The 125,486-nt window shown below is 43.5% G+C and overlaps 1 protein-coding gene across 6 annotated transcripts; it reads right to left on the bottom strand.

The window, feature by feature from the left end:
- Positions 1-12,260: 12,260 nt before the first annotated feature.
- SLTM (SAFB like transcription modulator) lies at positions 12,261-72,162 on the bottom strand. 6 transcript variants are annotated; one of them, XM_056572431.1, is made up of 22 exons: positions 72,130-72,162; positions 67,003-67,107; positions 46,063-46,150; positions 43,620-43,681; positions 34,422-34,586; positions 31,247-31,300; positions 27,972-28,002; positions 26,542-26,995; positions 25,972-26,021; positions 21,001-21,110; positions 20,079-20,228; positions 19,895-20,004; positions 19,663-19,808; positions 19,458-19,549; positions 18,039-18,193; positions 16,624-16,804; positions 16,068-16,192; positions 14,055-14,216; positions 13,661-13,969; positions 13,308-13,443; positions 12,657-12,805; positions 12,261-12,519 (listed from the first exon to the last, which is right to left on the bottom strand). In XM_056572431.1, the coding sequence occupies exons 1-22, from the start codon at positions 72,145-72,147 to the stop codon at positions 12,417-12,419; spliced, it is 2,955 nt and encodes a 984-aa protein (XP_056428406.1). In that variant the 5' UTR covers positions 72,148-72,162; the 3' UTR covers positions 12,261-12,416. The 6 variants fall into 6 exon arrangements, with proteins under 6 accessions (XP_056428406.1, XP_056428404.1, XP_056428407.1 ...); XM_056572429.1 differs by lacking the exons at positions 67,003-67,107; positions 72,130-72,162 and adding an exon at positions 59,082-59,328; XM_056572432.1 differs by lacking the exons at positions 67,003-67,107; positions 72,130-72,162 and adding an exon at positions 48,535-48,699.
- Positions 72,163-125,486: the final 53,324 nt, after the last annotated feature.

A 125,486-nucleotide genomic window follows, 5' to 3' on the forward strand; every position in this document is an offset into this window, starting at 1 on the left:
GGAGTTAGTTACAACAGCTTGCAGGTGGTAGACATGGGCGGGTGGCCAGGGAGCACAGCCGGCCTACAGGAATATAAAATTACAGCACTGTAATTTCATATTTCTCTATTGGCTCCATTGGGGGACACAGACCATGGGTGTATGCTGCTGTCACTAGGAGGTATGACACTATGGCAACAAGAAAAGTCGGCTCTTCCCAGCAGGATATACCCACCTCCAGGCCCTGAGCTAATCAGTTTTAAGCTTAGTGTCTAAGGAGGTGGACATGGTCTGGAGTTCTCTCCAGACCAGGTCTTATGTTTTATTATTTTCCTAGTTAGGGAATGTGTTAGATTTTTTATTCCATTTTCTTTCCTGTTTTCAGGTGGGGACTCAGGAACTGCGGCTCACTGTTTCCCCATTGCGAGTAAGGGGGCACAGACATTGCGTATATGCGCTGTTCACCCCCTCTCGCCAACGGTCAGCGCCTGGGTTTGTACCTCATGGGTCCGGGTCACCCTATCTCCCTGCTCGCCTCGCTCGCACATGGTAGCCCCGCTACTCTACCCCGGTTGTTCTTCCAGACCCGGTGGGTTCGGCCGCCCCTCCAGCCTGGGTTCCCTCCCTCTCCCAGTCTATATCCGACTTGGCTCAGGTCTCCCGTTATGTGGTGACTGCCTTGGAGAGGCCCTCTCTACACCGGCCCTCCGGAGGGTCCCGCTCTCCTCCTATTGTGAAGCTCTTGCAGCATCATAGGGGTGTGTCATCTGACTCATCCCCAGAGTCTTCTGGCAGGTAGGGGCGCACCCTTCGCAGGCCGCACGGATGTGCTTAATGTGGTGTACTCATTGGTTGTGGCCCTAAGAGACACCTTCTAGCTAAAGGACCCAGGAACTTCGGACGTGGTCCAGAAGTTTCCTTTCATCATGTCCGACCTTTTCCAGGGCTGCCTCACCTCATTCCCATTCACTTGGAGAACTTGTGGATGAGGTTTCTGATTCGGCCTCCGACTCAGAGCACCGCATGGATGTGCCTGATATGGTGTACTCAGTGGTTGCGGCCATAAGAGACACCTTCCATCTAAAGGACCCAGGAACTTCGGACGTGGCTCCAGAAGTCTCCTTTCTTTGTGCCCGACCAGCACTCAAGACTTTCAGCTCTCACGCTGAATTTTACGCCCTGCGGGTATCCGCCTGAAGTCACCCTGACAAGAAGTTTCAGGAAACGAAGAAGGTTCAAGCGCAGTATTCCTTCGCCAAGGACCTCATTGCTCGGTGGACCTCCTCTCCAACTGTGGATCCGCCGGTCTCCCGCCTCTCTAAGGCGCCTACTCGGCCTTTGGCTGATGCGGCTGCCTTCAAGAATCCAGCGGACATGAAGGTGGTTACTTTGGCAATCTCTGCCTTTCCTGCTTTTACTTCTGCCTGGGTGTCAAAGGCCCTTTTAGTATGGTCTCCCAACTCCGCCAGGGTAGTCTTCAAGATCCCTCCGGAGGACTTATTTAATCTAGCTCTCCGATGCTCCGCAGCCGGAGATTTTTCTGTTTCTGCTTCCACGTGCAGTCACTGTGCTGCCTTTACCACAAGCAACCTGGTAGCCACCGTCCCTTCATGTGGCTTTAAGCCTGGAAGGACGCCACCTTCAGGAAGTGAGGCAACGGTCAGAAAAAGAGTTCTTTATTACCTCTGGTAAGACTCTCATAACCGCTTTCCATCGTAAGTCCTCCTTCTGGTTCTGCGGACCTTTGGTACCAACAAAGGGTACCAACAAAGGGTCCAGCCAGGCGCCTTCATGGGAAGAGGGCTCCTCTTTCCGATCCCATTCCGCCCGGAGGTCGGCTATCCGTTCTGGCCGTTTGGCGGCCCCATCAGGCACCCGTAGGCCTTCCTCGGCCTGAAGGGTCGCCCCCACCCGCCGACGTCTCTCAGGTGGTTGGTCGCCTCTAACCCTCCGGGATGCCTGGACATGCAGCTTCAGGGGAACGTTTTCGAGGTTTATTCCTACCTCTTTGTGGTCTCCAAAAAAGGCGTTTCTGTTCGCCCAGTCTTGGTTCTCGAGTATCTCAGCCAGCATCTTGGGTTCCCATCCCGAATGGAGTCTCTCCGTTCGGTGCTGGCATCCATGGTTCAAGGGGAGTTTTTGTTCCTCGGTGGACATCAAGGATGCCTGCCTCCACATCTCATTGTTTCCTGGTCATCAGTGGTACCTCCGCTCTGCAGTTGTGGACAGTCATTTTCTATTGTGGCTATACATTTCGGTCTGGCCACTTCTCCGCAGACCTTTACCAAAGTCCTGGTGCCTGTGATAGCCTTTTTACGAACAACAGTTGTTTCCATGATTCCTTATTTGGACTACCTCCTGATCTAAGCTCCAGCAGGACCCAGATCCTGGAGAGTCTTAGTCTCAACCTCCAGACCTTGTCTCACTTTGGTTGGATGGTCATTTGGGACAAGCCCAACCGCTCTCCTGGGGCTCCAGTTCGATGCGGCCTCTGCCCGCTTTCGACTCCGCCGACTCTTTTCAAGAGTTTGATGACTTTGGCTCCCTGCTCCAGTTTCCATTCGCTTTTGCATGGATGTCCTGGGTCGATTGGCGGCAGCCGTGGAGGCCGTGCCATTTGCCCAGTTTCATCACTGACCTCTTCAACTGGTGATTTTCTTCCGGTGGGACAGGTCTCCATTGTCTCTCGACCGCAAAATTGTTCTCTCTCGTCAGTCTTGTCGGTCCTTTCTATGGTGGCTTAGTTTTCCCCCTCATTTTTTTCGGGGGTGCTCCTTCCTGTCAATCCCTGCCAGTCTGTCAGGCTGGGGAGGTGTTTTCATGGACCGCCCGGTCTGGGGTCTTGGCCCCCCGAGAAGCTTTTTCCCCTTCAACATGTTGGGGCCTAGGGCAATTCTTTCTTTGCTTGTTTCTTGGGAATTTCCCTCCTGGGTGGAACTCAGGTTTCCGGCCATCTCAGTTATCTTCAGTCTGACCGTCCCTGGGATGTGGTCTTCTCAGCCGGTCCTAAGTCGTCCAAGGCCACTGGTCCCTACATCCAGGGGTGTTTGAGGTGATCTGCAACCCCTGGGGTGCTCTAGGCGTGGACCTCTGCTTGTCCTGCCACAACCGAAGCGTTCCTCTCTCTTGGTCGAGCCTTGCCCTACCTTGTCTATTTGGTGGTTGGGCTTTGCCCTACCTTCTCTTTTCGGGGTCCCGAGGAAACTCTCAGTGGGACGTTTCCGCCATTCTAGTGGCCCAGCCTGGGCCCGGCGGGCGTGGTACGTCGTCATGCTCAGGCTCCTGAATGACTTAACATTGCGCCTTCCCTATCGTCCAGACCTCCTATCTCAGGTCTCTTGTGCCACCCCTATTACCGTCTCTGCTTTGACGTCGTGGCGGTCGAGACCGCAGTTTTGAGAGCCGCGGTTTCTCTTCCCAAGTCATTCGCACCATGCTCAGGGCTCGAAAGTCCTCCTGGGGAAAAATTTACCACCGTACCTGGCGGTCTTATTTTAGTTGATGTGTAGCTCAGGTCTCGAGTCCTGTTACCTTTTCGGTTTCCCGTCTTCTCTCTTCTTGCAGTCGGGATTGGAACTGGTGTTGTCTCTCAGTTCCCTTAAGGGTCAGGTTTCGGCCCTTTCTATTCTTTTCCAGCGTCCTCTGGCTTCTAATTCTCATGTCCGGACCTTCCTTCAAGGAGTAGCACATGCTGCCCCTCCTTATCGGTCCCAGTTTCCCCTGTGGGACTTAAATCTGGTTCTGGGTGTCCTCTAAGGTCCACCCTTTTGAACCTCTTAGGGAAGTGTCCTTGCTCCTTCTTTCTTGGAAAGTGGCGTTTCGTATAGCTATCACCTCTATTCGGAGAGTGTCCGAATTGGCAGCTCTTTCCTGCCGTTCTCCGTTTCTGGTGATTCACCAGGACAAGTCATTTTCCGTCCAGATCCTTCTTTTTTTGCCTAAAGTCGTTTTGGCTTTTCATCTCAATGAGGACTTAGTCCTTCCGTCCTTTTGTTCCGCTCCTTCTCATCCCAAGCGTTTACTCCACAATCTGGCTGTGGTGCGGGCCGTTCGGTCCTACCTCTCTGTCACCGCGATCCTTTTTCGTCCTTACGGAAGGTCGTTGCAAGGGACAACCTGCTTCCAAGGCCACCATTTTTCGGTGGATCCGGTCTGCTATTTCAGAAGTCTATCACCATAGGGGAAAATCCCTCCCTTCAGGGTTTTGGCTCATTCTACCCGTTCTGATGGGGCTTCTTGGGCTCTCCAGAACAAGGCCTCGGCCTTGCAGATCTGCAAGCGGCTACCTGGTCATCCTTGCATACTTTCTCGAGGTTTTTACCGGGTTCATACCTTAGCATCAGCTGATGCTGGTCTGGGCCCGGAAGGTGCTGCAGCCGTCCGCCTAACCGGGTTTTCTTCTTCCCACCCAAGGGACGCCTTTGGTACGTCCCATGGTCTGTGTCCCCCAATGGAGTAGATAGAGAAAAGGAGATTTTTTTTTATTACTTACCGTAAAATCTCTTTCTCGAAGGATCCATTGGGGGGACACAGCCCCGCCCTTTTGGGTTTCTCTTTGGTTCTCTGTCCGAGGGCGAGTTCAGTTATATATATTTCTCTGGTTCTCGGACAGTTCGTGTTTTCTTCTCGACCTGTCGGTCCTCTCCTATTGCTCTGGAACTAAAACTGATTAGCTCAGTGCCTGGAGGCGGGTATATCCTGCTGGGAGGAGCCGACTTTTCTTGTTGCCATAGTATCATACCTCCTAGAGACAACAGCATACACCCATTGTCTGTGTCTCCCAATGGATCCTTCGAGGAAGAGATTTTACAGTAAGTAATAAAAAAAATCTTTTTCTGGCCAGATTTGTGATTGGTCCAGACCTCCTGTAAGGACATGCTGGGAGTTGTGGTGGTGCAGCGCGTGAGATGTGCGGGCGGGTGACAAGCTTGTTACCCGCTCCCACCGCACGACTACAACTCCCAGTATGCCCTTTCTGTATGGACATGCTGGGAGTTGTAGTAGTGCGGGCGGGCGATTGTCACCTGCCCGCAGATCTCCCACACGATCACAACTCCCAGCATGCCCTTACAATGAGGACATGCTGGGAGTTTTAGTAGTGCGGCGGGGTGGGTGACAAACGTGTCACCTGCTGCACGACTACAACTCCCAGCATGCCCTTACAGTAAGGACATGCTGGGAGTTGTAGTACTATGGCACGGGCGGGTGACGAGCTTGTCACCTGCACCCCGCTGCCCTTACTGTAAAGGCATGCTGGGAGTTGTAGTGGTGCAAACACATCTCTCGCCTACCTGTGTCACAAGACTACAACTCTCAGTATGTCCTTACTGTTAAGGCATGCTGGAAGTTGTAGTCATGCGGCGGGGCAGGTGACAAGCCTGTCACCCGTCCGCACATCTCCCTCCCATGCTGCATGACTACAACTCCCATCATGTCCTTACTGCAAGGGTATGCTGGGAGTTGTAGTCATGCAGTGCAGGTGTCAGGAGCGAGTGTCAAGCTTCCCTGACTTCGCCTGCATATCTCCCACCAGGCCGCCGTCACATGAATACAACTCCCAGCTTGTCCTTATGGTGAGGACATGCTCTGAGTTGAAGTAGTGAGGTGGCGGGCAGATGTGCAGGCGGGTGACAAATGTACTAACTTACTTTTCATGTTTTTTTTTTTTCTTATTTCAGATCCGGGTATACAGTTGACTACTTCGGATTCGGTGGGTGGACTACTACGATGACCAGCATTTTTAATGTTAATAAAATGGGGAAAAGGTCATTTAACCCCTTCCCTAATAAGTTTGAATCACCCTTTTCCCATAAAAAAAACAAACTGTAAATAAAAATAAACATATGTGGTATCACCACGTGCGTAAATGTCCGAACTATAAATATATATCATTAATTAAACCGCACGGTCAATGGCGTACGCGCAAAAAACTTCAAAAGTCCAAAATAGTGTATTTTTGGTCACTCTTTATATCATAAAAAAATGCGATCAAAAAGTCCAATCAATGCAAAAATGGAACCGATTAAAAATGCAGAACACGGCGCAAAAAAACTAGCCCTCATAGCGGCCCGTACGCGGAAAAATAAAAGTTATAAGGGTCATTCATAAATTTTCCTGCATGTAGTTATGATTTTTTTCTGAAGTACGACAATATCCAACCTATTTAAGTAGGGTATCATTTTAATCGTATGGACCTAAAGAATAAAGATAAGGTGTTATTTTTACCGAAAAATGCACTGCGTAGAAACGGAAGCCCCCAAAATTTACAAAATTTAATTTTTTCTTCAATTTTGTCGCACAAAGTTTTTTTCCGTTTCGACGTGGATATTAGGGTAAAAATTACTAATGTCACTGCAAAGTACAATTGGTGGCACAAAAAATAAGCCATCATATGGAATTTTATGTGCAAAATTTAAAGCGTTATGATTTTTAGAAGGCGATGAAGAAAAAATGAAAATGCAAAAACAGAAAAACACTGAGTCTCTAAGGGGTTAAGCGGTTAATCACAGGTCTTCTACTGTCAAGAAAGATTTCAGAACCACTTTCTCTGTACATTTTGAACACAAAGTTTCTTATAGGATTAGAATATTTTCTTGCAAGTTACACGTTCTGCATCCAAAATTTTCGATACGTCACTGTGCATCAACATTTTGGGTTTATGCCCTTCATCACGCTATAAGGTTACCACAGAAATAAAAGCATCGTAAGTTAAAGGAAATTTATAATGTTGAAGGCTGTGCACATATGGCTGAGCAGTCAAAACCCATTCTCCGATCTAATTTCTCATGGCTCAAGAGATCTGCCATGTTCTTTTCTTTTTAAATATATGGCTGTCCATATGTTCTTCTCAATCCAACCAAAGACCTTTTTTGTAAGATTGTGTCTCTTGCTACCTTAAAGGGGTACTCCGCCCCTGGCATCTTATCCCCTACCCCAAAGGATAGGGGATAAGATGTTAGATCGCCGCGGTCCCCTGCCATAATTACTGCACAGAGAGAGTTCGCTCTGTGCGTATTGACGGGCGATACAGGGGCCGGAGCAGTGTGACATCATGGCTCCGCCCCTCATTACATCAGGGCCCGTCCCCTTAATGCAAGTCACTGCCACGCCCCCTCCCATAAACTTGTATTGACAGGGGCGTGCCGTGACATCATGAGGGGCGGAGCCGTGACGTAACGATACTCCGGCCCCTGTATTGCCCGTCATGACGTGCAGAGCGAACTCGCTCTGCGCAGCAATGATAGCGGGGTGCTGCAGCAGCGATCCCCAGCAGCAGGACCCTGGCGATCTGACATCTTATCCCCTATCCTTTGGATAAGGGATAAGATGTCTAGGGGTGGAGTACCCCTTTAATGCTTGAGGAATGCCATAGTGGTAGTATTAGACTACATTATGTAATGATTTCTGATGATCCATCAGAACACTTAAATTTTCTAGTTTCAACTACCCTTTTGAAGACCTCTTCACTTGAACAAAGACAATTGAGACCAGTCAAATCTTTAGAATCCGCTTCTGTAGTGGGCAGGAATGACTGGCCCCATGCCACTACCAGAATGCATGCCATCATGAAGCCCAAGGTAGACTTCTCCACTTGCATTATTTTAACAAAAAATATTTGCTTTGTCTCTTAAAAAGGGGTACCCCCGTGGAATTTTTTTTTTTTTAAAGTCAACTGGTGCCATGAAGTTAAACAAATTTGTAAATTACTTCTATTAAAAAATATTAATCCTTTCAGTATTATTTAGGGGTTATATACGACAGAGGAAATGCTTTATTTTTTTAGATTTCTCTGATGTCATGACCACAGTGCTCTCTGCTGACCTCTGCTGTCCATTTTAGGAACTGTTCAGAGCAGCATGTTTGCTATTGGGATTTTCTCCTGCTCTGGACAGTTCCTAAAATGGACAGCAGAGGTCAGCAGAGAGCACTGTGGTCATGACATCAGAGAAATCTAAAAAGTAAAGCATTTCCTCTGTAGTATATAGCCCCTAAATAGTACTGGAAGGATTAAGATTTTTTTAATAGAAGTAATTAACAAATCTGTAACTTTCTGGCACCAGTTGATTTAAAAAAAATAAAATAAAAAAAAAAAAAAGGAAAGTTTTCCACGGGAGTACTCCTTAAGGACTCATGATTTTTTTTAAAGGTAAGGAGGAACAAACGAATACACAACAGAAAAACCCAAACTTTAAATTTTGCACCTAAAAATCCATATGATGGCTTATTTTTTGCGCCACCAATTCTACTTTTTAATGACGTCAGTCATTTTACCCAATAATCTACGGCGATACGGGGAAAAAATCATTGAGACACAAAATTGAAAAAACAACATGCCATTTTGTAACTTTGGGGGGGGGGGGGGGTTCCATTTCTACATAGTAAATTTTTCGGTAAAAATGACACCTCTTTATTCTGTGGGTCCATACGATTAAAATGATATCCTACTTATGTAGGTTTGATTTTATCGTACTTCTGGAAAAAAATCATAACTACTTGCAGGAAAATGTATACGTTTAAAATTGTCATCTTCTGACCCCTATAACTTTATTTTTCCGCATTTGGGGCGGTATGAGGGCTCATTTTTTTGCGCCGTGATCTGAAGTTTTTAGCGGTTACATTTTTGCATTGATTGACTTTTGAATTTTTTTGCGCGTACGCCATTGACAGTGCGGTTTAATTAACTATATATTTTTTATAATTCACACAATTCCGCACGCGGCGATACCACATATGGTTTATTTTTATTTACACTTTTTTTTTATGGGAAAAGGGGGGTGATTCAAACTTATTAGGGGAGGGGTTAAATGATCTTTATTCACTTTTTTTTTTGCAATGTTATTGCTCCCATAGGGACCTACAACACTGCACACACTGATCTTTTACATTGATCAGTGGTTTCTCATAAGAAACCACTGATCGATGATTCTGTCGCTTGACTGATCATGCCTGGATCTCAGGCACTGAGCAGTCATTCGGCGATCGGAGAGCATGGAGGTAGGTAGGGATCATCTGGTTGTCATGTAAGCTGTTCGGGATGCCGCAATTTCGCCGCAGCAATCCCGAATTTGGCTTTAGACGCGGCGTTCAACTTTGAACGCAGCGTCTAAAGGGTTAATAGCGCGCGGGACCGCTATTAGCCACGGGTTCCGGACTTTGTAGACCCGCCCGGCCGTTATAGATCGGGAGCAGACTCATGACTTACCGGTACGTCATGGGTCCTTAAGAGGTTAAAGAAATTACTTGAGTCAGAATTTGGGGGGGGGGGGGAAAGATTTATCAAAACCTGTGCAGAGGAAAAAGGGCGCAGTTGCGCATAACAACCAGATTGCTTCTTTCAATTTTAAAGAGGCATGGGAAAATGAAAGAAGCGATCTGATTGGTTGCTTTCGGCAACTGCACAGGTATTGATAAATCTCCCCCTGAGTTCTGGAAGTAAAGCTGCCAGAGAGGCCTAAAGCTTCTTTCTAAGCAGGAGGCATATCTTTAGAGCCTGATGGTTGTACCTGCTGTACAATTTTCATGGTACAAGCCGGTATATAAGGGCTTATTATAGGCTTTCAGAAGTTGTTTGTCATACTTTTTGACCAGAGTTTTAGCATCCAGGGAGGGTTCCTCGTCTCCCTAAAGGAAAATCTTATTACTATCTGCTCAGAGAGCAAAGAAAGAAGAACAGGAAGAAACAATAAATGGCAGGGGCGCAATAATAGCCAATTTTGAAATTTGAGTTCATATTTATGAAAGTGCTGAAAATGTGTGAAAACTGCTCCTTTTGCCTATTAAAATAATAGTTTGCCAGTACTAAATCCGTTTCGGACGTGGGAACAATACTATACATGACAAAGCATGCAAAAACAAATCCAGATCTATATTATGTGATGTCTCTGTTGGATTTTATGCATTAAATATACCAATTTCCAGCAAATTACTGTATCCAAACAGTGACCTAATTCTTCCAATCATACATAAGTTCTGTGTATCGCTAACTTATACCAAACAAGTCTCTGAAATTTACTGTGTGCCAGGGTTATAGATGAAAAGGTGGTGGAGGTAAATGTCTGCTAGTTAAGTGATAATCTTTCATCAGATCATCTTGGTCTAACCTTTTATCAATGAAAAGCTATATGTTGAATTATTCAACATTTCAAGACAACTTCGTTCCATCTGATAGCATATGTAATTTTACATATTTGTAAGTTACTTTAAGTGTCATCTTACCCCACAGAATACACCCTTAAACCTTGGCCACAGGGCAGCTCACTTCTCTGCAATCTGTTCACTGCCTGTTGGTATCTGTACCTTGTAATCTGCACGCCTTTGTCTGCCCCAGAAGATTTATACTGCCTGAACTATAGATCAAGGCTTGATTCTCAGCTGCAGTGCTTAGTGTAACCTCTTCCTTGCTTTGCTGCTGCTGTTTAATTTATGCTCACATAGTGCATTGCAAAGTCAGTGCATTAGTAACCTCTTCTACCTCCAGATGACATCTGTAGCAGTGTACTGTAAATCATCCCTCCAACACAGTGCCAGCCTGTTTAGTCTAGGGCACTTTCACCAGTACTACACAATGGCATAGCAATAGAAAGCAAGTGTTGTGCTGCGATTAATCAGATATGTAAGGACCTGTGTATGTACCAATGACAAACCTTCCAGCTCTGGTCCTGTCCTTTGAAATGGAAAGTAAATATGTGCACCATAGACTAAGGGGCTTAACAATAGCCGCCAGAGCACTAAAATTCTGAATGATTAGTCCAATTAAAACAGTTTTTTTTTTTTTTTTATCTTTTGAAATGATAGGTGAGCGTTTCATAAAAAAACAAGAGCCAAACATGTAAAACAAAACACAAACCTGTTTATTTTTACCACCTAAAAGTGAACAAGACATTGAGAGAGGGGTGGAGGGGACGAGAACACACCTTCTGTGACCTGACTTCAAACACAACACTGTATCCAGAGTAAGAGCAAATAAAAATACAAAAACAAAAAGAAAATTACAATACAATGTTTTGGGATTTTAGCATCAGGTTCCAAAGTGTGTATAAAAACCCAAAATCTATATTTATATATTCTACAATTTGGAAAAGGGAAAAAAACAAAAGTCTAATAGAAAGAAAAAGTAGTGCTGGGCGGTATGACCAAAAATGTATATCACTGAATTTTTCTAAATTATGGCGTTTTCACAGTATTTAACGTATTTTTTTTAACTCATTCCTCCACACCCCCCCCCCCCCTCAAGCGGCTGGGGAACTAAACATATATGACCCGCGGGCACTGCTTCTCCTCTTCCCCGACCGTATGAATTGTAAAACGCAGCGCTCTGTCCCCACATTGGGGAACTAATCATACGATACCCGCAGGCGCTGCTCTGCTTCTCCTGCTCTGCACATCCTTCCCACGTCAGCAAATGAATGATTTGTGAGCCAGGGGCGCAGGGCTTCTGTTATGATCAGAGAACAGAAGCGGTCACCTCGCCCTGCAAGCACTAAAAGCCAGTGAGCCAAGGGTGCTGCAGAGCTTCTGATCCCCATCCCTTCTGATCAGAACAGAAGCTCTGCACCCACGGCTCACTAGCTTTCAGCATTTGTAGCGGGAGGAAACAGCTTCCGTTCTCCAATCAGAACAGAAGTCCTGCCCCCGCGGCTCACAAATCATAAATTTCGGACGTGGGGAGGATGTGCAGCACTGCGGCTCACAGGAGGTGAAGCAGAGCAGCCTCTGCGGGTAACATATGATTAGTTCCCAATGTGGGGACATAACGTTGCTGCTGATAATTCACTGCGGTATATGAAAAATTTATATTGTAAAGAAAAAACACATCGGTATTCGGTATGAACCGGTATTCCGCCCAGCACTAAGAAAAGATGTGCCATACCTACAGCTTTCCTTTTATAATATTGCTTGTATGTAAGTCTGGTAACATCTACCACAAATAGCAACAGAAAGCATCAACTTTATTCTTTTCTTCCTGTATTTTACCCCCTCATTTTAAGAGCATGATCAAGTGGTCATATGAATTACGAACAGTGATCTGTTCACTCCATTAAATTGAACCCTATTGTATAGGCATTACTATATAATCTGTACAAGTCATATGATCACATGAACTGTTATGCTTTATCACATGTTCCATCTAATTAGGTTGTAGGCCACTTGACATTTAGAAACCTAACACTTACAAGCCTGTCCTGGACGTTATTCGCCAACTTCGTTTGTATTCCCATATGAAGCAACAGTTACATTGTAATGAACTTTGAATTATATTTATACAAATAAGGGAGTTTGAGGTTTACTTAAACTGAATTCACCAATAAAAGATAATCCTCAATGATTTAAAAAAAAAAAAAAAAAAATGCTAAGTGAGACACTGTGTTAAAGCCCTGTCAAATTAGTAAGTATTTAACAAATGAATAAGTTATCTTGAAACATGGGTAACAGAAGCTTTAATATCTTCTTGGAGGTGCTCCTTTATAGGACTTGAATCCAGAACCACTTCCTCGGGGAACAGATCCTGGCATCTGTACAACTCTGTTTATTGCAGAATTACTGGAAAAGTCAAAGGCAAAGAGTTAAAAACATTGAAGTAAATGATGCTCTCTAGGCTTGTACAGCTATAAAAGCAATGTACATCTTACACTCGTCTTTCTAGATGCAGTATGAATTCATATATATGAATTATATACCTGGAATGTGATGACATTATGCCCCCGCTGCGACCATCTGGCATCCGCCTGCCATCATATCCACTACCGTGTGTGTTGGGACCATGCCATTCTTTTCTTGGCCCAGCATTGTCACGTCCAGGGCCAATAGGCCTTCCTTCATTATAGTGCTATAAAGAAAACATCAATATTTAAAACACTTGAAAGATAACATGTCTTTTTATTGTAAAAACAAAACCCACCAAATGAAGAAAAATAGTTTTTCTTTCAATTTTATCTGACATTTTTTGGGGAGTTTTTTGCTGTAGAATTTTCAGTAAAAAGCATAAAGTACAATTGGTCCCATATTAAACAAACCACCATATGACCCAGTAGATTGAGAACTAAAAGTTATGGCTCTAACGAAAAAAAAAAATGTGTAAAGGAGTTAAATAATAATCTGTGTTTTTTTCTGGTCCCAGTTGATCTGGAAACATTTTTCCCCATTTACTGATCATAAAGGCTCTGACAGGCCTACAGGAGGGAGCCAGGATAGATTTCTCTATCCTGATCAATACAGAAGAAACTCAGCATCCACAGCAGCACAGAAGCTGTGCCCAAACCATCACCAACATGTACTAATATGTTAATGATACTGCAAGGAGATCATTTTTTGTGTTTACAAATACTTACTTGACCACCACTCCCACGGTCTCCAACAATTACTCCACGATCATTATCTCTGCCACCATAGACAGATTTACCACCACGATTACTATGCCCACCTCTGGCAGAATGACCAGGTGCATCACGACCTGGTCTGTCAGTTCTGTTGATAAAGAAAAGTTTTGAATAAATTTTTCTTCTTAATGTTTTCTGTAATGTCCACAATAGCAGGGTAAACAACCACTCCAGTTAGTTTTATTAGGTTGTAGTATTATATCATTACAAAGCACCAGACCCAAAGAAACGTTGATTTTTTGGGGGAAAAAACAAAACACTGATCTGGAGATTCATAGCAAGTTGTTAACTAAAATCTTAACTACCTTGCTTCCCGTTTATCTGTTCCCATTCCTCCTTCTTTCCAGGAAGTTGGTCGTGCTACTTTTCCTGTAGGATCTCTTTGAGGACGCCCATGCTGCATATCTGGATTACTGAGCCTTCTGTCATGACCTGGGCCATCAGATCTGTTTGCACCTGGTCTGTCAATACCTACTGGGCGTCGTTCATCCCGATCTCGCCTATCTGTGTCCCGTGGCTCATTTCGTGGTTGCGCTGGCTCACTTCTTCTTGAGTCACTGAAATTCTTGTTAAAGTTCTTTTTGCCATCTCCCTGGTTCACAAACCGGTCACGTCTATAAAAGTACAAGAAGAACTCAAAAACAAATTCATCCCAATATTGTAAGAAGCAAAAAAAATAAATAGTCTTAGCATATTTACCTATCAAAAGATGATGCAGATGAACCCTCTGAATACCGACCCCGCTCTCTAAGATCAAAGTCATTGAATCGGCCATGCTGACGATTGTACTCCGAGCCTTGACTAAAGCGGGAATCTGTATCCATAGTCATTTTCTTGTTCTCACCCCAGAAGTTCTCTCTTCTATGGGAAGGTAGAAACAGGGAAGAGGAGTTTAAGGACAGACTAGGATACAAATATAAACAAGCATACACTTTTAAACATATGAACAGACTTAAATGCATACAATGCACGTGTTATAGATTAATAACTATGGAAGAGCTAAATAGTATAGTTTAAAAAAAAGTTTACTAGTAAAGTATTCTTCTAGCAAAGTTGACATTTCAAAGGGGAACTCCACTAAACTTTTTATCCCAAGAGCCGGATATACACAAGTACAGTGCTCATGTTTCTCTGGCTCTCCCATAGACAGCAGTCTAAACTAATGAAGCGCCAACAGAGCAGATCAATGCTGTGCTATGGCACAGCATTGCTGAGTGTATGCAATGATCAGATTGCATGAATAATAAAAAAAATAAGATAATGTTAAAAAAAAAAATAATTATATTAAATATATATATATATATATATATATATACACACATACATATATATATACATATATATATATATATATATATACATATATATACATATATATATATACATACATACATATACATACATACATACATATATACATACATACATATATACATACATACATATATATATACACATATATATATATATATATATATATATATATATATATATATATATATATATATATATATATATATATATGTGTATATATATATGTATGTATGTATATATGTATGTATGTATATATATAATACACACACACACACACACACACACACACACACACACACACACTAAATATACTCTAGTATAAGCCGACCCAAATATAAGCAGAGGCCCTAATTTCACCCCAAAAACCCAGTAAAAGTTATAAGCCTAGGGTGGGAAATACATCATCTTGTCAATCCCTTCATCAGTGGACTTCAACCTGCGGACCTCCAGATGTTGCAAGCCCGGACAGTCATCGGCTGTCCGGGCATGCTGGGAGTTGTAGCTTTGAAACATCTGGAGGTCCGCAGGTTGAAGACCACTGTGGCCTTAGTCATCATGCAGACCCCCTTTAGCTTTCTATTCACCTCCCCTTGGTGGGAAGGAAAGGTGAGCTGGTCCAGGCCATCTATGCTGCAGGGACCGTCCGGTGGGGAGGGTTAGTTGTTCAGCGCTGTCCATTTTCACCGGGAGGCCTTCTTCTCCGCTCCGGGCCGGCCCCGGACTAGCAACGTTGCCTTGACAACGACGCATAGGGACGTTCATGCGCAGGGTCTGCTGCGCACTGACATCCCTGTGCGTCGTCGTCAAGGCAACGTCGCTAGGCTGGCCTGGAGCCGAGAAGAGGGCCTCCCGGTGAAGATGGACAGCCCGGAACGACTAACCCTCCCCACCGGACGGTCCTGCAGCATAGATGGCCCTGACCAGCTCACCCTTCCTTCCCACAGAGGGGAGAGGAGTAGAAAACTAAAGGGGGGTCTGGATGATGACGAAGGCCACAGTGGTCTTCAACCTGCGGACCTCCAGATGTTTCTAAACTACAACTCCCAGCATGTCCGGACAGCCGATGGCTGTCCGGGCATGCTGGGAGTTGTAGTTTTGCAACATCTGGAGGTCCGCAGGTTGAAGACCACTGAAGGGATTGACAAGCGGAGAGTTCACTCGAGTATAAGCAGAGGGGGCGTTTTCAGAACGAAAAATCGTGCTGAAAAACTTGGCTTATACTCGAGTATATATAATAATAATTAAAAAGTACAACTGGTGGCACAAAAACAAGCGCTTATATGGGTCTGTAAGTGGAAAATTTAAAGAGTTCTAGCTATTAAAAAGGCGGAGAGAGAACATCACAAGTTCAACAATAAAAATCCTAGCGTCCTAAAGGGGTTAAAACTTGTTGATTACCTGTGGTCAACATCCCTTGGACGCTTCAAAGAATTTCTTTTCTCTTGTTCAAAGCGAAGCTGTTCTTGCTGACGTCTTAGTTCTTCTCTCTCTCGTGCAATGCGCTCAGCCTCTTTGCGCCGTTCCTGTGAAATGATTAAGTGAGTTGGGCAAAGTACTTCATGTAGCAATGATTGTTTTTTCTTTTAATAAACTGATACAATTAGGATATGTTCAAACTGAGGAAATTCCACAAGGAATCTTCTTGCTGAATTTATTCAGTGGATCTATGCTGCCGGAAATTAGCATTAAAGTTTGCACTGAATATGTTGCTGAAAATAACCCTTGAAATTCAAAGTCCCATTGACTAATGGGATTTTCCAGGCAAACTCAGCCAAAAGAATTAACATGTTTATTGCTTTGGCAGAATCAAACCTCATTGTTGGAAGTTCCACTACGTTAACGTCTGACTTGTTAACTGACCAATAGCCTCCCAGTGACAAATTAGAGGGTGCTACAAACTGAATGCTTTTGGAGACATCTCTAAAAAGAATCTGAATACAAATTATTAGCTCACCTGTTCAATACGCATACGCTCCCTCTCCAGGCGTTCACGCTCCATTCTTTCACGTTCCAGCTTTTGCCTTTCTATCTCTAATCTCTCTCTCTCTCTCTGTAAGCGGTCAAGTTCTTCCCGTTCTCTCATTATTCGGACCCGCTCTCTCTCACGACGCTCCCTCTCAGCCATCTCCCTCCGTCTAAAGCATATGTAAAAGAAAGTTACTTTCACTAACCGCAATCAAGGGAAAAGTGATTAATTTAATTAGGTATTTTACATTCACAACTATTAAAATGGGGACTAGATAAAGTAACGTTTATGGTCATCATGGGTTTCTTAACTATGCAGAAACATTTTAATTCAAGGACACAAGATGTCTGTCATTAACTGGAACAATGTATGTCATGTATGTCCCCTGCACCTCCTGATAACTAAGGCAAAGAAGTTCTGAATTAAATGCAGTAAGACCAGGTTCACAAGAACTCCAAGTTCCCACACAGTTTTTTTTTTAACAAGCTGCCACTGAAAGCCAAAGCCAAAAGTGAATTCTATTCTTTTTAAATCTACTTCCGGCTTTGGCTCAAAAACGGCATTAGCAGCTTGAAAATAAAAAACCCAAAAGCTGTTGTGTTTTAACACTCGCCTATAAATAATGCAGATGAACCTGCCCATATATCCATACTGTTTCGTAGAGTGCTTGTTAAACTTTACCAACTTATATTGTTGCAAAATCATCACCAAAATCCCATAACAAATACAGTACAATTATACAGTGGTCCAGATGTAATGTGCCTAAAACAAACTGTTTGATTCTGTCCATAGCCATGAATCACAGCTGTGGTTTAAAAAAAAAATATTTTTTTTTTAAAGCCGAGCTGATATTGGTTGCTATAGGCATATTGATAAATCTGGGCTAATGTGTGAAAATACCCATACAGTCAAAACATTCAGCGATTTTAAAACTTATATTTAATAAACCTATTTACAACCCTCCTTTGAGAAAGCTGCAGCTAAACAGCTCTCCCCCCCCCCCCCCCCCCCCCCCCGAAAAAAAACAAAAACCTAAACACTGACCTGTACTGTCCCCAGCTGCTCCTGGTGCAGTCTCTCTCTAAACAGCAATACCAGATGCCATACTGAAACTCAGAGAGCGCACATTGGGTACAGCAACCAGTTAAGCAATTAAGAGATACGTAGCACCAGGAAGAGCCTGTTACCCATACAGGGGATGATGTAGTCGGGCCTGCATGGCGTGCTCTGCTGTGAATTTTTAAATAGCTTTAATAGAGGTTGTACTTGATACTTCCCTCTCATCAGGTATGACTTTTAGAGATACACAGCACCAGAAGCAGCTGTACATAGCTACTATGTAAATTTCCAGTCAGTTACCAGGGTTACAAGTTTTAAATGAAGGGATTTTGTGCTTATATTACCTGCGCAGTTCCACTGCTCTGTGGTATCGCTGTAACCTCTCCAAACGTTCAACATTTTCTCTGAGTCTTTGTGCTTTCATCTTTTGAAATGTCAAAATGTCCTTTTTATCCCTGAATTTCATTTTGTTTGGGATAAATCTTTCCCTTGGTCTCATCTAAAATACAAAATTAAAACAATAAAATTCTTCATCTTTGTGTATCAGAAGGATTTCAAAATGTACCTTTGAAAGATAGGTATAGGTAGAGTCATGTCTGTTTTATATGGTTATTTCTGTACAAAACAAAACCCTCTGCTGTATTATTCCATAACTCAGAAAAGTTCTTGAAAGTTCCGTGTTCATAAATGCAATGGTGCCCAACCAAGAGAGGGCAGGGGGTCCCAGCAGCTGTACCCCAGCGATCAGACATCTTACCCCCTATACTTTGAATAAGGAATAATAATATGTTTAGGGGCAGAGTATCCCTTTAATGATACATTTCATATTTTTTCAGTATAAAAAAAAAAACAAGATTTGCAGAAGGGGGCATCTTCTACGTTTAGAGGAAAGAAGGTTTCTACACTAGCACAGACAGGGGTTCTTTACTGTAAGAGCAGTGAGACTGGAATTCTTTGCCTAAGGAGATGGTCATAGTTAAAAAAAAAAAAAAAAAATGTAAAAAGAGGGGGTCTGGATGCATTTTTGTAGAATAAAATGACAGGTTATGGATTCTAGATTTATAGGGACAGAACGATGATCCAGGGATCTATTTTGATGCCATATTTGGAGTCTGGAAGGAATTTTTACCTCTAGTATGAGGGTTTTTTGCCTTCCTCTGGATCAACTCAATAGGGACTTATTAGGGTTACAGGTTGAACTTGATGGACTCTGGTCTTTTTTTCAACCTTATGAACTATGTTACTAGGATAGAAGATCAGTTTGGCTCCACCAACTTTTTAGACATCACAAGAGCAGAGGGTCCCAAGTATGCTATTTGAGGAGGTGGACTGCCAAAGGCAACTAAGTACAGTGCCCTGCTATCAATTACAGTCCTACAGACATGAAGTGATGCACATTGCTGCTCCAATCCAATTCCCCAAAATACTCATTGCATCCTCCATTTGTTGGTACTTTATTGCTATACAAGGCATATTGTATAAGCCTGGAGGAGAAGCTACTTGTTTGTGGGATAGGCATTTTTTCACAAGCAAGCTGTGCTGAAGTACCACTTACTGCACTCAATACTCACAAAAGAGGAACAGAGTAACAGGATGCCAAACAAATCAAACAGATTAATTTAGTTTAGTATGGCATATTTATGATTGTTTTCGAAGGTTAGTGGGGCACAGATAGAGGGCTTTAGTTTAAACACACAAGATGCCGGAGAATTCCTATAAGGCAGGACATGAAATGCTTAAATAAAAGCTGCTGATACTCTTACCTTATCAAATCTTCCTCTTCTTGTTTGTGGTCGCATGTAACTCTGATCCCCTCTTGTCTGATCTATTACCACCATCTGTCCTGGGCTTTTACCTACAAATTTTTTTTTTACAAAATATTGCACTTAAGATTTATATTATATAGGGCTTATACAGCTCCAAATCAAACGTATATAAATTGCATTATAGTTTTTGTTTTTTCGTTACCTGGTCGTTTCCTTTCTTCATTTTTGTCTGCATGATCATGGGTAGAACCTGCTCCATTATCACTATTTTCTTTTTTAGCATCTTTGCCATCTTTCTTTTCTGACTTGTCAGATTTTCTGTCATCTTTTTTAGCAGAACTTGAGGGTCTAAGGAGGAACAAGGTAGTAATTTTATAACAACATATTAGGGAAGCTAGAATATTTCTTATCAAAAGCACAAGCATGGTTCTTACTTGCTACTTTTGTCTCCTCCAGATGATTTTCTCTCACCCGAAGTTCTACCCGATCCAGTTTTTTCATCACCTTCTTTTTTTGTATCTCTTTTTGAAGGATCACTCTTCCACTGGAGAGGAAGAAAATTGGTTAATGCAAGCCTAATGGGAAAGTGGGGCAACTCAACCTACAAGAAAGACATACCTTTTCCACAGATATTTGCTGGCCGTGCAATTCTGTGCGATGTAGGTGAGAAATGCATCTTGAAATATCAGCACTAGATGACATTGTGACAATCCCATAGCATTTTGCCCCTGGACTCCTGGCATTGGTAACTACCTTTGCACTTAGAACCTGTGGCAATAAAAAAAATATAAAGAATGTAATTTACCAGCTATCTCCTACTATAATATTTTTTCTCTCCATTTTTTGATGTAGAACGTACAGGATAAATTCCAGTTGACACAACTGGCATTTTCAATTTGAGGGGATATGGCAAAAATATTTTCATTAAAAGGAGTGGGTGCTTGAAAAACAAACATGTGGATTGCATTTAAAGGGGTATTCTGGTGTTAGAGGATTTTGTTAAATGGCAGTGCAAACACTGGGCTTGCAGAGTATATTCTTTAAGAAGTCTGAAAGTATTTCCATTATATCTTTTCGGTATGTTATAATTTGATTAGCGCAGCAGAATGTACATATTATGGAGTACAAGAGCTGTACTTGCATCAGACCGCCGGACAGGGAACCGCTGGTTATAGCAGACCGTGATTGTGCTGATGTCTGCCATTAACCCCTCAGATGCCATGATCAATCACAGCATCTGAGGCAATGCAGTGATTCTGGGGGCTGATCTGTTCACCCGCAGTACGAAAGCGGGGATCGGAGCAGATCAGCTAAGATGGTGGACAGAGATCTTATCTGCCTCCTGCCGTCATTATGGTGTCTTCATGTCTGGACTGCCTTCAAACAGACCAAAAAAGTAGATCACAGATAAGTTATCAGTGCTATGCCTATGCATAGCACTGATCAGTAGTAGTAATGACTGAATTACATTTCTTTAAGGGGTTAATAAACTACAGATCTAGATAATCTGGTTAATTTAAGCAACAGAATTTTCACATACCTTTCCATATTTCCCAAACAGGTTCTTTAAATCTGCAGCCTTTGTATTTGATGAAAGTCCACTGACCCAGAGATTTCTCAATGAGCTTCCACTGGTGCCACTAATACTTCCTATAACAAAATAATCCATTTCAGCACGACAAAACAAAGAGTAAGAAAACATGTTTATAATATGCTAACCATGAATGTGTACAGTGTATTACATGAAATTGTGATATTTATAATAAAGCTTTTTTCCCCAGCCAACAGCGCTGGCTTAAATAGGCTGCAAATTCTCTCTATGGCTATGCTTATTCTATCCGACATAAAAGACTAAAAATGTTATTTCTTACAGTGTTATTACCATTACATAAATACAACCAGTTAATCACCACAAGTCAAAGCTGCCCCTATAACCTTAAAAGGGAATGTACTTTTTTGTCCTAATAAAAGCCAGATACTAAAGCATGTTTTATTTACCTATTTATTTTCTGATTGTGATTTTAATTTCATTTTTGTGCATTATGATCTAGTACAAATTTCGAGAAACTACTCTGCTGTGAATGGTGGTGGATCTAGTATTCTTTCTACTGGTGTTACTTTTCACTGTCTGTGTTTAAAAGTAAAGTATTACTAGAAAAAGAGGTATACAGAACAGGAGATCTCTGTCTAGTTTTAGGCCTAGTGGTTAGACTGGAAAAGTCAAGGTTTCAAGATTACAATAAATATAAAAAAGATAGAACATAGAAAATTAGGGGAGAAAGAAAAAGAAAAAAAAAAACCCACAAAAAAGCTCATTTCACATTCCCTTTAGTGATAGGGGGTGACAAGCTGACCCATAGGGGGCCCAATCTTTGGGACCCCCATCAATCTTGAGTGGAACATTGTACTCTTGAATAAACGTAGCACAATGAGAATGCATGGCCAGTGCTCTGTACATTCTCTATGGGACTTCTGAACATTTAAGGAAAAAATTGTACCCATGAATGAATAGCATGCTCGTTACTGGTGGGGGTCCCGGGGATAAAGGATAAAATTTGGACATGGGAACACCTTTTAAAGGGTACCTTTCATCAAATAAACTTTTGATGTATTTTAGATTAATGCATGTTGAATAACTTTCCAATAGCATGTTAATGAAAAATATGCTTCTTTCTATTGTATTTTTCCCGATCAGTCCTGTCAGCAAGCATTTCTGACTCATGCTGGAGTCCTAAACACTCAGAGCTGCCAGCCTGCTTTGTTCACGGCCAGACAGGCTGTGAACAAAGCAGACTGGCAGCTCTGAGTGTTCTCCTTTGTGAACAAAGCAGACTGGAAGATCGTAGTGTTTAGGACTCCAGCATGAGTCTGAAATGCTTGCTGCAAGGACTGGTAGGGAGACCCCTAGTGGTAATTTCTTCAAAGTGGAAAATTAAATAGAAAGAAGCATATTTTTTAATAACATGCAATTGTGAAGTTATTCTGCATACATTAATCTAGAATATCAAAAGTTTTTTTGATGAGAGGTACCCTTTAAGCTGGCAATGCTCTAGAGCATCTCTATTGTCGAAAAAGCTAATTTAGTAAAATTTTTGTCAAAAGTCGACACCTTTTTCCCCCAACACAATCAAGCATGAGATGTCAAACAATGGTCCATCTGTAGAAAAGTTAACCAGCTGCATTGTAAATTTTCCATTACTGAAAGGTGAAAACCCTCCAGCAGGACATCATCTCTTCCTTCTTACAGCCTACTAAAGGGAGAACATGCTTTTCTACCGTTTGATCTTGGGGGTATCATGATTATTATTGATAGCATCAGCCCAACTGCTCTATACACTAAAGGGAAACTGACAGACTGCTCACCCACACTAAACCCAAGACAATGGGTTCTAGTTTGGGTAAACAGCATTACACGAGTAGTCACTTACATAAATCCAGTGGATTAAAAGTTCTACCTCCCAGTAGCTGCATTGCTACAGCGCTGCTGTGAGCAATGGAGACGGGGAGACTGTTTGTTAAGCGCTATGTCCGCCCATCTGATGAATATTCTTTTCCTTGACTCAAGCCCTAGTGATATGAGAGCTCTGCTCTTGTAGCAGAGCGCAGGCGCCACTGCCGTGTAGGCTCTCAAATCCTTGGGATTTGAGGGTGAAGGAATTACAATATTCAGATAGACGGGAAGAGTACTGTCTACAGAGGCAGGGGAGCTTGGCAAACCGTCTGCCTGCCTCCAGTGCATTGCTGTAGCAATGCAACTTCAGGGATGCAGTGCTTTTAATCCACTGCACAGATTTATGTAAGTGACCCCTCTCTGTTCACACGCACTATACCTAGTTTGTTGGGTTTAGTGTGGGTAATACACCTGTAAGTGTTCCTTATATAATGTCTAACAGACATCTTGCACCTGCTAATCTGTGGTTCTCTGACCTTACACTGTACTTTTAACTATATAGGTATATATTTTGCCTTTTGTTCAACTACACAGGAACGTATATAAATATTTGGGTCAATATAGGGACTTATTACATATGTGTTTTAGAAGGACTGCGATAGCAATAAACTCCTTCTGGATTTAGACTCTAGGGAGGAGATTTATCAAGACAATGTAGAGGAAAAAGTGGTGCAATAGCCTCTTTCATTTTTAAAAAGGGCTCTGAAAAATATAAAGCAATCCGATTGGATGCTGTGGGTGACTGGACCACTCTTCCTCCATAGTGGTATTGTTAAATCTATTTCTAGGAGATCACATTCATTTATACAGTCTCTAGGACTTCAGAGCTATTGATATGGGTATACCTTTTGTGTCTGGGGGTAGTGTTATACATATTACCGTGTGTTCTACAAATATACATATTTACTGTATCATACACCCAATCTACTGGGGATGACCCTAATGAGCTACTATGGGTGCCTTGTTAACTATTTACACTGCATAAACATTAGTTACCAGAAGATCCACACTTCACAAAAAAATCTGCACTGTATATACTTAATGATCAGTGTACATTAGGGCTGCACGATATGGGGAAAATGTGCAATTGCGATTTTGGGCCTAAATATTGAGATTTCGATATGCGATGTTATATAATAAAAAAAAAAAAAAACTGAAATCCCCCCCCATTTCATGTCCAATCGCCTCCATTTCACATCTACCTACCCTTTTTATGCCCACCGCCTATTTCACATCTCCCCCTTGTCACATTCTCTCCCCCCCCCATCACATCACATTCTCTCTCTCTCTCCCCCCCCCCCTCGTCACATGGCCCTGTGTGTGCAATAAGGTTTGGAGGCAGGTCGCACATCCGTGCTCTCAGTGCCCCTCCGAACCTCAATGCACATACAAGGCTGTGGGAGGCAAAGCCCTGTGTGTCTGTTCCTAGTGCATACGCAGCCTATTTTTCGCTGCATATGTGCTGTGTGTGGCCCTACCATTGCAGCTTATTTATCATGGGTGGCAATAGCTTTTAGCATGTATTAATATATTAATAAAAGTTGTGCTTTATGGTTAGGGGATCACAGGTTGTGTTTCATAAGATTTTACTTCTTTCATCTGTGCCATATTTGGTTCCAGAGGTAGCCAGACTACCAGTTTTGAGTAATTTTTGTCTACTATGGCAGACCACACCAACCCATATATTATACGGTCAATCCTAATGGATAGTAAGCAAAACATTCTCCTGTTGGGGCTGATGCAAGGGAAATGTGTGACTGGCTACAGCTGAACACTAAAGGGTTTCTAGGTCCAAGGCCACAGAGCTATTAGAATAGTTTCAATTGTATAAAAACGCATATATATATATATATATATATATACACACATATATACATATATCGGAATATGCAAATCAGCTCATTACATCACCTTCTCAGGCGATGTTCCCTGGTATCAGCTTAGCTCCAGTTACGGAATATAAAAAGCTAAATCGGGATTAATGCCAAACCAGAACTCTCTCTCTTCTGGTTTGGCATTAATACCGATTAGCTTTTTATATTCTGTAACTGGAGCAAAACTGATACCAGGGAACATAGCCTGAGAAGGTGATGTAATGAGCTGATTTGCATATTCCCCAACCCAGAATGCCTGCGGAGTGCTTAGTGGCCCTTGAAAGCACCGTCACACCAGTGGTGAACTCGCCCTGAGTTAAATACTCATCGTGTGTATGTATATGTGTGTGTGAAAGAAAAGTTAATACTCTTACAAAATTTTTTGTGAGCTACCTCTTGCTTACCTACCACATGTAAGTTAGCAGATACAAAATATTCTGGGACCTAAACTACAGTGAAGTTATACATTGCTTTGTGATATTAGTACACCCGACAGTGAAATCTAAATATACTTAAATTATTTTTCTTAAACCTGCATACTTTTGTTACATTAACACTTTAGAGTGGTGACAAAGTGATTTATCTTCCACTCCATTTCAGGGGACTAGGGCAAGAGCAAGGCTATTAGCCTGCAGTACTTACACCTGGATTTCCTTTCCCTTACTTTTCTGGCCAGTTACAGGACACAAACTACTATCACTACTATGACATGACAGTGCTGGTGTAGGTGCACTGAAATAAAAGTCTGGCACTGTGCTGGGAGATTGATTGTTTCTAGAACACTACTATGGCTGGCATGTGTGTGTGGTACAATGTGGATCCTTTGGAGAAAACAGTCTGGTTAAGCTTGCATGCACAGTGCCCAGGCACTCTCCTTTACATTGCACTAGTTAAGTCCCACCCCCACTCTTTGTTTTGTCTTTGTTTCTGGACACTAGTTTACAGTGAAATGAGAAACCAAGTAGCCATAACAGGCTTTTTTTCTGGAATAAGGAGTAATTTTACGTAAATAAAGTAATGCTGATCAGGAAAATGAGCTGGGAGAAGACTGCGCTACTGCATGCTCCATCTCACTGCTAGGACATGTCAGAAGATTTTCCTAATGACAGTGGCCATTTAAAATCAAATTAGTTTATTATATATAAAATTTAATACAAATTAAAAGCTAGGAATGTAAAATGCTTACCTTTATCATCTTTAGATGTAGGTTTACTATCTTTTGCATCCTTTGATGAGCTACAAGAGGCAAATGATTAAGAAAATAAAATGAAAATGAGATAGATATTTCCTATGCAAAACAATAAAACAAATAAAAACACCTTGCAATGGTTCAATTGAATTTTAGAGGATCAAAAGGTTTCCCTCAAAGCTTCTTGATCTCATTCTCCCCAGGTAGCCTGAAGATCTAGATTTTCTGACAAATATATTCAGTGTGGAAATATGTCAAATCTTCTCCAGAATTCAAGAAAGGGACTTTGCTTCATTTTGTGTTCAAACGGGCAGGTGTTCCTTACCATCATCACAAGGAGTTTTTAGAAACTTGTCAATTTGGAAAAATAAAAATAACTTGGCAGTAGAACTGGGAAGATCGTAGATTAAAAAAAAAAAATAAAATAAAAAGGAACTTATGAGGCTCAAAAAGCATTATACACAAGGCAAGGTGCTAAATATATTCTTGATGCTACCCCTTAATGTAGAGTGCTCTTAGTGAACGCTGGAAATCAGTATCTTAATGAACTGACATAGAAAAACAAACCTCTTTGCTTGACCAGAGGCCCCTGAAGATGAACCTTTCTTCTGTGAATCCTTCTCTTTATCTCCAGATTCAGCTTTCTTCGAACCTTCTCTGGATTCCTTCTTAGCACCATCTCCTTTAACACTCTCCACTTTGTCATCTTTTTGGTTCTCCGACATATGATCCTTTTGTGCCTCCAGGCCATCCTTCGGGTCACTCGCCTCCTCATCCTTTGGCTTGCATGCCTCCGAATCTGCAAGTTTCATATTTTTACCTGTTTCTAGGAGGTCATCTCCATCACAATCGATCGTGATGGCATCTTCAGCCTGGAGTGTGACAGACACATTATCGTCCTCTGCTTCTTTCAGAGAAGTGCTAGCTTCCTTGTCTTTTTTCACAGCCAGTTCTGATCCTTTCTCTTCTGAATGAACAGGTTTAGATACTTCTTGTGTACCATCACCAGAACCTGTTATATCTAAGAGGATTTAACAGGAATAAACATGGCAAAATAAGAAGTTTATACAAATTCAAACGGTAGCGCAGGACCTAGAGAAAACAAATCTGATTAACAGTAAACATTGCTTAAAAACTTTAGACAAACAAGAGGACATTCTTCATGACAAGACAGCATAATAGATAGGTCTCCATGATTCCTGGCTTGTGGCTGTGCTTTAATAAAACAGGGATCCATATCCACAGGAAATTTCCATAAAAGTCAGATGCATTCCCAACAGATGACCTTGAAATATCATCATGTCTCAAAACAGGTCAGTCTCTTCATCCATTTCATCCTTTGGTAGATGGGTAATATGAGGTCTTCCAATGGCTTAAGTCCAATGACAATATTTCTTCAGTAATCACTGTCACACCTGAGTCACATGCAGATCTTGATATCGACGGCAATGTCAGTCCAACTATTCCATGCAGGTTACTTATCAAGTGTCCATGCCAGATGCTGAACACACCATTCTTAGTCGTCAAGACTGAAGTACTTCCTGAGCTTCCTGACAGCCAATGTTCCACAAGGTAAGTATAACACTCCAAGAGAACTCCTTTACACTGAGGACAATGTGGGTGAATGTATGCTCCTATGTGAAGTTCTAGATCTTGAAGAAAATCCCATAAACCAAACTGTTTATACAATCCACATACTCTTAGATAGCTCAGAAGTAAAAGTAGTCCTCCTCATGCAGGGATCCAAAGTTGAAAATAAACTCAATTGTTTTCTGCAGTCAGAAACAGATGTCCAAACTTACCTTTTAGAAAAAAACCCAAAAAATGACATGCTCTTCAGAGACCAAAATGTATACAGGTATTTGATGTTTCTTGTCTTAAAATATGTAATTGTCCCAGAGTCTGAAATCCTATTTTAAATTTTATACTAAAAAGAAAAAAAAAGAAAGAAAGAAAGAAAAAAAAAAAAAAAAGAAAAGCTGACTATACCAACTAACCTTTATTTTCAATGTCATCCTCGTCGCCTTCCTGTAAAAAAAAAAAAAAAAATTTAAATAAAATCGGGAAAAAAACCCCTGAATTTAAGCTTTTACTTATTAATTCAACTCACTATTAAATGTAGAGATTAGAAGTTAGTATAACTAAATACTGCCATCTACTATAGTGATGGATCTGTTTGTCCAACTGGACAGACCTTCTCTAAAGCATGTAAAACACAGATCAGCTGATTTCCACTGCTCCATTGTTATCCCTGAAGGAAGGCTGCCACTGCAAGTGAATGGTACTCTTAAAAGGCAACAGTCAAATCAATGAACAAAGTCAATACACAGTGGTGCCATCATCCATCCTGGAGCCATAAAAAAAGCACATGGACAAAGGATTGTTAAACAATCTCCTTTTCCAAACCAGAGCATTCACGTCATATTAGCGCCTCCAATGCACAGTGATACTGATTTCTACAGCTTAAATCGGCTGCAATCCCATCTGTGCTCAGATAGGACCTGACGCGTTCACTCCTATGGCTGCTACAAACTTGATCACAGATCTCAATTTTCAGTCCAAGTAAAGAGTCTGATGTGCTCCGAAAATGGTCTGTGCCGGCCATAGGAGTGAATAAGTCCATGACTATTCTTGCACAATACGACAGCAGTAAATTTGGAATTTAATTTGTATTTTAGAAATCCTATCTGGAGATCTGTTTGCACCTTTCCTTTCATCTGCCCATTTTAATTCTCATGCAGGTCATACATTTATGGAGCTGCTGCTGGACTGCTAATTTGAAGAGTTTGCATTGAGAATTTAAAGTTACAAGCACCAGGGCAGGTGAGCTGACTACTGCTATCTTTTACAGGGTACTGGTTCAACATGTGTGTTGCTGTTCATTCTACGTCAGTGGGACAAAGAGAAGCACCCGATTATTTCCCTCAGCCAAAATACTACGAATGTATCAGACTGTAGCCCCAATTTAATGTGTCACCGAAGTCATGCTGTAAGAAGAACCAATTGTGGGGTGTGCCAATTGATAGCTCTACAGGCACAATAAAATTCCTCAATATCTTCAAAGTAGAGCTGGGCGGTATGACCAAATATGTGTATCACTGTATTTTTGTAACTTATTACGGTTCCACGGTATATAACAGTATTTTTTCACCCCCCCACCCTAAAATCCTGTGACCTACCAGCGCTGTTCTGCTCCCCCCCCCCCAATTAATTATCAGCCCAGAGGAGTACTACTCACCTATGTCAAGCACTGCCCTCCTCTTTGTTGGGGGCCACTGGCGCTGGAACTCACTGTACGCCAGTGGTCTCCAATCCTGCGGACCTCCAGCTGTTGCAAAACTACAACTCCCAGCATGTCCGGACAGCCAACGGCTGTCCGGGCATCCTGTGAGTTGTAGTTTTGCAACAGCTGGAGGTCCACTGCTGTACACTGTATCCCTATGCCCGGGCTGCAAAAGAAAATAAACTTTAACTTACCAACGTCGGCCTTATGCTGGGGACGGGAACGTCAGACAGCCATCAGCCTATCACCGGCCGGAGCAATGTCCCGCCTCGGCCAGTGATAGGCTGAGCCCACTGTCATGTAAGAAGCCAGCTTCTTACATGACAGTGGGCTCAGCCCATCACTGGCCGGGGCGGGACATCGCTCCGGCTGGTGATAGGCTGACGGCTGTCAGACGTTCCAGTCCCGGGCATGCTGGGAGTTGTAGTTTTGCAACATCTGGAGGTCCGCAGGTTGGAGACCACTGGCGTACAGTGAGTTCCAGTGCCAGCGGCCCCCAACAAAGAGGAGGGCAGTGCTTGACATATGTGAGTAGTACCCCGTTGGGCTGATAATTAATTGGGGAGGAGCAGAACAGCGCTGGCCGGTAACACATGATTAGTCCCCCGATGTGGGGACAGCGCAGCGCTGGGCTGATTCATTCATTCCCGAGGGGGAGGGGCCCAACCGGTATTGCGGTATGGGAAAAATTCATATTGTGCAGCCCAAAAATGTTGGTATTCGGTATGAACCGGTATACCGCCCAGCCCTACTTCAAAGAATATTCAGTAAACCAGTGGGTGCTCATCTCCAAAACAGACGTAGTTAATCAAGTTACCAGTGTGTTTATGATTGTAGCATGAACTTATCTACAGCATGACGGCAAAACCCCCGCATACAGTTTCCAGACACCTTCAAGACAAGTGAAGATTATTTCTACACAAATAAAACAGTTATAGCAAAATACCAATGAATACAGCACCACTCCACATGTGGTAGATTAAGGGTGCCAGCATCCTGGGCCAATCACTGCCCACAAAAAACAAAAAAGGAGGACATTCCATCAATACTCGTAATTTGGTGTGGTCTAATTCGGTTTCCAAAAAAGGCCCCAATATTTATATTTGTTTTTTGATGCATTAGTTATACAAGCATTGACAACCTGTAAAACAAGTTATAAAGACATAAAAAACATCAAGAAACTATTACATAACTTCTGGTTAAACAACTTTCAGCGGACAGGTATTTCATCTCTGCTGACTTATGCACATGCCTATATTGCATATATTTTTTATTATTATGTAAGAGGACTTTGTGTGTTTACTGTACCATAGATTTCATACAGCAAGTTCCATTAGAAGTGCTGATACGATGGAAGCAGACAGCCATAGTGGCTTTATACTAAGCAAAGTCATGCATTTGTTTTCAGGCTCTGCTGGCGGCAGGCATGAACCCTCGAAATGCATGATATTTTTATTGTAGGAAAATATTAATTGGCTGTAGACTCATCTAGCATTGCTGCTCTAGGAGAAAAAGATGGGGGGGGAAATACCCAGCCCCCAAGTGCTATACAGATTGAAATGATGGAATTGTTATTCATATTAGCCATTAATCATTACTCATGTATTGGCATATTCACAAGCTTCCATACATTTAGCTGCAATTTGTAGTTTTGAAACGTGGTCAAATTAAGTAAAAAAAAACCTGACAATTTAGAATAACCTCCATGACTAGGAATGCCATACCAGGTATATAAATGCTGCATGTTAAGGAAGAAAAGGAATCTTATAGAAATCTTGGGTTGTGTTTGCATCGGAGTCATGGCTTTCATTCACAGATCAGACATGTCAGACATTTAACAGCAAGATCATCAATACCCGCTGTGCTATTCTTGCGATTTAAAATAACAGGACCCAGGATAAAGACACATAAAAGCAATGGTAACAGAGCCTTAGCTATGAAGAGCAGAGCCAATAAAGGTCATTATATTTACAGAAGAATAAAACTTACATCAGGAACAACATCCTGGTCAGAGAAAGCCTGCATGTCTGGATTTTCATTATCCTAGAGAGAGAGAAAAAGGTAAATGTGTTGCCTATAATGGGAAAGTATATTTAACATGTATGGTAATCAATAGCATAATAAAAAATAAAAATCTTTGTAAAGACGGGCATTTTAGGAAATGCAAACTGCTGGGCTCTATGACAGTCTGGAACAACATTTGAGAGGGGGAGGGGGGGAGGAGATTAGATGGCCTATAAAGTCAGTAGAGGAAGCTAATTTTACTTACCATGGGAACATTTGAGATGACAGTCATACAGGAATTGGACATAATGCACATAATGCAACTACAGATTAAAAAACCTAATGCCAGGGATATATGACTGGTGTTCAACCTAATGTCTAAATAGCCCTAGCCTAAACTGCAGATGTGTCAGTGACTTCAGAAGAAGTTTTCAATGGTCAGGGTCAAAGTGCTGAGACCCATACTGAAATAAAATGAATGGACAGCAGCGTTTAGCTGTGCCCATTTGGTTCTACTGGGCACAGCTCAGCTATGCATTGGGAGAGGTACGAGCAGTATATGGCTCTTCAGAGAAACCAGACCCCCACTGAAAAAAACTTCTAGACATACTGCTACAAATTCCCACAGGTTTGTTTTAAAGAGACAGGCTCTCTTTAACCTTGACTGCTAAACAATGACAAGTTAACACAACATGTGGCTCATATTGTTGCAATACATAACCAAAATAGCCAAACTGAATTGAGTTGCATTGTACATGCAGATACAATAGTAACTTGCATTTACATTTAGGCACTGCCATACTGTAGGAAGGACAATCTGCCTGTGGATACACTGCTTATACCACCTAGTCTCAAGCGGCACATAACAGCAGTGTACACTGTTACCCAGTGCAATCTCATGAGTGTGAGTGTTTCTTGGCTGCGCTTTAGAAACAAAGACCATAGAGCTTAGAAAAAAAAAAAAAAAAAAAATTATTACCCCAGACATGCTTACATTTGCTTAACAACCACATCTGCTGGAAGTTTGCTCCAAGCAACTACTTCTCTTTCAGTAAAATAATCTCTCACATTGCATCTGATCTGATAGGGGGGAACTGACCACATATTGTGCCTCCTAGTTTCTTATTTAAAACACTTCCCTCCTGAACCTTATTAAAACCTCTAACATATCAAGTAGTATTGCTACTTTGTTCATGCATGTATGCAAAACTGCCTTCAACAGTAACAATAATGAAACTGTTTAACTGCAAGTTCTTTACACAGAACAACAAACAGCTTTGAAATACAGAAAACTCCAATTACATGTCAATGTGATCCAAATGTATGTCAGTCAATATAGTAACTAGGAAAAGTGATTAAAAACAATGGTATCAGAACAGTAGAAAAAAATGCCATTGCCAAGGACCAATGCAGCCACTCAAAAAGGTCTTTCAGGAAGCAATAATCTAACAAAGGAAACACTTGGTTATCCACATGTGCCCTGCTTACTAAAATGTAATCCAAGTTACTGTATCTTCCCCTTCACAAGCAGCTGTGCAGGACTGGTGGTCCAATTCCCCATAAAGACAATGCCAAGATGTAGCAGCCTGCTATGCATTTAGTGAAAACACTTACCGATTTAGTATATACAATGTTAATGCCCATTAAACTATACTGTAACAAAGCACTCCGGTCAATAATAAGATCTGTAGGGCAGGGCATCACTAGCCGACCATGGCCTGTGTTTAGTTGATCAGGCACTACTTCCATGTGTAGAGAGAGACTAGAAAGTGCTAAGCAGCAGGACCGGGGTTTCCGAATGGGTGGTGGTGGCACAGAGCAGTACTATATAAAAGTACTTTTTTCCTTCTTTTTAGTTTTTATCAATGCCTATATATATATATGATCACTCTGGAAAAAAAACTAAAGAGGTTGTATAGCCAAGTAAAATAAAAACAAATAATGAAAATACTAAACACATGTCAAATTAAGAGTAGTAGTGCGCATCTTACAAATTCCCTACAGTTCCATTCCGAGGCTTACCGAATCTCCTCCCCTGATCTCAGGAGCACTGAGGGATCTTATACTACTGAATAGTAAATACAACATTCTGAGCTGCTTTACTTAAGTGACAGGACAAAACACTAAGTATTAAAGTGTTAGCCCAACCACCACCTATAGAAAGGAGTGATTGCCAGTAACCCACACAACAATCTCAACAAGGGAAGAAAAGGGGCAGGAATATCAGCATATGCAATTATTAGTTGAATATAGTTAACGGAAATCATTGTCAACGATTTTCAGCGATAAATTGTTGCCCACTGACCTGCAGACTTGCCCAACCCTGCAAACACCTCCGTGTGCGATCCCCTGTAGCAGGTTGCAACTCCGGCAGTGAGAACAGGCCAGAAACCTCTAGGGTTTGGGGCCTGCTACCTGAAATCAGGGAGGTGTCTGCTGGATCAAGCAAGTCTACAGAAAGTCACTTCACTGAAATAAAAATAGCTAATGATCATACAAAGTGCTTTTAACACTGTATTGGCTTAATGGTTCCAGCATTAATCACATTATGTTACAAAAAAGTTTAATATTCCTTAAGTTGCTATCATGATAAAACTATTATACTAAAACACCGGGACAACTGAAGATTACAGAACTCCGGAAAGTTGTGTGGTTATATAAACAGGCAGTACTGAGTGCAGTCTAGTGTGCAAAACTGGTGGATTGTATTAAGGTTTTCTAATAAACTGTAATTATTACTTTGAAGACCGTTTTCAACATCACAATAAGGATATTTTAAATCCAGTGATCATTTAAATTAAACAGCAGGATTTTAACATCCACTATGCAGGAATATGAATGATTGACAAATAAAAATCACAACACTAGTGCTGCCTATATTGTTATAAATTTAAAGCTTAAAATTAATACCAACTAAAAGATCAAAAAGGAATGTAAAAGCAGAGGACAATTTATGGCAAGCAGCAGGCACAAAAGTGTTCATGGCAGGAGGAAGAAAGAAAGGTGTTTCCTCCATCTCCTGATGATGGGACCCAAAGTGAGAAGGCAAAATTCTTGCATAAATCAGACCTAATAGCATCACCAGCAGAGATAAACCCCAATTTGCAGCTAATAAATACAAAAGTCTAAATTGTGATTGGAAGGTAACCACTGGTCATACTTGGTTTTGAGGTTCTTTCTTAGTGTCCTCATCTGGATGTGTAAGCTTTGACTCAGTGTTCTTCTCTTCAGTAGGTTGTACTGTGATAGCGTTTTCTTCATCATTTTCATCAGAATCCACTTCATCAATAACCTCTTGATCACTTATATCTTGAGAATCCATGTCCTTTTTTGAAAAAGGCAAACAATGTGAATCTTATTGTTCCAAGAAGGGCTTATCCATCCAGTAAAAGAGGTGTAATGTGTTTGCCAGCATAGTACAAGTCTGCCCAGTATAGTTTAAGGAATGGCCCATTTTTGGGTGGGTAGACAGCAAAAACTACTGTGCTAGTGGACTAGGCTATTCAGGACAGTTTCAAAATACTATTAGAGATAAATTTCAGCATCAACCAAGGTCAGCAACCTAAACTTATATCATTACAAGGTTCTATAGTAATCTAAGGCAATGTAACCCATGACCACTACATCTGATGCTCTTCTATGGTCAACGTTATGTGCCATTTCCATAGAAACATTAGGAAAATGTCCTCTGCTGAAGCCACAAACAGAATGATTGGTTACTGACTGTTACAAAATAATGCCAGCCTTTGTATGTGAATTTGCCCAAGCTTTATCTCCAAATGATCACATTCTGATACAATGTTTGCAGCAATGCAAACCTTCATAGCAAGAAAAACTGTTTATACAGTCTTCTTACAACAGGTTCACCTGGATTAGAAAAACTCATAAAGGAGGATAGGGAAACATCCATTGCAATAAAAAGCCTTTTGAGGGTCCAAAAAAAAAAAAAAAAGCCTCTGCATCAAGATTCTCCTAATACACTTTCCTCATTTCTAAAAGGATAACAAAGTACTCAAAGAAATTACTTCTGAGCACCATTTTCCCCACATACAAAAATGTAGAACACTTGCCAGTTGCACGTTTATTAGGAATGAGTTGTATTTGAGGGTTAAAGAAAAGCAAATAACCTGTCCACATGGTGGGATAGAAAAACTTCAGACACGACACATCATCCATGTAATGTTTCCACAGTTCTCATACCAGGATAATGGGCACATCATTTGTTTTTCTAACATGAAGTCTAAATGTTCTAATTCATTTGTGTGGTAAGGAGTGAAACATACATAATATCATGCACTACGTAGTCACTTAAGTCTCCAATCAATAGCAAGATCCATACAACTATTAGCTGACAATAAAAGAACATTAAGCACCATTTTATAGAATGACCTTTCCTACCCATCTATGCAAGTCCACTAAGCTTTTGTGAGGTCCGCAAGAGCTTGTCTCTACAAAATACTGTTAACCCAAAAAAATAAATAAAGTATATGATTTTGAAACTAATGTTCATGCAGATATGAACATTGCAAGGTTTTGTAATAAATGCCTTTCCAAGTTAAGCATTTCTAAGAAATACTTACAAAAGGCCCATTATAAGGGCATGTTCACACTATGGAAAAGCAGATCAGAGTCCATGAGAAATGTTCACATGGATTCCCATAGACTTCAAAAGGATTTCTGTAACAGTTCACACAGTAATTACCTTGTGACCATTTCCAGTGTCAGTGGGACTTTCATGCAAAATAAGCACAGATTTCTCATCATTTGTTACATTTAGAAGAAAGGGCACTGTTCCAAAAATAATTCATTAGGGAATTTTCCTTAATGAATGACAGTGTGAACAAGCATTAAAACTGTATAGCATTTTTTTTGCATAAGCAAAATACATGCTCTAATAAACAATTTACTATTAATATATGGTCTAGACAGGGGTAGGTAACGTCTGGGTAGAGACGTGCCCAAAATGTTTTGTTTTTTTTTTACCACCACTTGGTGTGCCCCCACCCTGTATAATACAAACCCCATTATCACCCCCCCCCCCCAGTATAATACAAGTTCCCAGTTTCAACACCCCTACCCCAGAAGCTTTTCAGAGCTGCTGGCTGCTCCGTTTCTCTATTGCAGACACTGGGCCGGAAGAGAAGGGGACACACCAGCCGACATCACTGGCTGGCATCTTCTGTTGCTCCTGATAACTGACATGCAGCGTGCAGGCACATCTCATTCCAGCAGTTTTAAAGGCGCAATGCCCCCCCCCCCCCCCACACACACACACACACACACAAACACAGTCGGCGCTCCTGCTTGCCACTCAAATGCACTCGTGCAATGTCAGAGGGAAAGCCATGGATGATCAGACTTTATGGTCAATTTTTACCCATTGACCATAACCCAGAAGGAACATTCTAAGGTTAAGTTCACACAGCACAATGTCCACATAAATATTCCTCAGTAGATTCCCATTGATTCAAAATGGGATTCTGCTGCACTGTTCAAACATCAGAATTTCAGTGCCAGTCAAGTCTATTCTTTCTTTAGAACCCACAAGGAAATTCATCTGATGCGCATTTCAGAGTGGTCTTAGCACCCAGATTTATCAAATAAATTAAAAAATAAAAATAAAAAAAACAGGATTAAGGGACCAGGAAAGAGGTTATCCGGCAGGGGGATTATATAACAAATGCCCATTTTAGAGACAAAACAAAAAACAACCTCTACTCACCTCCAGCACTGCTGCAGTGATTCTGGTGCCCTGCTCCGGTCCCTGGCTGCAATCCTCTTCCTGAACTGCTGCATGATGCTTGAGCAGAGTGATGTCTGAGCCCAGTGTCATCCTGGCACTCACATCACTGCAGCCAGTGATTGGCTGAACGGCAGTATAACACTCTGGGTCTAGACGCATCATTTAGGGTCCAAGTATCACTATGCAGCTCAGGAAGAGGATTGCAGGCAGGGACCGGAGCAGGACACCGAAGGCTGGAGGAGAGTAGAGTTTTTTTTTTATATACTGTAGAATGGGCATGGTTTGCACAGAGCTGCATAATAAAAGTAAAAGAATAAAAACCTAGAATGCTGGCTATACTTCATTAACCCCTTAAGGACCAGGGTTTTTTCCGTTTTTGCACTCTCATTTTTCCTCCTTACCTTTAAAAATCATAACTACATTTTGCACCCAAAAATCCATATTATGGCTTATTTTTTGTGCCACCAATTCTACTTTGTAATGACATTAGTCATTTTACCAAAAAATCTACAACGAAACGAACAAAAAATAAAAATAAAATAATCATTGTGCGACAAAATTGAAAAAAATTTAAAAAAAAAACCGCTGTTTTGTAACATTTGGGGGGGCTTCCATTTCTACATAGTACATTTTTCGGTAAAAATGACACCTCTTTATGCTGTAGATCCATACGATTAAAAATGATACCCTACTTATATAGGTTTGATTTTGTCGTACTTCTGAAAAAAATCATAACTACATGCAGGAACATTTATACGTTTAATTTAAAATTGTCATCTTCTGACCCCTATAACTTTATTTTTCCGTGTATAGGGCGGTATGAGGGCTACTTTTTTGCGTCGTGATTTCAAGTTTTAGCAGTGCAATTTTTGTATTGATTGGACTTTTTGATCGCTTTTTATTCATTTTTTCATGATATAAAAAGTGACCAAAAATACGCTATTTTGGACTTTTGAATTTTTTTTGCACCTACGCCATTGACTGTGCAGTTTAATGAAAAATATTTTTATAATTCGGACATTTCCGCACACGGCAATACCACATGTTTATTTTTATTTACAGTTTTTTTTTTATGGGAAAACGGGGCGATTCAAACTTATTAGGGAAGGGGTCAAATTATCTTTATTCACTTTTTAAATTTTTTTTATTTTTTTTGCAATGTTATAGCTCCCATAGGAAAACATTGATCAATGATTCTGCCGCTTGACTGCTCATGCCTGGATCTCAGGCACTGATCAGTCATTCGGTGATTAGACACCAGGAGGCAAGGTAAGGGACCCTCCTGCTGTGTCACAGCTGTTCGGGATGCCGCGATTTCGCCGCGGACATCCCAAACAGCCCCACGAGCTAACTGGCATTGCTTTACTTTCACTTTAGACGCAGCGTTCAAGTTTGAACGCTGCGTCTAAAGGGTTTTTAATCGCGTGCAGCACCGCGATCAGTGTGCGCACTATAAGCCACAGGTTCCGGCCCGACGTGCCCTGCATTATAGAAAGGGAAAGGACCAAGGATGTACCGGTATGTCCTTGGTCCTTAACAGGTTAATTCAAGTAGGTGACCCTGCATTTAAATGCTGTTAACCCAGTCTATTGGGTTTAGAGCGGGTGAACAGCTGTCAGAAACTCAGGGGTGTGGAAATTTTATAAAAAAAATACTTGTCCACGGGACTAAAATGGAGCAAAATCTACTTGTCCCTCATGATGATCCACTTGTCCGGCCAATTTTCGCTTTTACGCTCTCGTTTTTTCCTCCTCGCCCTATAATAGCCATAACTACCTACTATAATGATACCTTTAAATTTTTCAATAACATATTCTCCGAACCAAAAAAAAATATAAATATATATTAAGGGAAGTGAAATTGAAATAGTAAAAGATAATTTTGCAGATTTGGTGGTTTTTCTTTTCTGCACCATTTACCTTGTGGTTGAGGTAACATGTTAGTTTTATACTTTAGGCGCCTGATTACAGCAATACCAGATTTGTATCGTTTACGTCATGTTTTACTAATTCTGGACTTTTTCTAATTTTTTTTAATTGCCATTTTTTAACCCCTGCAGCTTTATTTTTTTTCCCTCATACCAGGCTGTATGAGGGCTCATGTTTTGCGCCATAATCTGTTTTTTGTATCGGTACCATTTTGGTATTGATCTGACTTTTTAATCGCTTTTTAACTTTTTTTCTGGGATATTATAAAAATTTCAAATCTGTGGTTTGGTATTTTTTTTACATTTACCATACGGGTTACATAATGTTATTTTCATAGGTTGTACAATTACGCACGAAGCGATACCAAATATGTTTATTTTTATTATGTTTGCATGTTTTTATATAGGAAAAGGGGGTGATTTGAACTTTTAACATGGAAGGGGGTTAATGCAACGGTCTTCAAACTGTGGCCCTCCAGATGTTGCAAAACTATAACTCCCAGCATGCCCGGACAGCCAACGGCTGTCCTGGCATGCTGGGAATTGTAGTTTTGTAACATCTGGAGGGGCACAGTTTGAAGACCACTGGGTTAATATGTGTCTTTCAAACTTTTATTAAAACTTTTATTTATTATTATTTTTTTTTGACACTTTATTAGACTTATGAGGAATCATTTGATTCCTCAGACAGATGAATAGATTCTATTGAACTCTATTAATCTGTGTGCTCTGTGATCCATTGATAGAGCCTGGTCCAGCCAGGATCTATCAATGACAGAGCTGGGACAGCTGGAAGCAGAGGTAAGCCCTCCGGCTACCTCTATAGTGGATCGCCCCCCTGCGATCACGCTGCAGTGGGGCGATCCACCCCACTAGCCCACCAGGGAGCGTTCACATCTCCCTTTAGACGCCGCTGTCAGCTTTGACAGCGGCGATCTAAAGGGTTAATAGCCAGCCGCGGCGATCGCCGCATGCTGGCTATTAGCGGCGGCCCCCGGCTACTGAGAACAGCCGGGGGCTGCAGAGTATGGAGCGGGCAGGAATCCCATGCCCGCTCCATACTCCCCTGTGAGCGCCGCATAGTCTCCCCGTGCAGACGTGCGGGGAGCGAAGGCAAAGGACGCAGGTCTGCACGGGGAGAAATAAACCACGCCCCCTCATCTCCCCCCCCCCCCCCCCCCCCCCCGCACGTCTGCAGAGCAGGGGAGAGAAGACAAATACTGTACACAGCTTCTCATCTCCCCTGCTCTGCTTCGGAGGACACAGGCTGCAGAGTATGGAGCGGGCAGGAGTCGGCAGCCTGCTCCATACAGACTGCAGATCCGCCGCACTTGTCAGGTCCGGCCCTGCTTGCCCGAAGCCGGGCTAAGGGCCTCACAAATTCACCTGCCCGGCGCCCAAAACTGCTAGTCCCGGGCGTCGGGCGATAGAAATTTCACATCCCTGGAAACTGCATAGTGAAAAGTTAACAGGGGTGAAAAGAGGGGACAGCACCTGAAGGGTTAACAACGGAGAAAGGAGAGACGCTAAAGGATTAACCAATGCATCAGATCATCGCTGCAGGGGAGAAGGAAAAGCTCAGATGTGGCTGTCCTCCCTGCACCAGGACACTCCAGGGAGGATGGAGAACTGATCTTTTGGCAGCGCTTACTGATGACAATGGGGCTGGCTTCCAGACTGCACCCCAGACCGCAGTCTCAGTGCTACATGTAGTCCATGCATGTCACCGGCCAGCAGAGTCTGTTGGTTTATAGGGGTGGGTGGTCTCGGTCATAAGGGCGTGGACTAACTACACTGATCAAAAAACATTAGGGGAACACTAAGATAACATCCTAGATTTGAATGAATGAACTAATCGTATGAAATACTTTCGTCTTTACATAGTTGAATGTGCGGTCAAAAAAAAAAAATCACACAAAAATTATCATTGGAAATCAAATTTATCAACCCATGGAGGTCTGGATATGGAGTCACACTCAAAATCAGAGTGGAAAACCACACTACAGGCTGATCCAACTCTGATGTAATGTCCTTAAAACAAGCAAAAATGAGGCTCAGTAGTGTGTGGCCTCCACATGCCTGTATGACCTCCCTACAATGCCTGGGCATGCTCCTGATGAGGGATGTCCTCCCAGACCTGGACTAAAGCATCCGCCAACTCCTGGACAGTCTATGGTGCAACGTGGCGTTGGTGGATGGAGCGAGACATGATGTCTCAGATGTGCTCAATCGGATTCAGGTCTGGGGAACAGGAGAGCCAGTCCATAGCATCAATGCCTTCCTCTTGCAGGAACTGCTGACACAATCCAGCCACATGAGGTCTAGCATTGTCTTGCATTAGGAAGAATCCAGGGCCAACCGCACCAGCATATGGTCTCACAAAGGGTCTGAGGATCTCAGTACCCAATAGCAGTCAGGTTAGAGCTGGGAGGTATGACCAAATGTGTGTATCACAGTATTTTTGTAACTTATGGCGCTTCCACTGTATATAACTATTTCCCCCACCCCCAAATCATGTGAACCACGAGCACTGTTCTGCTTCTCACCAACCCCCCCCCCCAAATTAATTATCAACCCACCGCTGCGCTGTCCCAACATCGGGGAACTAATCATGTGTGACCCGCAATCGCTGTTCTGCGCCCCCCCCCTAATTAATTATCAGCCCAGCCCTCCTCGTCCTTATGTTTGTTGCGGGCCGCCGGCACTGACACTAACACTGTACGCTGTATCCCTATACCTGGGCTTCAAAAGATTAACAAAAACTTTACCGCACCTTCCTACGTCAGCCTCACGCTCTTCCTGGGGAGGTGAACGTCGGCGAGCCGTCAGCCTATCACTGGCCGCAGCGATGTTCCACCTTGGCTCGTGATAGGCTGAGCCCACTATCATGTAAGAAGCCAGCCCCAGGAAGCAGGTCCGGACCGATGGAGGAAGGTCAGTTGAAGTTTATTTTGTTTATCTTTTGCAGCTCGGGCATAGGGATACAGCACACAGTATTAGAGTGTCAGCGCCAGCGGCCCACAACAAACAGGAAGACGGGGAGGGCAGCGCTTGCGGGTGATGTGAGTATTTACCCTGATGGGGACAGCGCAGCGCTGGTAATTAATTGCAGTACCTGAGCCACTTGTGTGGGTTGTAGACTACGTCTCATGCTACAATGTTAAGGATATTGAAGTTATGTATTTTTACATCCATTATATTCCATTTAGTATAAATTTCCCTGCCCCCACGGTCTAAAGTTTAGTTTTACATATAGCCACAGTAGGCAGGGCTAAAGAACCTGTTTTTCCACATCATGTGAGGAGAGCAGGCGGACACTAGACCAAAGGGGTAGGGCATTAGGGGATTTCACTGGAAATCATATGGTCCTCTGTCTCTTTTCCTTTGGATCTTCCTTGAAGAGGGGAGCATCTCCTGCTCCTTAGCCTGGGATGGATAAGTATATTGATTGTATAATTTCTACACTAAATATTCATGTATCACTTGGCTAGATTCATGCTAGTTTGCTAAACAGAGTATGTACTATTGTATTAATGCTTGTATGTATGTCTTATTTGGTTTAGATAATTAATGTTTTATTAAATGTTATTCAACTTTGCTGGTTACCGAGTGATTGTTAATTTGGTGGGTATACACTGCTGGTACAAGACATTTCTGCTAAAATACCTAGTACAATTATTTCATAGTTGTACAAAACTTAATCAGTGTTTCACAAACCTATTTAGGACCTATAAATTTAGCCTGAACCTGCTTCCGTTTTCATATAGTTGGTGGCCATTTTTGGGGACTCAAAGTACATGGTCGGGAGAGGGGCATGTTTGTTTTACTCTAATTCTAAAATCACAATTGGTGTAGTTAGGTTTTTCCACAATAAGTGGAGCTGCAGACAGGATTATCACTAGAGATGAGCGAACTTACAGTAAATTCGATTCGTCACGAACTTCTCGGCTTGGCAGTTGATGACTTATCCTGCGTAAATTAGTTCAGCCTTCAGGTGCTCCGGTGGGCTGGAAAAGGTGGATACAATCCTAGGAAAGAGTCTCCTAGGACTGTACCCACCGGAGCACCTGAAAGCTGAACTAATTTATGCAGGAAAAGTCATCAACTGCCGAGCCGAGAAGTCAGTGACGAATCGAATTTACTGTAAGTTCACTCATCTCTAATTATCACCCTAGAACCGCAACATACCACTAGCTTGAAAGCACCGCCAGCATTCAAAAGTGGTCTGTGGTCACCACCTGCAGAACCACTCCTTTATTGGGGATGTCTTGCCTATGTATTGCCTATAATTTCCACCTGTTGTCTGTTCCATTTGCACAACAGCATGTGAAATTGATTGTCAATCAGTGTTGCTTCCTTAGTGGACAGTGTGATTTCACAGAAGTGTCATTGACTTGGAGTTACATTGTGTTGTTTAAGTGTTCACTTTATTTTTTTGAACAGTGTAAAATTGATAATAGAAATCAATAATTATTAACTTGGATTAATCCTTGCAGCCCTAATTATATGTGAAAGATTGATTACATTCTCTGATAAACCCAATAATCTACATACCAATCTATCCACACAATACAGGATTTGTTGCCATTTGTAAAGTGAGAAACATTAGGGAATAATAAAATTTACAGAGATAATTAGTAATACTTTGCCCGGTTTATTTAACAGGACTTAATGAAACGGGATTGTACCTTAAATGAATCTTCTTCCATAGATGCTTCACAACCAGACTCATCGGCTTCCTGCTTCTTACCTAAAAACAAATGCACACAACATAACTGATATAGGTCTAAATGTTTAACGCTGTGTGTAATATATATATATATATATATATATATATATGTGCATATATATATGTGTGTGCTTGAAAAAGGATCCTGTGTGATCTGAAACGTTGCGATGCTATGATGTGAAGTGAATAAATCTTTTTTGCACCTTGGATTTACTCATGGAGTGCTGCACCATTTCTTTGGATATATATGTAATATATATATATATTTCAACATTTACTGTTTATTGTTCTGTATACAATGAGATTCTAGTTGTATTGTCAACATGTACAAGGTGGGAACCAGAGATGAGCAAAACTAGTGCTGCAGTCCAAAACAATCTGGAAGCTTGGCCATCGATTTGTATACGCTGCAAAAAAGGAGTTCTGCTTTTATTGTGCCCCGACTGCTCCGTAGTTTTGCTCGCCACTAGTAATAAAATTAAAAGGGTGTATGTTTTTTCTCTCATTCAAAGTTTTATTAGGATTTTCATGGATAAGGGTGTATGTTTTTATCATTTTTGTAAAACAGCTGACTATTCCCAGTTCCCAGATTTCCAACCTCAATGTCATCCGCCACTGTTCTCAGTAGACCACTACCACCACCTACTGTCCTGAGATGAAAGATGTGACATATGCCTTAAAAGGAGGTGTACCAACATTTTTGGCTAAGCTAAATCACTAGTATTGCTAAATAGACAAAGTTATTGTGCAATTAATACTAGTTAGTATCTTGATGTACAGAGTCATTACCAGGAAAACGTTTATTCAAATGCTAATGAATTCTTTGGTGCACTGGGGGTGTGACTCCCTAAATGCAAACCTATGAATGCCCAGACAACAGAGCTAATTTACATATTTAATAAACACAATACACAATAATGTCCTCTATTCAGTAATACCAGTGGTTTTCATTTGCCCAAACTAGTGGCTGTGTCCCTTTAACAGCTAGCCTTAGGCTGTCAGTAAAAGCAGCTGTAGCCAGCACCCAGCTATCAACCACAACGAGTATGGGCTTGCTTCTCATCTCTACACAACAAAAGTAAGAATACAATTGCTGACAAAGCTGCTTTCAGTATATTCCAAAGTTCAAACGCACCTCATATTTTACCAAGACTAGGTGTTAAGAGTTAAGGTAACTATTTGGAAACTATATTTAATGTGTGTAACCAGAATAGAGAGAAAAAGCTACAATACTAACAATATAAGCCAAGACTAGAGTCGAGCGAACTTAAGTTTCTTTCACACTAAAGAAAAGCTCCGTTACAATCAGACGTTAAGGCTTTATTTCCCTCCCGGATTTTAACGTCCGTTATTGTAACGGAGCCTAATGGGAGACATAAGGGCACAGAGGATCCTATTCACTTGAATGGGATTCTCTATCGTCCATTATTGTGACCGTTATTCCACTGGAAGATAGCGGGAGAAAGACGTCCCAAGCATTTTTTTCTTCTCCCGCTATCTTCCAACGAACTCGGTTCTGACGGGCAGTAGCAGGAACTTTTTTCATAGTGTAAATTGTCTCGTAGCAAACCTTGCGGCTTGGCCATTGGCTACTTTAGTCTGCATAAATCAGTTTAGCTTTCCAACTGCTCCAGTTGCCTGGAAAAGGTGGATACAGTCCTAGGAGACCTAATACTAATTCAGGCAACCAGAGCCCTTGGAAAGCTTAACTTAAAGGGATACTTCGGCCCTAAGACATCTTAGCCCCTTTCCAAAGGATAGGGGATAAGATGCCTGATTGCAGGGGACCTGCCGCTTGGGACCCCCACAATCTTTCATGCAGCACCCCGGAGTATCGTGACGTCACGGCTCCACCCCAGTGTGATGTCACGCAGAGCGTGACGTCGTGATACTCTGGCCCCGTAATCGTGATCCATCAAACCCGGAGCAATGTTCGCTACGAAGGCTGATAGCTCAGGGATCTTATCCCCTATTCTTTTCCTTAAAGTGACACACTGTTTTACAGAATCTCACTTAAGGACATTATAAATCTACAAAAGGATAAGCCTTTAAGTCTTAGGTTATGTTCACACTAAGGAACCTCTGCACTTAATTCCGCTGCACTAATTTTGCATTGGTGTTAACGGGTCTTCCATTGACACTGCCCAATTTCAGAGGCAGAAAGTTCCACTGTGGAAATTCACCCATGGAATTACGTGTAGACTGCATTGCAGTTGATGGCAAAGTGGAAGTCTGTGCAGTCCTAGCCTCAAAGGATTTCTGCAGTCGTCACTTCTCCAGGCAGAGATTCTGTAGTGTGAACATACCCTTACCTAGTGTGTTCAGCCTTCTATATAGCAGGTGGGGTAAAACCGAGAGTACTGAATCTAGCAGGGAAATATATATCAAACAGTGATGCACACCTTTGGTTTTCATTTGCTTTTTTGATGGAGTGTCGCCCCCAGAATTCAATTCAATATTTTCAGGGTCCCCTCCTTCTTCTTCAATGGCCTGCAAAGAAAAGAAGAAGTTTATAAAAAATTTGCACAGAAAAACCTTTCCACAAACTAGTGAGCACCATATATAATAAACTACAGAAATGTATATATCTGGAGCAAACTGCATGAAAGAGTCATTTAAGTGATCGAGCAAATAAAAATGGCTGCATTTAAAACTGAAGGTACTAACACTACCTGGTCTGGCTCAAAACCCACCCACTGGGTAAAAGTAACACTTTCCTATGTAATATTTAAGATATGATATCGTGTAATGTGTGCGAGTGTAGGTTAGGGAATCCAGCAATCAACTGAAGAGATTCTGATAAAGCTGCATGAGGTGCAGTAACACATGTGGTGCTCCTATGTTAACCCCCCACCCCCCTCCCACATAGCGCTGTGTAATCCTGACTAAGGGTATGTGGTATTACACTGCGGAATTGGCAAGTAATTCTCGCTTAAAAATTCCACCGCAGAATTTCCGTTTTTTTTCTGTGCCAAATTTGCATGGAATTCGTGCGGATATTGCACGGAATGTAGGAGGAAATTTTTTTTGCTGAGCGACATGCACCAATTAGAATTTCCCTCTTTTTTTGCACGAGAAAGCGTTCGGTGGGAAAAGATTAATTTTGCGGTCTATGGGGATTTACACGTGGATTCCGCATGAAGAACGAACATGTTCATTCTTCATGCGGAACGGAGAATTCAATTCAAATCAATGGAGTTGTGCACTGCTGAATGAATTTGAGAGGAATACGCGAGCGGAATTACTTGTGGAAATTCCTCCGTCTGAACATACCCTAACATGTAACTGCTATACTGATTGCTGGTGGTGGCTCCTGACAAGCTGGATCAGAGAGTTTTGACATTTAAGGCTCCTTTCACATCATCAGCATTCATCCGTTATTAAACGTCTGTTTTCTGTGTTAAAACGGATGTATAATGACGGAGGAAATAACGGGTGCTATTCCCTGGCTGCGGGAGACTGCAGACAGCTGGGGAGGCTACATTAGTGTTTGTTCTAATATGGGGGTAGTAGTACAGTCTGTTCCATGATGAGACCCGATGCGATCAGAAGTTATTAAGCAGGGGAACGTGTGGCAAGCTCCGCAACCTTGCGATGTATCGGTGTGTTTTAACTTTCATTTTTGAATCCCCTGCGGGTAGCCCTGAATGGTTGGTACTGAGGAGCCAATCAGGGCTCTCAGCGGGAGATTTAAAAGTGAACATTGTGAGAAGCAGGGGGCCATATCTATATTAAAAGCGCTGTGTGTGTGGGGGGGGGGGATGTATATAGTGCTGCGGGGGTGGGTCAGACATATAGCCTATATATCTAGCCCCCCCACCGCATTTATAATATGCCCCCTACAGCGCATTAATAAAGCTATGACCCTTGCCGGCAAATTTATAAGTATATTACACCACACCCCCACCCATTAATAAATATATACCCCCTTGCCGGCGCAATAAATCTATAACCCCCTGCAGCGCATGTATAATGTGCCCTTGCAGTGCAGCGCATCTATATACATATGCCACAGCAGCACTATATGTGAAAAGCATTCTGGTAGCAGCATCGGACGGCCCAATGCTGGTGTCAGAAATACTTTTCATCCATAGCGCTGCAGCGGCATATGTATATAGAAGCACTGTGTGGGGCAGATAACGCTATATGTCTGCCTACCCAGCACATCTATATACATATACCCCCGCAGCGCAATGAATGAAAAGTATTTCTATTAGCAGCGCACAGTGTCACAGATCTCCTGTAAGTTAGCCTTATTTGTTTTTCTAATATTTTTATACCTTTCAAAACAACAAGTATAAAATATTTCATTTTGTCACTAGTAGACTAACACTTTGGGCACTTGAGAAAAATGCTTAAATACCTAACACACCCAAATACATTGCGAAATTGGGCACAGAGACTTAACTATGGGTTGTCAAGGTAACCATCACCTGGCCGTTATTGTGCACCACAAATCTCATATGGTACAATAAAGCCCCTTACATGAGTGTTTCCCAACCAGGGTGTCTCCAGCTGTTGCAAAACTACAACCCCCAGCATGCCCGGACAGCCTTTGGCTGTCCGGGCATGCTGGGAGTTGTAGTTTTGCAACAGCTGGAGGCACCCTGGTTGGGAAACACTGCTCTACACACTTGTGTCTCTACAGCCATACAGATACAAATGTACAGATAGACCGAGGGCCCCGACATGTCTAATGCCATGATTGTCTCCTCATGTATTGGCACCTAACGTTACACACGATGCCCGCTATGGGACAACCCACATCCAGGACCCGCGGCCTACAGCTCTCCCCGCCCACTCCTCGGCAGTGCCTTCTCTATCTCCTCTACCTGCTTGAGCCGAGACACCAGCACTGTCTTAATGCCGCTCACGTCTAGGTTTCTCCGCTTGAGCTCCGACTTGAGGTCGATGACCCGCAGCTCCGTTACCTTCTTCTCGGTGATACCTCCGGACGAAGCCATTTTACTCGGGCCTGATCAGGGCACTAAGATGTCGCCGCGTCACGTGACATGCAGCGAAGAAGATCCGGCCCCGGATGTGCGCGTCACGTGGTCTCGAAAGGCAGCACAAAGCGCCTCACCTGCCGCATCCCCAGGAGAGGGCGCAAGTAACCCACACGTATACACGGCGATACCGTCACCTCTACACACGTGACTGGATGAACCTTCTGTCATGGACCATCCTAATCACTTAGATTATGGGGGAGATTTATCACAACCTGACGAGGCTGAAGTTGGTTTCTTATTCGTCCAGTTTCTTATTCACTGAAGTTGGTTTCTTATTCGCGCATTGTCTTATAGATGACTGTGACTAATAAACCTCTTCTCTTATTTCTCTGCAGTAAATCTGTTTTTTTAAACATAAATGTTGATTATTATTTGGGAACAATCAGGTTCAGAAGAAAAATCTACACTATTTTTCCTAAAAAAAAACAAAACAAAAAAACAAAAACAAAACAATAGTAAAAAATGGATGAACAAATATGCATTTTGAATAAGTAACTGGTGATTTCAAGGGGTTAAACGCCATTGGGCAACTGAATTAAAGATGGGTATTATGGAGGGGCCCTTACTCCTTATATTTCCAACTGTATCCAGCCTGGCCCAAACAGTGGATTGGCATTAAAACAGGTGCCAACCTTGCCAACTATATACATTTTTGCATTTTGAATAAGTAACTGGTGATTTCAAGGGGTTAAACACTGTTGGGCTACTGACCTGAGGGTTGAAAAATAGTAAGGGCCCCTCCATAATACCCAACTGTATCCAGCCTGGCCCAAACAGTGGATTGGCATTAAAACAGGTGCCAACCTTGCCAACTATATACATTTTCTGCATATTGAATAAGTAACTGGTGATTTTAAGGGGTTAAACGCTGTTGGGCCACTGACCTGAGGGTTGAAAAATAGTAAGGGCCCCTCCATAATAACCAACTGTATCCAGCCTGGCCCAAACTGTAGATTGGCATTAAAATAGGTGCCAACCTTGCCAACTATCTACATTTTCTGCATTTTGAATAAGTAACTGAGGAATTTAAGGGGTTAAATGTAGTTGGGTCACTAACCTAAGGGTTGTTATCTGGCTGATACTGAAAATACAGGGAACCCTATGTGTTTCTTTTTATTAAATATAAATAAATAAAGAAAGAAAGAAAGAAAATGTATAGGGTTCCCCATGTTTTAATTCTCAGCCAGATACCAAAAAAGCAGCAACAGCCTGACGTTACCCATGTGGGCGAGGACCATTGTAACTGGCCCTCCCCAGCCTAAGTAACCCCAGCCTGTTACTGCCTTGGCACAGGAGCGCCATTTTTGATGCTCCAGGCCTGTTGGTATCGGCTTTTCCCGGAACCCCTGTGGTGGTGGGTACCGAGGTAATAATTGGGGGTTAGTTTTTGGGGCTAAGTCTAAGCTCCGGCTTAGTAATGCATTCCATCTATAAGACAGATTCCACTACTAAGCTTGTAAAGGAATAAAAAATAAAAAAAACACAACAACACAACATATTAATTTTTTTTTCCCAAATGCCACTCCCTTACAAGTCCTCATTGCGACTTTTTGTGTGACTTAACACAAAGTTTTTTTTAAGCTAGGTCGCTTACACTTGCCACTTTTTTACAGGGGTTCTGCAACTTTTTTTTTTTTTTTGCTTAAGTGCGACTTAAATTCCCGACCACAGCAAAGTGAAAACTGAAAATTGCTTAGGTAAGGCTGATTGGTACTTTATGCTTAACCACAAAGGTCGCACAAAAAATTGCTTAGGCACACGAGCGACTTTTGGCAAGAAAAATAGACAAACCTTCAAAATCCTTTGATAAATGTCCCTCATGCAGATCCTGACATGGACATTATATTCCTTTCCAAAGGAGAAACCAAGGTCGTGAGGGCGACAACAAGCCATATTTTGTAACAATACAAGATGGCTTCAGGGGCAATACCACAGCTACACTCATGGGGGGTGTTGGGGCTACACAGGGCAAGCAGATTTTAAGATGCCCTTCCACACAAAAAAATAGCACTTGTTTTTTGGCCACTACCTTTTTGAATACAACAATGGGGCCATTCTTCTTATTTATTTCCTCACTTGAGTGGCCCAACAGCATTTAACCCCTTAAAATCACCAGTTACTTATTCAAAATGCAGAAAATGTATATAGTTGGCAAGGTTGGCACCTGTTTTCTTGCCAATCCACAGTTTGGGCCAGGCTGGGTACAGTTCGTTATTATGGAGGGGCCCTTACCCTAAATTTGTTATCCCTTAAGTCAGTGGCTTAACAGCGTTTAACCCCTTGAAATCACCAGTTATTCAAAATGTAGAAAATGTACATAGTTGGCACGGTTGGCACCTGTTTTCATGCCAATCCACTGTTTGGGCCAGGCTGGATACAGTTGGGTATTATGGAGGGACCCTAACCCTATATTTTTCAACCCTTAGGTCAGTGACACAACAGCGTTTAACCCCTTAAATTCATCAGTTACTTATTCAAAACGCATGTTTTTTCATCTTTTTTTAATTTCATTTTTTTCAGGAAAAACCAGATTTTTTCTTCTGAATTTGATTGTTCCCAAATAATAGTCAACATTTATGTATAAAAAACAGATTTACTACAGATAAATAAGTGGAGAAAAGGTTTATTAGTCATAGTCATCTATAAGACAATGCGCGAATAAGAAACCAACTTCAGTGAATAAGAAACTGGACGAATAAGAAACCAACTTCAGCCTCGTCAAAACCTGTGCAGAGGAAAAGTTGCCCATAGCAACCAATCAGCTCGCTGCTTTCATTTTGCAGAGGCCTTGTTAAAAATGAAAGCAGCGAGTTGATTGGTTGCCATGGGCAACTGGAAATTTTTGATAAATCTCCCCCTATGTCATTACACTGAAGGCAATTCAGGGGAAAGGAATCTTAATTTTACTCATAGCAATCAACCTGAACTCCGCTTTAGGCTATGTTCACACTGAGGAATCATTTCGGTCAGAAAATTGTTGCCTTCTGTCATTTTATCCATCAAGTGGAATTTCCACACAGAAAAGAAGAGGAATGAAGGAGGCGGCTATTTAATCTACTTTTCTGAATTCCGCGTGAAAACGATGTCGGGCAGAATTTTTTTTTTACCATTGACTTCTATTGAATTCTGCTTGCGGATTCCGCTTGAAGAATGAGCATGTTCTTTCTTCGGGTATGTTCACACTACGGAGTGTAAACGGAATCTCCGCTCGCAGAATACCGCGAGCGGAGATTGAGCCTGGCAGCTGACGGCGGTGGTAGGACCGCACGGCACTGCGCCGTCACCATTGATGGCTATGCAGTACTCGCGGACTTCCACGCAAAGAATGAACATGTTCTTTCTTTGTGCGGAACAATTTCAGCGGCGGAATTGCCCGCCGCTTAATTTCCGCAGTGTGAATGGGTCTCGCGGAGACCCATTCACACTACTGTTAAGTTCACACCGCGAAATTCCGCGGGAATTCCATAGTGTGAACATACCCTTCAAGTGGAACTGAATTCAACGTCGGAATTCTGCTATCAGAATTAACTCAGTGTGAACTGAGAAGCGGAAAATACATTGAAGTGAACGGAAAATCAATTGCTGAATAATTTCAAGCTGAAAAAGCTAGAAGAATTACTAGAGGAAATTCCTCTTGAATTCCGGGTGCGTTCACACTGAGGAAGAGGAATTCATGAGGAATAGTTTTGGTCAGGAAATTGTTGCCTTCTGTCATTTTATCCATCAAGCGGAATTTGAGCGGAATTTCCATGCAGAAATGAAGAGGAATGAAGGAGGTGGCTATTTAATCTACTTTTCTGAATTCCGCTCGAAAACGATGTCGGGCAGAATTTTTTTTACCATTGACTTCTATTGGATTCTGCTCGCGGATTCAAGTGGAAAGGAATTCAGCATCGGAATTCCGCTAGCAGAATTTCCAGTGTGAACAGGACAGCAGAAAAAACATTAAAGTCAATGGGCAGAGGACATTAATGTGGAGCAGAGAATTCGAGAGGAATTACTCAAGTAAATTCCTCTTGAATTACTCAGTGTGAACATACCCTTAATGTCTTAAACTGTTAAAGAGTAGCTCCCACCATCCTTTTTTTTTCTGTCCCTGCCTATTGCCCATCTATCCCTAACCCCCTCCCTGCCTTTACATTTTTTTTTAACTATGGTAGAAATGCCTTTGTCTGCCTGGTAGTGTGCTCACTACCAGGCAGACTTCCCCAGCAGGCACCACGTCACTGATGCCTGCTGGGGCCGACACTTCCGCCCTTAGTTAACCTATACAGGGTGCCTCCAGCTGTTGCACCTACATCTATTGGCTGTCAGGGCATGCTGGGAGTTGTAGTGGTGAAACAACTGGAGGCATACTGTACAGGTGAAAACAAGCCGCGGCGCTAACACCCCCCCCCCCCACCCCGCTCAAAGCAATACATTACATGGCTGCGGTGCTACCCGACCTCCCCCCCCTCACCCCAAACAGACGTACCCAAGTCCAGTCCGTCCTGAGGCAGCAGCAGGTGGCGGGGCCAGCGTATGAGGCCAGGGAGCCAATGCGCTCTTTCAGCTGGTGCCAGAAAGTTATACAGATTTGTAAATAACTTCTATTAAAAAATCTTACTCCTTTTAGTACTTATTTTTAGCAGCTGTATGCTACAGAGAAAATTCTTTTTTGAATTTCTTTTTTGTCTTGTCCACAGTGCTCTCTGCTGACACCTTTGTCCGTGTCAGGAACTGTCCAGAGCAGCATAGGTTTTCTATGGGGATTTTCTCTGCTCTGGACAGTTCCTGATACGGGCATCAGGTGTCAGCAGAGAGCACTGGACAACACAAAAAAAGAAATAAAAAAAATAAAGATTTTCTTCTGTAGCTAACAGCTGCTAAAAAGTACTGAAAGGATTCTGGCCCCAGTTCATTTAACCCCTTAATGACAAAGGGCATTTTCCGTTTTTTGCATTTCCATTTTTTCCTCATCACCTACTAAAAATCATAACTCTTTCAATTTTGCACCTAAAAATCCAGATGGCTTCTTTTTGGCGCCACCGATTCTACTTTGCTGTGACATCAGTCATTTTACCCAAAAATCTACGGTGAAACGGGAACAAAAAAATCTTTGTGCGACAAAACTGAAGAAAAAAAATGCCATTTTGTAATTTTTGGGGGCTTCTGTTTCTACGCAGTACATTTTCTGGTAAAAATGACACCTTATTATTCTGTAGGTCCATATGATTAAAATGATACCCTACTTATATAGGTTTGATTTTGTCGTACTTCTGGAAAAAATCATAACTACTTGCAGGAAAATTTATACGTTTAACAATGTCCTCTTCTAACCCCTATAACTTATTTTTTCCGCGTATGGTGACGTTCTTATCGGTATCATTTTTGTTTTGATTGGACTTTTTAATCACTTTTATAAACTTTTTTAATATGCTTTTTTTTTTTAAAGTGCGGTTTAATTAGATATATTTTTATAGTTCGGACATTTACTCACGCAGCGATACCACATATGTTTATTTTTATTTACATTTTTTTTTTTATTGGGAAAAGGGGGGTGACTGACTTATTATGGAAGGGGTTAAATGATCTTTATTAACACTTTATTTTGCAGTGTTATAGCTCCCAGAGGGGGCTATAACACTGCACACACTGATCTTCTACACTGATCACTGCGAGGCAATAGCCTGGTATTGATCAGTGTTATTGCCGTTCGACTGCTACTGCCTGGATCTCAGACACGGAGCAGTCATTCGGCGATCGGACAGTGAGGAGGCAGGTAGGGACCCTCCTGCTGTCCTGCAAGCTGTTCGGGACACCGTGATTTCATTGTGGTGGTCCCAAACAGCTCCCTGAGCTAACCAGCAATGTTTACTTTCACTTTAGCAAATGACACCTTTTTATTGTGTAGGTCCATACGGTTATAATGATACCCTACTTATATAGGTTTGATTTCGTCTTACTTTTGGAAAAAATCGTAACTACATGCACGAAAATTAATACATTTTAAATAGTCATCTTCTGACCCCTATAAATTATTTTTCCGCATAAGGGGACGTTTGTTCCTATTTTTATGGTGTAAAAAGTGACCAAAAATACGCTATTTAGGACTTTGGAATTTTTGGCGCGCACGCCATTGAGCGTGTGGTTTAATTTACGTAAAACCGGACCGTATACTACGGCTTAGGTCCGGTCCAAAACCGGATATGGGTCAAAACTGAGCCGCCTGGGGTCACCGTTTGACTCCGGTCAGCTCATTAAAGCAAATTGAGTCACGGGCTGATCTGGCCGGGGTACGGGAGCGCCCGGTTTGCCTCTTCCCCAGCCGGATCCGGAACCCGTATGTAAAAAACGAGGTGTGAATGCAACCTTAACCAGGGGGCCTTCAGCTGTTGCAAAACTACAATTTTCATTATGCATGGACAGACAAAGGCCATATATAAAATATGGGGCTGACTAGTGAAGAAGACCCGGGGAGCAGAGCACAAAAGTGTCGGCTTGTAGCTCCTGGTGGGGAGCCCAGCACATGTCCTCTTTATCTAGTGCAGTTTCTCCCAACCAGGGTGCCTACAGCTGTTGCAAAACTACAACTCTCCGCATGCCCGGACATCCAACAGCTGTCAAACAAGGCAGATGGATACAACAAGACCAGTGGTCAGTAATAAAGAGGACATGACCTGGACTTACTAGGCTCTGGTGAAGCTGGAGCCATTGCACCTAATTAGCATAATAAATCAGGTGCTGAAAAGGAATATGGAGATGAAAAAAAGGTATGCCTGGAATTATGATAACTAGCCTTAGGCTGGGTTCCCACAATTTTTTCCCCCATACGGGAGCGCATACGGCAGGGGGGGGAGCTAAAACCTCACGCTCACATATGCACTCTTGTATGTAATTCATTTCAATTAGCCGACCGCAGTGAAACGTTCGGTCGGCTCATTTTTGCGCAGTATGCGCTTTTTCCCCGAACCTAAAACCGTGGTCAACCACGGTTTTAGGTCCGGTTGTAAAAGCGCATACGGCGCAAAAATGAGCCGACCGGACCGAACGTTTCACTCCGGTCGGCTCATTGAAATGAATGACATACGGGAGCGCATACGGTCACATACGGGAGCGCGAGCTTTTAGCTCCCCCCTGCCGTATGCGCTCCCGTATGGGACAAAACGTAGTGTGGACCCAGCCTTATCTAGACAGGAGCTTATTTACACATATGATTTTAAGCTGACAGATCCACTTTAAAGTTATGCATTAGAAAACACCACCAATTAGGGCTGGGCGGTATGAACAAATGTGTGTATCACGGTATTTTTATAACTTTTAGCGGTTCCACGTATGTAACGGTATTTCCTCCTCCTCCTCCCCTCCGCGCCCCCCCTCCAATTAATTATCAGCCCAGCGCTGCGCTGTTCTGCCCCCCAATTAATTATCAGCCAAGTGCTGTCCCCACCGGGGTAAATACTCACATGTCACCCGCAAGCGCTGCTCTTCTCGTGCGGTTTGTTGCTGCTGCCGGCGCTGACACTCTATACTGTGCAGAATCCCTATGCCCAGGCTGCAACAGGTAAATAAAATAAACTAACGCATGTTCCGACGTCGGCCTTACGCTGGGGACGGGATTGTCGGACAGCCGTCAGCATATCACCGGCTGGCTTTTACATGACAGAGGGCTCAGCCTATCACCGGCCGAGGCGGAACATTGCTGCGGCCGGTGATAGGCTGACGGCTCTCTGACGTTCCTGTCCCAAAGAAGCAGTGGAGGCCAGTACCGGACTAACGGGAGGTAAGAAAGTTTATTTTGGGGATAGCGCACAGGGATAGCGCACAGGGATAGCGCACAGGGATAGCGCACAGGGATAGCGCACAGGGATAGCGCACAGGGATAGCGCACAGATCTTCAACCTGCGAACCTCCAGATGTTGCATGCTGAGAGTTGTAGTTTTGCAACATCTGGAGGTCCGCAGGTTGAAGACCACTGGTATAGAGTGTCAGCGCCCACAACAAATAGGAGGATGAGGAGGGCAGCGCTTGCAGGTGACATGTCAGTATTTACCCCGATGGGGATAGCGCTGGGCAGTACAGCGCTCGCGGGCAACATATGATTAGTTCCCCGATGTGGGGAAAGCGCTGGGCTGATTCATTCATTCCCGAGGGGGAGGGGCCAAACCGGTATGGCGGTGTTGGTTAAAATTCATATAGTGCAGCACAAAAATGTCGGTATTCGGTATGAACCGGTATACCACCCAGCCGTACCACCTATGTATTCTATGGGCTTAGACCACTATCATTGAGACAACACAAATGGAAATAATGCTCCTCCTATTGTTTACGTTTGAGTCATTTTGTGCCATCATGATCAACAGGGACTTTAGGGCAGCACCACTAAGGCTGGGTTCACACCACATTTTAGCCATCCAGTTGCTGAATACGCAGGGAAAGTTCAAAAAGTGGCTGCTGCCATATCCACGCCACATCTTATTTAAATGCGCCGTCCTGAGCCAGATAGTGACTCGGGTTGGCTCATTTTTGCACCGTATCCTTTTTGTGAAGGGACTGAAAACAGTAGTATGCCGCGGTTTTAAGCCTGACAATTAAACTGATGAGGTGGAAAAACAAGCCGACTGGAGTTACCAACTCCGGTTAGTGCATTTAAATGAATGAGCTGTGGTGCGGGTCCAGCAGGAATACGGCAGCGGACGGTTTTGAAATTTTCCTGCCAGATCTGGCAGCAGAATGGCTAAAATGTGGTGTGAATGCACCCCTAGATAAAGCACATGCAAATTCTGTAACCTGCAGCACTACCTCATAACCCTCTGCAGTCCTCCTTTGTACATACTAAGAGAGGCTGCATTTAAAGTTGGCCATATACCAGATCAACCAAAAAGCTATTCGTCTGTGGGCAGTGAAAAGGTATTGGGGGAGATTTATCATTTAGAGCAGGGGGTCTCAAACTCACGGAATGAAATTTTGCAGCCCACACCAGGGATGTGTAATTTGTAGGGATCGACCGATTATCGGTTTGGCCGATATTCACAATTTTGGACGTTAACCCGATAATGTCCCGCCCCCCACCCCGGCCAGAGACCACCGCCGCCGCTGCCCCATTGCCTCCCCCATCCCCAGTTTTATAATTACCTGTTCCCGGGGCCCGGACTACTTCTGGCTCCTGCGGCATCCTATGTTACGCTGGGCAATGACGAGTGACATCACCATCAACGCGACGTCACCGTCAGTGCGCATAGTGACAGCTCAGGAGGACGCGGCCGGAGCCAGAAGTAGCGCGGACCCCGGGAACAGGTAATCCGGGAATGGGGGAGGCAATGGGGCAACGACTGCGGTGGTCTCTGGCCGGGGCAGTGATATGACTCAGGAGGACCCCAGGACAGGCAGGGGTAGAGAAGCGGGTGGCGGCGGTCTCTGCCACCGCAAAAGAAGCTGCAGTTCAAAGATTTAAAGCGCCCACTTTAAATCAATGGTCTGCAGCAGTTTTGCCAGTGGGGAGATAAATAGCTGATAACTTATACCGGAATATCGGTATAAGTCATCAGCTATCGGCCCTAACCCCCAAAGAGTATCAGTATCGGCCCTTAAAAAAAAAAAAATATATCGATATTGGTCGATCCCTAGTAATTTGTATCGCCCGACGCCCGGAGCATGCAGTTCCGGGCAGATGATTTCTTCAGACAGTTAACCCTGCTTCAGGCGAGCGCCACTAAATGCCGGAAGACTTCACAAGACTTGAGGGGGGGGCGCATCTCCGTCCTCTGTGTGTTAGTGCGTCTGGACGGTTTTCATCTACACAACATCAGGAGATGTCACATCTGCCGGGCAACCACACAGCTCTTGTAAATTATCTGCGGCGGCAGTACTTTACAGAGAGCTGCCGCGGCAATTCCCCACTATTTGGCCGGTATTTGTCAGAGCATCAGCATACTCCTGCACAAGCGGTGGCGTACCCCTAGGGTTACACATACCCCCGGTTGAGAACCCCTGCTCTAGGAGTTTACTTTGCACATGCACACTGTTTTGCCAATGTGAAGAATGGCCCTGAGGTCAGGAATACAAGCCATTTCTATAACTATTTTAACAGGACCACAGCTGATCTGTACCCCCAGATCTAGGCGCATGAGCAGCAGACAGTGTGTAGAGACTGCCCTGAAGAGCTCATTGGGAACATCAAGGACATTTTACTGCACGATTCACCTATTCAATGGAAGATTGTAGGTCAACAATGTTTTGGACACAATCTTGTGTTTCTGCATTAAAAACACTTGGCAGTGTGAACATACCTTTAGGGCGACAACACTTTCAGTGTATCAGGGCACTGTTTGCACCAAGTGATACAGTAAGAGGGCGGACACCTCCTCACCCACCTATACACGTCTCACTGGGGGACACCACACACCAGCTCCCGCCCACCCCTCAGCACCTACCTGCTTCAGCCGGGCCACCAGCACGTTCTTCACCCCGGTTACATCCAAGTTCCTTCGCTTTAGTTCGGACTTGAGGTCGATAACGCGGAGCTCAGACACTCTCTTCCCTTGGGACGGGCTGCTAGATGAAGTCATACCGGGCAGTGTGACTACAGCCTACAATTACCACACCTTCAGTAACAAAGCCCGGGCCCCGACTCACACAACGGAAGCTACAGGAACCACAAAGAGAGAAAACGTACTTCCGGTGACGTCAGACGCCAGCCGCACGTACATGTGGGCGGGGCTCGTTTAGGTTGTAGGCGGAGCGGCTCTCCGGTGTGAGATGCAAACTTGCGCCCCCAGAGCGCGATCATTAGCTGTGGTCATGAGAACGTTAACCCTAACATGAACAGTTAATGGCTCTTTCAGCTTTGTATTAAGAATTTGTTCATGTTTTGTTAGATGCAAATAAGGGTAAAATGGGAAGTAATGTAAAGCTGTGGTCAAACTATGTATTTTTGTGACGTAATAATACGCAGTAGAATACCTGCCAAATATTTCATAATTTGTGTCCTTTACTTTGTTCCATGTATCTTGCCATGACTTGCATGTGGATGCGGATCCACCTCATTCTGTCACAAAATGGAATGAGTGCAAATAAATGACGTCACGTACCCATACTTAACCCCTTGAGGACTCAGCAATTTTTCATATGCTCAAAGGAGTACTGCAGCCTTAGACAAATTATCCCCAAGATAGGGCATAAGTGTCTGAGTGCTGAGATCCCTGCGATCTCCGATACGGGGCCCCAGAACTGTCACGGCTCTGCGCGACTAATTATTGTGTCGTCTACCTCACGAAGAGGTCGACAGACACCCCCCCTCCATTCAGCTCTATGGGAGAGGCGGTGATGCTCCCTCCCATAGAGATACCTGTAGGGGCCATGTCTACCAAGGCATCATGCTGTGGTTGACACGCCTCCTGCATGGGGAGAGCTGGGGCCCTGTACAGGAGATCGGGGGTCCGGACCCCTCACAATCAGATACTTATAGGGGATAAGTTGTCTAAGACTGCAGTACTCCTTTAACCCCTTAAGGACAATGGACGTACTCCTACGCCCCCATTTCCGAGTCCTTAAGGACCAAGGACGTAGGAGTACATCCTGTCCATTCCTGGCCCCCCGCCGCTAGCCAGAGGGGAGCCGGTGCCCGATGCCTGCTGAAATCGTTCATCAGGCATCGCGGCATATCGCCCAGGGGGGTCATTATGCCCCCCATGTCGGCGATGGCCGCAGATCGCTGGACAATTCAGTCCAGCGATCTGCGGCGATTCCGGGTCAATTGGGTCTCCAGTGACCCGGAATTACTGGCTGATCGGGGCCGTCAGAGACGGCCCCGAACAGCCATAGCCAGCAGCTCAAACTGCCAGCAAGAAACTACTGTGAACCTCCGCCCGTGCGACTGTACCCTAAAAACACTACACTACCACAAAATAAAATAAAAAGTAAAAAACACTACATATACACATTCCCCTACACAGCCCCCCTCCCCCAATAAAAATGAAAAACGTCTGGTACGCCACTGTTTCCAAAACGGAGCCTCCAGCTGTTGCAACACTACAACTCCCAGCATGCACTTATAGACCCTACATGCTGGGAGTTGTAGTTTTGCAACAGCTGGATGTTCCTCCCTCCCCAATGTCAACGTACAGGGTACACTCACATGGGCGGAGGATTACAGTAAGTATCCGGCTGCAAGTTTGAGCTGCGGCAAATTTTCTGCCGCAGCTCAAACTGCCAGCGAGAAACTACTGTGAACCCCCCGCCCGTGCGACTGTACCCTAAAAACACTACACTAACACAAAATAAAAAGTAAAAAAGCACTACATATACACATACCCCTACACAGCCCCCCTCCCCAATAAAAATGAAAAACGTCTGGTACGCCACTGTTTCCAAAACGGAACCTCCAGCTGTTGCAAAACAACTACTCCCAGTATTGCCAGATAGCCGTTGACTGTCCAGGCATGCTGGGAGTTTTACAACAGCTGGAGGCACCCTGTTTGGGAATCACTGGTGTAGAATACCCCTATGTCCACCCCTATGCAAGTCCCTAATTTAGGCCTCAAATGCGCATGGCGGTCTCACTTTGGAGCCCTGTCGTATTTCAAGGCAACAGCTTAGGGCCACATATGGGGTATCGCCGTACTCGGGAGAAATTGTGTTACAAATATTGGGTGGTATTTTCTGCTATTACCCTTTTTAAAAATGTAAAATTTTTGGGAAACCAAGCATTTTAGGTAAAAAAAATGTTTTTTTTTTTGCATATGCAAAAGTTGTGAATCACCTGTGGGGTATTAAGGTTCACATTACCCCTTGTTACGTTCCCCGAGGGGGTCTAGTTTCCAAAATGGTATGCCATGTGTTTTTTTTTTTGCTGTTCTGGCACCATAGGGGCTTCCTAAATGCGGCATGCCCCTAGAGCAAAATTTGCTTTCAAAAAGCCAAATGTGACTCCTTCTCTTCTGAGACCTGTAGTGCGCCAGCAGAGCACTTTTCTTCCCCATATGGGGTGTTTTCTGAATCGGGAGAAATTGGGCTTCAAATTTTGGGGGGTATTTTCTGCTATTACCCTTTTTAAAATGTAAAAATTTGGGGAAACCAAGCATTTTAGGTTAAAAAAAAAAATAAAAATTTTTACATATGCAAAAGTCGTGAAACACCTGTAGGGTATTACGGTTCACTTTACCCCTTGTTACGTTCCCCGAGGGGTCTAGTTTCCAAAATGGTATGCCATGTGGGTTTTTCTTGCTGTTCTGGCACCATAGGGGCTTCCTAAATGCAGCATGCCCCCAGAGCAAAATTAGCTTTCAAAAAGCCAAATGTGACTCCTTCTCTTCTGAGACCTGTAGTGCGCCAGCAGAGCACTTTTTACCCCCATATGGGGTGTTTTCTAAATTGGGAGAAATTGGTAAAACATCTTTTTTTTTTACATATGCAAAAGTCGTGAATCACCTGTGGGGTATTAAGGTTCACTTTACCCATTGTTACGTTCCCCGGGGGGTCTAGTTTCCAAAATGGTATGCCATGTGTTTTTTTTTTTGCTGTCCTGGCACCATAGGGGCTTCCTAAAGGTGACATGCCCCCCAAAAACCATTTGTCGCTCCTTCCCTTCTGAGCCCTCTACTTCGCCCGCCGAACACTTTACATAGACATATGAGGTATGTGCTTACTCGAGAGAAATTGGGTTTCAAATACAAGTAAAAATTTTCTCCTTTCTACCAATTGCAAAAATTCAAAAATTAGGTCTACAAGAACATGCGAGTGTAAAAAATGAAGATTGTGAATTTTCTCCTTCACTTTGCTGCTATTCCTGTGAAACACCTAAAGGGTTAATACACTTATTGAATGTAATTTTGAATACTTTGGGGGGTGTAGTTTTTATAATGGGGTCCTTTATGGGGTATTTCTAATAGGAAGACCCTTCAAATCCACTTCAAACCTGAACTGGTCCATGAAAAATAGCGAGTTTGAAAATTTTGTGAAAAATTGCCAAATTGCTGCTGAACTTTGAAGCCCTCTGGTGTCTTCCAAAAGTAAAAACTTGTCAATTTTATGATGCAAACATAAAGTAGACATATTGTATATGTGAACCCCAAATTTTTTTATTTTGAATATCCATTTTCCTTACAAGCAGAGAGCTTCAAAGTTAGAAAAATGCAAAATTTTCATTTTTTTCATCAAATTTTGGGATTTTTCACCAAGAAAGGATGCAAGTTACCATAAAATTTTACCACTAAGTTAAAGTAGAATATGTCACAAAAAGACAATCTCAGAATCAGAATGATAACTAAAAGCATTCCAGAGTTATTAATGTTTAAAGTGACAGTGGTCAGAATTGCAAAAAACGCTCTGGTCCTTAAGGTGTAAAATGGCCTGGTCCTTAAGGGGTTAAAATTGCCCTCTTCATACCCCTATAACTGTTATTTTTCTGTATATGGTGATGTATGAGGGCTCATTTTTTGCACGGTCATCTGTAGTTTTTATCAGTACTATTTTTGTTTTGATGGGACTTTTTGATCGCATTTTATAAAAAAATTTCTAGAGTATGAGGTGACCAAAAACATGCATTTCTGGACATGCATTTCTGGACTGGTATATATATTTTATTACATCTACACCATCGACTGTGTAGTTTACTTAACATTAGATTTTAATAGTTCTAAAATTTACATTGTTTGTGTTTATTTTTGTTTACATAATTTAATTTGAAAAATGGGAAAAGGATGTGATATAAACTTTTATAAGGGAAGAGGTTAATTCACATTTATTAACCTTTTTTTTACACTATTTTTTGGTCCCCATAAGGGACTATTACATTTAACCTTTAGATGGCATGCACTGTTCAATGCTGTGCTGCTAAGCGGGCTTCATGTGCCTTTGGCTGTCTAAGCATGCTGGGAGTTGCAGTTTGGCACCCACTAGGAAGGGCAGCAGTAAATATCGCTTACTGCCCCCTTCCTCCCCCCCCCACCGTCGCTTCCCTACCTGCGCCTTGATCTCCGCTGTCTCCAGCGACGATTGGCGGTCCCCACGCATCTTCTGGTCAGGTACCGGCCTCCATCTTCTCTCCCCGTTCTGCCCGACATCTGCGACCTCACTCATATCCCTCAGGATGATTGGGACTGTCACTGACAGCTCCGATCATCCCTACTTTCCAGGTGATCGGGTCACCAGAGATCCGATCAGCCCGGAATAGCAGAAAATCGCATGTCTGAATAGACATCCGGCACGCCTCCTCCATACATCTCTATGGGAGAGGCGGGGAGGCAGCGTTCGTGCATCTCTGTCTCCCCCATAGAACTGTATGGGGACGGGGAGAAGGCGGGGCATCACCGTTGACCTCTAGGTTGACACTACGCGCCTTAGCGCTCACCATGAGCGCTAATGGCGGCGCCCCATTAGGGAGATCTCTGGGGGTCCCAGGGGTAAGACCCCCCGCAATCAAACACTTATCCCCTATCCTGTGGATAGGGGATAAGTGTCATACCGCTGCAGTTGTCCTTTAAGTGGTTAACTCTTCTTCTGCCGCACCCCCGATGTGCCAATATCACTCTTCTGTCTTCTGGGCCCGGAGTTCTTCTGCATCCTGGAGCCTGACATGTCACACTGTGATCAGCTTATCACCGGCCACATCGATGTCCCGCCTCGGTGAGAGCTACACTGAGCGCAGTGTTATGTAACAGGCCAGGTCAGAAGGGAGAAAGTGGGGCCAAGGCTCGTTACATAACAATGCACTCAGCTCTTTAAAGGACATATGTCATGCAAAAAATGTATCCCCTATCCACATAAGTTTTAGATCGCGGGGGGTCCGAGCACTGGGGTTCCCAGTGATCTCCTGTAAGGAGCCCTGGTAAGGAGCCCCGGCTATATAAAGATATAAGGAGGAGGTGTGTCGGCCCCCCCCGGCTTTGGGTGAGGGTCGTGACACGCCGCTCCAGGGGAGAGCTGGAGCTCTGTACAGGAGATCTCGGGGGGGGGGGGGGGGGCAGTGCTCAGACCCCCCCATAATCTAAAACTTATCCCCTATCCTGCAGATAAAGAATCATTTTTTTTTCCATGAGCCTACTTTAAAGGAGAATTCCTTCTTTTTTTTTTTTTAGCCCTTATGCCCGGGCTGCCACAATAAAAATAATCAATAACTTACCTTTAGCTGCTACCTCGATGCTACCATTATAGACATCCCATCCTCTGTCCCCAGTCCTCTTCTGGCTTTTTGTGCCTGACACATCATGCTGTGCTGAGCTTATCACTTGTGCAAAGATGTCCAGCCTCAGCCAGTGAAAGGATGAGTGGCAGTGTCTTGTAACAGGCAATTTAACAGAACAATTTACATGACACTGCTGCTCATCTTTTCACTGGCTGAGGTAGGACATCGCTGCAGCCAGGAATTAGCTGAGCCACAGTGTTATGTGTCGGGCACCAAAAGCCAGAAGAGGGCCAGGGCCAGAGGACAGGACGGTAATATTGGTGGCACCGGAAGAGCTGTGGAAGGTGAGTTTAATCATTTTTTTTCTGGCAGCCCAGGCATATGGGATTAAAAAAAATATTAGAGTTATCCTTCAGAGGGCTATTCTGACCAGAGTGGATCTAAAAAGATCTGGGGCACAAGATCTGACCGACAATTTGTACTACTCATAGACCTAGATACACCCCCTCATCAGTATTCTCTTCCTGGATATTATATAAAACTAGGTGCACATCAGTGTTTTGCCCTGTTCACTGAGTCCTTTGAAGCATCTGGTCATGAACAATAGACACAAGACAGAAAACCAGATGGACCTCATTAAAGGGGTATTCCAGTGGAATTTTTTTTTAAATCAACTGGTGCCAGAAAGTTAAACAGATTTGTAAATTACTTCTTTTAAAAAATCTTAATCCTTTCAGTACTTATTAGCAGCTGTATGCTACAGAGGAAATTATTTTCTTTTTGAATTTCTTTTTTGTCTTGTCCACAATGCTCTCTGCTGACACCTCTGTCCGTGTCAGGAACTGTACAGAGCAGCATAGGTTTGCAATGGGGATTTTCTCCTGCTCTGGACAGTTCCTGATACGGGCATCAGGTCTCAGCAGAAAGCACTATGGACAAGACAAAAAAGAAATTCAAAAAGCTAAAAAGTACTGGAAGAGTAAAGATTTTTTAATAGAAGTCATTTACAAATCTGTTTAACTTTCTAGCACCAGTTGATTTAAAAAAAAATAAAAAATGTTTTCCACCGAAGTACCCCTTTAAAGCCAATAACGTGCTGGGATCCATTGGTTTCTGTTGTGCAATGAACCATTCAGCTTAGTTTTTTTGCTTTTTTGCTGAACACAGATGTGAGCAAGCCCTAAACCTGTACCTATAGATATGTCAGCCTTGCCCCAAATAATTTGTATGTTACAGAGTATTTCTTCATAACCCAATCCTGAACTAATACCACTAAACAAGGACCAAATAATCTCTCCAATCACATATACAGTACAAAGGCTTTTATAAGAGATAAGTTCTATCCAGTGACCTCACAGGTGAGGTCTTCTCTGATCTGAGTTGCTCTCTTTCTTCTCCATCTGTCTCAGATGGCCATAAGATTTCTCCCAAATGCAACTTATCTCTGCAGAGTATGGTGCCTCCATTAATTTATTAATAATGTCCTCACTATTAATGCCCTTACTATGTTCACAATAGTTCACTCACGTATTCCCAATGAAAACAGGTGCAAATGCATCTGTTGCACCCATTTTTTATGCGTTAAACTCAGAAAAAGACGCTGTGGGAACCTGGCCAAAATATGTTGTTTCTCTTCAATTATGTTTACATTATTTTATTTTTTACAACTTTTTTTTTTTACCTCAAAGGGACTTTTACAAATAATCAGAAGATCGCTGGTATAATACACTGCACTAGTACTCTGATGTTATATATTTTGCCTGGCCTGTCCATGTGTTCTGCCATGCTTCAGGCCCTTAGTTGTCATACAAACCCATTGATACTAGCGATTGTGTCAATGGGTAACCGGTGTAGATTCCTTACATGCCATGGTCGTGGTTTGACTGTGTAAGGGGTTAATCTACTAGGACCAGAGAGTAGTCAGAGCGGGAGTTCGTTTGTCATGACTGCTGTAAAAAGGTATATTGCCAATCAATAAAGGTGAATTTTTTAAAGTCTTTGGGGTGAAGAGCACATCCACATTTTAGGATGGGATTGTCCATGACTTGCAAGCTAGCCTGTTTGATACAGACACACTCCTCCAGCATCTACCGGTATCAGTCACTCTCCTACCAACTTGGCAGCCAATGCCAGTAGCAACAGTAGTTTACTTTTTACCTCTTTCTCTTATTTAATTTGGAAGCTGAATATGAGAAACACTGTTGCACAGCATGAAAGCTATCCATACTTACTCTTTTCATTCTGTACCGCCATGATCTTTTCCTCTGCAGGCTCTTCTGACTGGCTTCCCTTCTAGTGTGACATTCTGCTCCCAATGATGGATTCAGAGTTAAAATCTGGAGAAGGAGGGAGATGTGAGAGGAAAATAACAAAATAATGATATCACATATACTTTTAGTGCTCTCTCTCGCTATATATATAGTGAGAAAGCGATTGAAATGGTTTACGGGTATTGTTATAAGTGACCTGTCGTATGTGGAGAGCGGGTTCAAGAAAATGAAGTATTTCTCACAGAAAAGGATTGCAGTAACACATGTTTTGTTATACACATGTTTATTCCCTTTGTGTGTATTGGCACTAAACCAAAAAGGGAGGAAAAAAAGCAAATTGGACATAATGTCACACCAAACTCAAAAAATGGGCTGAACAAAATTATTGGCACCCTTAAAGGGGTACTCCGGTGCTTACACATCTTTTCCCCTATCCAAAGGATAGGGGATAAGATGCCTGATCGCGGGAGTCCCGCCGCTGGGGACCCCCGGGATCTTGCACGCGACACCCCGTTTGTAATCAGTCCCCGGAGCGTGTTCGCTCCAGGTCTGATTACCGGCGACCACAGGGTGGGCGGCGTGTGACGTCTCGCCTCCGCCCCTGTGTGACGTCATGCCTCCGCCCCTCAATGTAAGCTTACGGGAGGGGGTGTGATAGCTGTCACGTCCCCTCCCGTAGGCTTGCATTGAGGGGCGGAGCGTGACGTCACACGGAGGCGGAGGCATGACGTCACACGCCGCCAGCCCGGTGGTCGCCTGTAATCAGACCCGGAGCGAACACGCTCTGGGGACTGATTACAAACGGGGTGCCGCGTGCAAGATCCCGGGGGTCCCCAGCGGCAAGACTCCCACGATCAGGCATCTTATCCCCTATCCTTTGGATAGGGGAAAAGATGTGTAGGCACCGGAGAACCCCTTTAACTTAATATTTGGTTGCACACCCTTTGAAAAAATTTACTGAAATCAGTCGCTTCCTATAACCATCAATAAGCTTCTTACATCTCTCAGCCGGAATGTTGGACCACTCTTCCTTTGAAAACTGCTCCAGGTCTTTCTTATTGGAAGGGCGCCTTTTCCCAACAGCAATTTTAAGATCTGTTCAATGGGATTTAGATCTGGACTCATTGCTGGCCACTTCAGAATTCTCCAGCGCTTTGTTGCTTCTGGGTGCTTTTTGACGTATGTTTAGGGTCATTGTCCTGCCGGAAGACCCAAGATCTCGGATGCAAACCCAGCTTTCTGACACTGGGCTCTACAGTGCGACCCAAAATCCGTTGGTAATCCTCAGATTCATGATGCCTCGCACACAATCAAGGCACCCAGTGCCAGAGTCAGTAAAACAGCCCCAAAACATCATTGAACCTCCACCATATTTCACTGTAGGTACTGTGTTCTTTCCTTTGTAGGCCTTATTCCATTTTCGGTAAACAGTAGAATGATGTGCTTTACCAAAAAGCTCTATCTTGGTCTCATCTGTCCACAAGACGTTTTCCCAGAAGGATTTTAGCTAACTCAAGTTCATTTTGGCAAAATGTAGTCTTGCTTTTTATGTCTCTGTGTCAGCAGTGGGGTCCTCCTGGGTCTCCTGCCATAGCGTTTCATTTCATTTAAATGTTGATGGATAGTTCACGCTGATGCTCCCTGAGCCTGCAGGACAGCTTGAATATCTTTGGAACTTGTTTGAGGCTGCTTATCCACCATCCGGACTATCCTGCGTTAACACCTTTCATCAATTTTTCTCTTCCGTCCATGCCCAGGGAGATTAGCTACAGTGCCATGGGTTACAAACTTCTTGATAATGTTGCGCATTGTGTACAAAGGCAAATCTAGATCCCTGGAGATGGACTTGTAACCTTGAGATTGTTGATATTTTTCCACAATTTTGGTTCTCAAGTCCTCAGACAGTTCTCTTCTCCTGCATACACAGACACACAGTGCAAAGACTAAGTGAACTTCTCTCCTTTTTATCTGCTTTCAGGTGTTATTTTTATGTTGCCCACACCTGTTAATTGCTCCAGGTGAGTTCAAAGGAACATCACATGCTTGAAACAATCTTATTTTTCCACAATTTTGAAAGGGTGCCAATAATTTTGTCCAGCCCATTTTTGGAGTTTGGTGTCACATTATGTCCAATTAGCTTTTTTTCCTCCCTTTTTGGTTTAGTTCCAATACACACAAAGGGAATAAATATGTGTATAGCAAAACATGTGTTACTGCAATCCTTTTCTATATGAAATACTTCATTTTCTAGAAAAAAATTTCAAGGGTGCCAACATTTACGGAAATGACTGTTGAGCAGAACCTAGACATATTTACTAAGGTTTCCATAGAAAATGTGGTGAATTTGAGCTGAAGAAAACCCCCACAGCTCAGAGCAGTTGTATAAAAAGCAAAACGTAGGGAAAAGTTCAAAATGTAGGGAAACCTTAGTAAATACCATGGAAAAATACATGTCAGGAGTCCAAACCCACAAAGAAAACTCCCCTCCTCTCTTAGTAAATCAGGGCCAATATACCGTATTTATCGGCGTATAACACGCACTTTTTAGGCTAAAATTTTTAGCCTAAAGTCTATGTGCGTGTTATACGCCGATAAGCCGCTGCAGTTCAATAATTTAAAGTGGGCGCTTTAAATCAATGAACTGCAGCGGCTTTGCAGGTGCAGAGACAGCCAGCGCTGCCGGCTTCTCTGCCCCTGCCTGCCCGTTCTGTCCCCCTGACTATCGGTGCCGGCGCCCCATTGCCGGCGCCGATAGCCAGGGGGAGAGAAGCGGCGCCGACAGCCAGGGGGAGAGAAGGGGCAGTGGCACCCATTGCCGGCGCTGCTGCCCTGTTGCCTCCCCCCACACCGGAGGCCTGAAGCAGCTTGGACCCGACCCCGGCAACAGGTAATTATGCAACCGGGGATGGGGGGAGGCAACGGGGCAGCGGCGCCGGCAATGGGTGCCGCTCCCCCTTCTCTCCCCCTGGCTGTCGGTGCCGCTTCTTTCCCCCTGGCTATCGGTGCCGGCAATGGGGCGCCGGCACTGATAGTCAGGGGGACAGAACGGGCAGCAGCGCCGATAGCCAGGGGGAGAGAAGGGCCGGCAGCAGGGCTCTAGACCCCAGGAAAGGCAGGGGGAGAGAAGCGAGCAGCGACGCCCTCTCTCCCCCTGCTTTTCCTGGGGGTGTATCGAGGTATACACGCACACACACGCACACTCATTTTACCATAGATATTTTTTTTTTAGCCAAATATCCTTGGTAAAATGAGGGTGCGTGTTATAGGCCGGTGCGTGGTATACCCCGATAAATACGGTATATACTCTTTTGAACGGAATTTCTTAGAGTGAAAATATATATAACTTGTGCTGAAAATACAAAGTGGTGTAGAAAGAAAGATCTTGCACAAAAATGTTCACATTCTCCTTTCTAAAGTACCCACACTGCAATGGCCAATATAAGAATAAACGGAGATCCCAACCCCTCTACCGATTAGATGTTGCAGTAAATAGTGATTGCAGTAAATCCAAGCAGTTAGATAGAGGTAGGGGGCTTCTTTCGCCACTTCATCGCTGCCCCTCAGAACACATGCAGGATGCCAATGATTACTGTGACAGCTCGGGCCTAATGCAGGCTTCTATATTCCTGCTTCACTCTGACAGAAATAATACACTGCAATATAGAGGTATTGCAGTCAGTTGTGTAGCATAGGTTGAGAGCACTGGGGCAAGGCAAGATATTGCACCCTCCCGAGATAGCTTGTGAATGTAAGCAGTTTATACTGTGTATGCATAACTGCTCACTAGGGGCATATCAGGGGCGGACATATCACCTGTGCAGCTGGTTAAGCTGCACAGGGGCCCAGTGTGTGAGGGGCCCCCCCGCCCTTTGAAAGGGTGGTGGGCCCCCTCACGCACTGGGCTGGCCCTAGCATGGGACCCAGTGCACATAGGACGGGGCAACCAGTCTTGCCCCGTCACTAAACTGCTACGTACATCTGCCTGCGGGAACTTCCTGGCGGAGGTGCACGCGGTGATTGACGTCATCGCAAGCATATCTTATAGAGCGCACCTCCGTCAGGAAGTCCCCGCAGGCAGATGTAAAAAGCGCAGGCCAGGTGAGTGTGTGTGTTGGGAGGGGGCAATGCTACCTAATGTGGGGAATCTATGCTATGCTGCCTAATGTGGGGAATCTCTTCTACACTACCTAATGTGGGGAATCTATGCTATGCTACCTAATGTGGGGAGTATATGCTACGCTACCTAATCTGGGGAATCTATGCTATGCTACCTAATGTGGGGAATTTATGCTATGCTACCTAATGTTCGAAATCAATGCTATGAAACTTAATGTGGGGAAACTATGCTATGCTACCTAAAGTGGGGAAACTATCCTATGCTACCTAATGTGGGGAAAATATGCTATGCTACCTAATGTGGGGAAACTATGCTACCTAATGTGGGGGAACTGCTGCCTACCTAATGGTGAATAATTAGAGTCGCAGGACAATGTTATGGCATAGTATTTTTGGGATTGGGGGGCGTCCAACAGGCACATTCTTCGCACAGGGGCCCTCTGCTGTCTGTGTCTGCCCCTGGGGCATGAGCAGGATTTTCTCAAGAATTGGGGTTAAAAATAAATAAATAAATAAAACCCTTCATACTAGAACCAAATATTACCACAGCAGTGACTGCACTATACCATACTCATATTATAAAATAAAAACCAATCTACACAGAACACTATCAACCACCAATAAAACCACTATATATAAGACAAATAATACCGCCACACTACTACTGCACATAACTGGGTAATACTACCATACAGATACTGAAGAAAAAGCAATATAGACAGATATTACCCCCATACTATAAACATACTGTATGGTGGTAGATACCAATTCTAAAACAACTGCAGGTCGTATAGGTGACATCTTCTTGGAGTCCTCTTTTTATTTCTGTCTGGGTCAGACCCTCATAAAGACTTCTCCACACGGTTTGTCAGACAAACACCTGAGGCTCTGCCCTCTCACAGCACCCCGTGTCTACAACAGTGGAAACGGTAAAATGTATAAAACATTATATTCAGTAATATTCATTCTTACCTCCGCAGCTAAGTTCATCCTGTATGTTTTGTGCTCCAGGTGATCTTCAACGTGTCATATGGCGCTATGCCAAAGGCAAATCCTTATACAATGAGAGAGTTAAACAAAGAGTCTATCCATTCTAACAAAGCAAATATACAATATTTACTTAACAGCCTAAATGTAATGCATGTTTTTCACTAAGAGAATAGTATATATTCTTACTACTTTTGTAATACATATTACTTGCATTTACAATAAAAGAATATAATAAAGAGTGCCTTTACACAAGTTTTATTTGGCTATGTGACATTTGTTTGGCTGCATATTTACAGAAGTCTCTTTACATATGTTTCCAATATATGCAGTATTGTAACATATGAGCAAATATAAGCATATGGCAACCACATAAATCTTTTTTTTTTATTAATCTCAGAATTTTTATATAATAAACAAAAGGAGTAATATTGTCTTACCTGTCCCCTTATGCTCTTGTGCTGGCACTTTCCTGCACCCCTGATAGTCTCTGTTAGAGATGAGCGAATTTTTGAAAAATTTGATTCTGCCGATTTGCCAAATTTTCTGAAAACATTTGGTTTGGTCCAAATCTATTTGTGGTGAATTGCTATTTAACCCCTTAAGGACACAGCTCATTTTCACCTTAAGGACGCAGGCCTTTTTTGCAAATCTGACCACTGTCACTTTAAATATTAATAACTCTGGGATGCTTTTACCTTTCATTCTGATTCCAAGATAGTTTTTTTCGTGACATATTCTACTTTATGTTAGTGGTAAAATTTCGTCGATACTTGCATAATTTCTTGGTGAAAAATTCAAAAATTTTAAAAATTTTGCATTTTTTTAACTTTGAAACTCTCTGCTTATAAGGAAAATGGAAATCCCAAATAAATTATATATTGATTCACATATACAATATGTCTACTTTGTGTTTGCATCATAAAGTTGACATGTTTTTACTTTTGGAAGACATCAGAGGGCTTCAAAGTATAGCAGCAATTTTCAAATTTTTCACAACATTTTCAAAATCGGAATTTTTAAGGGACCAGTTCAGTTTTGAAGTGGATTTGAGGGGTCTTCATATTAGAAATACCCCACAAATGACCCCATTATAAAAACTGCACCCATCAAAGTATTCAAAATGACATTCTGTAAGTGTGTCAACCTTTTAGGTGTTTCACAGGAATAGCAGCAAAGTGAAGGAGAAAATTCAAAATCTTCCTTATTTCCACTCGCATGTTCTTGTAGACCCAGTTTTTGAATTTTTGCAAGGGGTAAAAGGAGAAAAATCTTCCTAAAATTTGTAACCCAATTTCTCTCGAGTAAGGAAATACCTCATATGTGTATGTCAAGGGTGCACTAGAGGGCTCAGAAGGGGAGGAGCGACAATAGGATTTTGGAGAGTGAATTTCCTTGAAATGGTTTTTGGGGGGCATGTCACATTTAGAAAGCCCCTATGGTGCCAGAACAGCAAGAAAACCCCCACATGGCATACTATTTTGGAAACTACACCCCTCAGGGAACATAACAAGGGGTCCAGTGAGCCTTAACACCCCACAGGTGTTTGACGACTTTTCGTTAAAGTTGGACGTGTACATGAATTTATTTATTTTTCTCACTAAAATGCTGGTTTTTCCCCAAATTTTACATTTCTACAAGGGGTAATAGGAGAAAATGCCCCCCAAAATTTGTAACCCCATTTCTTCTGAGTATGGAAATACCCCATGTGTGGACTAAAAGTGCTCTGCTGACGCATTACAATGCTCAGAAGAGAAGGAGCGCCATTGAGCTTATGGAGAGAGAATTTGGTTGGAATAGAAGTCGGGGGCCTTGTGCATTTACACAGCCCCCCTGCTGCAGCATGTGCCACCCACACCACCAAGTATTGATGTGATGCAAAGACCTCTAAAAGGTGGAAGGGAACAACGTATGGTCCATTGTAATCGGTGGAGGTAAAAACTTCCCCTGTAAGACCCTACTCCCGCATGTACTACACCTGTGTACTACACCCAAATTCTGTGCAACACACTGCTCTCTGCTACACTTCGCGCTCCGGCCGCACACACCGGCCGCGAGCGCATTGTCCCTCTCTCCCCGGCTGTTGGCGGGACCGGGATTTGCATTGCGGCACATTCCAGCATGCGAATCCCAGCCTGTCACTTACCATGCTTCTCTTCCGTCTCTTGTGTCTTAGCTCCAGCGCGCGTGTCCCCGTCCCCTAGGGTGCGCCAGATCTCTAAAATTTAAAGGGCCAGTGTGCACATAATTATGTCCTACACCTGTCACCAGTCTATAAGTTTCTGAACCTCCCCCTCTTCCCTGCAGGATCTTCAGTGCACCTAGCCTGAGATTAAGCGTTCCCTACAGCCTGTTTGCCTTATCCGTGTATCCAGACCATCCCGCTACATTATTTAAGTTTGCACCTTTGTCGCCTGCCTTGACCTTCTGCTAAGTTCGACTACGCTACTGCCTCTTCCTTATAAACTCCTGATATTTTTCATGACCTCCTATACTCCTGTGTCATTGTCTATTTGGATGACATTCTCATCTATTCACCCAATGTCCACACTCATCACTCTCATCTCCGTCAAGTTCTTCAGCGTCTCCGAGACAATCATCTCTATTCAAAGCTTGAGAAGTGTTCTTTCGAAAAAGGCCAGGGTCTACAAATGGATCCTAACAAGTTGTCTGCTGTACTGGACTGGCCACGACCTTCTGGCTTAAAAGCAATTCAGCGCTTTCTCGGCTTTTCCATTTATTCTCCGCAATTTATTCCTCACTACTCCACCTTGGTAGCCCCCATCATTTCTCTTACCAAGAAAACAGCTAAGACGAAGGTCTGGACTATAGAGGTTGAAGAAGCGTTCAAACAGTTAAAGTCCGACTTCGCTTCTGCTTCTGTTTTATCTAGACTCAATCCAGGCAATTCATTTATTTTGGAAGTGGATGCTTCTTCAGTTGGAGCAGGTGCAGTTTTAATACAAAAGACCTCCAAAGGTAGAACTCTAATCTGCAGTTTATTCTCCAAGACCTTCTCCCCTGCGGAGAGAAATTATAACATCGGAGATTGCGAGCTCTTGGCTATAAATTTGGTTTTGAAAAAATAGCGTAATCTCTTGGAGGGCTCTGTACATCCGCATACTATTTATTCTGACCACAAGAACTTGCTCTTTCTACAGACTGCCCATCGTCTCAACCCTCGGCAGGCTCGTTGGTCTCTGTTCTTCTCCAGATTTGACTTTTTTATTCACATCCGTCCTGCAGAGAAGAATCTTCGAGCTGACGCCCTATCTAGGATCTCTCCCTCAACATATTGTTCCTCCTGATCGTCTCATTTCTGTCGCGCCAGCAAGTCTTCAGCACCTTCCTCCTGCGAAGACTCATGTAATTCCACGTCTAAGACTCCGAGTCTTGAAATGGGGTTATTCCTCTCTGTTCGCCAGTCATGCCTTTATTCGTAGGTCCTTGCAACTCATCTCCCGACAGTACTGGTTGCCAACTTTAAAACAGGATGTCGTTGACTTTGTCCGTTCCTGTTCGGTCTGTGGCTGGGACAAGACCCCCCGTCCAAGCCTGCTGGTCTACTACTTCCTTTCCCAGCCCTGGACCGATATAGCAATGGACTTTATTACTGACCTTCCCGGCAATACGGTCATTTGGGTTGTAGTGGACCGATTTTCTAAAATGGCTCATTTTGTGCCTCTACCAGGATTACCATCTGCACCGCAGCATGGCAAGTTATTCCTTTGCCATATCTTCCACCTACATGGATTGCCTTCTCGTGTTGTCTCCAACCGTTGAGTAAAGTTTGTCTCGAAGTTCTGGAGGGCCCTCTGCTCACATCTCCAAGTTAAATTGGATTTTTCCTCAGGCTACCACCCACAATCCAATGGGCAGGTAGAAAGGGTGAACCAGGTCATGGGAGACTATCTTCACCATTTTGTGTCTGCTCACCAAGACGATTGGGCCGATTTACTACCCTGGGCTGAGTTTTCTTACAACAACAGCGATTCTGAATCCACTGGGACTGTACACTTAATTGTGGTCTATGGGCTTTATCCTCGTCCTCCTCTTCCCTTGTCATCTTTCTCTGGAGTTCCCATGGCTGATGAACAAGTGCGGAATTTTGCCTCCATCTGGCAGAAGACTTGTCACTCCCTTCTATATGCCATGACCCGTAGGAAGTCGCAAGAAACTGCTCTGGCAGTTTCCATCTGTCAAGAGGTACACTACAAGGTTGCCCCCTCTCCCCCCTACTATTCTCTATGGCAATAGAGCCACTAGCAATGCGGATAAGAAGAGAAGAAGCCATCACGGTCTTTGGTGTGGGGGGGGAGAGGGGACAAAATTACATTATATGCAGATTATATGCTGTTGTTTCTAGAGGACCCCTCTGTCTCCCTTCCCATAGTAATGGATATAATAGAAAAAAATGGTAAATTTTCAGGATTAGCAATTAACTGGAAGAAATCCGTTCTCATGTCACTGGGCTCGGATATAGTGGAACCCTCATATGGTTTAAAGATAATTAACCAAGAAGAGGGATTTGAATATCTGGGAGTTGGGGTTCCTGGGGATGTTAAGAGATTCCATCAAATAAATTCCCTAAAAGTCCTCAAAGTATTGGGAAAAAAAGAAAAACATTTGGAATGAGATGAATTTGTCGAGAGCAGACAAGATAGTGCTGATTAAATCAGTTCTTATGCCTAAAATCATGTATTTATTTAGTAGTGTTTCTATATGGTGTGAACTGAAGCTTTTCAAAAAAATGATAGCAGTTTTCAACTCTCTTATTTGGGGTAGGAAGAGAGTGAGGATAAAATTGGACTATCTATGTCAAGCCAAGGAAAAAGGTGGCTTGGAATTGCCGGATATATTTAGATATTTTTTAGCAAGTCAGATCTATTTCATATTGGAGTGGAGGAAATTTCCTTTTTTTGGAAACTTGCTGTCGAGTAGTGGGTGCTTGTTCGAGGACCTATTCCAACTATTGGAATTAGGAAAACTGGAAGAGGGACTTTGGAAAAAAACATTATGGTAAGGTGGGTTGTGAAAACATGGAAAATCTTAAAAAAAAGAATTAGATTTAGAGGGCCTGTTGGGCATCGCCCCACTATTTGACAATAATAAGTTAGACAAAATTAATTTATTAGACAAACGGAGTATAATTGGTTGTAGAAATAAAATAATGATTAAAAAAATCTGGGAGAGCAATAAGATAATAGAGTGGGTTGTATTCAAAGAGAGATTAAAAATAAAAGAAGGAGGGTGGTTGTATTATAACAGCCTGACAGAAATACTCACGGAGTACAAAAGAAAAGGTTGAAAAATCTGTACTTCTAACCCCACTCTACTTGAAATGATATTAACTAATAATATAAAGAAAAATCATATATCTAAAATATATAAATTATTAATGAATATAAACAAGGGACTTGAGGTCCACAGATCATATTAGCAATGGCAGGAGGAGATAGGTTATATTAATAAGACAGAATGGGAATTAGTGCTAAAAAATATTGGTGAGGGCATAACCAATCTAAATCATAAATTTGTGCAATTTAATCTAGTGCATAGACTTTATTATACCCCCTTATTCTTGGAAAAAATAGGATTAAGAAATAACAGTGATTGTTGCCGGACAGCAAGATGGGGCCGGACAGCTACAAATGTCGTGGAGCTGCCCGGTATTATGCAAATTCTGGAAGGAAGTCTATGAAGTGATCAACAGAGATACGGGGGCTTTGATTGACTTCTCACACAGGGCAGCCATACTGGGGGCCATTACGGGAAATTGTCAGGGAAAAAAGAAACTGTGTATGAGGATGTTTTTTTTATGCGAGACTAATGATTGCAAGGAACTGGAAATCACCAAAAATTCCTAGCAGCATAGAGTGGTACAGGAACATATGTAATTTCGAGTCATATACCAGAAAAGAGGCAAAATAATAAGTAGGAGGAGGGAGGTTAGGATTGGGGAGGTAGGTACAGAAAGGATGAAGAAAGAAGAAAAGGAAGGGGAGGTATGTAATAGGAAGGAAGGAGAGAATTATTATTATTTTTTTTCTTTTTATGGAATTTTGTAATAGGTCCTGGGAAGCTGGGGGACAAGCCCCTTTAAATTTTAGGTGGGGAAGAGTGGGGATGGTTCACATTGTTTGAGGATTGGAAAGAAAACATGGCTAGATACCCCCGCTTCCCACCACCTAAGGAAAGGCTTGTGATGCCTGTGGAGGAGTTGGGAGGGAGTTGGGAGGGTGGGGTGGGAAGGGGAACCTATATAAGAACCTGTTGTATGTCTTTTTATATAATTGTATTTATCAATTTATAGAATAAAAAAGTTATTAAATAAAAAAAATAAAAAAGCATACACTAGGGTTAGTTGTATAGGAAACCAATTAATATGCCCTAGAATACAGTGCCATTCAGTAACAGTGTAAGCCTCAAAACCATCTATATCCGAATCTGTGAAAGATCATTTCCATGCATTTTTACTTCTTTTGCAAAATGTATGCAAAACAAAGGCTGTGTATTACGATCTTAATGGCACAAGGACCAAGGAGCAATTAAAAGTGGTTCATTTCTACGTTTTGTGTCCTTTGAAGATTTCTCTGGATTCAACTGAGAGATTTCTTTAGTTTTAAAAAGTACTTTAAACATTTATGCTATGTATTGCAAATGCTGCTTGCAGTCAAATGTTTTGTGTATTTCAACTTACATTTCAAATCTATCTTTTCTTGTTCTTATACTTTTGGACACAACAGATCGTCCAATGTACAATCTATGGGAATTTTTTTCTTAGCTGTACTAAATGCACTTAATGCAACCATTCCCATTAAAATAAAACAAAACATTAGAATTAATGATTTTATTCGAACAGCAATGCACTTTGAATTTCTGAAAAAATACCATACATATAAGTGTAGGTACTCTGCAAAAAAAAAAGGATCAGGAGGATTTTCGTATTAATGAAATTGTTACTTGAAGTGAAGACTAGGATCCAAATACCTCCAATGTATCATTTCACGTTAGACATACAACTTTTGGTTAACTATAAGATTATCCATGCAGATTCAGTTTCATCAACGGAATAGTTAGAACCTCTTAGAAATATCCTTTTTATTTAACACTTTTTGTAAAGCCTAAGACATCCAGGCAAAACAAATCAGGCCATAAATATTTGAACGTTGTTTATTTTATAGCATCTCTGTTTATGTGTTTGTGAGGTTATTTTCTGTCTCGTGGGCTGATGAAATGTAAAAAGTCTTAAATTAAAGAAATAGATTCATGACTGTTATTATAGAGAATGTTTCATGTTGTCTTCTTGAAATCCTCTGCAAGAGTGAATATTTGGAATTAGTTATATCCTAGATAATCTAAGGGCCTCTTGGAACTGGGAGATTTCAATCTGTTTATTTTTGTAAATAAAACAGAAAAAATTGATGCCTCTAACAAAAAAGTAGCGCAAAAGTAGACATTAGTACATTTTTATGGTAGATATATTTTAGGAATCTAATAGAGTCAATGGTATAGATTCATCAAAACCTGTGCAGAGGAAAAGTGGTGCATTTTGTCCATAGCAACCAATCAGATTGCTTCTGTCATTTAACCCCTTAAGGACTGAGCCCTTTTTCACCTTAAGGACTCGGACATTTTTTGCAAATCTGACCACTGTCACTTTAAACATTAATAACTCTGGAATGTTTTTAGTTATCATTCTGATTCCAAGATTGTTTTTTCATGACATATTCTACTTTAACATAGTGGTAAAATCTTGTGGTAACTTGCATCCTTTCTTGGTGAAAAATCCCTAAATTTGATGAAAAATTTGAAAATTTTGCATTTTTCTAACTTTGAAGCTCTCTGCTTGTAAGGAAAATGGATATTCCAAATAAAAAAATTTTTTATTCACATATACAATATGTCTACTTTATGTTTGCATCATAAAATTGATGAGTTTTTACTTTTGGAAGACACCAGTGGGCTTCAAAGTTCCGCAGCAATTTTCCAATTTTTCACCAAATTTTGAAACTCGCTTTTTTTCAGGGACCAGTTCAGGTTTGAAGTGGATTTGAAGGGTCTTCATATTAGAAATACCCCATAAATTACCCCATTATAAAAACTGCACCCCTCAAAGTATTCAAAATGACATTCAGTAAGCGTTTTAACCCTATAGGGGTTTCACAGGAATAGCAGCAAAGTGAAGGAGAAAATTCACAATCTTCATTTTTTACACTCGCATGTTCTTGTAGACCCAATTTTTGAATTTTTGCAAGGGGTAAAAAGGAGAAAATTTTTACTTGTATTTGAAACCCAATTTCTCTCGAGTAAGCACATACCTCATATGTTTATGTTAATTGTTCGGAGGGCGCAGTAGAGGGCTCAGAAGGGAAGGAGCGTCAAATGGTTTTTGGGGGGCATGTCACCTTTAGGAAGCCCCTATGGTGCCAGAACAGCAAAAAAAAAAAACACATGGCATACCATTTTGGAAACTAGACCCCTCGGGGAACGTAACAAGGGGTAAAGTGAACCTTAATACCCCACAGGTGTTTCACGACTTTTGCATATGTAAAAAAAAATTTTTTTTACCTAAAATGCTTGGTTTCCCAAAAGTTTTACATTTTTAAAAAGGGTAATAGCAGAAAATACCCCCCAAAATTTGAATCCCAATTTCTCCCGATTCAGAAAACACCCCATATGGGGGTGAAAAGTGCTCTGCTGGCGCACTACAGGTCTCAGAAGAGAAGGAGTCACATTTGGCTTTTTTGAAGGAAATTTTGCTCTGGGGCATGCCGCATTTAGGAAGCCCCTATGGTGCCAGGACAGCAAAAAACCCCACATGGCATACCATTTTGGAAACAAGACCCCTTGGGGAACGGAACAAGAGGTAAAGTGAACCTTAATACCCCACAGGTGTTTCACGACTTTTGCATATGTAAAAAAAAAAAATAATTTACCTAAAATGCTTGGTTTCCCCAAAAATTTACATTTTTACAAAGGGTTAAAGCAGAAAATACCCCCTAAAATTTGAAGCCCAACTTCTCCCGATTCAGAAAACACCCCATATGGGGGTGAAAAGTGCTCTGCTGTCGCACTACAGGTCTCAGAAGAGAAGGAGTCACATTTGGCTTTTTGAAAGCAAATTTTGCTCTGGGGGCATGCCGCATTTAGGAAGCCCCTATGGTGCCAGGACAACAAAAAAAAAACACATGGCATACCATTTTGGAAACTAGAGCCCTCGGGGAATGTAACAAGGGGTTAAGTGAACCTTAATACCCCACAGGCGTTTCACGACTATTGCATATGTAAAAAAATATATATTTTTTTTACCTAAAATGCTTCTTTTCCCAAAAATTTTATATTTTTAAAAAGGGTAAAAGCAGAAAATACCCCCCAAAATTTGTAACACACTTTCTCCCGAGTACGATGATACCCCATATGTGACCCTTAACTGTTGCCTTGAAATACGACAGGGCTCCAAAGTGAGAGCGCCATGCGCATTTGAGGCCTTAATTAGGGATTGCATAGGGGTGGACATAGGGGAATTCTACGCCAGTGATTCCCAAACAGGGTGCCTCCAGCTGTTGTAAAACTCCCAGCATGCCTGGACAGTCAGTGGCTATCTGGCAATACTGGGAGTAGTTGTTTTGCAACAGCTGGAGGCTCCGTTTTGGAAACCGTGGCGTACCAGACGTTTTTCATTTTTATTGGGGAGAGGAGGGGGGCTGTGTAGGGGTAAGTATATATGTAGTGTTTTTTACTTTTTATTTTATTTTTTGTGGTAGTGTAGTGTTTTTAGGGTACAGTCGTACGGGCGGGGGTTCACAGTAGTTTCTCGCTGGCAGTTTGAGCTGTTGCAGAAAATTTGCCGCAGCTCAAACTTGCAGCCCGATACTTACTGTAAACCTCCGCCCATGTGAGTGTACCCTGTACATTCACATTGGGGGGGGACGGGGACATCCAGCTGTTGCAAAACTACAACTCCCAGCATGCGCTGACAGACTGTACAAGCTGAGAGTTTTAGTTTTGCAACAGCTGTAGGCACACTGGTTATGTATCACTGAGTTTGTGACCTTACTCAGTGTTTCAAAACCAGTGTGCCTCCAGCTGTTGCAAAACTACAACTCCCAGCATGTACGGTGCATGGTGTAAGGTGACTGCTGGGAGTTGTAGTTTGCAAAAGCTGGAGGCACACCGGTCGTGAAACACTGAGTTAGGTAAAAAAAAACTGAGTTTCACAACCAGTGTGCCTTCAGCTGTTGCAAAACTACAACTCTCAGCAGTCACCGACAGCCAATGGGCATTCTGGGAGTTGTAGTTATGCAACCAGCAGATGCACCACTACAACTCCCAGCATGCACTTTAGCTGTTTGTGCAAGCTGGGAGTTGTAGTTATACAACAGCTGAAGGTACACTTTTCCATAGAAAAAATGTGCCTCCAGCTGTTGCAAAACCATAAGTCCCAGCATGCCCATAAGGGAATGCTGGGAGTTGTGGTGGTCTGCCTCCTGCTGTTGCATAACTACAGCTCCCAGCATGCCCTTTTTGCATGCTGGGAGCTGTTGCTAAGCAACAGCAGGAGGCTGTCACTCACCTCCTGCTACTGCTCCGTCGCAGGACAGTCCCTCGCCGCCGCCGTCGCTCCTGGGGCCCCGATCCCAACATGAACGCCGGGGATCGGGGTCCCCAGCACCCGGGGTCGTCTTCCCGCACCCGCTCACGTCCTCCGGAAGAGGGGCGAAGCAGGTGCGGGAGTGATACCCGCAGAAGGCGCCCTGATTGGTCGGCCGGTAATCCGGCTGACGAATCAGGGCGATCGTGAGGTGGCACCAGTGCCACCTCACCCCTGCAGGCTCTGGTTGTTCGGGGCCGTCAGAGACGGCCCCGATCAGCCAGTAATTCCGGGTCACCGGGTCACTGGAGACCCCATTGACCCGGAATCGCCGCAGATCGCTGGACTGAATTGTCCAGCGATCTGCGGCCATCGCCGACATGGGGGGGCATAATGACCCCCCTGGCGATATGCCGGGATGCCTGCTGAATGATTTCAGCAGGCATCCAGCTCCGGTCCCCAACCGGCTAGCGGTGGGGACCGGAATTCCCACGGGCGTATGGATACGCCCTGAGTCCTTAAGGACTCGGAATGCAGGGCATATCCATACGCCCTGCGTCCTTAAGAGGTTAAAAAAGGCCTTAGGAAAATTGATGAAATTATCTAGTTGCTATGGTTTGGGTTAATTAAACAAGACTGTCCCATTAATTGTCAAGTTAATTCATTTATTTGTATCACAGCAGTGTTTTCCGAAACCACCAATTCAATAAAATTGACTTAATGTTTAAAAAAAAAAAAAAAAAGAAGAAGAAGTCGCAAGAAAAGATGCCCTCCTCTCGAATTCTCTCCTGGGGACAAAGTGTGGTTATCTTCCAAATATATCCGCTTTAAGGTACCCTGTTATAAACTGGGCCCACGCTATCTGGGTCCCTATAAAGTCAACAAACTACTTAATCCCGTGGCTTATTCCTTCCATCTACCCTCCTCTTTCCGGATCCTTCCATGTCTCCCTCTTGAAGCCTATCATCCACAATCGTTTTTCTCAAAGGGACATCTTGCCTTCTTCCATCTTTGGTACCTCTGATGTTTTTGTTGTAAAAGAAATCTTGGACTCCAAATTGGTCAGAGGAAAGCGCTTTTTTCTTGTGGATTGGGAAGGATTTGGTCCGGCGGAGAGGTCTTGGGAACCGCAGGACAATATCCTGGACCAAGACCTTCTCAGGAAATTTCTCAACCACAAAAGGGGGAGACCAAAGGGGGGGGGGGGTACTGTTACACTTTGCACTCTGGCCGCATGCACTGGCCAGCTCCGGCGCGCATCCCCCTCCCCTAGGGCGCGCGCGCGCCAGAGCTCTAAAACTTAAAAGGCCTGTAGTGCCTGGGAGGTGAATTGCTGCAGTATGAATGCTTGTCTGTGAAACACACACTGCTCTCTGTCCCTTTCTATCTCTGTGCAACAGAACGCTGACTTGACCAGGAGGTGAATTGCTGCTGGAAAATGCTGTCTATCCCTATCTATTTCTCTGCAGTGAAAGGCTGAAGTGACTGGCTGCAATATGGCTGCCGATTATATAAGGCTGTGACATCACAGGGGTGACTGGCTGCTGATAGGCTGCATGCATATGTGAATCAGGGTCATCCCGCCTACCCTTGTTCCCTTCTTCCCAGGATTCCTTGCCCCATGTCCTCACATGTGGATTTGCAATTTTAGATACATGGGAGCCTGGATCGTACTAAATGGAGTTTAATGAAGCAATGCACACAATAGAATTCACATTCGTTGCAAATCAAATTTTTCCTGAAATTCATAACGAATTCAAATTAGTCAGATTCGATTCGCTCATCCCTAGTTTCTCTCTACAGCAGTCACATGTTGTGTTGACATGTCATCACTGGAGCCAGGTGAATAGACTCCTGGTGGTGGACTAGGGAAGTGCCAGCACAGAGGCAACAGAAAATTGGTAACGTGAGTAGTACAACTTTTTTTTTCTTTTTTATGGTCAGCTATTTTAATTCCTTCAACCTAAATTCTAGACATTGGTGCAAAAGTTAGCTCTAGTAACATAACCTTTTTAACATTAACTTGGATGATCAACAACAGCTTTTGGTCTTTAATTATATATATATATATATATATATATATAGATATACTTGTTTATAGAATGGGGTGGATATTGTGCAGAAATTTATGTTTCTTTCTTGTCTAGATATTATTGAGGAAAAACATTTAGTGATAATTAATTGGAAGACAGTAATAGTGGTTAAAGACAAGTAGCAGCAGGTTTCTAAGCAACAGATAGTACCCAATGTTCTTTTTCTACCATACCTCCTACCTAGCTGTAAATATCAACTACTACATAAACCGTATTAATACTTAAATCTCAGTAGTAAGGGAATCGGCGTAAATATTGTATTTTTACACCAATACTGTATATTGTCTTTTTTTCTACATAAATAGTATGTAGTGTGGAGCGCAATGTTTGTCGATCTGTTGTACATTACAAACACAGCTGCAGTGTATCTACAAATGGTAAATAAACTTAGCTTGACTTGATTGTACTGTCATGTGAAACGAACACACAGTAAGGGGGTATACCTTGCCCATTGGCCTAAAGCTGTTAAAGATATTACATTTGTTAAATTATGTTAATCTATGCTCAAATAAAATAAAAAATAATAATAACCATAAACAAGAGCAAAGTAGAACATGTAATCACAAAAATCCAGGGCATAAGCCCGGGCACAAAATCCCTAATAGGAAAAACCTCCCTTATTAAAATGTAACTTTTATTTGATTACTGCTTAAAATCAAAGTGACCAGTGACTTTAAAACTTATGCAGTACAGCGCCAGATATTCAAAGTGAATTAGGGATAAACCCACTCATATGTATGTGCCAAGGTTTGCAGTCCTCCTTCTTAGACTGGATAGCTATAGTGCAACTTTAAAGGATTGACAGGCAAACACCCTTCCTCGCTTGCCCTAGGTAAATGATGTCATAAGCTAATGACAGGTGAGCTACCACTCACCTGTATCTTAACACCAGACCAATGAACAGATATGTTGTTCCCTTACCTGTTGTGGTGTAATCCAATGAGCTTGTTCGTATAGGATCTGGGCATAACGTCACCACATATCGTCATTATGCTGCGGCATTCTCCCGATCATGTGATATCCTCACATGACTCGGCCTAAGTCTGTCCTTCATGCGTGCGCATGGACTTAGTTGTCAGCCGCAATCAGGAATCATAATGCTCCTGTGCGCAGACTTTGTTGTCACCCATGATTGGGAATTCTATTGCGCTTGCGCATAAACTTCTATGGAAATATATGTTATTACCAATGATGTTATATGCTTTAGATGCCATTGAGCCTACATTATGTTATAAACACTCAGCAAGCTGTATAATAAAGCTCGCAGGAGGTCATTTTAAATTTAGACAGTTGTTGTTCTTGTATTACCTCCTGTGAGCTAAAAAAAAAAAAAAAAAAGTCTGCCTTTTTCAAAATAGTATATTCACTTAAAAATGATGCCGAAAATGTTTTGGATACACCTAAGACATATATATATTTTTTCAAATGCAAGCAATCTCACAGTGCTAAAAACGATTTTAGTTTTACATTTTTACATGAACTGATATAGTGAAATCATAATATTTATTTACTGTCTAAAATATGAATTCGGGAGATTGCTCCGACGAACTTGTCCTGCATTGCTGGCTGGCAGACGTAAAATCTCTAACTTCTATTGGATTATTATGATGGTTTGCTATATTCTGTATTATACAGCAATCCACAGTTATACTACACACCAAATCAGGCTTATAAAGAATGCCCCCCCCCCCTCCGTAAAGTTTATTGCACGAAAACAGTTTTTGATAACTCCAAAAAGACACTCAATCATAGATCTTTTCTTACCATGGCAACTGTTATATTTCTTTTCTACAACAGTCACAATATTCAAATAAGGTGTCATGAGCCAACTAGTTAAGCGGTACCCGTTGTCACCTACAATTTAAAATTTACGAGTTAATAGCGTAGAATATAGCTTTGTGAAACAGACACCTATTGATTTAAATAGGCTATTAAATTGACAAATAGACAGCATTAAAGGATATCTGTTGAGCACTGTAACGTCACACATCCTAACCAAATGTTGTGAAAGAAATACATTGAGTGGCTTTGAGTGCAGGGGACTATTACAATGTCCTCTATGGTTCATCAGTCACCTGTAGGAACATTTTAATTGCAAGATTCAAGCCGCTAAAGACACGCAACCTCTGTATCTTACTGTGATATCCATAGTGCTTTGGGGTAACACCACCTCATGCGGGTACGTAAAGCACACTTACATGCCGAGTGCTGGAGATCCACACATAAGATAACGGGACCACAGCTCTCAAGGACTAATCAATAGGACAATATTACACAATAACCTTCACTTTGGATAATATTTTGCATTAGAGAGGTACTTAGATGACTGTTTTAGACACAGAGGTAAAACAAAAAGCACAGGCGCTCCATGGTACAGGCTTGCTACAAGGTGAATGCAAGGGAGGGGAGATCAGCGGCTTACCGGAGCAGGTTGTATACCCGCATATACAACAATGGTGAGCTCGTGAAGGGAGAGAGAAGGGCAGACTGTGTGCAGCCTTCCTGGATGATTATATTGAACAGCAAACAACTTCAGCAGTAGTCAGGAATTCATTGGCGCTATACAGTACTTAAGACACGGGAGCCAGCAGGTAACGTATGAAACCTTTATTAGAGAATCATGCAACACGTTTCACTGCGCATGCGCAGCTTCTTCAGGCAGGAGAAGAAGCCTGAAGAAGCTGCGCATGCACAGTGAAACACGTTGCATGATTCTCTAGTAAAGGTTTTATATGCTACCTGCTGGTTTCCGTGTCTGAAGTCCTGTACAGCACCAATGAGTTCCTGATTACTGCTGAAGTCGTTTGCTGTTCATTAGACACAGAGGTGGATACTTTTGCAAGAAATAGTTATGAAAAAGTTTTCCACTTGGCCAAATTGATTAAACTTTTTTTGATAGAGTCCAGTGACAAATGAAAGAAACAATCTGATTGTTTGCAATGGGCAAGTGGACAAAGTTTTCTTCAAACTGGTTTTTGAAACAAAAAACAAAAGAGTAATTGAAAGAATGGATAAGTTTCCTTTCTTCACCATAATTCCATCAGCATTTTTGCAAACTTTGATCTTTCTCCCTACTTGTGATTATCCAGAACCGATCCTGATGAAAAGTTGTTCACTTTTCGTATAGTTAAAGTCAAAATGTCAACAGTGTTACTTGCACTATCTTGTTGTTACCGACAGATAGTGCAGATAACAATGATGATAAAGGTACTTACCTTTGTCATAGTACGTGGTGTGTATCTTTGGTAATGTTTTATGTCATCACTGCCTAGGGCCGCCGACTTTTGGACATGTGCGGGGCATATTGTTGTCAACACTGCTGCTCTCTAGCAGCAGGACACAACAGGGATCAGCAGCAGTGATGTCATTAAGCTGCGGCCAAGCCCAAAGCCGCTGCTGCTCTATGCTGGGTCTTGCCGCAGTGTTACATCACTAAGCTCTGCAACAGAAAAAAGCCAGGTGCCCAGTCGTCCCCCCCCTCCCCCCCCCCCGGGACTGAACAAGGTAAGTACCGTTGTCATTAGTGTCACCTGCACTATCTTTGTGTCCCATCAGGTTACTGTATGTGACAAGTGTGGCAGTTTTACTATTAGTGATTTATGTTTTTTACGATTATCTAAATTATTAACAATTAAATATTGTTATCATACACGACAATGTGCAATTATTTTAAGCATGTTTTCCTAATGTACCACACATATTCCACCCAAAAAATCCATACTTTTAAAAATCCCCTTTTTAAAAATATATGCCACTTTGGAATTGGAAATGAAAGATAAAGTAACATAGTGAGGGACATTTCTCAAAACCTGTGCAAAGGAACAGTTGACCTGTTGCCCATAGCAACCAATAAGATTTCTTCTTAAATTTTTGAAAGTACCTCTCAAAAATGAAAGAATCAACCTTTTTGGTTGCTGTGGGCAATTGGTCAATTTTTCATATGTACAGGTTTTGAAAATTCTCCACAAGATTTTGAAAAGTTTTTTCTTCAATAATGTATTTTTTTATTTGAATTTTTAAACTTTTTTTTAGACATTCTATAATGTATAATGTATAATGCTTAACATTATTTTTTGAAGATTTTTTATGTGACTTACCTAAAAGAAAACTATCGCCAAATTCTCCATGTTCAAATTTGGTCCAAAAGGGTACTATTCTGCAAGATATATTCATCATGCGAGCATCCAGGGAACTTGGCTACAACAACCGTAATGTCCATATTGGGTCCACAAATCACTTGAATATTCATATAATGGTATTGTTTCCTGTTTCTATAGGTATGTTCCCCTTCACTTGGTGGAATGATCGCAATATGCGTACAATCTATGAGGCCCAATACATTTGGGAATCTATGTTTTTCATAAAATTGCTGCTTAGTTTTTAGAATATCTTCTGGGTTACGAGGAAATTTTATATAATGTGGGACAAGATTTACTATGGAATCAATTACATGTGGAAAAATGTGGATGGCAGATTTATTTAATCTAAATATGTGGCAGCATTCTTCATTTGTGAAATTGTCTAGGCTAACACAGTCCTTGAAAACTCAAGGACGTCTACGGGGACGACAGGCTGTGCGTGTCCTCCTAATGTTTTTTTTAACGCTGGCTGGCAAGGTTGAATGTCAAAGGAAGAATCATTTCCATTCCTAAAAGATGGTAGAAAACAGAAGAAAAACAAAAAAAAAAGGGGCGCTCTCTCGTATGCTGTCGTTGGGGGGAAAAGGAGGGGGGCCACCTCACCTAATGTGCTGTACGGACCTGCTGAGGGGATGCAACAATGTAAGCCCAACACTGTTGGGAGGTGTGGGCAGAGATAGTGCAGTGTGCAGCTCTATCTCCCCTATCCGTGTCCCTTAGGGTACAGAATGATAGACGAAGAGTGGGTAGATAATGGTGGGGAATTTTGAAGAGCGCTCCTGCTGTCAAATGACGGACTTAACATGCCACGGTACAATTGAACAATTGCACAGGACAATTTATTGAAATATTTTTTTGGGACAATGAGTTTCGGCGCTCACATGCGCCTTCATCAGGTCCAGGAGAGGATAAAAACAATGCATCCTCAGGTGCCGGCTGGGCTTGAGTGGCTGTGACAGAAAACAAAAAAATGGCGTCTGCAAAAGTTTGGGCACCCTGCAGAGTTAATATCTTGTACTGCCCCCTTTGGCAAGTTTCACAGCTTGTAAACGCTTTTTGTAGCCAGTCAAGAGTCTTTCAATTCTTGTTTGAGGTATCTTTGCCCATTCTTCCTTACAAAAGTCTTCCAATTCTTTGAGATTTCTGGGCTGTCTGTCACGCACTGCTCTTTTAAAGGTCTATCCATAGATTTTCAATTATGTTGAGGTCAGGAGATTGTGAAGGCCATGGCAAAATCTTCAGTTTACGCCTCTTGATGTAATCCCCCGTGGATTTAGAGGTGTGTTTAGGATCATTATCCATTTATAGAAGCGATCCTCTCTTTAACTTCAGCTTTTTCACAGATGTCATCAAGTTAGCATCCAAAATTTGCTGACATTTTATTGAATCCATTTTTCCTTCTACTCGTGAGATGTTCCCTGTGCCACTGGCTGCAGTACAACCCCAAAGCATGATTGATCCACCCCCATGCTTAACCCCATAAGGACACAGGGTTTTTCAGTTTTTGCATTTTAATTTTTTCCTCATCACCTTCTAAAAATCATAACGCTTTAGATTTTGCACATAAAATTCCATATGATAGCTTATTTTTTGCGCCACCAATTGTACTTTGCAGTGACCTTTGTCATTTTATCCAAAAATCCACGGCGACACGGAAAAAAAATTAATTGTGCGACAAAATTGAAGAAAAAATTTCATTTTGTAATTTTTGGGGGCTTCCGTTTCTACACAGTGCATTTTTTTGGTAACAATAACACCTAATCTTTATTCTGTAGGTCCATATGGTTAAAATGATACCCTACTTATATAGGTTGGATATTGTCGTACTTTGGGAAAAAATCATAACTACATGCAGGAAAATGTATATGTTAAAAATTCGCATCTTCTAACCCCTATAACTTTTTTATTTTTCTGCGTATGAGGACACATTCTTTGCGCCGTGTTCTGAAGTTTTTATCGGTACCATTTCTGTATTGATCAGACTTTTTAATCGCTTTTTAGTCATTTTTTATTTTTTTATTCATGATATAAAAAGTTACCAAAAATACGCTATTTTGGACTTTGGAATTTTTTTGCGCGTACGCCATTGACCGAGCGCTTTAATTAATGATATATTTTTATAGTTCGGACATTTCCGGACGCGGCGATACCACATATGTTTATTTTTATTTACACAGTTTTTTTTTTTTTAATGGGAAAAGGGGGGTGATTCAAACTTTTATTAGGGAAGGGGTTAAATGACCTTTGTTAACTTTTTTTTCACTTTTTTTTGCAGTGCTATAGCTCCCATAGGGAGCTATAGCACTGCACACACTGATCTCTTATGCTGATCCCTGCAAAGCCATAGCTTTGCATGGATCAGCGAGATAGGGGCTTGATTGCTCAAGCCTGTAGCTCAGGCTTGGAGCAAGCAAGCGCCGATCGGATGCGACAGAGCAAGGTAAGGGGGTCTCCGCTCGCGTCCTAGCTGATCGGAAAAGCGATTTTTTTCCATGTCCTGATCAGCCCAACTAAGCTGCCGGGAAGCGTTTACTTTCGCTTTCAGACGCATTGGTCAATTTTGATCACCGCGTCTGATGGGTTAATAGCGCGCGGCACAACGATCGGTGCCGCACGCTATTAGCCCAGGGTCCCGGCTATGACTAGCAGCCAGGACCGACCCAGTGTGATGCGGGGTCCCGGTGTGACTCCGTTTTAAACACCGGGACCGGGCGAGGGGCGTACAGGTATGCCCTTCGTCCTGAAGGAGTTAATCATTGGACAGAGGTTCTTTTCATTAAATTCTGCTCCCCTTCTTCTCCAAAAGTACCTTTGCTCATTCCGGCCAAAAAGTTCAATTTTAACCTCATCGATCCACAGAACTTGTTTCCAAAATGCATCAGGCTTGTCTATATGTTCATTTGCAAAGTTCAAACGGTGATTTTTGTGGTGAGGACGTAGAAGAGGTTTTCTTCTAATAACTCTTCCATGAAGACCATATTTGTACAAGTATCTCTTTATAGTGGAATAGTGTACCACAACTCCAGTGTCTGCCAGATCTTTCTCGAGGGATTGTGCAGGCAAACGTGGGTTTTGAATTGTTTTTCTCACAATCCTGCAAGCTGTTCTGTCTGATATTTCTCTTGGTCTTCCAGATCTTGCTTTAACTTCCACTGTTCCTGATGACTGCCATTTCTTAATTACATTCCGAACAGAGGATATTGGCATCTGAAAACGTTTTGCTTTCTTCTTACAGCCTTCTCCAGCTTTGTGAGCGTCAACTATTTTCAGTTTCAGATTTCTAGACAACTGCTTAGAAGAACCCATGGTGCTGATTGTTGGGGCAAGGTCAGATGAGTCTGGGCATTTAAAACCTTTGAGATTGACATCACCAGGTCTTCCCAGATGATGATTGAGAACAATCCATGACACTGGCAGGTCTCAGCTTTGCAAAGGGGGCAGTGCATGCTATAAATTCTGTAGGGTGCCCAAACTTTTGCAGACACCATTATTTTTGTTTTCTGTTATTTTGAAAGTGTAAATGATGGAAATAAAATCTAACTTTTGTTAACATATTATAACAGGGGGCATTATAAGTGAGAGGCACATGACAGGGGAGCATTATAAGTCAGGGGCACATGACAGGGGGGCATTATAAGTGAGGGGCACATGACAGGGGAGCATTATAAGTGAGGGGCACATGACAGGGGGGCATTATAAGTGAGGGGCACATGACAGGGGGGCATTATAAGAGAGGGGCACATAACGGGGCCCTGTCAGTCTGCCAGAAGGGGCCATTCCAATGTCCCCCGCAGGAAGCTCCGTGCAGGGTTCAGCACCCCCTTCCAGCAGACTGCAGGGGCCCTGTCCAGGAGATTGTAGGGGGTCCTAGCGCTCCGATGCCCCACAATCTATAACTTATCCTCTGTCTCGGCGTCTAAATAAGCTGTAAGTAAATGAAAAATAGATGCTGGCAGCAGTGGGATAGTTATGATATAGATAGATATGAGATAGATAGATAGATAGATAGATATGAGATAGATAGATATGAGATAGATAGGAGATAGATAGATAGATAGATAGATAGATAGGAGAAAGATAGATATGAGATAGATATATATGAGATAGATAGATATGAGATAGATAGATATGAGATAGATAGATATGAGATAGATAGATTGATTTGAGATAGATAGATAAGAGATAGATAGATTGATATGAGAGATAGATAGATAGATATGAGATAGATAGATAATAGATACATATGAGATAGATAGATAGATAGATAGATGATAGATAGATAGATAGATAGATAGATATGAGATAGATAGATTGATTTGAGATAGATTGATATGAGAAAGATAGATAGATGATAGATAGATATGAGATAGATAGATAGATGATAGATAGATATGAGATAGATAGATGACAGATAGATATGAGATAGATAGATAGATGATATATAGATATGAGATAGATGATAGAGAGATAGATGATAGATAAATAGATAGATGATAGATAGATGATATTTAGATATGAGATAGATAGATAGATAGATAGATAGTTGATAGATAGATAGGAGATAGAAAGACAGATAGATCAGTGTTCCCCAACCAGGGTGCCTCCAGCTGTTGTAAAACTACAACTCCCAGTATGCCCACAAAGCCAAATACAAAGCCAAATGGGAGTTGTAGTTTTACTATAGTTAGGGTACGTTCACACTACGGAATTGCAGCAGGATTTCCGGGCGCAATTCCATGGGCGCAATTCCGCGGGCGCAATTCCGCGGAGTGAACTTTGACATTAGTGTGAACGGGTCTCCGCGAGGCCCGTTCACACTGCGGAATTTCAGCGGCGGACATTTCCGCCGCTGAAAGTGTTCTGCGCAAAGAAATAACATGTTCCTTCTTTGTGCAGAATCCGAGAGCGGACCATAGCCGTCAATGGTGACGGCTCAGTGCCCCGTGGCCCTAGCGCCGAAGTATTCGGCCAGGCGGAATCTCCGCTCGCTGAATTCAGCGAGCGGAGATTCCGCAGTGTGAACGAGCCCTTAGAGGCCTCTGCTGGGAAACACTGATAAGAGTCCCCCTTTACCTGTCTCCCGAGCCTGACCCCCCCTTCCTCCTCCTCCCCCAAAGTTACTTACCATGAAGGGCAGCATCAGGGTGGGCAGGGGGGGGTCTGGAGGCATTGGGTGGGTGTCCGGGCCTGTGGTGGAGGGCAGTAAGCTGAGCCCGGCATGCTGGAAACACAGAGGGGTGAGAGGGGGAGGAGCTTATCTCTTCCCAGCCCCTGCATTGTGTAATGGCTGCAGACTGAATGATGCTGAGACCGGAGCATTCTCAGCACTGACAGGCAGCCTGCCTTGCCTGCAGAGAATGGTGTCCAGCAGAGAATGGTGTCCTGCAGAGAATGGTGTCCCCGGCGGTTCACACGCTGCAGGTGAGGGGACAGTGCAGCCGGGGCTGACAGCTCCCGCTCATCACTAATATAGTATCGGGAGGGGCAGAAATCTCGGGGGGGGGGGGGGGGAGGCAATTGCCCCATTGCCCCCCCCCCCCTGGATCCGCCACTGGTCCCGGCTTATATCATCAGCCAGAGAACCACCGTTCATGTCACACGCAGGCCCGTCGCTACAGGACAGGCAAACCAAGCAATTGCTTGGGGCCCCGAGCTGGCTGGGGGCCCACGAGCACAGCCAGTGTTTGCCCGTCCTGTAGCGATTAACAATCCTGCTCTTGGAGTTTGTGCTCTGGGCCCCAGGCACCCAAACAAGAGGGCCCCCGAATGTCTGACATGTTTTTAAAATAAACTAATTTGCAGCTTTGGAGTTTTTCTCACCTCACCACAATCACGCTCCCCCACCACTGCTGCACTTGGTATCTTCCCTCAGCCCGGACTCTTCTCTCAGCCTTCAGCGTCTGAGCAGGAGAAGGGGGAGGGGGGAGGAGAGAGCACAGAGCTGTAAGGAAAGGAGACCGCAGAGGCTGTTCAACATGGGGCCTGACTATAGTAGGTGTCCCTGCATGTATTTGTGTATAAGCGTGTGTGTGTGGATATATATATATATGTGTATAAGCAGCTGTTTGTGGATATATATATATATATATATGTGTATAAGCATGTGTTTGTATATATATAAGTGTGTGTACATATGTGTATGTCTATGTACTGTGCCGGTGTGTGTGTTACTACTGTGGATGACTATATGTAAAGTGCATGTGTGCATCTATACCAGTGTTTCCCAACCAGGGTGCCTCCAGTTGTTGCAAAACTACAACTCCCAGCATGCCCAGACAGCCAAAGGCTGTCTGGGCATGCTGGGAGTTGTAGTTTTGCAACCTCTGTAGGCATCCTGGTTGGGAAACACTGATCTATTTTATCTGTGTTTGTATGAAGCATGTACAGTATGTAATGTGTACAGTGTGTGTGTATGAAGCATGTATAGTATGTAATGTGTACAGTGTGTGTGCGTGTATATAATGCATGTACAGGATGTAATGTGTACAATGTGTGTGTGTGTGTGTGTATGAAGCATGTATAGTATGTAATGTGTACAGTGTGTGTGTGTGTGTGTGTGTGTGTGTATAATGCATGTACAGGATGTAATGTGTACAGTATGTGTGTGTATGATGCATGTACAGTATTTAATGTGTACAGTGTGTGTGTATATAATGCATGTACAGGATGTAATGTGTACAGTATGTGTGTTTATGATGCATGTACAGTATGTAATGTGTACAGTATGTGTGTGTGTGTGGTGCATGTACAGTATGTAATGTGTACAGTGTGTGTGTATGATGCATGTACAGTATGTAATGTGTACAGTATGTGTGTGTATGATGCATGTACAGTATGTAATGTGTACAGTGTGTGTGTGTGTATGATGCATGTACAGTATGTAATGTGTACAGTGTGTGTGTGTGTGTGTGTATGATGCATGTACGGTATGTAATGTGTACAGTGTGTGCGTATGATGCATGTACAGTATGTAATGTGTACAGTGTGTGTGTATGATGCATGTACAGTATGTAATGTGTATAGTATGTGTGTGTGTATGATGCATGTACAATATGTAATGTGTACAGTGTGTTGAGTGTGTATGAAGCATGCATGTACAGTATGTAATGTGTACAGTATATTGTTTGTAGGATGCATTTACAGTATGTAATGTGTACAGTGTGTGTGTATGATGCATGTACAGTATGTAATGTGTACAGTGTGTTGTGTGTGTATGAAGCATGCATGTACAGTATATAATGTGTACAGTGTGTTGTGTGTGCATGAAGCATGCATGTACAGTATGTAATGTGTACAGTATCTGTGTGTGTATGAAGCATGCATGTACAGTATGTAATGTATACAGTGTGTTGTGTGTGTATATAATGCATGCAGTGGCAGATCCGGGGGGGGGGGGGGGGGAAACGGGACAATTGCCCCGTCCCGTATGTGCGCCCATTGGAAAGCAACGCAGAGGAGCGGAGCAGCGAACAGGACATGTGCTGGCCAGCATGGTAAGTGACCAGCGGCACATCAGCTTCAGTGCTCCGACCACCGCTCCTCCAGTCCCGGGACCTACTGCTATGGTGGCCGGACCAGAGGAGCAGTGGTCAGAACACTGAAGTAGGGCAGTAAACAGGCATACAGCCTCCAGCCATACACTGTATGGCTGGAGGCTGCATGCCTGTGGGGGAACATACTACACCTAATGTGGGGGGACTATACTGCACCTAATGTGGGGTAAACTATACAACCAACCTAATGTGGAGAACTATACTGCACCTAATGTGGGGTAAACTATACTCCCAACCTAATGCGGAGAAGTATACTGCACCTAATGTGGAGAACAAGCAAAAAGAAAAATAGCCAGGACAACAACCTAATACACGGGTGCACACTGCTGTGGCAGATACAGTGTATACAAAAAAGAATATTGCAGCAGCACACATTGGTCAAAAAATTGAGGCTCTTAGCGCACTTTTTTGATCAAAAACGTGTCCCCCATCCACCACGGGGAGGTGGCCTCATTTAGGATGGGACCCTAACACACATTCTGAGCCTAACACTCAGATACCAACTCACCTCTGCTGGGCATATAGCCTGTGACTGGGTGACATGCTGGATCCATATACAATTTAAAACACCACCTGTGAGAAAGGGGGAGGGGTGCACAGCTAAAGAGGGTGCCATTCCCCCTGTGTAGTAAATACAAGCAAAATAGAAAAGAAAAATAGCCAGCACAACAACCTAATACACGGGTGCACACTGCTGTGGCAGATACAGAGTATACACAAGGGGAATGGCACCCTCTTTAGCTGTGCACCCCTCCCCCTTTCTCACAGGTGGTGTTTTAAATTGTATATGGATCCAGCATGTCACCCAGTCAGAGACTATATGCCCAGCAGAGGTGAGTTGGTATCTGAGTGTTAGGCTCAGAATGTTAGTTAGATTCCCATCCTAAATGAGGCCACCTCCCTGTGGTGGATGGGGACACGTTTTTGATCAAAAAAGTGCGCTAAGAGCCTCAATTTTTTGACCAATGTGTGCTGCTGCAATCTTCTTTTTTGTAATGTGGAGAACTATACTGCACCTAATGTGGGGGACTATACTAATGTGGAGAACTATACTGCACCTAATGTGGGGAACTATACTGCACCTAATGTGGAGAACTATACTGCATCTAATGTGGGGAGAACTATTCTGCACCTAATTTGGGGAGAACTATACTGCACCTAATGTGGGGAACTATACTGCACCTAATGTGGGGAACTATACTGCCTAATGTCGGGGAACTATACTGCACCTAATGTGGGGGAACACTGCTAGCCTAATGTGGGGGGAACTCTGCTGCACCTAATGTGGGGGGAACTGTGCCGCACCTAACGTGGGGGGAACTGTGCCGCACCTAACATGGGGGTAACTGTGCCGCAGTTAACGAGGGGGGAACTGTGCCGCACCTAACGTGGGGGGAACTGTGCCACACCTAACGTGGGGGGAACTGTGCCGCACCTAACGTGAGGGGAACTGTGCCGCACCTAACGTGGGGGGGGACTGTGCCGCACCTAACGTGGGGGCCTTGTATAGACGTTCACTCACGTCGCGCTCCCAGCATTCAAGGGCCGGCGTTACTGCGTCCTGACGCCGGCCCTAGAGCGTGACGTGCGTGAACATCAAGGGGGGGGCCCTCCATGTCCATTTTGCTTGGAGCCCCCAAATTTCTTCAAACTGCCCTGGGCACACGTGAACAATTTAGGCTGATATGTGCCATTAACCCATCAGATACCGTGATCAGGACAGATCACGGCATCTGTGGCAGTGCGACACTTAATATGTAGGATCAAATAAATCATTCCATAAAGTACCAGCTGCTGAAGTGGAATGTTGCACTTCAGACTGACAACAAGTGGATATGTCCTATTCTTTTTGACAACCGTGCTCTATGCTGACAACCCTGCTCTTCTTTAGAACTCTCAGGAATAGAAGCCAATCCCTTTAGAAAATCTGTAATTCTTCTGACTGGTCATGAGCCAAGAAGGAGTGTCATCAGAGAGTACTGTTGTCCAAAGGTTTCGAAAAACTCAACTTCAACTGCTGATAAGTACTTTTTTTTCAGTGAACAAATTTCCTAATGTTTTAAACTTTGCACAGACAGTTCTTATTTATTAAGACAAAATGTAACGGCTAAGGTAGGTGGAGCCACTGGCCTGTGAGGAAGATGGCTTGGGCCGTATCAGGGAGCGGAGTCTACGGTGCCACTGGTTTTCACCAGAGCCCGCCGCAAAGCGGGATGGATTTGCTGCGGCGGGCGGCACCCAGGTCGCTAACCCTGATACGACTTGTCCCCACAGGCAGCCAAGGTATAATGCTGCACAGGAAGGATGAGGCACAGACGTATTCAGGACCGGCAAGAGGTCAGGGCAGGCGGCAATGAAACAAGGTCAGGTTAAGTAGCAAGTGGTGAGAAGGCAGGCGGCACAGGAGCGAGGTCCGTAAACATAGCAAGGGATCAGATACACAGCAAGGCAAGACACAATATAAACGCTTTCTCTTGGCAACTAGGGCACAAAGATCTGTCAGGGAACAGGAGGAAGTGCTGGAACTAAATATTGTAGGTTTGGGACATGCACCAATTATTGGTGCACTGGCCCTTTAAATTTAGAAAAGCATGCGCATGCTCCCTAGGAGGGGGGGACGCGTGTGCCGACATAGATGGGCAGGAAAAGAGGAACATAGCGGGGCTCCTAAGCGAGCGAGCCCCGCAATGGTAGGAGATTGGCCAGCGGGACCAGAAGAAGAGGGGGTGGAAAGTAAGTGGCAATCCGGGGTTCGCATACGGGCACATCCCGCAATGCGAACAGCGGGGGGCAGAGCCCTAACACAAAAGTTTCAGGGTAAATTTGTAAGACTGCCCAATTCTAAAATGTGACTGGAGCACTGCCCATCCCACTCCCCCACCCCCCTGCTCCTGTCCGCTATCCCGCACTACATGAGAACGCCAAGATTTTCTTGATGCAATAAAGAAGCTTTTCTCTATCAAAGACCGGGTGAGTGCTCCATTTTTCTATATCTTTGCACTGGATCCATATTTCACCTTGTATGTGAGCACCGAGATGGTCTGACGGCTGCAGGAGTTATATGAATATTCCCATATGTGAAGTAACAGTGACGGGTTACATCTGTGTTGGATATATCTAAAATGTGACTATTTGGACATAGCAAATGATCAAATGGCTTTTTCATTTAGCAAAGGACTTTGAAATGAGAAAATAGTTACCGTATTTATCTGTGTATAAGACGCAATGGCGTATAACACGCACCCCCATTTTAACAGGGAAATTTAAGTAAAAAAAATAAAATGCAAAATAAATGACTTGGACTAAATACCACATCATCCCCCCAACTTCGTTTTCTTCTGCACCTCAGTTTGGTCCTGTCCCTTCTGGTGCCACATCATTCCTTCCCTTTTATCCCTCCCTGTGCCACATTTACCCCTCTCATTGCCACCCCTCATGTCTCATCATCCCCCCCCCATGTCTCATTATTTCCCCCTGTCATAGACGTCCACTAGCCATACAGACATTAAGCCTTTAGTGCCTCCCCCCACCATCATTTCCCCCTGTCTCATGATCCCCCACCCTGTCTCATCATGTCCCCCATCATTCCCCCCTTATCATTTCCCCCTGTCTCATTATCCCCCCACCCTTTCTCATCATCTCCCCATCATGTTCCTCCTATGCTATTCTTCCCCTCCCTCATCATTCCCCCCTCATCATCCCCCCCTCATCATTTCCCCCTGTCTTATCATCCGCCTATCATGTTCCTCCTATGCTATTCTTCCCCTCCCTCATCATTCCCCCTTTTCCCTGCTTTTCATAGTTGCTTTTATCTTCCTTACCTGGCTGCGCTTCTGCTGTCTTGCGGGCTGTGGTCAGTGAAGCAGATGAGTGACGTCCTCTCCCGGCTCCTCTGCGCGGCATCAGGGATGTCACATTTCATTTCCTGTAACCGCCGCTAGTCAGAGTTTGGAGTGCGGCGACTACAGGAAATGAAAAGTGATGTCACTGATGCCGCGCAGAGAAGCTGGGAGAGGACGTCACTCATCTGCTTCACTGACCATAGCCCGCAAGACCCTCCGTCTGACCTGGCCTGCTGAAGCGCAGCCAGGTAAGGAAAATAAAAAAAAACTATGAAAAGCAGGGAAAAGGGGGAATGATGAGGGGGGGGGGGGGTAAGAAAAATTTAAAGCAGTTAGCATGTTTAAGATAAAAGTTTTGAGTATATTTTTTCCCAAATTTTTTTTAAGTATATGTTAAATCAATTATTTTAGTTTTTTTTATACTTTAACTTAAATCAGTCTCCATTTTCCGATGCAATAACCTAGCTTTTTCAACAGATTGTGCAGTTGAAAATTATGTCAATGGTACGTAACCTTGTCCCGTTCAATGGCAGGATATTTTGTAATCTTCTCCTTTACGCTTCCTCTGTGCCCGGCTTTGGCGCACAGGCAGAGGTTTTTTTTTTGTCAACCCAGCTCCTAGAACCTGCAGTGTTTAGCTGCGGCTTGGAACATGGGCACAGGTTAGTGACGTCTCCACTGCTGCTCCTTACTTGGTCCCAATTCTAGAAACCAGAAGTGTTGTCGTCAATAAGCTCCGGACATCCAAAAAGGCGTTTAATCGTAGCTGTAGGTAACGGACAAGATTAACGGAGATCCCCGTCACAGAATTGGACAAGGTCAGTAGTGTGATAATCAGGGTCACCTGCTCTATCTTTTGTTATAGATAAGTTAGTGCAGGTGACACTCTGGACACATTTCCTTAATAGACTTAAATTAATGGGTGATCCTCAAAATTCCTAAAGTTTTCAACGTTAATTAACTTAAAAAAATTATTTTCTCCAGAAGGTTCACCCATTCCCACAACATCCAAAGGCCAGAGACAGGAGCACTGTCCAGTTTTAAAGCCAACACTTGAGACAAAAAGCTTTGCCAAAAAAAAAGAAATTTCCTTACAAAGAAAAGCATCTATACATCATACATCATGAGGGTAAGCTTAGATTTGTCTTTCTCTAATTTGGACATTTGGAAGAATTGAGCTACAATTTTTCCTTTTTCAAAACACTGTAAAACTGACACTTTATTATAAAATGTATCCCTAGATTTTAACGTAACTAACGCTTTCCAATGCATTAAGGATGCTCAAAGCTTTTTTTTCTTATTTAGAACAAAAAACAAAAAAAAACTAATTTGGGAAGGCCATAACAGTCTGCCCATAAAGTAGTCCCCTGTGAGTGGATTTTGCTGCGGCCATGGTCTTAACCTGTTCAGGATGCAGGGCGCATCAATACGTCCTGCATCCCGAGTCCTTAAGGATGTCGGGCGTACCTGTACGCCCTGGTCCCGTTTACTGGGTTTAAACTATTCTCACCAGCGGAGAATGGGTTAAACCCGGTGGGTACTGGTTGTTAAGGGCAGCAAGAACCCATGGCTAATGCCGGGCACTGGCGATCAGGCCGATGCCCAGCATTAACATTTTAGACACCGCGATCAAAGTCGGGCTGATCAGGACAATCGCGACATAATCTCAATGTCCGGATCAGCTGAGAGGACAACCAGAGGATCCCTACCTGCCTCTCCGTAGTCCAGCAGGCAGGAGCAGCAGAGCCCCGAGAACATTGATCAGCGCTATGCTATGACATAGCGCTGATCAATGGCTGTGATCAATGTACTGCATGTTACAGCCCCCTGTGGGGGCTATAACATAGCAAAAAAAGTGATTTAACCCCTTCCCTAATAAAAGCCCAAATCACCCCCTTTTCCCATTTAAATATAACAAAAATGTAAATAAAAATAAATATTAACATGTGGTATCGCCGCGTGCGTAAATGTCCAAACTATAAAAATATATTGTTAATTAAACTGCACAGTCAATGGCATACAGGTTAAAAAAAGTCCAAAATAGCGTATTTTTGGTCACTTTTATACTATAAAATAATGAAAAAGCGATCAAAAAGTCCTATCAAAACAAGAATGGTACCACTAAAAACTACAGACCATGGGGCCAAAAATTTGCCCTAAAATAGCTCCGTATGCGGAAAAATAAAAAAAGTTATCGGGGTTAAAATATTGGGTATCCTTGTAACCGTATGGAAATCCAGAATAATGAGAATGTATCATATTTACCGAAAAGTGCACTGTGTAGAAATGGGAGCTCACAAAAGTGAAAATTTGCTTTTTTTTTAATTATTTCACCCCACAAATAATTTTTTTTGTATTTCGGCGCAGATTAGGAATGTTAGGAAGACTGATGCTAAAAAAGTGCGTAACAGTCATAACCATCAGTTGCCATAAGTTTAAGCACTTCCAATTTTTTTAACACATTTTGGACCTCTAGCCCACCAGGATTGATGATGCCTACCTAGAAAATAAAGCAGTGGGGAAAGGTAGGCATAGCCAATCCTGGTGGGCTAGTTGTACAAAAAAATTTATGAAAAAATAATAACATTGCTCAAAACAGGGTGCCTCTAGCATAAGACAGGGTGCTTCCAGCACTAGAACTCCCAGCATGCCTGCTGTGAGCTGCCTTGAGTAGTAGTTTTGCAACAGCAAGAGGCACTTTGGTTGTGTATGGTTAATTGCACCAGTCCTTGAGATGTAGCGCCGGAGGCAAAATCCGATGCTTGCAATATGTTTTCCGTTTTGTCCTGCGATGCCTCCGGTGCTCTACAGACAAACACAGGGTCCGACATCTGAAGCCGCCTTACAGGTATGCGGCATGGATGGTGGTATGCAGCAAGATACCTTCCCCTGACTGTGTCACTCGGACGAATCCAATCATCCTGCGTCTAAACTGAGACTCGGAATGAGTGTGAACGGTGCCATACAAATGAATGGGATCGGTTCTGGCTTTATATTCCCCCTGGGGCAGCTTTTGCAGTGTTTCTCAACCAGGGGGCCTCCAGATGTTGCAAAACTACAACTCTCAGCATGCCCGAACAGCCAAAGGCTGTTCGGGCATGCTGGGAGTAGTAGTTTCACAACAGCTGGAGGCACCCTGGTAGAAAAACACTGAGCTAAGTGTAAAAGGCCACCGGGAGGAAAATAAAAAAAAACTTCTGCTCACCTACTCCCGGTCCCTGCAGATGCCGTTCCCCTTGTGCGCTCCGGTCCCTGCTCTCTTCATTATTCTTCCTGTAGGACCTTTCCCTTTTCAGCCAATCACCGGCCGCAGTGGTGTCAAGCCAGTGATTGGCTGAAGGGGAAAGGACTTGTTCTGCAGCAAATACACTAGGTTTGAAATCTGTGGATAAGAAGATCACCGATGGCACCACCTAATAGTACAGGGTCAGAAGTATGACGTGTGAGCATGTAGCAATATAGTAGTCATCCGGACCAATGATACTGAGTCAAATACGGAGGTGTTAGGACGTATACAAAAAGATGTATGAGTAATAATTCAGTAAGAAGAAACAACAAAAGCATCCGCACTCACCGCTAGTAGACTCTAAAATGCTCCATGGAACTTAACCAGGGACGCCGGGTAGCAGAAGCTGTGCCTTTTCAGCTTCGGCATTCTGTCTTCCGGAGTCCTGAGCTGGTTCCCTGCTATTGCTAGCTGTCTCTGTCTCCATATTCATACTATATATTTGACACAATAACTATCAATAGGTGTGCTCTATCTGAAGAAAAGCAAGAGCTATACCATTGAATGTGGATAAGAAGATCACCGATGGCACCACCTAATAGTACAGGGTCAGAAGTATGACGTGTGAGCCTGTAGCAATATAGTAGTCATCTGGACCAATGATACTGAGTCAAATACGGAGGTGCTAGGACATATACAAAAAGATGTATGAGTAATAATTCAGTAAGAAGAAACAACGAAAGCATCCGCACTCATCGCTAGTAGACTCTAACATCCTCCATGGGACTTAACCGGGGACGCCGGGTAGCAGAAGCTGTGCCTTTTCAGCCAATCACTGGCCGCAGTGGTGTCAAGCCAGTGATTGGCTGAAGGGGAAAGGACATGTTCTGCAGCAAATACACTAGGTTTGAAATCTGCCTGGCAAACCTAGTGTGTGTTGCTGCAGGACAAGGTGACAAGGGGGGGATGAATGTGACGGGGGGGGAATGTGACATGGAGGGAGGAAGAATGTGACAAAGGGGGGAATGTGACAGAGGTGGGAATGTGACAAGTGGGGGATGTGACGGGGGGGATGTGACCAGTGGGAAGAATGTGACAAGGGGGGATGTGACAAAGGGAGAGGGGAATGTGACATGGAGGGGGGGATGTGACAATGGGGAGGAGAATGTGACAAGGAGGGGGGGAGAACGTGACAAGGGGGAGAATGTGACAAGGGGGGATGTGACAAGGGGGAGGAGAATGTGATAAGGGGGAGAATGTGACAAGGGGGGATGTGACAAGGGGGAGGGGGAATGTGACAGGGGGGGGAGATGTGAAATTTCAATGCAAAAAATTGTACCGCTTTTGGTACAAATTTCCACACATAATCATACCCCCAGGGCGGTTAAACTCCTCCTGATTATTATTTTGGCTGTGTGATGCTTTAAAATGATGGAGGGCACAAGACAAGATAAAGCAGGTTGCAGCTTTTCATTGTCCGTTGTTTGAATAAAACAGCTGTCAGGGAGGGGCGCGGCTAGCCATGTGAGAAGACGGTCACAGGCTGCCTGAGCTCCGTGACCACGGCCGATTGTAGGGGACTCAACGCTGCCCAGATAGGATCTCGAAGGTCAGGGAGGCACCGTAAGCCGCAGGCAACCCCCCAGCAAGCAGCAGCCCCTATTTCCAACTTTTTTGCCCTGCTTCAAGCACTTCCAGAGACCACAGACCCGATGCCGGGGCAATCCAATATGGCGCGGGAGCGGGACCGCGCAGCAGGGCAACCACATGATGGCTTTGATGTTCCTACCTTGCCGCCTGCAGCCGACAGGAGAGCCCCCTCATCTTGCCCACGCAGTGGAGGGGGCTGCCGTATCCACTATGCTACAGCCCCCGTTGTCTTCTATGCTGGAGGCTGCAGCACCAGCGCAGGAAACTACAGAGAAAGCCGGGAGTATGCGCACAGAGAAGGCTCACTCTGTGGCCACTGAGCAAGGCTCCGCTCCATCCTCCTGGCACAGTGACAAACAGGAGGTATGTGTACAGCGGCCCTAGGGACAACCGCAGCCTTTCCTCCTACCTCCCTCCTGTGATCCTCCAATCAGAGGGGCTGATATGCTGTCATCTTCCCTACCACCTCCGGCTTAAGGACCCAGCCCAAATATACCTCAAGGACCCGGCCATTTTTTGAACATCGGTCACTTCAAGCATTAATAACTCTGGGATGCTTTTACCTTTCATTCTGATTCTGAGACTGTTTTTTCATGACATATTCTACTTTATGTTAGTGGTAACATTTTGTCGATAATTGTTTCATTTCTTGATGAAAAATTCAAAAATTTGATGAAAAAATTGAAAAAGTAGCATTTTTTTAAACTTTGAAGCTCTCTGCTTATAAGGAAAATGGATCTTCCAAATAAATTATACATTGATTCACATACACAATATGTCTACTTTATGTTTGCATCATAAAGTTGACATGTTTTTACTTTTGGAAGACATCAGAGGGCTTCAAAGTTTAGCGGCAATTTTCTAATTTTTCACAAAATTTTCAAAATCGGAATTTTTCAGTGACCAGTTCAGTTTTGAAGTAGATTTGAAGGGCCTTCATATTAGAAATACCCAACAAATGACCCAATTATAAAAACTGCACCCCTCAAAGTATCCAAAATGCAAAGTATCCAAAATGACATTCAGTGTGTTAACCCTTTAGGTGTTTCACAGGAATAGCAGCAAAGTGAAGGAGAAAATTCAAAATCTTTATTTTTTACACTCTCATGTTCTTGTAGACCCAGTTTTTGAATTTTTACAAGTGGTAATAGGAGAAAAAGCCCCCCCAAAATTTGTAACCCAATTTCTCTCGAGTAAGGAAATACCTCATATGTTTATGTCAAGTGTTCGGCGGGCGCAGTAGAGGGCTCAGAAGGGAAGGAGCAACAATGGGATTTTGGAGAGTGAATTTTGCTGAAATGGTTTTTGGAGGGCGTCACATTTAGAAAGCCCCTATGGTGCCAGAACAGCAGAAAACACCACATGGAATACCATTTTGTAAACTACACCCCTCAAGGCACGGAACAAGGGGTCCAGTTAGCCTTAACACCCCACAGGTGTTTGACACCTTTTCGTTAAAATCGGATGTATAAATGGAAAAAAAAAATTTCACTAAAGTGCCTTTATTCCCCCAAATGTACCATTTTTACAAAGGGTAATGGGAGAAAATGCCCCCCAAAATTTGTAACCCCATCTCTTCTGAGTATGGAAATACCCCATATTAGGACGTAAAATGCTCTGCGGGCGAACTACAATGCTCAGAAGAGAAGGAGTCACATTTGGCTTCTTGAAAGCAAATTTTGCTGAAATGGTTTTTGGGAGGCATGTCGCATTTAGGAAGCCCCTGTGGTGCCAGAACAGCAAAAAATACCCACATGGCATACCATTTTGGAAACTATACCCCTTAAGGAACGTAACAAGGGGCACAGTGAGCCTTAACTACCCACAGGTGTTTGACGACTTTTTGTTAAATTTGGATGTGTAAATGAAAAAAAAAATATTATTTTACTAAAATGCAGTTTTTTCCCCAAATTTTACATTTTTACAAGGGGTAATAGGAGAAAATGACCCCAAAATTTGTAACCCCATTTCTTCTGAGTATGGAAATACTCCATGTGTGGATGTCAAGTGCTCTGCTACAATGCTCAGAAGAGGAGGAGCGCCATTGAGCTTTTGGGAAGAGAATTTGTTTGGAATGGTAGACAGGGGCCATGTGCGTTTACAAAGCCCCCCGTGGTGCCAGAACAGTGGACCCCCCACATGTGACCCTATTATGGAAACTACACCCCTCACAGAATTTAATAAGGGGGCAGTGAGTATTTACACCCCACTGGCATTTGACAGATCTTTGGGACAGTGGGCTGTGCAAATGAAAAATTACATTTTTCATTTTCACGGACCACTGTTCCAAAAATCTGTCAGACACCTGTGGGGTGTAAATGCTCACTGTACCCCTTATCACATTACACGAGGGGTGTAGTTTCCAAGATGGGGTCACATGTGGGGGGGGGTCCATTGTTCTGGCAGTATGGGGGCTTTGTAGACACACGTGGCCTTCAATTCCGGACAAATTTTCTCTTCAAAATCCCAATGGCGCTCCTTCTCTTCTGAGCATTGTAGTTTGCCAGCACAGCACTTTACATTCACATATGGGGAATTTATATACTCAGATATGTTATACATTTTGGGAGGCTTTTTCTCCTATTACCCCTTGTGAAAAGGAAAAATTTGGGGTAACACCAGCATTTTGGTGAAATTTTTTTTTTTTTTCATTTTCCCATCCAACTTTAATGAAAATTCCTCAAACACCTGTGGGGTGTTAAGGCTCACAATACTCCTTGTCACGTTCCTTGAGGGGTGTAGTTTCCAAAATGGGGTCACATGTGGTATTTATTTTTTTGCGTTTATGTCAGAACCGCTGTAAAATCAGCCACTCCTGTGCAAATCCTGAGCCTTGTTGTGCGCCCGTAGAGCATTTTCTGCCCACATATGGGGTATTTCCGTACTCAGGAGAAATTGCGTTACAAATTTTGGGGGTCTTTTTTTCCTTTTACCGCTTGTGAAAATAAAAAGTATGGGGCAACACTAGCATGTTAGTGTAAAATGTTTTATTTTTTTACACTAACAGGCTGGTGTTGCCCCCAACTTTTCCTTTTCATAAGGGGTAAAAGGAGAAAAAGCCCCCCAAATTTTGTAGTGCAATTTCTCCCGAGTACGGATATACCCCATATGTGGCCCTAAACTGTTTCCTTGAAATACGACAGGGCTCCGAAGTGAGAGAGCGCCATGCGCATTTGAGGACTAAATTAGGGATTGCACAGGGGTGGACATAGGGGTATTCTACGCCAGTGATTGGCAAACAGGGTGCCTCCAGCTGTTGCTAAATTCCCAGCATGCCTGGACAGTCAGTGGCTGTCCAGAAATGCTGGGAGTTATTGTTTTGCAACAGCTGGAGGCTCCGTTTTGGAAACACTGCCATACAATACGTTTTTCATTTTTATTGGGGGGGGGGGGGGACAGTGTAAGGGGGTGTATATGTAGTGTTTTACCCTTTATTATGTGTTAGTGTAGTGTAGTGTTTTTAGGGTACACTGGCTGGTTACGGTGAGTTTCCCGCTAGGAGTTTGCGCTGCGGCAAAAAATTTGCCGCAGCCCAAACTTGAAGCAGGAAATTTACTGTAAACCTGCCAGTGTTAATGTACCCTGTACTTTTGCATGGGGGGGGGGGGGGGCAAACCTCCAGCTGTTTCAAAACTACAACTCCCAGCATTACTGACAGACCGTTCATGCTGGGAGTTGTACTTTTGCAACAGCTGGAGGCACACTGGTTAGAAAACCTTCAGTTAGGTTCTGTTACCTAACTCAGTATTTTCCAACCAGTGTGCCTCCAGCTGTTGCAAAACTACAACTCCCAGCATGTACTGATCACCGAAGGGCATGCTGGGAGATGTAGTTATGCAACAGCTGGAGGTACGCAGCTACAACTCCCAGAATGCCGAGACAGCTGTTTGCTGTCTGGGCATGCTGGGATTTGCAGTTTTGCAACATCTGGAGGGCTACAGTTTATAGACCACTGCACAGTGATCTACAAACTGTGGACCTCCAGATGTTGCAAAACTACAAATCCCAGCATGCCCAGACAGCAAACAGCTATGTGGGCATGCTAGGAGTTGTAGTTTTGCAAGATATGGAGGGATATAGTTTAGAGACCACTGTATAGTGGTCTCAAACTGTAGCTCTCCAGCTGTTGCAAAACTACATATTCCAGCATGCCCAAACAGCTGTCTGGGCATGCTAGGAGTTGTAGTTTTGCAACATCTGGAGGGCTAGAGTTTAGAGACCACTGTACAGTGGTCTCAGACTGTAGCATTCCAGATCAACTTACCGGCTTCCGTAGGATCCAGGGAGCCGTCCTCTTCTGCCGCACGACATCGCCGTCCACCGATCCCCGTCGCCCGCAGCCTCCGGATGGGTAAGTGGACTTCGGCGTTCGGTCCCCTTCGTTTCCCCATTCTGCCCCGCCTATTGTGGGTGGGCAGGATGGGGAAAACCCCCCGCCCCCGATCTGCTATTGGTCATCGCTTCTGGCGACCAATAGCAGGGATGGGAGGGGTGGCACCCCTGCCATCTCACTCCTATCCCTTCAGGGGGATCGTAGGTGTCTTAGACAACCGCTATCCCCCTTATATTCCGGGTCACCGGGTCACCATAGACCCGTATGACCCAGAATAGGCGCAAATCGCAAGTGTGAATTCACTTGCGATTTGCGCCGATCCCCCTGGGCATTTGTGCGGGGTGCCTGCTGATTGATATCAGCAGTCACCCCGGTCCAGTCCCCGCCCGGCGTACAGCGGGGACCGAAATTCCCACGGGCGTATGGATACGTCCTGGGTCCTTAAGTACCAGAAAGCCAGGGCGTATCCATAAGGGGTTAAAGGGTCACCATGAATTACAAGCATTCTTGGTTCTCCTCTCCACCAAGTCAGACATGTTCACCCTAGCTTCTGACTTGAAATATGCCTGGAGACAGGATTTGCAATCAGTCAAACAGAATGTATCTGAACTCCAGGGGAGAGTGAGGGCCCTGGAAGATTTTCAAGAAACGGTCCTGTCCTCTATGAAAGACATACAGGAGACCTTCGCACTTAGGACACCAAGACTCAAGCACTGGCAAATCACTTGGATGATGTTGAGAACAGGAGTCGCAAGAATAACGTCCGTATACGCAGGCTTCCTGAGGCCACCAGCACCCCTGATCTCCTAACAACAGTGACAGGAATCTTCAATATGCTCCTCAACAGACCCCCTGACACCCACATTGAAATTGATCGAGTGCATTGCGCCCTGAGGGCATAGATCTCTGATCCTGTTCATCCAAGAGACGTCATTTGTCACATTCATCGCTACACGCCGAAATAGATTATGCAGTCAGTGAGATGGCGGGGTGACATAGATTTTGATGGGGCTACCCTACAGCTCTACCCAGACTTGTCAAGGAGGACACTTTGCCAGAGAGCACTGATGAAACCTCTCCTGCGCCTTCTACAGGAACGCCACATGCCCTATAGATGGGGCTTCCCATTCACCCTTCATGTCACCGCTGGCACCATGACAGCCACTCTTCGTACCCCTGAGGACTTACCATCCTTCTTTACTACTCTTCATCTCCCCCTGCTACTACTACCAGACTGGCTGACTTACCTGATTGATCCGTATGCCCCTCCCCAGCTTTCCAGGGCCTCCCACCGGCCGCATAGTGGGCACCAGGATTCGGCTGGCCCACTCCCTCAACGCTACCGGCAGACTCATTCCTACTCGGCGGGATCCTCATTGGAACCCTGATCTACCTGCTGACAAATTGAGACTTTGGGAGACCCTGTCTATCCCTTACAGTGCTATCTCTTGAAAAGTTGAGATGGTCCAGCATGTCTTATGTAGAAAACTGACAATGTATTCCGGATTGCAAATAATGGATATAAATATTGTACATTAAACTTATTAAATAAATTGGTATCCCAAAAATTGTTTTGAGCTGGATACTACAGCACTTTGGATTCTACTATTGGACTTTTTGTTTCCGTGCTCCCCACCTGGCGTCTAAGAAATATCTCAATATGGCAAGCAGCAAATGCCCGAGATCTACTGAAGACTGCCAAGCCCGGTCGGAGAGGATATGGCAAATATTCAACAAGACTAATACAGGTACAGATGACACTGTGGACTTACGTATACAAATGCTAGAACTGGAATCTCTTTTGGTCTCAGAAACAAAGCTGTGGTGCGATTTGTCCACCCTGAAAAAGTATGTGGAACGCATGATGATCCCGGGGGGGGGGGGGTTTAAGGATAAGAAAATACCCCACCACAGTGTTCAGTGATCAATTTAACCCCTTAAGGACGTAACCCATTTCGGCCTTAAGTACGAAGACAATTAAATGTTTACGTTTTTGTTTTTTCCTCCTTGCTTTCAAAAAATCTTAACTCTTTTATATTTTCATCCACAGACTAGTATGAGGGCTTGTTTTTTGCGCGACCAGTTGTCCGTTGTAATGCCATCACTCACTTTACCATTAAATGTATGGCGCAACCAAAAAAAAATACTATTTGTGTGGTGAAATTAAAAAGAAAACCGCAATTTTGCTAATATTGGAAAGTTTTGTTTTCATGCCGTACAATTTACGGTAAAATTACATGTGTTATTTTTCTTTGGGTCAATTCGATTAAAATGATACCCATGATAACATACTTTTTTTTATTACTATTGCGCTTAAAAAAATCTCAAACTTTTTAATCAAATTAGTACGTTTAAAATCCCCATAATTTGAAGACCTATAACTTCTTAATTTTTCCGTATAAGCGGTGGTATGAGGGCTCATATTTTGCGCCGTGATCTGTACTTTTTATTGATACCATATTTGCTTATATAGAACTTTTAATCCATTTTTTATAAATTTCTTTGGGGTTAAAATGTTATGAAAAAAAAGCATCTATTTTGAACTATTTTTATTTTTACGTTCACGCCGTTCACCGTACGGTATCATTAACATTTTATTTTAATAGTTCAGATATTTACACATGCGGCGATATCAAATATGTATATAAAATATTTTTTTAACACTTTTTGGGGGTGAAATAGGGAAAATGGGACAACTTACGTTTCTATTGGGGGAGGGGGGTTTTTCCCCCTTTTTTTTTTTTACTTTATTTTTTTAACTTTTTTAACTTTTATTTTTACACTTTAATAGTCCCCATAGGTGACTATTTATAGCAATCACTCGATTGCTAATACTGTTCAGTGCTATGTATAGGACACAGCACTGATCAGCATTATCGGTCATCTTCTGCTATGGTCTGCGGGAAGGCAGATCAGAGCAGAAGACGCCGGGAAGGCAGCGGAGGCAGGTGAGGGGACCTCCATCTGCCGTGCTGGATGATCGCGGCAGCGCTGCGGGTGATCCAATCATCCATTTTAGTGACCGCGATGCTGCAGATGCCGTGATCTGTATTGATCACAAACAACCTTTAAGGGGTGAAACCCCTTGCGGGGACAACCCTTACTAGAAACCCCCCTTAAAATAAAAAAAACTTTATTTATATCCTTATTAAAAAGCAAAGTACATATATACCCTAAAGACAGACACTTAAAATTATCAGCGGTTTTACTAGGTCAGAAAAGGAGAGGGTAGCCTCTCCTAAGTATAGTGATCTAACTGACACATATATGGATATGAGGTGTATTATTTACTAGCCGAGTCTGTGTCAGGCTTTTATACTGCTACTACCAACTACCTAACCGCTGTTTAAAATATTAGCTAACCCCCCGACGTTTCACTGAGCAAGTCAGCTTTGTCAAGGGCTAGGGGCTAACAATTGCTGACTTGTCTGTCTTTAGGGTATATATGTACTTTGCTTTTTAATAAGGATATAAATAAAGTTTTTTCATTTTAAGGGGGGGTTTCTAGTAAGGGTTGTCCCCGCAAGGGGTTTCACCCCTTAAAGGTTGTTTATGACTTATTGCCCTGGAACCTCAGGGATCTTTTTTCTGGTTTCATACTTGACCTGTATTGATCACGGCATCTGAGGGGTTAATGGCGGACATTCGCGGGATCGCGGATTTCCGCCATTACGGGCAGGTCCCTGGCTGCGATCAGCTGCCGGGACCTACCGCGCATGATCCGGGCATCGCTCTGATGCACGCGGTTATGCTTAGGACGTAAATGTACGTCCTTGTGCATTAAGTACCACCTCACCAGGACGTACATTACGGGTGGGTCCCTGGCTGCAATCAGCAGCCGGGACCTGCCGCGCACGATCCGGGCATCGCTCTGATGCACACGGTTAGGCTTAGGATGTAAATGTACGTCCTGGTGCGTTAAGTAACACCTCACCAGGACGTACATTTACGTCCTCCGTCATTAAGGGGTTAATGACAGTGCCCATTTAAGGGGTTAAAACCTTTCAACGAACACATTCTTCCCTTCCCTGAGTTCTGAATATCTCAGTTTTGCTTCAACTTGGGGGTTGGGCTGTTAGAACAATGCCCATTCTACAGTATTTAAAAAATATAAATCCTCCTATAGTGCTCCCCTAATGTGATCCTCTTCTGGAGCTGTAGCATGACGCTTGGGCCCAGTGTGTCCTACTGTGTGTCACTGGCTGAAGCAGGAGATCACTGTGGCTACTTATTGGCTGATCGGAAGACATACTGGGCCGGCCAGGGACGTGAACACATAGGCTTCAAAAGGGGCTCTAGCCCCTTCCCTTTTTTGCAGCTGCCCCTTTAATGACCCTTTTTTTTTTTTGTACATCTACAACACTGTTCAAGTCCGGGCAGGTTGTCAGCAAAACTCCTGATTCACATAACCCACCAACCCCGAGACCCCCTCCTTCTCCCTCCCCTCCCCCTCTGGTCTGCTCACTCTTTCTTTCCAGTCTGGCCAGCGCAACATGCCCCCTGAACCTATCCTGAGGCTCCCAGGAGTCCTCTTACTCTCAGGATCCGTACATTAGAGCGCAGGGGCTGCCTGGGTAAATGATGTGCGCACGTCTGCTAGGTCACGTAACCCCAGCAGCAGAGGAGTCCGCACTCCTGTTTCCCTCTGCATTCCTGAAGTGTCTCCGGTGATCTGTCTGCCCTCTGCCCTGCCTGCCCCGGTAATAGTTTTAATTTAGTGGTTTTCTTATGTGTGACCTTCAGTATTCAAAGGAACAAAGCACTACAACAATTGTAGTTCCTTGTCCCTTTGCATATTGGGGATTGTAGTGCTTTGTCACTATACATGCTGGAGATTGTAGTGCTTTGTCACTGTACATGCTGGGGATTGTAGTGCTTTGTCACTATACATGCTGGGGATTGTAGTGCTTTGTCACTATACATGCTGGGGATTGTAGTGCTTTGTCACTATACATGCTGGGGATTGTAGTGCTTTGTCACTATACATGCTGGGGATTGTAGTGCTTTGTCACTATACATGCTGGGGATTGTAGTGCTTTGTCACCTTACATATTGAAGTTTGTAGTACAGACTCTAATATGCAAAAGGTTAAAGCAGTACAACCCCTAGCATGGAAAGGGACAATGAACTACCACCCCCTGTATGTAAAGCGACAGTGCATTACAAGCTCACAACTTCCAGTCTGTAGTGCCATCTTGCCTTGTGTCCTGGAGGTTTTGAGCTTGAAATGCATTATCACTTTACATAATGGGAGTTGTAGTTCATTGTTGCCCGGACTACTGGAGGTGGTGATACAAAATAGTGAATAAAATATTGCAAAAAAAAAAGTGTTAATAAATGTGAATAAGCCCCTTACCTAATAAAACTTACCTAATAAAATTAAATAATGTAAACAAAAATTTACATATGTGGTATCGCCACGTGCGGAAATGTCCAAGCTATTAAAATATAATATTCAATCACACAGTAAATAGCATAAAAGTAAAAAAAAAAAATCTAAAGTCCAGAATTGCAGATTCTTGATAACTTCATGTATGAGAAAAAACTGTATAAGCAGTGAATAAAAATTCCAATAAAAACTACAGATCACGGCGTAAAAATGAGCCCTCATATGGATAATAGTTTTCCACCAACAGACCCATATGAGAACTTGTTTTATGCGCTACCAATTTTACTTTGTAATGACATCAGTCATTTCACCACAAAATCTACAAAAATTATTTGTGGGACAAAATTGAAGAAAAAGACACCATTTTGTTGTTTTTTTGTGGCTTCCGTTTCAACGCAGTGTACTTTTTGGGTAAAAATTACACCTTATATCTATTCTCTAGGTTAATACGGTTACAGGGACACCCAATTTATGTAGGTTTTATTTTATTATACTACTGAAAAAAATTATAAATACATGCAACAAAATGAGTATGTTTAAAATTATCATCTTCTGACCCCTATAACTTTTTTTTTTTCTGTAATTATTTATTGATCTGTAGTTTTTATCAGTAATTTTTGTTTTGATGGGACTATTTGATCGCCTTTTATACATATTTTTAGGGTATAGAAAATTATCAAAAAGACCCAATTTTGGACTTTGGAATTTTTTTTTATGGACCGCACAGTTTAATTAACATTATAATTTTATAGTTTGGACATTTACGCATGCAGTGATGTATGTTTAGGTTTATTTTTGTTTACATTTTTTTTAAATAGGAAAAGGGGGGGGTGATTCAAACTTTTATTAGGGAAGGGGTTAAATCACATTTATTAACTTAATTTTTTTTTACTATTTTTACACCATTTTTTTAGTCCCCATAGGGAATTATTATATGCAATATTCTGATTGTATACACTGTTCAATGCTATGCCATAGCATAGCATTGATCAGTGTTATCTGCACTCTGCTGCTTCAGTCACCTGAGCAGGCATGGAACAGCAGATCGCTGATCGGACAGAGATGGCTTCAGGTAGAGAGCCTGCTGTCCTAGTGCAGCTGCAGCAGACATTTGGAGGTATCATTCATGACAGTGTAACCTGTCAAATGTGAAGTAATAGTATTATAGTTTTTAGTCTTTATTTGTAATTCAATTTATATAGTCCATTTTTATTATCGCATACATATAGTTTTTGAACATCTAGAGGATGCTAAAAGACTATGAAGTGAGATATGGAGCTGTTCGCAGTTAATGCCAGACCACGGCGATCACAGCAATGTCCGTAACTAACACTTTAGATGCTGTGATCAAAGTTGATTGCGGCATCTAAAAGTGCAAATTACTGGTGCCAGTGGGTTTTAGGGGGGCTGATCGGGACCTACGTGGGGTGATGCAGGGTCCTATTTAGCTGACATGACAATGGAGGCCCCTACCTCAGGAATTGTGTTTTGTTAAAGGGGAACTCTGATACAGAACATATTATTCCCTATCCACAGGGTCCAACCGCAGGGACCCCCCCTCCCCCACTCTCATGCCGTGCACCCTGGCTCTTCTCATGTACGGAGCGACCTCAGCACCATGCATGGATTACTGTCGACCACTGCGCGAAGAGGTGGCTGACACGTCCCCCCGTGTATCTCTATGGGAGAGCCAGAGATACATGAACGCTGTATCTCAGGCTTTCCCATAGAGATACACGAAGGGACATGTCGGCCACCTCTTTGCGCAGTGGTCGACAGTAATTCATGCATGGTGCTGAGGTCGCTCTGTATATGAGAAGAGCCAGGGTGCACGACAGTAGATAGCAGGGGGTCCAGCGGGCAGACCCTCTGCAATCAAACAATTATCTCCTATCCTGTGAGTAGGAGAGGATAAGATGTTCTGTACCAGAGTTCCCCTTTAACATATGTAAGGCTTTTACTAACATTTCTAAAAAAAAATAAAAAAAAATTATAATTAAGTGCCTTTTTTTTTATTTAAGCCCCTGCCCTCCAAAATGTCTGTGCACGTCCCTGCCTCTGTCCATGTCAGGATCTGTCCAGAGCAGGAGAGGTTTGCTATGGGGATATGCTTCTATTCTGGATAGTTCCTAACATGGACAGAGGTGTCAACAGAGAGCACTGTGGTCAGACTGAAAAGAATTACACAACTTCCTCTGAAGCATACAGCAGCTGATAAGTACTGGAAGGATTTAGATTTTTTTTTAATTAAGAGTAATTTACAAGTCTTTTTAACTTTCTGTAACCAGCTAATTTAAATAAAAAATTTGTTTTCCACCGCAATACCCCTTTAAGGCCAAAATGGGCTGTGTCCTTAAGAGGATAAAATATAATGCATACCTCCCAACCGTCCCGTATTCAGAGGGACATACCTGATCTTATGTCCCTGGATGGAACCAACATGTCACAAATGTAACTGTAAAGGTGTCCTTATTTAACTATTACAGTTAAATGTAGCTTTCAGTTAAAGGACATCTGCAGCGTAATTAACACTTATCCCCTATCTACAGGATAGGGGATAAGTGTTTGATCACCGGGGGTCCAACCGCTGGGACCCCCTGTGATCTCCTGTACAGGGCCGCGGCTATGCCATGGCTCTCCTGTGCAGGGGGCGTGCCAGCCCCAGCATGACGTTGCGGCCGGCACGCCTCCTCCATACATCTCTATGGGTGAGGCGGGGAGGCAGTGTTCCTGCCTCCCCGTCTACCCCATAGAACTGTATTGGGACGGGGAGGAGACGGGGAGGAGACGGGGCGTCACCGTCGACCTCTAGGTCGACGATACGCGCCTTCAGCACTCACTATGAGCGCTAATGGCGGCGCCCCGTTAGGGAGATCGAGGGGGGTCCCAGCGGTCGGACCCCCCGCGATCAAACACTTATCCCCTATCTTGTAGATAGGGGATAAGTGTATATTGTGCTGCAGTTGTCCTTTAAAGGTTTGACAGAGCGATGGGCTCCTTGCCCTGTCAATCACTCCTTGGCTGCATTATGCAGGCAGTCACAAAAGGTTGACCGTCTCCTTCTCTACGCTCTGGCACATGAGTGACATCATCACGCAACAGAGTGCAGTGCGGAGGCGGAGAGTACATGCTGTGGACTGTGTTTGGTGTTTTGTTATATTTTAATCTTGGCAAGGGGACAACTATCTAGAGGGGTCTACCTACAGGGCAAGCTATTTTGGGAGATCTAACTGTACTATAATCACTTACATGCTCCGTAGTGGTAATGACAATGGTTATGGTGTGGCAGTATTATTTAGGTCAGAGCTTTCCAAACTTTTCATGTTGGTGACAACCTTTTTAGACATGCATAGTTTGGTGACACACTCCTCGCTGTACCGCCAATTGCACATATCACGTTGACGACACAGGACATGATACCAGTATCCAATATCAGCATTACAAATGTAGCTGCTACCCCTATGCCATTTTATTACCCCCTGTTCCTCTTCATCACACCCTTCATAACCCTGTACCATTTAACTCCCCCTCTCCCCCCCCCCCCCTATTATCCTCCTCTGGGCCACAGCTTTCCCACCTTTCCACAGCTTTCCCACCTTGATCGTCCCCTAGGCCATTTTTAATCCCCCTTTTTATTCCCCCCCCCAATGTCAACCCCCACCTTTATCACCTCCTGTGCCACTTATTACCCCCTGTGCAATTTTTTTTCTCCTCTGATCCCATGTACCACATCATCCTCCAACTCTGATCTCCCCATGTGCCATTTTATGCTCCCCTTTATCCCCCTGTGCCTCTATATTTCCCCCTTCATCCCCTATGCAATTTTTATTCCTCCTCTACCCACCATGCTTGTTTGTTTCCCCCGTTATCCCTACTGTTCCATTTTAATCCCCCCCACCCTTATCACCTCCCATGCCACATCATTCACCCCCTTCCCTCCCTTGTTGTGTATTTCTTACCTGTATTGTGTCGTTCGGCGATCCGGCTGGCTCAGGTGCAGGGGCTCGTTATCTCAGCATGTCCGACATCCTCTGTGATGCACTGATGAGTGACATCCTCCTGCTCAGCGGCATCATGTTGGGACATTAATTGTAAGTGCTGATGCAGCCACCACCCCCTACTGATTTACAGTGGCTGCAGCCCATGCTGCAAATCTTAAACAGGCAACCGTTACCATGGCCACTTTAAATCAGTGAACTGCGGTGGCTTCTGCTGCGGGACTGGAAGGACCCACGACTCACTCTAGTGTACCCAGTTTGGAAATGTGTGATTTAGCATTATGTAGGGTCCTTAGGGGATATAACTGCATCATAATCACTTATATGGTCCATCGTAATAATTAGAGATGAGCGAACTTTTGAAAAATTAGATTCGGACGATTCGCCGAATTTTTTGAAAAAATTTGTTTTAATCCAAATTTATTTGCAGCAAATCTATATTAAAAATGGCGATCAATAGGGGCATAGAACACTTTACTGTGTTCTAACACGCATATGGAGTGTGCTGGGGTAGTGAAATAATACTGTTATAACATGCAGATTACCGGCATCGCTTTTAGAATCACTGCCGTAGAGCGGCACAATGACAGAGCCTGGAGGTGGCATCAGTATGAGGAGACCATATAGTGGCTGAATGACACAGCGTGGAGGTGTTGGCAGCATGAGGAGACCATATAGAGGCTGAATAACACAGCGTGGAGGTGTTGGCAGCATGAGGAGACCATATTGTGGCTGAATGACACAGCGTGGAGGTGTTGGAAGCATGAGGTGACCATATAGTGGCTGAATGACACAGCGTGGAGGTGGTGGCAGCATGAGGAGACCATATAGTGGCTGGATGACACAGCTTGGATGAGGCTGAAGCATGAGGAGATCATATAGTGGCTGACACAGCATGGAGGTGTTGGCAGCATGAGAAGACCATATAGAGGCTGAATGACACAGTGTGGAGGTCTTGGCAGCATGAGGAGACCATATAGTGGCTGAATGACAGTGTGGAGATGTTGGCAGCATGAGGAGACCATATAGGGGCTGAATGACGCAGCGTGGAGGTGTTGGCAGCATGAGGAGACCAAATAGTGTCTGAATGGCACAGCCAGGAGTTGGCAGCAGCATGAGTACACTAGGCTTCACAATCCCTAAGATTGCAAGATGAATTCTGAAATTTAAACCAAAGATTTTGGGTAGTTAGTACTACCATAACAACATTTTTATTCCCAGACCCAGTACCAGCAGCATCATTAAACCATGTATTGCCTGAATGGCACAGCCTGGAGTTGGCGGCAGATGAGAAGACAATAGGGCCTCACAATCTCTAATAATAAAAGATGAATTTTAAAATTTCAATTAAAAATGTATGGTACCTAGTGCTACCATAAACATATATAGGTAATGTCCTAGGCTCAGCAGCATCACTAAACCATGTAGTTTCTATATGACACATACAGGAGCAGGCAACAGCATGAGTACACAAGAGGGATATTGGACATTGATCATCATGTCCTAGGCTTAGCAGCATCACTAAACCATGTATGTCAGGATCCGGGTACTGTGAGGATACTGGTGGTGGATCCTCTGTGTCAGTGGGGTGATGACGTGGGCCGTACCAGGGGAACGAAGTCTAAGGGGTTTCTGGTATTCACCAGAGCACGCCGCATAGCGGGATGGACTTGCTGCGGCAGGTAACCCCCAGGTCGTTCCACCCGATAGCGACTCAACCCCGACTGACTGCTGAGATAGGCGCGGTACAAGGGATTAGGCAAGAGCAAGGTCGGACGTAGCAGAAGGTCAGGGCAGGCAGCAAGGATCGTAGTCAGGGGCAACGGCAGGAGGTCTGGAACACTGGCTTGGGACATACAAGGAACGCTTTCACTGGCACAATGGCAACAAGATCCGTCAATACAGGGAAGGGGAAGTGAGGTGATATAGACAGTGCACAGGTGAATTCACTAATTTGGGCCAGGCGCCAATCAGCGGCGCACTGGCCCTTTAAATCGTAGAGAGCCGGCGCGCGCGCGTGCCCTAGGGAGCAGACGGGGAACGGGTCTGGTAAGCAGGCTGGGATGCGATCCCTGCTAGGGACACTATCGCAGCGGGTCTGACCAGGGCGCTGCGAGCAGGTAAACGCTGTGAGCGCTCCGGGGAGGAGCGGGGACCCGGAGCGCTCGGCGTAACAATGTAGTTGCTATATGACACATACAGGAACAGGCAGCAGCATGAGTACACACGAGTGATAAGAGGGATATTGATCATATGATCATGTCACCTGACCGACTTGCCGGAAGTCGGCCAGGGTGCCGAGGACCGGCGTCTTACACATGCTGGCCATTGACCTGTGGCCATATTGGAGTATGGCACGTGTGCAGCACTGGACCTGCCGGGCCTCTGTTACACATCTGATAGGTATGTGCACAATTATTGGGGTATTTAAGACACCAGTTCTCAGTTCAGCACTACACTCCTGAGGAAGTCACATCTGGTGAAAGAACGCGTGGGGTTTTGCTCCTGTGGACATGGGTTTACTGAGTTACCATCCCATAATCCTGGCGACTTACGTATAATGTGGCTTCAAGAAAGGGCCTGAGCAAACGGCAGGTGTCACGTATGAGCTGCCACTGGTTCACATTGAAGTTACACATGAGATTACCCCTATCCGCTTGGATCATCAAGAAATCAATGATGGCTTTTCTCTGTTGGTACAGTCGGTCCAACATATACAGATATACAGGGTGGAATTCCAACATGTGGCAAAGTCACAAATCAGACTATGTTGGGGGATACCATTCTGACGCTGCAGCTCATGGAGGGTGTGCTTTGCGGTGTACAGGTGGCTGAAGTGCATGCAAAGTTTCCTTCCCATTCTTAGGATGTCTTGCAAATCGCGGGAACACTTCAGGAACTGCTTGACAACCAGATTTAACACGTGTGCCATGCTGGGAGCATGTTTCACCCTTCCTTGTTGCAGCCCGACCAAGATGTTTTTCCTGTTGTCGGTCACCATGGTTCCATTTCCAGATTTTGTGGAGTAAGCCATGCTCCGATTAGCAGTTCCTTCCCTGTGTGACTCTTTTCGCCAAGGCAAACCATGTGACGAACAGCGTGACACCGCCGTGCCCTGCACACATGGTGCATGATATGCTGAAGGGCTACTGAGACTTGTCCAGGCAGTGGAGGCTGAGGACACGGAGGAGGATACAGCTCCAGACATCGGCGCTGCCGTGCACTATGGTACACACCGACAGGCTCAAGGACCGGCCCACCTTCTCTTCCACAAAATTGTGCAGGGCTGGTACTGCCTTCTTCGCAAAGAAATGACGGCTTGGTACTCTCCACCTCGGCACAAGCCATCACTTCTCTGAAGGGTTCAGAGTCCACCACTCGAAAAGGAAAGGACTGCAGCACCAGCAACTTAGACAGGAGCACATTCAGCTTCTGCACCGTTGGATTAGTGGACGCATACTGTTGTCTCTTGGACATGGCTTCGCGGATGGATTGTTGGCAGAATGGCTGACTAAAAGTGGGAGAAGCAGGAGCATTTGGAGCGACAGAAGGAGGGTATGACACACAGCTCCCTTCGGCTGAGGTGGTGGAACCTTGGCTGGCTGGAGGAAGCGGCTGGCCACTGGGTGATGCAGCAGGCTGGACCACTACATCAGAGCCACCGTTCTCCCAGGCTGCTTTATGGTGGCGAAGCATGTGTTGACACAGGGCTGTGGTGCCAACACTGGGACTCTGACCACGCTTCACCTTCTGCTGACATATCTTGCATGTGGCTATGTGAACCTCCTCCGGATGCTTGATGAAAAACTGTCACACTGCCGAGTAGCTGATTTTCCCACCAACAGTCCACACTAACTGACTGCTACTGCTGCCGTCTACAGGAACCCCTGTTCCACTACCTCCCGGGAAGGTAGGCTGCCGCAAAGCAGGTGGTCTCCCCCGAGCATGTTTGGCTCCAGAATTTCCACTTCTGCCACCACGCTGACTGCCAACCATGCTACTGCCTTGCTGACTCAGCTGCTGCCTCAAGGGCAACCTGAAACTCTCTTCTCATGATGATGATGAAGCCCCTTCTGCACCCGGCTCCCAATTGCGATCGGCTTCATCATCATGACGTCTCTGCACATCTCTGATGTCCTCCTCAGGTTCCTCAACAGCATCTGCTTCAGGACCCTGAACCCTGGCAACACCTCCTCCCACATCCCTCTCCTCATCCCTACTTGCCCACCTAGCAGAGGGAGCAGCGCATGTCTTCTCCCCTTCTTGGCTGGACAGTAGCTGCTGACTGTCCTCTATTAGATCGTGAATAGTGGAGCTGAGCCCACAGCATAAGATACTTCTGTAGGAGAGGGAACAGCATAGGACAGAGGCAATGGGAGGACAGGGACTGCTCCCGGGCCATGCCAACTGAGGGTTGTGTCTGAGGAACCCACCGACTGTTGACTTGTGGTGTCAGATGTCACTTGTGATGAAGTGGATGATCGTGTTAACCAATCGACGACGGCAGATGGGTTGCTGGTCAAGACACGACCGCTAGCTGATAACAGGAGCTCAGGCCTCTCCCTGCGACTCCTGCTGCCACTCGCCCCTAGTCTGTTGCGACCTCTGCCTGAAGGATTTCGGCCTCTTCCACTCCTCTGTGAACGTCATGGCACTTCTCTGCCTGACATACTTAGTGTGTATATGAGAGGAGTTCAATACGCTTCACTACTCTTAAAACAGTATTTATCTAGAACGGCTGCAGGTGATTACTTTTGGCTGTCCTTTCACAGTATGTAGGCCCTTGACAGATTAACAGGTACAAAATGGTACACTACTTAGATGTACGTATGTGGTATGAACTGATGAGGGCAGAAAAATGCGATACAATACGCCTAAAAACTCTGTATTTTTGTAAAACACCAGCCAGTGACTACTATTGCTTGGACTTTCACAGTATGTAGGCCCTTGACAAATTAACAGATACAACATGGTACACTACTTAGATGTACGTATGTGGTATGCACGTATGAGGGCAAAAAAATGTGCTACAGTACACTTGGAAAACGTATTTTCCTAAAACAGCCAGTGATTACTTTTTCCTGGCCTTTTACTGTATGAATGCTTGTTACAGATTAACAGGTACAAAAAAGTGCACTACTTAGATGTAGGTATGTGGTATGCACATATGAGGGCAAAAAAATGCGCTACAGTACACTTGGAAAACATATTTTTGTAAAACACCAGCCGGTGATTACTTTTGCCTGGACTTTCTACAGATTTACAAATACAAAATAGTAGACTGCTTTGATGTAGGTATGTGGTATGCACGTATGAGGGCAGAAAAATGCACTACAGTCCGCTGAAAAAACATATTTTTGCACAGCAGCAGGACACAACAATGCAGCACCACAAAAAAAAAATGTGTATTAAACACAAAATTACACTCTGTCACAGAGTATTAAGAATGGTGTGAACTGGTTTTTATACCGTCTACAGACTAGTATAAGCAGCAGATGATTTCTTGTGGAAAAAATACACAGAATTGCGCTGAAAAATCATTCCAACCTCCTGTGATAATGTTTATGAAGTTAAGGCAGCTTGTTGATATGTATGAGGCAACTATCTGCCCCTCTCTGATAAAATGCTGAATAAAGTGACTGGGAGGTTAATGGCTGGCGTCAAAATCCTTCTCAGTGAGAACAAGAAAAGCACTGCACTGCTCTCTGTCCACAACACTGATGTGACTAGCCATTGGACCAATTCAGCGTGTCTGTAACACACAGAGACACGCAGTCCATCCTATCCCTCTGCAATGTATGGCATGAAATGAGCAGCCGCAAAATGGCTGCTGATTATATATAGGCTACATCCTCCATGTGATTCAGGGTCATCTCGCCTACTTCCCTTCCCAGCATCTCCAGCCCCATGTACTGACATGTGGATCCGCCATTTTAGGTGTCCTGGAGCCTGGAATGCTGTAAAATAGAGTTTAATTAACCGATTTGCGTGATAGAATCGAGCGATATTCGCATTTGTTGCGAATCGAATAAATCCTGAAATTCGTAATGAATTTGGGTTCGATTTGCTCATCTCTAGTGGTAATGATAGCAGTTGTTGTCAGTATGTCTGTAAAGGAGGTCCCACAGTTTAATTTACCCACAGGATATGGGATAACTAAGTGATCAGTGGTGGTCTTTGATGTAGCTGAAAGTGTGGTGCCAAAACAACACTGTGGGGGAGATTTATCAAAATTTGTGCAGAGGAAAAGTTGCCCATAGCAACCAATCAGATTGCGTCTTTCATTTCACAGAGGCCTTGTTAAAATTGAAAGAAGCGATCTGATTGGTTGCTATGGTCAAATGGGCATCTTTTCCTCTGAACAGGTTTTGATAAATCTCCCCTTGTATCGCCTTCTTTGCTCATAGATGGAAGGTATGGTAACCTTCCACACAATCGGGGGACATGTATCAAAACCTGTCCAGAGTAAAAATTGATGAGTTGCCCATAGCAGCCAATCAGATCGCTTCTTTTATTTTTGAACTG

Source organism: Hyla sarda, chromosome 4, assembly GCF_029499605.1.
Source record: "Hyla sarda isolate aHylSar1 chromosome 4, aHylSar1.hap1, whole genome shotgun sequence".
Taxonomy (NCBI): Eukaryota; Metazoa; Chordata; class Amphibia; order Anura; family Hylidae; genus Hyla; species Hyla sarda.

Excerpts from the sequence above, each read along its gene's own strand:
- SLTM (XM_056572429.1), bottom strand. The coding sequence starts at position 59,216 with ATGACTTCATCTAGCAGCCCGTCCCAAGGGAAGAGAGTGTCTGAGCTC. Across the intron at positions 21,111-25,971 it reads TACATCTAAAGATGATAAAG|GAAGTATTAGTGGCACCAGT; the intron begins GTAAGCATTTTA and ends ATTTTGTTATAG. Across the intron at positions 20,005-20,078 it reads AGCAAATATCTGTGGAAAAG|TGGAAGAGTGATCCTTCAAA; the intron begins GTATGTCTTTCT and ends CTTCCTCTCCAG.